This window comes from Ornithodoros turicata, chromosome 2 (assembly GCF_037126465.1).
Source record: "Ornithodoros turicata isolate Travis chromosome 2, ASM3712646v1, whole genome shotgun sequence".
Lineage (NCBI taxonomy): Eukaryota > Metazoa > Arthropoda > Arachnida > Ixodida > Argasidae > Ornithodoros > Ornithodoros turicata.
Genome location: NC_088202.1, coordinates 50916204 through 51030240, shown reverse-complemented (window position 1 = coordinate 51030240; position 114037 = coordinate 50916204). Strand labels below are relative to the sequence as shown.

The following is a 114037-nucleotide window of genomic DNA, read 5'->3' as shown; positions in this document are numbered from 1 at the left end:
TATTTAATTTGAATATACTACTTCTCTGTGAGTGGCACGGAGATCAAGCGAGCGATTCTCTTTGTGCTGCACGTATGCTTCAGAGTCTGAGATATTCGGGACATCCACGGTCCCTCTTGGGAAGGGGTAGCGTGCACCGTGCAGCGTCCACCCGCGACACCAGACACTCGCAAAACAGAGCTTCACCGCATAGCACGTTCTGCGCCAACCACTGCGCCGACTGATTACAGTTATCGCTTGTGATTGTGGAGAGAGCAAGGCGTACGCCTTTTTGTGGCAATTCAAATTGCTGCAGCATAAAGGCGTAGGCTGTTTTTTTTCCTGTTCATAAATCGCGGCCGTTGGGACTCGCATAACAGCTCATTTCCAATGCCCATCGCCGTTCCTACATGTGGCGTGTTCCGCTGCTGAAAAGCTTCTCTCTGTTGAATTATTTTCGAACTTTAACACATGACTAAAAGTTTCCCCACTACACACACAAATCCCCAGACTAATGCGGCGAGGAACAGCAACAATCCAATTTGTTTTTGTTTTTTTTGTTTGTTTGTTTTTTTAAGACTCGCGAGGAATGACAGACATCGCAACTTTACACGAGTACGACCAAAGGTCCGAGAAGACGCATTAAAGAGAGCATGAAGAGAGCTGAAAAAGCCTGAATTCTCGGCGGAAAAAATGGCTCTCAAGGAGACCCTCAAGGAGGACTTTTGTCTGAAATGCTTATATCTCTCTTGTATTCAACGCGGGCGCTGTTCACGCGAAAAAAAGAAAAAAGAAAGGACATCAAATAAAACTTCTAGCGGTCGCCCGACGCACCCCTTGCGGACGTCACTTGCATCATTTCCTCACTCCAAGGTTGCACCAAGCCAGTCTTCAAGCGGGAAAGGCACGTGGGGGAAGGTAACCTGCTCCTGAGTCCTGACATCACATCACATCTAGCCTTTCTCCGTCGCGCCGGCAGCCGATCGTGTCACAGCAGTCGCCTTGTTTTGCCGTAGTTTTAGTTAATATGCTCTAACCAATGTAGTGTTGTACGTAGCGCAGTTACTAGTAGCGGCGCTACCGTATCCGTTACTTTTTTCGGTAGCGGAGTAGAGATCGCGCTACTTTTTTAAATGGGCAGCGTAAGAAGTATTTCCGTTACAAATTTGAGATAGCGCAATGTTTGAGCGCTACCGCTACCGCTACTTCCCGATCGCAGGTTCGTGACAACTCGACTTCGATCTATCATGAAGCCTCCACTCTGCCTGCCTTCGAACAAGCTGCCCAATATCACGGCCCATTCTGCGAAGACCGAGCACATAGCCCGAAAGGAGGGCACAGAGGTCGCTATTTTACAAAGAGGCTATGCCCTCCACGTGTTCCCTATTTGGGATTAACCTTCTTGGTGATTCGGTGTCGTGTATAGTTGGAGTTGTCCGCAAACTGAGGTCACTCCTACTGCATCGTTGAGTCGTCCCCGCTAGCTATAAGTAATAGAGCTTCTACTTTTAATACAGGATTGTGTCCACATGCACCACATACGCTTAGGTGCTTGAGTGTTGCCATTTCCTGTCCGCTGCAATGGAAGGACCATGCCCTGCTACAGCAAGCATCTTTGAGTATATGGAGTAGAAAGAAAACGGTAGCGTGGTGTTTAGATGTCTTTTATGCGCTTTGGTGGGAAAGCTTATCTGTGAGTCAAGGAAGTCGAATTCCTATTTGAAAAAGCACACCAATGTATGTTTACTAACTTCTCGTTACGGGCAAGCTCAGTTCTTTTTGTAACAACGCTGTAGAGCTTCTTAGCGGTAGGCTTGTTTTGTGCTTTATTCGCTTAAGGGGAACAGAAAAAGATATGCGGGATATCTGCTGAAGGGGCTTCAGTAAATCTGTAAGAATGGTCTTGCAAATTATAGCCTTCAGGCGACCTACGTGATTTATTACTTTGATATATGATTTTATTATTTAATTGTCTTATTTATTATTTTGAGACATTATTTTATTTTATTACTTTGAGACGTTTGAAGTACGTCATCAACGATGCTGTTCGTTTCTCTCCTAAAAAGTAGCGCATAAAGTATCGCGTTACTTTTTACGAGTAACGGTAGCGGTATTCCGCTACTTTTAGGAACGTGTAACGATATCGGGATTTCGAACTTTTTGCTCAGGCAGCGCGTATCGGTATTGCGCTACTTTTTTCGGGTAGCGGGTACAACACTGAACCAATGCTTGGTTCATACTCCGCATGGTGAATATATTAGCGTCCAAGAATGCATTAGATATGCTTACGGATGTTTCGAGGATCTTTTCATGGTCCCTTTAAGCTTCTGTATCAAGGTGGCGTTGATGCGGTTCGTCGAAGGGGCAGCAATAAGTTTGAGTTGGCTTGACGTGCGGCTCTGAGCTTCGAATGCTGAGCACACGGCAGGTTTTCCAGACTGCTTTTAAAGGGTGAACGGCGCTGTGGTAAATGCGCAGATCTGCAAAAATATTCAGCATTCGCACTCCGGAGAGGCTGCTTGATGAGTCACGATGGACCTTCAGATACTCTAAATAACGTTTACCATTTCCTTTAGTTAACTAAAATGTATACTTATAGTCTGCTCACATCTCGTAAATCGCAATCTTGTAACATTCCGCGTTCCGCTCTTATAGTGCAGCTTTGCATATTCATACACGCACAGTGACCCATATGTCTTCAAGAGTGTTTCATCCTCTCTTAACCTTTATGTGTTGCTCATCGCTGTGCCATGCAACGGTGCACCGTCTAGAGACAGCCTACGTGAATGTTAGATTTAGTATTTGAAACGCCGTCAGCCTTGCCACTTCAAGAAAATCTTCAGTTTATATGTGCCCTTGCAGTGCCCTTGCATGATGACACCGTTCCGCTGGTCCTTCCCACGTCCCACTTGAAAATATGATGAGAAGACATACTTCGATACTTTGGTGACGTTAAGCTCGTTTGACTGCTCCCAGAAAATTGTTCAATTATCATTCAAAGAACGTGGCTCACAATATCAAAATATGTAATTCTTTTATTTCTAGCCGGCGTATATACGACGGAGCATAAATCGCGGGTCTCACTTTCCTTTTTCTCGGAAGAAAATGTAGGTACTCGGGTCAGAGTCACAGGAAGTCATGGAGGAAGGAAACACAAGGAGCGGCTCGTCGCTCCAGATTAGCGTAGCCACCCTCTAGCGGTCGCGCGAGTCAAAATTGCCATTGCTTCCTGTCCATCACGTGATCCCCTCTAAAGTTTCGGTTTTGCAAGGCTGGGGGGGGGGGGGGGTTTCTCGCGTTGCTCTCCGTGTGATTTTGCTTTTTGAAAGTAATTTATTGTGAAGATGTGAGCACCATCGTAGAAACGCCGTATGGTAATTTGTTCCTGTCCCGGCTGCGGCTCTCGTTGAAGTGAAAGCAGCTCTGTCGCGGGAACACGCTTTGTTCGTAAGTACATGATCAGATGTTTTAGTCGCCTGTGTGTATTCGAGTCATCTTGAACTGTTCGTTTGGGACCTGACACTGTGCCGCAGATTAATTTCATATCCTCTGTTGTTGTACAAATCTTATTAATAGTGTTCTAAGTAAGGCATTCTTCACCTCTTAATCAACAAACGTGCATACGTTGGAAGTCACTGTTGCCCACTCCAGTCCCGCGTACTCCTTTTGCGTTCTGCACACTGTGACTGGTCTTCTAGAGTAAACATTCGAACATGCAGAAATAAACTGCAAGCACGCGTTCAACGTAACACTGCCATCTGAACTGCTACACAACTACAGCTCGCGTCGTCTGCTCCGGTGGCGCCCGGCTGTCTGGAGGGTCACGTGAGCAGTCACGTGGTAGACAGGAGTATCCCAGAATGCAATGCGAAGCAGGCTACGCTCGTCCCGATGGAAAACTGTCGGAAGGGCCGCTCCTCGTATTTCCTTCCTCCATGCAGGAAGTCAAGTCAAAGTACCTGGTCAACTTAAAGGTACAACACTGATGCATTCTAATGCGTGGTCGTCATACAAGGGACCTGGCAATAATTCACTTGTATCCAGACGAAGCGTGGAGCACCACGCGAAAGCTCGTATTAAAATTTAAAAATCTTCGCTTCTTGGATCTTCTTGGAGTCTTCTTCTTGGATATAAGCAAAACCACGATGTAAGACGTGTAGCAATGGATTACATCCACGGGAGATCGGGGACATTTCGGACTATTAGCCAGTGGCGGGCACCGCTGCGTAAGCTGCGGCGCGCGGGGAGTGCCGGTTGTGGACAGAGTACAGCATTAAGAACAGTCTTGCGTTAGTAATTTCTGTAAAACGTTCGCCGTCGGCAACGAAACACACGGCATAAAAAAAAAAAACATGCCGGGCTTAGTCCTCTCTGAGCTGTAGTGGTTTACATGAAAACGTCATGATTTCCGAATTCTGTCTCTGACACACTGCACGTGTGGCCAAACTCGTCCGCCTCGAACGGCACGGCGATGGCAGCGAGCGCCGCATCCCATCGCCGTCGCGGCTGGCGGTTCTTTGGTGAGTTCTTGCTCCTCCACGGTGCTGAGCCACCCTTTTGGATGTACTACGTCGTATGAACTTTGTAGGTCACTTTCAAACTTGTACAAGTCGAAGTTGCCCCGCTGGTAGAAGGTAAGGGCTCGCTGTCGCTGTCGAATTTGCCTACGCCCCTAGTCTTCTTCGGCGCTCCCGTAGCTCTCTCAGTCGCTCGGTGCTCGACTTTGGGCGCTTTTTGGGCTCCTCTCGAGCTGCCCTTTCTTCTGATTGCCGTGTCCTTTGATTCTGATCATACTTTAGTTTCAGATGTGGAGAGATAGTTACATGTGGAGATATAGTTTCATATATGGAGACATTCTAGCAAAATTTTGATATTTGAACTTTGCAAGTAAAATTTTGGTCATTATGAAGCCGATATCACTTACGATCGAGGTAGAACCTCCAAAGCGCTTTCCAACGACACATCGAACGGCGTCCTAGTTTCACGCGTTCGCGAGATAGACTGCCCGCAAGGTACGCGTACCCCTATACTTCCGTCTCTCTGGCACGCGCCAGCCACCCCCAGAGATCGCGTCAGCCACCGCAATGACCTTGTCAGCTAGAACTTACACTCTTTTAATCTGGTTGCTTCTAGGGCCACGTTGAAAATGCTGTAACATCTAATTTAAACGTTACACTACTTCCTGACAACGTTACACACCTTCTATATGTCACAGTAGAAGGTGCTCGCCGGTAATATAAGTGATTGGCCGAGTGCCTGATGGTGTAACTTGTAAATATTTGTGTTCCCTATCCATAGAAGTAACGGCGATGTTACCCTCACCCTCACTTGAGCGTCCTTGGCCGCGCGCTGTGCACGTGGTTTTCGTCCTCTCGTTCTTCATCATTCGCCCCTTGACATGCAACTGCCTGCAGACCTTGGACGCCATTTTTTGACACTGAAAAGTTACCAGTTTTGACATCGTATGAGCTTCTTCATATCGGAGGTTTTCGGCTGTCACCAGCTGTGCATGTCACTAAACGCGGAAACTGATTTTTCAGGCATCATGCTGTTGTCAGGTACGGACATTCGCGGTGTTCGCCATGGAAGGTGCACAGGAGATGAATGCGACTGCCCAGAATACATATCTGAAACAGACGAAACTGGAAATAATAAACGCATATTGTGCTGTTACTGTGCTGTTACTGCTGTTACCGGAAGCTACTTGGCACTTTCTGAAATCGGTAGGAATGTCGATTTAGTTGAGGTAGTACCTTTGCTCAATAGAAGGAGAGGAAGATGTAATTTTTATGAGAACAATTTCATTGACACAGAACAGACACAATAGCAGCGCGCACGTGTGCGCAGCGAACATGTCCGCCTAACGAACATGTTCTCTCATGCCGTGCCGTCGCCAGTTCTTTCGTCAGTCGCTGAAGGAAGAACAGACATTGAGATGCTCGTTAAAAAGAAAAAGAGAAAGAAAAACAGTAAATAAAATAACGTTCAGAAGACAGCGAAAGGAAATAGCAAGAGACCAAACGACAACTCAAAAAGAAAAAAAGGAAAAACTAGGTTTTAATATCGTACCATGGAAATATATAATTGGATATAATGTAGAAGCCTGAAAATTGCTTCAGGTGAGTTTCAGTGAAATTCATTGTCCTTCTAGAAATTCTAGAACATTCTCTTTTTTTTTTTTTTTTTTTTTTTTTGCAGCGTAACGATTTTGCCGTCCCTTGACTAGATCGCAAAACGTGACGAACTTCCCGATTATATAAGCGACCTAGGGCATCTTCCCTCACGCCATGAATGTTTCTGTCTGTTGATTTTATTGATTGAATTAATGCGTTAAAAGTGAATTTACCGACAAGCTGAATTGAAAACACGGGCACCAAAGTGTAGCTACATTCGCAAGTAAGTTCATTCTGGTGCAGCTTTAAGCGAAAAGTTCACGATGCGGTGGTCTATAGCGAAAGCGAGATTCATTGCATGTGATAGAATGCCGAATTACGAATTTTTCTTTCAATTTTAGTTAGGGAAGTAAAACAACCTTGACAGTTGAGCATCGCTTTAAAATTTATTTCGTTCCGAGGACGCGTTCAAATTTATTCCGATGATTGCTATATTCTGTCACTTGAGCAACTTGAGTGCCACTTGAGCCTTCTGTGTGTGGCAGAGCCGTTCCAAACACTGTTTTCGGATTTTGTACCGAAGAATGGTTGTAAATATATGTAAGGAAAAAAACTACTGCCTGTCATTCCTTGTGGTCTGTGTACAGCTGACATCAACGTCATCACCACGTTACACAGGTCGCTATTGAAAGCTGGTCACAAACGCTGCCGTCTGAGATGGACCTGACTGGCTCCTATAGTTAGTCCTTTTGTGAGTATAACTAAAGATCTTAATCGCATCAGTCTCACAGATCAGTCTTTGTGACTGGCGCATTTAACAGCGACCTGGTCCCAGAAGTTGAGGTACGGTGCCCGACAAAGGGTTACGGGACACGAGGTCGGCGTAAATTTTCTTCAGCGTGATACTGTGGCCGCCGACACAACAGGAGAAGTGGAAAACAGACGAACAATCTGTTACTGCTTCTGCTTTCCACTTCTCCTCACGTGTCGGCCGCGGCACTGTCACGCTGAAGAAAAAGTACGCCGACCTCGCGTCCCGTAAACTTTTGTCAGGCACTGTATCCTTAACATAAAGGTAACGGGGATATACTTCCTTAAGGCTACGATAGAGCCTCCAAGCAGAGGGTACATAATTCAAGGCAACAATAACTTTACCAGAAAGGTAACGGTGATAATTCCATAAGGCTACACACAAGCCTCTACATAAGAGTCACACTTGTAAAAGGGACCGTGCTCTAAACATTAAGGTAACCGTTATATTTTAGGAGGTACACCGTAGCTTTTATTCAAAAGAAACGAAAGGGAACACTGAACACTTCTAAATAGAGATAATTTCTTGGCCAATTTTTTGCCTTTACTATAAGGGTACGAATCTAAGAGTGAGAGTCGATTCACACGATGCAACCTTAGTTGCGCCCCACCATGTTACCCGTGTGAACGTCGAAGCTCTGGGAGTTGCACAGCCGATCGCTCCAGGAGCGATTTCTCCTGCAACTCTAGGTGCAACCTGTCAATCACACGGCTCCTCCTTGCAAGCGCGTCCAATGAGGACGTCTTCCATGTGTTAGATATTGCAGAGGCAGTACGCCGGACAATGAAATTATCACTGACCAGTGAAGGTTATGGCAGTTGCAGCGGATTGAAGTCGCAGTACGATTGGACGAAAATGATGACAACGAAGTTTTTTCGCGCCATCTAGCGTGCTCGGGAGACCACTACGACATTCCGACGTTTTTACGTAAACAGAAATACAGAAGTGTTACGATTGCGCAACGCGAATTTCAGCGGTAGCTGTTGTGTGTGGATGTTGACACTTTTATTGCTGATATACGCACAACTACTACCTTAGAGTGACGAGTACTGCCTTGTGATCTGTTAAGTGAGTGGCGACGTGTAGAGCTGGGGTTAGCGGGACAAAAATATTACTAAAATCGGGACAAAAGCGAGACACGAAACGCTGAAAAATCCTGACACTTTCCGGGACAACATACGCATCTCTGAGTGTCAAATCAGCAGCTTTAGATTACTTGAACTTGTTTTTGCATCACCATACAGAAGATCCGCTGCAGCTATGAAAAGGGGGGGGGGCGTTCACATTGTGTGCTTGTTTGGTCCGAGTGTGTGACCTTCACACAGCGAACTGAAGATAGACCTGCTGCGGTGCTAATCGCTTTACGAGCTTTTGTGGACTAGCAAATCACGTCTGTCACAATCAACGGCTGTAGTTTAGTCATGGAGGAAGGAAACACAGGAGTGGCCCTTCGAACTTTTTGCCATTGGGACGGGCGTGCCAGCTTCGCACTGCATTCTGGGATGCTCCTGTCTACCATGTGACCGCTCACGTGACCCCAAGAGCATGCGCAGGCCAGCTCCCAAAGCAGACGACAGGAGTCGTGATTGCCTTGCAGTTCAGATATCTGCATTGTATGAACGCCGCGCGTCCAGCTTTATTTGTGTGTGTTCGGAGGTTTACTCTTGGTTTACCCTTCTACTACAAGACCGGTCAGGGTCTGCAGGACAATCACGCAGGACTAGAAACATCATTCGCGGCAGCGATGTTTGTGTGACGACGTGGCCGCGTTTTGTGTGTTTGTTGCTGAAGTGGTAAAGCATGCCAGTAATCCAATTTGTACAACGATGGAGGAAATCAGTTGAATCTGCAGCTGTAGCACAGCGCCAGCTTGGAAAGGAACGATTCAGGATGACTCTCTCACAGACAGGGGTACGAAACAACCGGTCAAGTACGTGCTTACGAAGGAAACGTCATTCCCGTGTCAGAGCTGCTTTCTGTTGAACGACAGCCGCAACCGCGGTAAGAACACGTTAACAAAACGTTGTTTGCGCAGTGGTGCTCACATGTTAAGAGTAAGTGACTTTGGAAAAGCATAAAAGCACGAAAAGCAGCGCTAGCAACAAAGCGCTGCCAAACCGAAACTTTAGAGAGGATCACGTGGTGGACAGGAAGTAATGGCGGTTTCGACAGGAGCGACCGCCAGAGGGGTCCCACGGAAATCTGCTCGAAACGGCCGCTCCTGTGTTTCTTTCCTCCATGAGTTTAGTAACGCTCCCACAGCGCACGGATAGGCGTAGATTTAGCAGGAGTACGGTAAGGTCATTGTTGCCAGACGACACTTGTGAATACGGACGTCCAGTACATGTTACCAAATAATATCGTCTTTATGTCATTGTTGCCAGACGACACACGTGAATACGGACCATACGGACATTAAAAGCAGGCTACGAAATTAATATCTGCTTTTGAAAGGCAGAACAGGGTTATTAGAAGAGTTAAAGCTCCTAGGGCCAACGGTGATGTAAAAAAGAAAACTGCTTGCCAAGCAAGAACTTTACTATGAGACATAGGCGTATTTTGAGCGTAGATTTCTGGAATACAGCATTTAATATTGAAATGTGCACAAAAATACTGGAAATCGTTAGCAGAGGCACAAATGAATAAGAGGAAAAGTGATGTTTTACATGGGGAGTCTTAATGACAAAGGTCACATTCTGTACGTTATTCTACGTTGAATGTTCATGCATCACAAATGTCACGTCAAATTACACATACATATATATGTATATATATATGAAATACGTTGGGACTACAATATCCGTTGTGACTAGGTCAGCTGAATACGTAGTCCATGTGCGGAGAGAGCCCATATATATACTTAGCATCCGTCATGACTGAGGTTAGGTTAGGTCTGGCGAATACGTATTCTATGTGTCGAGAGGGCCCATATATACTGTGCATCCGTCGTAACTGAGGTTAGGTTAGGTCTGGCGAATACGTATTCCATGTGTCGAGAGGGCCCATGTATACTGTGCATCCGTTGTGACTGAGGTTAGGTTAGGTCTGGCGAATACGTATTCCATGTGTCGAGAGGGCCCATGTATACTGTGCATCCGTTGTGACTGAGGTTAGGTTAGGTCTGGTGAATACGTATTCCATGTGTCGAGAGGGCCCATATATACTGTGCATCCGTCGTGACTGAGGTTAGGTTAGGTCTGGCGAATACGTATTCCATGTGTCGAGAGGGCCCATATATACTGTGCATCCGTCGTGACTGAGGTTAGGTTAGGTCTGGCGAATACGTATTCCATGTGTCGAGAGGGCCCATATATAATGTGCATCCGTCGTGACTGAGGTTAGGTTAGGTCTGGCGAATAAGTATTCCATGTGTCGAGAGGGCCCATATATACTGTGCATCCGTCGTGACTGAGGTTAGGTTAGGTCTGGCGAATACGTATTCCATGTGTCGAGAGGGCCCATGTAGACTGTGCCTCCGTCGTGACTGAGGTTAGGTTAGGTCTGGCGAATACGTATTCCATGTGTCGAGAGGGCCCATATATACTGTGCATCCGTCGTGACTGAGGTTAGGTTAGGTCTGGCGAATACGTATTCCATGTGTCGAGAGGGCCCATATATACTGTTCATCCGTCGTGACTGAGGTTAGGTTAGGTCTGGCGAATACGTATTCCATGTGTCGAGAGGGCCCATCTATACTGTGCATCCGTCGTGACTGAGGTTAGGTTAGGTCTTGCGAATACGTATTCCATGTGTCGAGAGGGCTCATATATACTGTGCATCTGTCGTGACTGAGGTTAGGTTAGGTCTGGCGAATACGTATTCTATGTGCCGAGAGGGCCCATATATACCGTGCATCCGTCGTGACTGAGGTTAGGTTAGGTCTGGCGAATACGTATTCCATGTGTCGAGAGGGCCCATATATACCGTGCGTCCGTTGTGACTGAGGTTAGGTTAGGTCTGGCGAATACGTATTCCATGTGTCGAGAGGGACCATGTAGATTGTGCTTCCGTCGTGACTGGGGTTAGGTTACGTCTGACAGACACGTATTCCATGTGTCGAGAGGGTCCATGTAGACTGTGCTTCCTTCGTGACTGAGGTTAGGTTAGGACTTGCGAATACGTATTCCGTGTGTCGAGAGGGCCCATATATACTGTGCATCCGTCGTGACTGAGGTTAGGTTAGGTCTGGAGGACACGTATTCCATGTGTCGGGAGGGCCCATGTAGACTGCGCGTCCGTCGTGACTGAGGTTAGGTTAGATTAGATCAGCTGAATACATATTCCATGTGTCGAGACGGCCCATGTAGACTGTGCATCCGTCGTGACTGAGGTTAGGTTACATCAGGGGAATATGTATCTCATGTATCGAGAGGGCTCTATGTCATGATTCGGCACCAAACACTGCGAGTGTATCCAGTCGTTTGTGTGTCCTTCAGGATGTGGCCCAACTTGAACAAGTTCGTGTTTGTGGTTTTGGAATCACGCACTTGCGAAGTGTCGTGCTTGCGGTGTTCGGCGACATCGCGAGATTGGTGTTTCATCATGGTTTCTGCCTAATGTTATGCGTTATTTGTAATAAATTTACGTTTTAGTTACATGAAAAAGGTTGAAAAGTCAAAGAATTGAGTTTTATACTTTTGTGTTTCTGTCATATTTTGGTTCCATTGGGATGGTGGCGCTGAAGTAGTGGGATGGGGGTTGGAGATAGATCGCGGTAATTATCCGTTGTCGAAAGAGGTAATTTCGTATCAAAATGCACAAATTTTGCAAATCGGTAACAATTTTTGGCCTGTAAAATAGTAAAATTGCATGTAGAGACCGGACGCATATCGGTTTTCCGTGTTTTTCATGGTTTTTGTCTTCGTAGAAGCCGCGGTATCGTTACTAAACTATATCCCAATCAACGACAGTGCTCATGATAGATTTCTTCTAAATTATTATTCCCCGTAGTTGATATGACGATGGTTTGTAACAATGCATCACGTGCGCGCTCGCGAATCAGGGCCACATTGGCGAAACCACAGAGTCTTCCGTGATGCGTACCTGAGCTTATCAAGCCCAGGCACTGTCATGCTGTCGGTGTTGTCCGGATTGCATACCCATGATGCTGGTTTAGCGATGACTGCTTCGTTGTAGAGGGGTCTGCGGCGGTCTAGCAGGTACGTGACGCCCTTTTCGTCTGATTTCCGTCTCAAAGGGCTAGTGCTCGTGGCCTTAGGACAAGCTTCCCGTCGGACATTTAGCATTTAGCGTGTTCGTGCCTAACTAGTTCATATAAAACATAGGAAGCGGGTAAGGCGCAATAGTTCACTGCGAGAACTGTTTCTTAATTATTTATTGTTCTTAAAGTGAAAGGACCATAGTGGCCATTTATTTTATTTATTTATTTTGGTACCCTCAGGGCGTAAGCTTTACAGAGGGGAGTGGGACAAGAAACTAAAGAAGAAACGACAGGCGCATACAAGGCAATTTCAATCATAACATAACATAAAAATGCAAAAAAAAAAAAAGAAAAGAAAAAGAAAACACGCAGACAAGGTGGCCTAGCAAAACTAATCACTGGCAGAGTAATGAATTGCTACTGATTTCTTGAAGAGTGTAATGTGAGTTATTGATGTTAATGATGATGGCAGTTGGTTCCACTGAAGCGATGTTCTAGGTATGAAGGACTCAGAAAACGTTGTGGTTGCACAGCGATGAATACCCACTTTCTGGCTATTATCGACGCGACGCGAGATGTAATGAGGTGGGAGAAAGCGATTCCTTCAACGAAGGGTTGTGGTGATAGATTTTATGAAAGAGGTTCAGCCGACTCAATTTACGGCGCACAGACAGAGGTGGGATATGAAGGCTACTTTTCATTGATGATACACTAGCGGTGCGATTGTAATTGCCGAGAATGAAACGTGCTGATCGATTCTGAACAGCTTCAATGGCGTGAACGAGCGATTCTTGATAAGGGTCCCAGATAGCTGCCCCATATTCGAGTTTTGGTCTAATGAGTGTTTTGTACAGTGTTAACTCTAGATGAAGAGGTCCTAGATAAAAATTACGTTTGATGTAACCCAGAGTGCGATTGGCACTACTGATAATGTGTTCAATATGCGTGCGCCAAGATAAGTCCGATGTGATATGAACGCCTAGATATTTATATGATGAAACGTGTTCAAGTATGGTGTTGTTGATGCTGTACTCTGAACAGTTTGAGGTTTTGCGGCAAACTCTAAGGTGTTTGCATTTATTAATATTGAGCTCCATACGCCATGTGTTACACCAATCAAGGACGTGGTCTAAATCAGATTGGAGAATGCTGGCGTCGTCACTCTTCGTAATTTCACGATATAGCACGCAGTCATCAGCGAACAGTTTTAAGTTTGAACGAAGGCTGTTGGGTAAATCGTTAATGTATATGAGAAAAAGAAGTGGGCCCAACACCGAACCCTGGGGAACACCGGAACGGACTGGGATTAGATTGGAATCGTAATTGTTAGCCGTTACATATTGGAACCGACCGCTCAAGAAAGACCGAATCCACTCCAGAACCTGGGGATTAATATTGAGGGAGTTGAGCTTATGAAGCAGTAACTGGTGCGAAACCTTGTCGAAGGCGCGTTTAAAATCAAGGAAAATACGATCTATAACTGAGGACCGATCTAACGCTATGTGGAGATCGTGAGTAAAACAAGCAAGTTGCGTCTCACAGGAAAATGATTTGTGAAACCCGTGCTGGGAATCGCTGAAAAAAGCATTCTCTTCTAGGTGACGCACTAAATGAGAGTAGATGATATGCTCAAGTACTTCACACGGCACGGATGTAATGAAATAGGTCTGTAATTATTGGGGGATTGTTTATCGCCTGATTTGTGTATTGGGATGATCTTACCCAACTTACAGTCAATGGGAACTTGTCCTTCAAACAATGATTGTTGAAATATTTTAGAGAGAAAAATTGATGAGTAGACAATAGTGCTTTTCAGAAGTTTTGGAGTAATCAAATCACTGCCCGCACTGGATGACAATGGTAATGAATCGATGATCTTGCCAATTCCCACGCCATCGACAATGATGGGGTCCATGGGCGGTATGTTTCGCATACTGAGTGGAGGGCATTGTATACGTTACAAACGGAGCTGAAGGAGTTAGAAAAAGCCATGTTCAAAATGCCTGCGCACCTCTGGTCAGAGTGTAGGTTGCCAGCTGAATCAAGCAAGGAAAGCTGCAACTTATTCTTAGGGTTTACCGTGTTCCAAAACTTCCTGGGAGATTCGGCTAGCATGGAGGGTAACTGATTTGAAAAAAAAATTGGACATGGCATTTTTAAGAGCAGCATTATAAGCGTTCAGAGAAGCGGTATATTGTTCCCACTTCTGGGGAGATGACGTTCTTCTGGCTTGACGATAAAGCCGCTTCTTCTTGTTTTTTAGTCGTTTTAAAGTGCGGTTGTACCATGGTGATTCATTTCGTATGCGGATCACGCTTACAGGAATGTGCTTATCCATAAGTTGCGTTAATTTCGTCTTGAACATCAACCAGTTCGACTCAACCGAGCGATCATCAAAGCCATCTATGAAGCAATCAAGGAAGTTACACAGTTCATCATTGATAGCTGCGAGATTGGCTTTCTTATAGTTGCGAATGAGTTTCGTGCGTGTACTATGGGTAGGTACGGGGTCATTACATCCAACGAGCTGTTACATCCATCGTGTCGTTACATCCATCGATGGACGTAAGATTCCGTGCCGCTACATCCAACGTGCCATTACATCCAACGCGCCGGTACATCCAAAAACGAGCCGTTACGTCCAACATGCTGTTACATCCATTGTGTCGTTACATCTGACGAGACGTTACATCCATTTTTGGCCACTACATCCACGGGTCATTACATCCAACGAGCCAGTACATCCAACGAGTCATCACATCCATCGGGCCAGTACGTCCAACGAGCCATTACATCCACGGACACAGAATACTCGGTCAATGTTTTCGTCGCTGTTCTGTGCTTGTTACGCAGCGCCTTCCATCGACCATCTCAAACGCGGTTCATTCCAACATCGCTGTTCTGTACTTTTTTGTCGCACCTACGTCAGTGGCCAGGAAGTCTTGAGGTCGTTAATTCCTTAGTTGTTTTTGAAACTTAGGAAACTTAGTTGCTTTGAAACTGAGTGGTCCCCGTGCGAATGTCGCGGTTCTGCGCTTTATTGCCAATGATCTCCCTCACCTATGAGATAGCGTCCTGGGTGTGAATCACGTGGTGTGAATACCAGATAGGGTTGGGAAGGTGCACACACCTGGTCACCTGAATCCGGGAAAAACCACGGGTTGACCCAGAAACGGGTTATTGTTGCTGCGTGGACGATTCCACGGAGAAGAATTCCTCTGACACAGAGACTTCACACCGGACAGCGAAATGATCGTCTTGTGCGGAGATAGCCACTTGGAAGCGCTTTTGTCGGTGGAGTAAGTGTTTTGGGACGGAAACCTTAAGCATAACTCACCAGAATTCATGAATCCCGTTGTACTTGTACACCCTTCATGTCTCGATACGAGGAGAGTGTCACACTGTGGTGTTTGCTCTCACCAGGCGACGTGACACAGCCGCCCATGAATAAACCCATGGTGTAATTCGTCACACACTCCTACACCGTTTCAACCACTTGGGAACACTGCAAAGCTCAGGTTACTGGATGTTTCACTTCGAAGTTGCAGCTATGAATGCAGCAGTGACAGTGTTCAGCGCTGTACGTGTGAATCAGCCGATAAAAATAAGTGCCTGCGCCTTTCATTATGCGACGGCGATAAATGAAAAGCGGGACTAGCTTTGTTTGAGAACCGTCTGCAGGACAATGAAGAAGTACGAGAGTGGTTCAGGACGGTAAGGCACCTGCCCTTCCTCCCCGAACATTTCCGTCCCCCGTTCAGCGAGGATTTTATTTCCAATCCACCTCAGCAAGTATCACCTCTTCTGAGCGCTCTGCTGCGGCTCTTCAGATCCTACTTCCACAATTTTGGCTGACATACGTTCCCGTCCGTGACGTACAGGACCACTTTGGCAAATCCGGAGCACGCACCGCGAATGTGGTTGAGGGTTGGCACAATGGACTCCATGACCAACACCCGAACCAGCACCCAAGTCTCGCGGAACTTCTTGTATTTTTCCAGAAGGTGCAGCACGCCGCAAAGTACCAGCTGTGGCTTCTGCTGTGCGACCCTGCAGCGCTGCCCAAGCCACAAACGTCACGAATCCGGGAGAGGAACGCCCAGCATGCCGAAGAGATGGAACTATCTTTTGTGTGCCCCCGTTCAATATAAAGACGTCGCAACGTATCTGAAACGCGTGATAGATGTTGGGGTTTTGCCATGTACATAATGTTACAGTCCGTGAATGAAGCGCTGTTTGTAACTGATGTACCTACTAAAATATAGTATGCACTTTGCTATTATCAATTATGGCCGCGCTGCTCAAGAAACTGTGATCTTTTGCTGTTAAGTCACTGCTATACCTTTGGAAATGCGCAACTATATAGCGAGAGCAGCACACAGATAAGATCATTAAAGACACATTCATGCTTAATTCATTTTATGTATTTTATTTTCAATGTCTGCCACACGTTGTGGACGTGAGGCTGGCAGGTCAAGTTAGCGTTTGAGCAGCTTCCCGTTGTGAAGGGCCATCTTATGCTTGTAAAAGCTTTATTGTGTGTGCGTGTTAGTTGTGCGGTTAGTTTGTACTGGTTCACGTTTCAAGTTCGTCCGGGAAAGAATGAGGTGAAAATGAAAGCCACAATTTGATAAAGTTTTCGCATCGAATTTGGATGCAGACGTCCGCGCGTCCCATGCGAGCGTATGTTTATTGAAAAAAAAAGCGGGAAAAGGTTAGTCATGCATAGGCCGACTTGCTATTCCTTCCATAAAAAGAAAACGAAAAAAAAAAGAAAGAAAGGAAACACACACACAGCAACCGCCTGCGGGTTGTAGTCGTCTTGAACACAGGCAGGTTACTTGTTCACTCCTGTCATTCCTAATCCGGGCTTCTCCTCCCGTCGATCTTCTTACCTCCCATCGCCCCCATGGCGACCCAGATTTTTGGCCGTTACGTCCATCGTGTCATTACATCCATCATGCTGTTACGTCCAACGCGTCGTTACATCCATACCGTGCTATTACATCCAACGAGCTGTTACATCCATCGTGTCGTACATGGGTATGCATGGGTATACATGGGTATGTAAGTGAGTTTGTACAAAGAAATGCAGTAATGTGTGATCACTTAAACCATCGGAATGTACTGCAGGTGATGCGAGGTCAGGCGTTGTGGTAAGGACTAAATCAAGAATGTTTGAAGTGGTAGCAGTAACGCGAGTCGGGTTCAGAACAATTTGGTTAAAATGGAAATCATCACACAGGCGAACAAAAGCGCAAGCATCACTGGATGATGGGACGCCAGGTGGCTCAACATTCCATAAGATACCTGGATAATTGAAGTCACCAAGAAGAAACACTGGTACAGACGGAAATCGCGTCGTGACAATATTTAGTGCGTCATGTAGATTGTCAACAAAGTTATTATCAGACGATGGTGGACGATAACACACGCCGACAATGATTTTGTTATGATATGAACCAACTGAGACCCAAAGCATCTCCAGCGTGGTAGGGACATTAACAACAGCAGATGATAAAGACTCTGATACAGCGGTCAGTACTCCGCCACCAACCCTTAATCCTCTGTCGGCTCTATACACCGCAAACACTTTCTCACAATTAAACAGCTCACAATTTGATATTTTGGTTGAGAGCCATGTTTCAGTAAGGACAACTACGTCGCCCTCAGTGGTGTCGATGAATGAGCTGAGTTCATCACGTTTGTTTATTAAGCTTCTAGTGTTTGTATATACAATAGATAGGCGCGTGCCGTGACACCTTTCAGTGCCCCTGGGGATTTCCTATCGACTCGATCGAAGCTGACGTGAACTGGAGGTAGAAGGCTCTGTTGCCTGGGTTGAAGCATGGCATTCTGTACTTCGCGCAGTTGAGATATTGGACCTCTCAAGCACACTTGAACCATTCTGAATGTACGTATGAATTTCAGAAATGGTGTCACTAACGGGGTCATAACAAAAACATTTCATATTGATATACAACTTATTGTATTTCAGCTTAAAAGGGGCATTGCACGATTTGCCATATTCGATAAACTTCTTCCTAGCAAGTCTGGTATCGGTACTAAAGTCTTCGGACACAGCAATCTTTAAATCCCTCAAATTATGCCTAGCTTGATAAATAGTGTCACGCGTTTTGAACGACGCCAACTTCGCAACAATTGGCCTTGGCCTACAATCAGTGTACGTCCCGATTCTATGACAGCGCTCGACTGAATCACTAGAGACATGGATTCCCAAGTTATCATTTATGAGAGACAGTAGCTTTGTCTCGGATTGGGTCCATGTTTCAGATTTGTCGTCGGGTATGCCGTAAAATACAAGATTATTGCGTCTGGAACGATCCTCGAAATCAGAAAGACGTGCCCTACGCGACTGATTATCTGACTTAAGCTTAGCGATATCGTGTTTCGCCTGTTCCAAAGAAGAAACATTGGCTTCAACTGCCGCTAAACGTCCACAGATATCAGTAATTTTACAGAACATTTCACTCTGAGACCTTTGCACTTCAGCTACGGCGTTCATAAGCTCAGCCTGGCCTTTTTCAATTGCAGAGGATCGATTAGTTAAGTCCTGTAGCATCTGCAACACGGTCTCTAGCTGCTTAGTTTGAATAGGACCTGGGTTTGTTTCGACGTCACCACACTGGAGCAGTAGTTGCAAAATTACATGAGCACATTCAGCAAGCAATTTCACGACGACATGTGGGCACGGCAGCTCTACAAAGAACAAGTCGCTGGTTTTCTTACGAAATAGGGAAGCGTCATTTCTTACCTGCATAAAAAGCAGAAACGGATTAGCTATGTGCCACATTGCAGAGCTGCGGTGCCCGCTGCCACGGTGATGGAAACCGTCGCTTTTATAATCACAGAGCACTGAAGACGCAGATAATGATCTTGTGTGAGCTGGGGCGACTGTCGTAGATTTCGTCTTCAGGAACGCGTTGCCGTCTGTACCGAAAACCGGATCACAATCAAAAGGTAGACGCGAAAGGTCGATGATTGACGGCTGTACGGTGTAATTTCTATTGAAGTTTTATCAAAGGCATGCGGATGCTCGCCTGCCTTTGATAAAACTTCAATAGAAATTAATCTCCGATCACAGCAGGATCGAGAGATATACGAAGCATTCTTGATTGAGGAAAAAGGAGAAAAATGTGTCAGCGCTCCCTCTATCGCCCTCATACAGGAGGAATTTTGTTATCTAAAAAAATAGGTCAGATACATAGGGGAACAGGTGCCTGCTCTGGTATTTAAGAGTGTGTGTGTGTTCAACAGTAAAGTAGTCGTGAGTTGCAGTTCGTCCTGTTTTGTGTGTGCCTTTTGTCTGTGTTTCTGGCCGCGGCGGTGTGAACTTGATGGTTATACGAAACGCTCAAGAACGACGTACGATAATAAATCCATAATGACATCATCAATCCAGAGTTGTAAAAGCAATCATGTTTGTTTTAGAAATCAAAAGTCTGATTTACTTGGTCTATTTATTTAACCTAAATCAGCCTTTCTTTTACCGCGCTTTATGCAACGTTGCAGCTTGCAACGTAAACGATATGACAAGATAGACGGAACAGACGCCGCTGATGTAGCTGACATAGAACTGAAGAGAGGTGTAAGAGACACTGTTAGGGTGCCAAAGCGATTACCAATTAATCCTCTCAACCACAAAGGATGAGCTGCAGCATAACACTATGAACATAGAAGGTTTGTTTTGACAAAATGTCAAAGCTACAGACAGTGCATCGGAGGCACGGCAACGCACTTGAAGGGCCACATTTCCATTATCATGCAATGCAGGCAAAAATGCATTGCAGAAGAAGATTGTGCAATGTTTTCGACACATCATTCTGCTCATGTGGTGTTGTCAATGGTTGTACATCTTAAAGAAACAGACAGGGCCGGCGCCTACGGGGCACAGGGCACCGGCCCTCCTTGAGCCTGCCTAAAGGGGCACAATGCAAAAAGACAGAGTCCAGGCAGCAAGAATGCGGGGGAGGGCGCAAATTTCACCCTTGTGCCCCTGAAGGCACACGTCACGATTTCCGAATTCTGTCTCTGACACACTGCACGCGTGGCCGAACTCGTCCGCCTCGGACGACACGGCGAAAGCGGCGAGCGCCGCATCCCATCGCCGTCGCGGCTGGCGGTTCTTTGGTGAGCTCTTGCTCCTCCACGGCGCTGAGCCCCCATTCTGGATGTACTACGTCGTATGAACTTTGTAGGTCGCTTTCACACTCGTACAAGTCGAAGTTGCCCCGCTGGTAGAGGGTAAGGGCTCGCTGTCGCGTCAGCTGTCGAATTTGCCTACGCGCTAGTCTTCTTCGGCGTTCCCGTAGCTCTCTCAATCGCTCGGTGCTGGACTTTGGGGGCTTTTTGGGTTCCTCTCGAGCCGCCCCTTATTCTGATTGCCGGCGTAGACGGCGTAGATGCTGGAAGTAGACGGCGGCCCTAGTCGCTAGAATCGTCCGAGCCGTTAGTACTGCTGGATTCCAGTCAGGCAGTTTACGTGTCACAATAGACCCTTTTCAAAAGGCAGTTTGGCAACCTAGCAGACGACAGTCGGCCATATCTTTGGGTGCGTTGAGTGGCGGCGCCAGAGTTAAGAGAATCATAGCTCTCTCCACTACACGGCCACGCGCACTTCCGGTGCTCGTAACTCCAGTCAAAATTTCTGGCACCTTCTCAAAACCGGAGCCACGGTGCCAAAGAGACGAGGACGGAAGCGAAGTGACGTAGTTCCGCCAGCTAGCAGACGTGTTTTGGTACATGGATGCCTCGTTTGACCTGCACGAATTTGCAACGACGAACGATGCTCAAAAGAATCGATCAAGAATCAATTGATCTATCGGTTGATCGATCCACTAACGGATAAAGGCGGGATAGTTGGTAAATACCCATTAAGGTTGTTCATTTGGGAATATGCAGTTGGCATGTATTGTTGTCTTCGTGCTTCTCTTTTGGGCTGCGCTACAAGTACGAGTGATCGATCCACGTCGGGAAACTAACCATCGCTGATCACCTGCGCTAGCGGTGGTGTAACAATGCAACGACTCAGCCTTTCGCAAAGTTAATTCAGTGCTACACTTTTAAAAATCACGTGCCTGCAATGTCTGTCAAAACTCTGAAGCGGAAATAGGTGAGAGCGGAAGCGCGGATCCTCGCCAAACAGCCGAGGATTTGGGCTCCTTGTGGGGTTAGACAGAGTCACCCCCTTTGGAGCTCAAGAGTCGCGACTCAACGCACCCTTTGGCACGTCCTACATGTGGTTCTGTGTATGGTAAGCGAGCGCGGAATGGCAAAAGAGAGGTCGAGATTCATTGGTCGAGAGACTTGACGAACATACCAGATGGGTTTTCCCAAAGACGTGTGGACGCCTTTTGTGAACATATGAGTGCATCTGGCACGACTGGCCGCGCTAGCGAGAACAGTTATTATGCGTGTCATATACGGATTCAACTTCCATCCGCGTCGCCTTGTCTACTTGCAGGTACGGTACATCATATTTTTGCATGTGTTATTGTGTTTCTTATGTACATTTCCAGACCAGTCGTGTATTTTGAACGTGGGATCCTACTGTGTTGCATGCTTTCGCGGATGTTTTCTAATATCATACTATGTTCTATGCTTTCGCCTGCGAGGTATTTATAGTTCGTCCATTGAGGATGGCAACTTGAACGCTTCTGACGATAGTTATTTGGAAAACCATGTACCATGAGAACTTTTGCTGCCAAATAGTTTGTACACACGCCTTGTTTCCTTCCGCGTCTCTCACGCCACGCGGGCTGCAGAAGGGCACGCAACAACAGAATGACATTACAAATACAGATGGATGATCCACTCATGAAAAGAGCAATGCTTCGGACGATAAAAGATCACTCGAGACGCGCGGTTCAAACAGAGCCGTGCTGTCCGCGCGCGGGCAACGCTTCCCACTTGCAGCTTAATAATTACGGTCCGGACACATTACTTATTGAGAAACATCGTCTATGCGGCGTCCCGAGCCAGGAATACGTGAATCGTCCTACACAAGAAAAGTGCCACCAGCCATTACTCAGCCATCAATATTAAGAAATCGTGTTGCGTGCTACGGCCGACCTTTTATGAGACCTTTACAATGATTGTTTTGCATTGTGCAGGAGCGGGATGCTGCGTCAGAGACTGTATCTTGTTTTTGTGCTTTGGAGTCTTCTGCACGCAAGCGCCTCCTTATCTGCTCACGAGAGGGACAGAATTGTGGACCTGCACAATGGTTACAGAAGCATGGTGGCTGCGGGAAGAAAGAAGCCTTGGCCTCCCGCTGCTGATATGATGGAAATGGTAGGTAAATAGAACAGTCTTCGCCGATCAACCTCACTTATGAATACAGTGCCCGGAAAGTACCTCCAGCGCGGAATGGTTGTCGGTCGATCACAGTGAACTCTTCGTCGTCGCTGCAAGGACGTGGTCTTTAAATCCGTCGAAGGTCTTCAGCACTGTGGGTGGACACTCGTGTCACGAATCACTGTTGGGGACCACCCATGGGATACAACTGGATGATGTGGAACATAACAACTGAACGCTAGCAAATTGGTGTAGGTTAGTCGCTGGTAACATGACCCTGGGTCTGGGGAAATGTGCACGGGTACCCACGCTGGAGTAGCCACGAACAGACTCAAACCAGCAATCAGCTTTAGTACAATGAGGCACAATGACGATATTTAGGGAAAGAAGAGCGCACTCTTGCCGTTACAGTATGGCTGAATACGATGCCGATATCAGATACACACCAAAGAAAAAGCGGAACAGCAACACCTCCACGTTCACACCCCAACGGTTCCGCTCTTTGTCTTTTGATTTTACTTAGCGTTTAGGTATCTGACGTCGGTATCAACGGCAAGGGAGAAGGGTACATATATAAATCTTTTGCATATAATTTTGTTTTCGTTGTGTTACAGTCTGTAGACGGGGGGGGGGGGGAGTACCCGAAATCCACCATTAATAATCCACCGCTTACCGCTTAAGAATAAACCCTTAAACAATAATCCGCTTAAAAAATACACCGTTAACAATAAATCCCCAAAAGTACACTGCTTAAATCTCCGCTTAAAGATCACCTGTTCATAATCCACCATTAAAAATAAAATTTTTCAAAATCCCCCCGTCATCTAGCACGGAGGCGGATTGATTGGGTTCTGCATTGGGTAAGATCAGGTTATGTTAGGTTAGGTTAGTTTAGACTACTTTGGCCTTGTGAGGTTGTCACTTGCTTGCAGTTCACCTTGCTTTGGGCGGTACGGACATAAGGCTGAGAGCTGGTTTCACCTCACTTCTTAAAGATATTGTTAAGTAGCAGAGAAGCGGGTCACTCAGGTGAACGATCAGGCGAGGAACATGTTTATTCGGACATGGGTATCACGCCCGTGCCTTCGTCGTCGTTACAATATATTTTTAACCGCAGGTTTTGACAATTTATTATTAACAGTGAATAGTTAAGCAGTTCATTCTTATCGTTGATTTATTTAAGCGTATGTCCTGACGTTTTATTTTTAACTATATGGATACTTATGCGTTTATTCTTGAGCGTTCATTTTGAACGGTTTGAAATAGGCTACACCCTTAGACAGTGCTTATTCAGGGGTGCTTCACGGTCATCCTCCCCAGGCGGAGGTTGGCTTCGGGACGGCTCTTACTTGACGTACTCTCCGGCCGACCACAGGGTTATCGTTGTATTTATCTATGCAACTCTTGTTTTACTTTTCCTTTGAGGGGCATGGCATTCGGGGGGGACGGGGGACTTCTAGGCGTCTCGCCAGCACTGCACGTCACACGCCTGTCATAACATTCTACACCATCTTCCCCCGTTATATATGTATATAAGCCACAAAAGGGGCCTGTTGGTACATGACTATGACAACCGTTCCGACGAGAAACAGAGGCAGTCCTTCATCTGGCAGTTGCAATAAACCTTGGTTGAATGTTCGACGTTCACCGTGTTTAGCCCGTCAGTGTATCTGTTTCCCTTCGCTACGTTTGTAATATTTCCCCGTTATATTGAGATGCTTCCTTATCAGTTACTACATTCGAAACCATCCTCTCCCGGGCTCCCGTGGCATAGTGGTAGGGTTATCACTTTCCACGGCAAGACTCGAAGGTGACGCGGGTTCGAATCCTGTCACCGGCTGTGCTGTCTGAGGTTTTCCTTGGGTTTTCCGAAGTCTTTCCAGACGAATGTCGGCACAGTTCCCCTGAAGTCGGCCCAGGACGCGTACTAAGCCCCCTGTCTCCGACTCCTTCATGTTGTCCTCTCTCCATCTGTCCACGTCTGTACGGTACTCATAACCACAATTGCTTCCCGGCGCAAACACAGCGCGCACACACACACACACACAAAGAAAGGAAACTATCGTCTGCCACCTGTACCACACATAACATTCCCACTAAATCAGTGAGCGACTCCTAGATAAGCTTGCCACACTGTCAATTTTCACTGGTGAAATAAACCAGTGCTCTGAACTTATTTTAATGCGTTAGCATTATGAGTGTCAAAATGGAAAAAGCTGTATGTATATATATATGTGTGTCTACAATGTGTGTGTCCGTGTGTGAGATGGTGAAGCTTCACCGAGGCAGTGGTATAAGTGGACATGTATAGGGTAAATGTAAATGGAGTTAAATGATTTGAAATTGAAGTAGCGGAAGGTAATTAACAGCAAGAGGTAAGCGTAATTGAAAGTAATTAGATATAATTAAAGACAATTAAAGCAAGAAAGTTGAGTTTAAAGGTAATTAATGTAACATATATGTAGTTAAGAGGAATATTAAATGAAATTAAAGATTAAAGGTAATCGCAGGTTACCAGTGGAAATTAAATGTGATTAAAGATAATTATAGTCAATTAAAGGGGAATCGAGAGTAATTAAAGCAAGTAAACATAATTAAAAGGAATTCAAGATTACCTCAGGTATCCTGTGGGTACCTTCTGTAATTAAAGGGTAATTATAGGGTAACAAAGTCATTGAGGCTAATTAAAGGTTAATTAAATGGACTTACATAGAGTAATCGAAAGTGTCGAACCGAAAGTCAAGTATAGACCAGAGGTGGACAACCGAAAGTCGAGTATAGACGGGAAGTGGACAGCTGGAAGCTGGATTGACACCGGAAGTGGACACCCAAAAGTCAAGTATTGACTGGAAAAGGCGCTTAATGCTAACGTATTTTTCTCGCCTTTACTTTTAAATCGCCACTGATTTTTTTTGTTTCCTTGCGTTTTACCATAACCTCAGCGTACAATAAGTGTCTCGCGTCAGCAGCAAAACCTTATCTTCTACAAGAAGTCCTGAAAGGGAATATGGATGTATTTTCAGAGCTATAACATCACCCTGGAAGAGCTCGCAGACATCCACATTCGCAACTGCATATTTCAGCCCGGCTGTACAGGATGCCACATAGGCAAGTTTCGTTGACGCCACAGTGTTGTTCTCTTGCCACGCTTAGTGTCCACGAGACAGGGCAGAGGTCATGTGTCATATTGACTGTTTCGTGTTAAAGCTTGCAGGGTACATTCACGCCATTTGATCTGAAGGCGTTGTTCTGTACTTTTGTATTGCGGCTCTCAGATCTTAAGCTGTTCCCTAAGTAAAAAAAGATGAGAAAGCAATTTCTTGGGATGTTTCGAAGCAGTTTTCTTGTGTTTCAAATGTTGAGAGGCATACATTCTTAGAGTACCGTAACTGGTCTACTTTGGGGTTTGGAAAGACTTTTACTGTCCAAAAGTATTACACACAGGATGGAATGACTGAAAAATAGTCATAATTTAAATAATTGATTTAACTGCGTCGTCTTTTAGAATGATTTACATGAGCACAATCTCTCTACAATACGGAATGAAGCTGAGGCACAGGCTAAGATATAATTTACCATTAAACATCACTTTGTAACGCTAAAACTAATACTCTATGACATCCTGTCTCTGCACGTGAGAGGAGATAAACAGGAGAAAGGTCAGGTGACCAGCCAAGAAAGGAGGCATGGCTGGCGGGCGTGGCTAAGTGTATATGGCTTCGTTGGCCTAATCTGTTTTTGTCTCCTGTGCTGAGACCACGCCGGAAATAGTTTTTTTCCTCATTTAAAGACCAACCAATGAGCGCACGACCTGAACAAACTCGGGACTGTGTGCTAGGCTGTTGATGAACGATTGTTGCGTTGGATGTTCGGGTCACGAATATGAAGAAATCGGGCAACGGCCTTCATGTTGAACGGCCAAGCGTAGAACAGTTTACCGTGTATTCACACGAGCGTGTTTTCTGACGGCGCAGCGACTGAAGGAGCGAGAGGGGTAAATGATAAGGCGCTGAGGCTACGCCCTTTTGAAATGCCTACACAGATAGTGTTCCAATGTGCTGTCAGCGCAGATGTTAGGGAAGCCGGGGATAACGTTCGCGCTGCGGCTGAACGTTGCAGCATTAATTTTATGTGCACGGCGCTTGGTACAGAATGGACGAAAGAAAGCGAAAATTGGTGGCTCTTGCTTTTCTCGTTGACGATAGTGAACGCTGACACGAAAATAAGCGGTTAAAGAAGCTATGGACGAATGAATGGGTGCTGAGGAAAGAGGTACGGTCTGCAAAATAGCCTTCTACGGGAGCTACGACACGAGGACCCATTTGTCTACCGCAAGGTTTTCAGGATCGATGCGGCCACTTTTAAATACATTCTGCTCCGCATAGCAAAGCGCAGAAGGAGAGTATAGAGGCGCTTAAACATGCCTCTAAATGCATAAAACGTTCGTAAATAAGAGTGAGCGGGAAAGAGTGTAGGAGAGAGTACTGCGAAAGCTGTGCGTCGTCGTTTTTTACCGTGACTCCGCAGCAGTCTGACGGTGTTGAGTGTGGTGTAAAGCAGAGACGGCAATGGCGTAAAGGTCGCACCTTTCCAACACAGTAGAAACAGCTTCACCGCATAGCAGGTTCTGCGCCAATCATTGCCGTGAATGATAGAGCTCTCACTTCTGATTGAAGGACAGAGTGGGGCTACACCTTTTTGTGTCAGTTGTGTGTGTGTGGTGGTTCTTCTGCCGCACGTTCCGCTAAAGCAAGAAACCTTGTCCTCTTTCTGTAGAAGGGAGGTCTTGCTCAACGGCCCATCTAATACTTTGCTCTCCCCGACGAACTCATGCACCTCAACGCATCTCCACCCTTCATCCTCTATCCTCCATCCGTCTTGCTTTTTTTTTTCGGCTAGCTTGGCTAGCTTTGGTAGCTTCCAATTCCTGCGTTTGATTGGCCCCATTGTCTTAGACGTTGGACAGGCCATGTTTTTCTGTCTACTACTCATTCCCAGCAAAACCTTCATCGCGTATACTGGTGGCATAGCGAGGCAGAGTTCACACACACTCAAACAACCCTTATGATCTTTCCTGTTTCTTTTTTGTTGTTGTTGTTGTTGTTGGTGGTGGTGGTGGGGTACGTTACCGTCCCATACATACATATAAAATTATGGAACAAAACGAAATTCACGAATTGGCACTTTTTGCATATCGCGTTATATAGGAAGCTCCCCTAGTGAATAATTATGAAATATGTCATGACAAAGCGAGACGCTATCACGTAAGTGTTCAATTTTTAGCACTATAGCTTTATCCAGGGGAAAGGACGTTACTCTAAAGCGCTGTGGCAGTTCTCAAACTGTGTGGCGGCGATGAATGGGAAACACGTAAGAATAGTGAAACCGCGGAAAACTGGCTCCCTTTATTACAACTGATCGTTCTCGTTGATGCTTGTCAGAACACAATGTATGCACACAGTGGCCCCCGCGAATGCACTGCATGACGTGATGATGACCCCGGGGTAGCTACCATGTAGGGTTGTGTAATGACAGCCCTAAAATATTATACCATTACATGATTAATTTATGATGCCAGACAACTATGAATATGCGTGACCCCAGAGTGTCCGGCTTGGGGAATAAATTTTGCCCCCCTTTGTCTTACCCGGCGTGCGGCATACTGCCGACACATTTCTCGTTTTTAAACGAAACTGCTAGTGTCCTGATCCGATACCTTTTGGTTTGGAACGCGAACCCTGCCAACTCGTTATTATTAATTAGCAGCAACTGATACAACGACTGCGCCGTGAATATGCGGACCCAAGAAGTGTTTTGATGTACACATCTACCGTTCCTTCGACATCCGGGTGTCTCTTTTCCATTTCAAGAGCGATATTTTCCCACATGGCATGTTTCCTCGGTACATTTCGGTTTTGCTCATCGGCAAGCTTCCACAAGATCGGGTTTGCTCTACCTGGTGTAGTAGATAAAAAATAATAGAGCTTGTAACATTGGCAACAGAGGGTGGCTTTTCTTTTTCGCTCCGTCTTCCTTCTGCGCGTCAGTCGTCAGATTCTGTGCCGCGCGAACAAACTATCCGTGTGGTTCTTTCTGACGGACGGAGCTGCTGAGCGCAGTGATGTTGCACAAGGCTCTTTGATATCTCGCCAAAAATACAATAAAAACGTGCGCGCTTCATAGATTCTGCTGCGCGATAAGCTCCGCCCGCGACCGAATGGTTGGATGATTGCGTGAGTATGTTGATACCTCCTCCTCCTCCTTCAGTCACTGCGCAGTCAGAAAAGGCGCTTGTGTGAATACACGGTATTGAAGGGCGCCGGTGCCGATCACGGCTCGGAACGCGACAACATAAACATTGTGCTGCGTTCGCCACTCGGAAAAAAGAGGAAGCGAGAAGGATGCTCCGTCCCTTGACGTCCTTTCATAGCGCATACAAATGAATGTTGCGAGAATCAAGTGTACGTACATTCTATTATAGTGGGTACAATGTCAACTACACATAAAGCGCACTCGCTTTCAAGCATTTCAATAGACCGCGTTGTGTTTATGGCCTCTGTTCCATCTAGTCATGGTTTACATGGCAAATTTACACAAGCGGGTTGCTGTTGCTTGTTGTTAAAATTTTTCATACATTATTTTTTTTCGACCCTGTTACCCCTACCCAAATTGGGGTTACCGTTACACGCTACGGCAGTTTGTCTTTACGTAGGAGTGAGGGTAAAGATTGGAGAAACCACGTGACCAAGTGTCTATATCCACTCACAAGGCAGCAATAAGAGGGTATTCGTAGTCCGGCATGGGTCCACAAAACAAACCACGTGTGTTTCACGTTGAAATCTTATCGCCTTAATTGGGATAGGGACCAATGAGCTCGGCGGCTCCACTGATAATAGGAGAGAGAGGGATACTGGTGAACTGCGCAGAGAGCTGACCAACTTGCATAGCGTACTCTATATTATGCTACTGTTGTTGACATTTGCTTCAGCGAGAGTTTCCTCTACTGCAGAGTATAGTAGCTCTTGCAACAGTCGCTATATGAAACCAGTTTTGTAAATTACACTGGGATCCATTAAAACCATAGGCCCTGCTGCACCTTTGGCCATGTTATCCCAATGTCCTTCCAACATATTCACTCATGTTGCGATTGTGAATATCTATGTCACAATATAACTAATTTCCCCGCATATGCATTACCAAGGCACGCAGTACAGTCGAGCTGTTAATTTCGTGGCCTTAAAGGGACGGTCTCGTACAGCCGGGCGATTCCGAAACACAGCCAAAACTATCTTTACGAGTACTGTACACGTGCAACTGTCAAAGTTTCCTTCAGAATAACGAAGCCGTTTTCGAGGAATTTGTCGAAACGTGCCGCAGTAGCAGACTACGAAACCTGCGTTCGCTCTCACGCAACGTCGACCTGCGGGTACGTCGCCGTTGTCATAGCAATTTCAACCTGCAGAATGACCTTGGGTTCAGTTATCCCCTTTGCCCTCGAAATGGGGACACTCAGACATATATCTCCGCGAGCGGAAAATGTAGCCCGTGCATTGACTGTGAGGAGGAGGAGGAGGAGGAGTGTCGTTGGGAGGAACCCGAGAGGTCTGCCTGCCTGATTAGGCGGCATGTTTCTCGGGAAGGGAAAGATGGTGGAGAGGAGGAAAGGGTGAAGTGGAAGACCGAGCGGAATCCGCTCGGGGGGAGGATAGCTGCGTCCATGGGCCGACTTCAGGGGAACTGTGCCGGCATACGCCTATTACACATCTGAGGGAAACCCAGGAAAAACCCCAGACGGCACAGCCGGCCCGCGGATTCGAACCGCGGACCTCCCAGTCTCCAAGCGCACGCGTTACCGCTGCGCCACCGGAGCTGGTATTGACTGTGGGTCTCCGATAATGTGGCGCATAATCGGATACTTGGAAGCGAAGTCACTAAGTCTTTCCGCGAGTATTTCAAGTGTTTTTTTAAATAATCACGCACTCCTTCTCCATGACGTCGTCAGCGACACTTCATTTCGAAACATGGTCAGTCTCATTTCGAAAAACGGGGAGTGTAATGGAAGCGCACGTAATATATTTTTGGTAGGAGCTGTAATGCGACCGCGTGCGCCGATGACCGGCGACTTCAGTTTTGTGATTTTGGGTGGGGTTGTTCTGCGACATTTAACTTGTCTCTGAGGATTAAGATAGTTGTTCTAAACAACCATGTGGGCCACTTAGAATGTGCGTTTTTCGCCTGAGAACTGAAAGAAAATGTACGAGAGTTGCCGCGGTCCCCAGTCACTTCTGAATGTTCTGAAGCAGACGATTTCTGTATCCTATCACGGACTTTCCCGCAGGGCGACGTAGCCGTTCTTATTGTTGCCAACACAGGTCGCGGCATGCTCTGCAATCTTTATCAATTTGATTCGGTTATTTAACAACCGTGACGTGCTTTGTCGGGTAAATTTGCAGTATTCCATTTTCAACAAAGGACAGTAGAATGGTACACTTTATCAGAGGAGCAGGGGGTACGAGACCGTCCCTTTAAAGGAACTGTAAAATGAAATATTACCACAATATTTCCAGGTACCATCATGTAGATTGTAGAACATAGCTGTGTGATCGCACATAAAAGTCACCTCTCAGTTCTTCATACTTTTCGCACTAATTAATGTTGAACACTTTTGGAAACTGAGAGGCGGCGACCCTCACCGTCCGCAAAGAACAAAGTCGGAGTCGACCCCAGATTGGAGGACAGACATCACGTGTTATTGAAGTACAACGTATCGTATTTGAGACAGGGGCTAATTACAATTAGACTCTTTTTTTTTAAAGAACAACAGCAATTCTGAGAATTCGCTCTAAACTCTTAATGGTTGTAAGCACAGGGGTGGCATCCAATGTATTGCTCCGCAGACGAAAGCGTGCTGGGTGAACGCAATGCATCCTGGACAGGTCCTGGTCGCACATCACAGCAAACGTCAAGGCACACGTGACCTTAAAGGGGCACAAAACAGGTCGACGAACATTCTCCATTTATTATGCCCAATGAAAGAATGTAGCTCATGATATCCAAATATGAAATTCTTTTGCTTCCACCGAGCGTCTTTAACACGAAACAATGCCATTCAAAGAGCATAATCCGCGCGAGCCTCTCCTTATCCTTGGAACCGAGTCACGTCACTATATTCCAGCGTATAGCACCGCCGAATTCTATGCACTGGAGGTGGGGGAGATTTCGTTCTCGTAGCCAATGACGGACCCCACAGAGACAAGCTGCAACTCGCGAGGGAACCGGTTACGGGAACATCCCGGTGACCTCGCGGAGCAATACAGCACAGAAAACATAGTGCGCACGTGAAATAGAATATTGAGGGTTTTTGGTACAGTTTGAACTGGCTACCTTAGATTGGACAAGCGGAAATACATTTAGAGTTGACCTCACTTCTCGATATTACAACAAAATTAATGTATAAGCGTCCCGCATTCTAAATGGTTGAAGATGCGCGACGTCAAAATGACGTGCCGCTATTGTCGCCAGGACATCGCAGGGCGGGGCATGATAGCGAAAGAGTGCAGTGAATATTCAGTCGGTTTGGAGCCATTATTTACTTTTTTGCGACAACATTTGTTTGAAAACGTTCACCGTCGGCAAAGTATCACAATGTATTTTAAAAAAGTGCGCCTCGTATACCTGTTTATTGCCCCTTTAAAGATGGCGGCGCACGCGATCGGCGGCCAAACCGTTTGTAAACAATGCGGTTGTTGTTTCTGGACGACGTTTTGGATGTTTTTCGATCACGGTAATTATTTTTATCCGATAATCTCGCAATAAACGCGCAGTTTTACACACATAGCCTCGTATTGTTGACAACTTCCAAAGATGTGATGACGACCGCGCGTTAAGACTTACCGAGCCGATGTGATGTACTTAAACTAAGGTGAAATGGGCTACCATGTTGCAGAAGAAGCACCACATAGTTTACGCTGGCAAAATACGGTCATCTCTCGGTGTTATGACGGCGAAAATATGTCGGTAAGCGGCAAAACGACATCTAAACAAAGTCACATGACCTCAAAATGACGTTCTCTATGACGTGCGACCAGGACAAGATGGCAGTTTTGCCAAAAGCACCCGCTTGAGGGTAGTTACAACAATGGCGGGTTTGTGTCACCCCTGTGGTTGTAACGTCCGAGTTCCGTGCCTGCGAGATGGTCCGCGTCATCTGTTGGCCTTCTTCTCTCTCCGCGTCTTTTTGACGTCTGCTCCCTGTATCGCTGCTGTTTGCAAAACCTGGCACCCAGGTGATTTAAACGAATGTATGGTTTGCGTTCTTGTGTTCCGGAATGCACAAACCGCACACCTTCGCAATGAAATGACTGCGCCCGCGAGAAACGCACTATCTCGTTCTGATGTACCGTCTAGTTGCTTGCGTTCTCAATAGATGGCGCGCGAGTCGCCTCAGGGTTGGGGCGCTTCTATAGTCTGATAGCTTGTTTTGCGCAGCAATCTTTGAAATTCGGTTGCTGAAAAAATGATCAATATACAGCAGAACGATTACGTATGTGAAGCGTCCATATTACATCTTTCAGAAAACCAGAGAGTTTCTACAGGTTTGCCAATCACTTTACAGTTCCTTTAATATTTCTCGAGTTTGGACTTGGCAGGATAAGGGCAGTCGTCGGTGCCTTTGCTACACCCCGTTAGAGCCAAGCCCTTCCTCGATGAACTTGGCATCGATGTTCCAAGTTTGTAGTCAAGAGTTCGTAAACGCATGTGAACGAAGGATTGGTGTTGGGATGCAATCGATGTGCAGTGATTGAAAGGCTTGCCAATGTATGCTGAATGTGTGCAAAACTAGATAGGGGATACAATATGTGTGCTAATCGAACTACTTCTACTTCGCGAAGCTGCTTCGCAGCAATTTCTAATGCCGTAATTTTCTGTTACACTTAAACAATCACTGCAGAACATGTGCCTTAGCCCGAACGTAGCTGTTACCGTTACGTGTCCAATATCGAGCTCGTCATTTGTATCACCTGGTGCCACTATGACCCAACATACGTAATTTGAATGAACTGCTACAGCAGCGGTCAGATCATCAACAAATTTGTCAATGAATCTCCTCAGGGGGCTCGCGTTCGTTATTCGCTCGTGTCTCATGCCATGAAATCGAAATTCACTATGGAGCATGAGACAATTGCTGTTCTGGGGCTGGAACACATCATCACTATGAAGGTGTACCCGTCACGGACTATGACGTCACGCCAACCCTTTACTAGTATCTCAGACTTCCCTGAGACACACAATACGAGTATTTTCTAGAAGTATGGAACTGACACGAAGCACAGCATGGCATGACTGCTTTTGATGCAAGGGAGAGCTAATAATTATTTTCGATTCGACGCTAGCAGCCTCAGTGCTGGCAACCGACAAGAATAAGACTAGTTCAAATGACGTTCAATACACGAATGAGTCATTGAACACACTGTGTTCAAACTGGACTGATTTGTTGCGTTTATTGTGGAAAGCAGCACTCGAGAATCGTCCAGGCCAGAACCTGTATGCTCAAACTGGAGAAGCCGATTGGGTGAATGCTATAGGATCGTGGTACCACACAGAGCCAGGTCTGACATCCAAAGGACGCATCAACGGCAGTTTGGAACTGGAACCTAACACACTAGTGCAGGTACGTTGGTCACATGATAACGAGTTTTAGTGGATCAGAATGTACTCTCGACGATAGTTCAGAAAACTATGACAAATCGCCTTATTTATTTGAAGTGCATCACTCAGATCACGTTGGCGATCTCTAATGTGATGGCTTTCCTTATATTGTGGTTTTTGGTAGTGCGCTTCCGGTCCAGAGCTGCGTTTACATGAATGCGACAAAAGCGTATGGTATTGAGTTATCGCAACAAATCCTCTCCACGTCAGCAAATCCACCTGTCGGGATAGGAGCGAGGAGGTGTGATAACACGATTGGATGCGTTTCTGTGGCATTCATGTAACCGGGGCTAAGGACTTTGTCAAAGAGATGCCCTGTGCACGACATTTGAACTGCCCTCAAGCAGTCGCTGTGGCAAAATCACCATTATTGTTGTCACACGTATATTGGCCGACTGTGGCTTTAGTTGATCGAAACGTGGAACAGCGATAACCAGGAGCACCAGATAACACCAGAACAGCCCTGGGTGGTTTTTTTTTTATAAATAGGATTTCGAAAACGTGATAAGCCAATCGCCTCATTCCTTTAAAATGGTGACATCACGTTCCTGATCTTTGATTCGGCAACTTCCTTTATTCAATCATTTTTGTAGAGGGCTTCCAGTCCACTAAACCTGGTCAGTTTTTATCGGAAAACATTGCGACATGTATTGTATGTGAAACAGACAGTTGTGGCGTATCACATGCAAGATCAGTCTGGCCACTGAGACACTCCGATGTGAGAAACAACAATGTTTCACGCGCAGATGGTTTGGAGCCAGACGTATTCACTGGGATGCTCCTGGCAAAATTGCGCGAAGACACTTGGCACGAACATATACCTATGCAACTACTACCCATAGTAAGTTTGCCATTCTTCCTCATTCATTCTGTATACGCTGCGACCGTTTGTCTCTGAGCAAGGGAGAGGGAGAAACCACGTGTCGAGTTGTTTGTCCACTCACACGACAGCAATAAAAGGGTATTCGTAGACAAGCTTGGGTTCACGAAGAAACCCCGTGAGCCTTAACTTTAAGATGTTACCCTCTTATTTGTGAGAGGGATCGACCAATGAGGTCGATCCACTATATGCAGTATAGTGGACAGGCAATATGGGAGAGAGGAAAACTGGGGAACTACACAGACCTACGCTTTGATAGCGTATACATAAGTTGTTTATAGTCGCGTTCCTGACCCTCTCACGCAAAATAACTACATCACTAGGACATCAGTGCCGTGTATGCCAAAGGGAGTCCGGCCTTTAATGGGACCTGCCTATACCTGAGGCTCCACCCACTTTTTGAGGTATCTAGCCAATCACAGGTCGAAATACAGTTGTATATTGTTACATCCATCCAGTACTTATATCTCACCTTTATTTGCTGGATGACACCATTTTGGAGGAACTCGATGGATTTGGATTGAAACGGATATCACTGATGACAGACCAAGACGACGGATGTTGCGCCTACTTTTATCAACGATATCTGCACGGGGAGAGCCATGTTGGGAAGACTCTGAATTGCAGAAATGGTTGCTGGCAGAAGTGATTGGCCAGGAGAGCGGTACAACCGATTCTCCGTAGCAGACGACTGCCGGCATGAACTTTTAAATCACGTCACGTAAGTAGATTGAATGAAACAACAACAACAACTTTATTTTGAGATTGAATTTTTATTTGAGATTGAATTGATTTGATTGAATCAAAAATGCGCAAAGATGTATGTATAAATCAAATTCAACGATATGATGCAAAGTCTTACGTATCAGGGGCGTCTTTCTCGCTATTATCTCGGGATCACGGTCTTAACTAGGCCTAACGCTAGCGAAGAAACATGTGATTTTTGCGTAAATAATGATGGTGGAGCGAAAGTTGAAGCTGATTTTGCAGATGCGTACATGAGGATATATACTCACAGTATGGAATTAAAGTAGTCTGTCAAAATTTTTTGTCACGAAATCTCTGCTTCGGGGTTCCAAGCACCATCCTCCATCTTGGAGAAAATTTGGTGTCATGGCAGCTCCCATGGAAAACGGTAACCAATGGAATGCGTCTAAGTTTGATTGACAGGTCGAGCCTCTTTTTTAGGCTCCTCCTAATGGGCAGACTCCCTTTGGCATACACGGCACTGTAGGACATCAGAGCCATTTATAGGGAGAGTTTGGCCATTCTGTGATCTTTTGCCGCCTCGTGGGTGGAGCCTATTTTGACGTCAGAGTCGTCGTTGCGCCGCCCAAAAAAGCCTGAATCCAAGCAGAATCCGCTTATCAGTCATCTGGTGCGCGCCATATTGATGCTGTCCGTCAGCTTTGTTGTCGCAATGAATGCAATCTACAGGAATAGCAGGCTTATGACCCACAGCCGCCTGTGATAAGGGGGGCTTTGTTGCCAAACTGAAAGAGTTCAAGGACGAAAGGCTTTCGAAGGACAATGTACGCATGTGTCTTCCCGCCTTGCATCGCAAACAACGATCAGCATCAATATGGCGTCGGCGACCGGCTGACAACGGGACAACAATAGAGCACGGCGAGGGAGGTGGCTTAGCCGTGACGTCGCATGACGCGCTTCAAGTTAGGCTCCTCCTAATGGCCAAACTCTCCCTATAAACGGCTCCGTAGGACATGGATACAGAGCGACACCTGGAGGCCTTAGGCGCCTTCAACGGAACACGCGATAAGGAAGGCACGTGGAGAGAAAACGGAAGGATTAGCTTTTGTAGACTCCTTAAGAGGCCATACTAGTCGGGGAGCAACTCCGATTCACGATTTTTCCGATTCTAGATGACGCCACGCTTGCCGACCTTATCACGCCGTTCGCCTCCGAAATGATCCCCATTGTGCATGGTTGACGTCGCGAGTTTAAGGCGGCACGCACCCTCTGCGTTGTTTGTCGAGAGGTAAAGTGTCGGACTTTGACACGAAAGGTCCGCAGTTCGATTCGAGACATTCACGTCTTTTTGCTTGTCTCGTATTGCTATATGAGTACTTTGTTATTTTTATTTTGTTGTTATATATTTATGCTACAATTATTGTTTTCACAAGTCACTGGCGTCTGTACTGACTGAATATGGAATTTTTAGTTGCTCTTCATATTGTTTTACTAGTGCATACTTACTGTATGCCGACGTACAAGTGTGATCGGATAGTACGGATGGCAATATGGGCAGTAGACACACAGATGGTATTATAAACGAATGTTGTCAGCAGTGAGTCTGAGCACAAGACGATTGCCAATTAAGAAATCAGGAAATGGCCAAGGAAAGGTAACTTCATATGCTATCAAAGCTCGCCCGAGATGTCGGTATCTCGGAGGCTCACAACTGGATGTACCAGCGGCTGTAAATTAGGCTATAAACATTGCCTGCACACAGCGCTTACAATGCCAGTCTGGAAAATCTAGTGCTCGAAACAGTATTCCCCCCCTTTTTTTTTGCACTTGCTTACATGCAATTTACCTTGATGATAACTCTATCATTCATGCAAAAATGACATTTTGGTATTTATATTTCTGGTAAGTAAGCATTATCAAATATCTGAATTCATTTACAATGCGTTGGTGCGGAATACTTTTCAAAATTTCCGTCGTAGAACAGACTTATTATTACCCGGAAACTTCAGTAGCATATTTGAAAGACTTCTTTCTCCCCATGTTCTCCCTTCTTATTCTTTCACATTACACCAGCTCAGAAAAATGATGTCAGTCGACAACCCCCAGCGACAGGGGACTCCCTTTCTTTTCGGATTGGTGTGCCAGTTTGCAAAACCGTACAAAGGAGGTGAAGGGCGATAAAGGCTTCGGGTCGACACACAGGAAACCAACCAAGGAAGATATGGAAAGGTCGGGCGGCAAGCCTCGCAGCGGGAGTCGCGATATTCCCAACACAGGCTTTTTTTCCTGGACGCCGAGAGGAACAATTCGACAAAAAATAAAAGGGCACAGAGTAGAAAAATAATAACAATGGTCACCTGACAACATAACAGGTTCTTGTTTGAGTGTTGCAAAAAAGTGCAGTTCGGCCTCCTTATCATGTGGGTCAGGAGAATATATGCCTTCTTTTCTTTTTTTTAGAAGAACTTCTGAAGCGTAAATTTGTACTCCAGATTTCGTTGTGTTGGTTGCTGAGGTCTATGTTAATTCAATCCCAACTTGAAAACGTGGAATTCGGTCGTGGAAAAGCTAAAGATTTGGACACCATGTCAGCCAAATTTATGCGTATTTTAGGAAAATCGCTATTCTTGTAGGGCAACACAGATGCAATTACAAAATTGGGGTTTCCAGGGATGAATATGAGCGCTAGTTGCCAAATGAAGGAATGATCACGGAGAAGTCGTTTCACATAATCAAAGCTCGCTCGAGATGCCGGATTTTCCTCCCCGGAAAAAATGTCGCTAGGAAGAACCGTCCCCAGGAAAAAATGTCCCCCGGAGAAATCGTCTCCACAAGAACGAAAGCCGTTTGATCGAACGCGACACACACGAAACCAGCCAAGGTCGAACGGCGGGATCCAGGACAATGGACCATTTCCGACAACGCGTATGCGCATGCCCAGCCCTTGGGTCCGCCTTCTTTGAGTGGAAAACATCGCTATGGACCCACCTGCGGAGAACTGTCATGTTCATTGTGGGGAGATAATCGGTTTCAAGGTTACGCGGACGTTTGAGGTCTGGTAACGAGTACAATGCGCTTTCACTCTTTCCGCATTCTTCTTCCAGTCTTCTCTTGCTACTTTCCCACGCAACGTACCAGTCCGAAAAGCGCGTCACCATTATTGGGGGGAAAGACAGGACGTTCGACATTCCATCGCCAGGGGCGACGCGAATATGGAAATGGTCCATTGCTCACCGGACAATTACTCACTGGACAATTGCTCACCACAGAACCGCTGAAGCCGGACAATTGCTCACCGCCTCTTTCACCGCACTTATATGTAACTTTATTTTGCAGTTTTATGTGATGTGATTTTATTTATCGTTTATGGTGCTCATAGAGTTGACTTTTTATTTGTTAGCTGAACTTGGGTGTACCTCGAAATAAAGTGATCGAAATCCCCATTTCAAAACAAACTACTGTAAATAAATGTTATCTGGCTATACAATGCAGAGTTGCGCGCGGGAAACTGCCAACAGCGAACTTAGACTAACCTGGACATAGCGGTGCAAACACTGAACTTGGACAAAATAATAAACCACCGTAATAACCACCGTACTGTTCTGTCGTCTCCGCCCTACTAAGCCTAACGGGCGCTAAAATGTGTCTTTCGTTCGCTAAGCCGACTCGGACAGATATAGAAGATTCGTTAATTTTAGTGGTTAAATAATGATGTGATTTTAAATCTTCCCCGTCTCGTGGCTTGGAAGATCCTGGTGACGCAGGCATGAGCGTACCGAGAGGGGGACAAGGTCACTTTGTAAAATTGCGCACTCTTTATTAATAAGTCATGATTATTTTCTCAGAGTCATCATAATATGAACCTGTGAACACGCGCACAGTCCGCAGCGTCCGTCTCCAGGGAAGGAGGTGACGTGGTTGCAGGCTTTGCCCTCCAGGAAGCACCTTGCTGCCCCCCCCCTTGGGAAATAATCATCTAGGAACGCCCCATGGACGCAGATCCTGACAAAGATGCTTCAGGTGTGCCTTCAAGTGGACAACCTCTCGCCTCACCCTCTTCACTGGTGGATTCCTAGATCTATTTGAAGCGACTTACACAGCTAAAAAAGAAGTTCAGCTAACGTAAAAAAGTCAAGCGCCAGAAACACAAAATAAAATCACAATATAAGTTAGGTCAAAGAGGCGGTGAGCAATTGTCCGCCCTCAGCAGTTTTTGGTGAGCAATTGTCCGGTGAGCAGTTGTCCGGTGAGCAACTGTCCGGTGAGCAACTGTCCGGTGAGCAATTGTCCGCGCCCCCGAACGGCGGGGCCTCGCAGCGGGAGTCGCGATATTTCCAACAGAGGCTGTTCCTTTTTTCCCCTGGACATCAAGAGGAACGATGCGACAAATAATAAAAGGACATAGATTTTAAAAAAAAGTTAGAACGGTCTATTGACAACATAACATGTTGTGCCAGTGTAGGAAACAATGTAGTTCGACCTCCTTATATTTCACGTGAAAAAATGAATTTGTGCTTTTTTCTTTTTTTTTTTGAGAACTCTGAAGCGTAAATTAAATTATACATTGTTAAAATTTGTCCACGTTCGACGCGAATAAATCATTCAAAAATATCATTTATGTTGTCAAAAATGTTGATTATTTGACATCAATTATTATTTGGTAAAGTGTTGAGGGACTCGGGGTGAAAGGCATGTATGCCATGTTTAGTCTTTTTTTTAAATTCCGTGTTAGCATCGCGAAGCAACTGTGGCTATGAGCGGCGTACAGACGTGGACAGATGGAGAGAGGACAGCAGGAAGGAGTGGGGGACAGTGGGGTTAGCATGCGTCCTGGACCGACTTTAGGGGGAACTGTGCCCACATTCGTCTCAAAAGTCTTTGGAAACCCCAGGGAAAACTTCAGACAGCACAGCCGGTGAGAAGATTCGAACCCGTGTCGCCTCCCAGTCTCGGCGTGGGAAGCGATCATCCTAACCACTATGCCACGAGAGCTGGTCCGTGTTTAGTCACTATCTGTTAGGGAGGAAAAACCTATCAAGTTGTCGGATCGCCTTCTGGATGCGAAAAAGTGGATTAGGATGAGGAATGTGTTTATGGGCAAGCGGATTACACAGAGCGAAATATTCCTTAAGATAACGGCATTTAGAACCGAAGCTTTCTTTTGTTGTTTTATTCTTTTTTGTACACTCCAAGCGAACCAATAAAAAAATCGATCAGACGACCGCTGCCGTTTCGATCAAACGGTGTTCGTGCAAATGGCCTTCGACCAAATGGCCCGCGTACGATCAAACGGCTTTCGACCAAACGACATTCGATCAAATGTCCCGGAAAAAAAAAAAAAAAAAAGGAGAAGAAGGAAGTTCCTAAAACTCCTTGAACTCCGCCTTTATGTGAACAAGATAAAATGAAAGGAACTTGACGCGAAGGTCTCGGAGCACAAATTCCGCCTCATAACGCGCTGATTCTTGCCCGGAAACTTCAGTACTATATTTTCAGACACTCCCTGGTTTTCACAAGGTACTTCACATTACACCGAACCTTTCGTTCAGTGTTGTGTCATTAGTTCAGCGGATAATCCTCAGTGACCCTGAGATTTTCCTTATCTTCGTCAGTAGGCCTCCCTTTGTCCGCGGTGCAAAGACAGACGGGTAAAGGTTTTGGATCCAGGACAATTGCTCACCGGACAATTGCTCACCGGACAGTTGCTCACCGGACAATTGCTCACCGGACAATTGCTCACCGCACTTTTCTTATTTCGCGTTCTTATGTGATGTCATTTTATTTCTCGTTTATGGCGCTCATATACTTGACTTTTTTTATGTTCACTGAACTTTGGTGTACCTCCGACCTAAATCCCCGTTGCAAAATAAACTACTGTAAATAAATGTTATCTGACTATAAAATACACAGTCTCGCGCGGGAAACTGCCAACAGCGAACTTAGACTAACCTAATAATAAACTAACCAACATGCTGTTCAGTCGTGTCCGCCTTGCTAAGCCTAACGGCGCTAAAATTTGGCGTTCGCTAAACCGACTTGGACAGACAGAAAATTCGTGAATTTTAGCGCTTAAATAGTGATGTGTTTTTAAATCTCCCGCGGCTTGTGTCTTGGTGACGCAGGCATGGGTGTACCGAGAGAGGGACACGGTCACTTGTGAAAACTGTGCACTGTTTCTTTTTTTCTCACATGTCATAATAATGTGAACCTGTAAACACCCGCACAGTCCGCAGCGTCCGTCCCCAAGGAAGGAGGTGAGGTCGTTGCACGCTTTGCCCCACTGGAAGCACTTTGCTGTCCCCCCTTGGAAAAAAATCCTATATGAGCGCCCCATGCACGCAGGTTCTGACAAACACGCTTCATGCGTGCCTGCAAGTGGACGACCTCTCGCCTCACCCTCTTCACTGGTGGATTTCCTAAATCTATTTGAAGCAACTTAGACAACTAAAAAAGAAGTTCAGCTATAGCATAAAAAAATCAAGCGTTATAAACGCGAAATAAGATCTCAATATAAGTGTGGTGAAAGAGGCGGTGAGTAATATTGTCCGGCCTCAACGGTTCTGTGGTGAGCAATTGTCCGGCCTCAGCAGTTTTTTGGTGAGCAATTGTCCGGTGAGCAACTGTCCGGTGTGCAACTGTCCGGTGAGCAATTGTCCAGTGAGCAATTGTCCGCGCCCCAAAGGTTTTGGATCATCCCACGCGCAAGCAGCGTCGAAAGTTGGAAAATCCAGGGAACCGGTATAGAAAATTTGGGTGTACCTCCAAATAAAGTTATCGAAATCCCCGTTGAAAAATAAACTATTGTAAATAAGTGTTATCCGGCTATTAAATGCACAGTTGTGCGCGGGAAACTGCCAAAGCGCACTTAGACTAACCTGAACATGAAAATGCAAACACCGAACTTGTACTAACCTAGTAATAAACTAACCGACGTGCTGTTCCGTCGTGTCCGCCCTGCTAAGCATAAGTCGCTAAAATATGGCTTTCGTTCGCTAACTTGGACAGACACCGAAATTGCGTGAATTTGTGTGGTAAATAGTGGTGTCGGATTTTTAAACACGGCATATCATCGATCAACGAGCAATCTAGCATTGTCGTTGATTTTCCTTGTTTCGAGAACGTGAATTTGGGTTCCGGAAAAGATGGTTCCTCATTGCGTGGGCGGAAATAATCGTGCAGCGGTCGCTTGATCGTTTTTTCTTATTGGTTCATCTGTTAGTTCACAAAAAAAAATCAAAGTAAAAATAAATAAATGAATGAAAGAAAGAGAAGAACAAAGAAAGCTGCAGTTGTAAATGCCGTTATCCTAAGTTCCCCAACCCCTTTTTCAAGTAATAATTGATGTGAAATAATAAACATTTTAAAAAAATAAATCAGTCAAATAAATAATTGACATCTTTGGATGATACTCACTGGGTGGTGCTCCTATATCACATATCGTATTTTCTGCTATTGTAGGTCAGGCACATACTTTGCAGTTGTTCTCTCATACTTTGGATGTGGATGAGCAGTATCTTCAGCAGAAGCGGAGCTGTACGGGCCATAAGGCAATGAATAAATGGGTGTATAGCTTTCATTGTACATAAACATCGACACAGAAAAGATGCAGGGGACAACTGTAAAACCCATGTCTGGCCAACTGTAGAAAAATACTAGCATCCAGAGGACGATATCACTAGCGAACTAGTGCAGCAAATTATATCGATTTTGTGTTGCCCATTGAATGGGATTTCAAATCAGGAGAGCGAATGGTAACACTTGGTCGGCTGTGATGTGCTCCATCCGCTAGCTGTAACTACGCCCTGTATTTTTGGCAGCGCAGGTGCTTGCGGGACCATTTTTTCCGTCCACACAACCCGGGACCTTTTTTTTTTCTTATACCCCGCGAATTTCGAGATCGTGGATTTCGCAACCGGGAATATCGAGGTCCTCCCGAAAACTTCAGAAGTTTGGAACTGACTGAGGCGTGCACTCTTAGCGAAAAGAAAAGGAAACGGCGAAGTATTATTATGAGAGGCGACGGTAGAATTTCTAACATTTTTTCAGCATTACGAACATTACAACACAGTCCTGTTGAACGCTACTGTAACGAATGACTGTAAATCCCGGCTTGCACTAACCGGAAATACGAGATATTCTCGTTAGCCTTATGAGACAGTTTAAACAGTTGACTGAGTCCGCACAAACTCCAACCGGCAAAATGGGCAAATTGACGTGAAGCTAATAAACTCGTCTCGCTCTTCTATACGGGCACCGTGCGCAGAGAGAGAGAGAAAAGGAGAGGGTTGTCGGTCTCGGTGTCCTTTCTGTTTATATTACACAAGCACGACTATGCATAATGTAAAAAACCGAGACTAGGAAGCACGAAAAGACAGACACAACACGAAGTCTCAAACACAGCTGAAAATTTTACTTCACATACAAGAAATATATACAAACAGAGGGAAGGGAAGAACCAGTTGAGGACAAAATAGGAGGTTAGTTCGGGAGAACAAGAAGAGCCTTTCGTGTTCCCTAGTCTCGGGGTTTTACATTATGCATCATCATCACCAGCTCGCTTGCTTCCTAGCCATTTTTCATTGTCACGATTATGCAAACTTCGGGGATAATCCCTTTACGAGCAGCTAAGCAACCTTTTGTACTGGTCTCCAAGGCCATGCTCAAAGTCAGTGGGCCATGAAAGTAACGAGAAGAGTGAAAGAGGATGCAGGACCCAGCATGCCATCCACACCCCATACGAGCTAGAACTGTGATGCGCGTGCACACTGCTTGGTCGGCGGATGGATACGGTCAGCGCGGTTTCTTCTTTGCGTCACCAGATGGCGCCACAGAGTGACATGCTTTCCGTCGGTCGTATGAGTACTCACATTTCATGCTTTTTTTTTATAAAAACGAAATGCGGTAGACATATAAATTTGATGTTTATCGATTCCTGAAATATTTCGAGAGAATGTAAATGCAAAGTTTTTTTTTTCGAAATAGCTATAGAAGTTTAATAAAAACCTGTTCAAAGAGGGAGGAGAAAAATTGTGTATTTTTTTCACATTCGTGACGTCGCCGTAAAATACATACGACATGTATCAGAAATGTAGTAACGTTATATGATTCATCTGGTCTTCCTCTTTATAGTGAAACCACCCGCATTAAGATCTGCGTGGTGGTTACCGAGAAAAAGCATGAAATATATTCCATAGGAAATACATTGGGACGGAGAGCTGGTATGCCCTCTTAAAGGGAGACTTCGCAAGGATTCGAAAAAAGAAATAGCTGAGCATCATACCGAACACGAACCACCCCCTCAATACCGCGAATACAACATTTGCATTCATTTTGTGCGTGTAAATCGTAAATGATGACAATAGCAAACCGAAACCGAAATGCGAAGAGCAGACAACAGAGCTCCGTACTACGGCTGTTCGTCCGGAGGAGGATTCTCTGACGTCACCCAGCATTGTCGTCTGCTACCAAGCCTGCATTCTTTCTCCCTTGCCGGATGCAGGATGATAGTAGCTGTGTGTTGCAATACACTGCTATCATCATTTCAACGCGCTCTCTTCGCAATAATTCGTTTGAGTAATATCTGCGGAGTTTTCGACCGAGATATTTTGTACGCATGTTCCTGACATCCCAAAGATTACAGGTATACTACTACCTTTGTGGTTATTATGTAGCGGAGTCCCACTTTAAAGGAGCATGGAAAGCACTTGGAACGTATCTTTTTACTGCGTCATATGAGCATACCACCTTCAGGAACCGTCACGCAAAATATTTGATTTGGGAAGTGCGTGAATTTACTGAGAAAATCGCTTTTGCAAGAGCGCGCGCAACGGCGACGACCTCTACCAGCAGCTCCTCGCGTCTCGTGACGTCAGGTTGGCAGAGGACTCTTCATTGTCCATGGAGAATAATCTGCTAGCGAGATCGACCGATCGAGATGCGGGAAGGGCGTCGTTCTGCAAAAAAAAAAAAAAAAAAAAGGAACGAAAAAAGGCGCGCTGACTCAGTATTGGGAAGGCACATGACGTTGCAGACTGGCAGCTGTGGGGAGGAGGTTTTCTGACCCGTGAGATCGAAAGCTCTCGTGTGCTCCAGGATTAACCGTTACACTCGCAGTTTTTGTGCGAATGTGGTTCCAGGGCTCGTAATCATAATTTCTAGTTCTCCCGACGTATTTGTTCTCGAGTCTTTCCATGCTCTTTTAAGTCTGCAAGCCTTGCAATACGTCTGTCTCTTATGTCTCACTTTATTACTGGTTGGCGAAGCATGAACGTGAGCATGAACGTGAGCATGACCGTGAGCATGAACGTGAGCGTGAACGTGAGCGTGAACGTGCCAGCTGTCAAGTGGGATAATATTTGTTCTATTTAGGTTCTTTTATTTGTGCACGGGATACGTGACGCAAATATGTATTCGTCTGCGAGCAGATCCTTGCCTGACATTCGATCTCGAGTTGTGAGTAAGTGATGCCACACGCGCACATGCCTATAAAGAATCGGTTTCAATAGACGCCTGAACAACATTATACTATGGTGTTCAGGCCCCGGCATTTGGGCCAGAGTGCTCAGCATGCAACTTCCGTGTTTCGTTCTTGTTCCGATTTTAGCGCTTTTAGTTGCGAATTTATCGTGCAATGCATATATTGATATCACGCGTTCTCCTCGTGACGTCTGTATGAATAGAGTTACGCTATCCAATAGACCTCTCCCTGTTTACAAACAAATGACGTCAGATGGTACAACAGCGCCGACAACTTGGTGGACGAACTACCACAGCAAAAAATCGATAAGTCACAAGAAATAATACTAATAATTGGGAGTTTACGTCGCCAGACAACTGAGATCATGAGCGATGCCACAGCGGTTGGCCTGTGGTTTGCCCACCTGTGGGTTCTTTAGCGTGCGATGAAAGCTCACCACACGGCACCCCGTATTTAACATCCCTTGCGGAAGACGGCGTGTCTATGCATCTTGTACCCTGCCACCAAGTTGCTGGTGTCCTCGGCCGGGGTCGAGCCCGCAATCCCGGGATCAGAAGGCGAACACGCTACCGATTGAGCCACCGAGGCCGGTGTCACACGAAAGCCACGTTTAAATGTGACTTCTCATACTGTAAGATTTTAATGTAGATAATTCCTTACATATTATTAGTTGTATAGCTTTGTTCTGCTCCATTCTACCGGTTGCCCTATGTTTTGGGGAGCCTTTCTAAATATGGCTACCAGTCTCTTCCATCTTCGGGAGCCTGAGGGCAGGAGTTTCTCTAGGAGTGCACGTGGTGTCTCTATACAAAGCAAGCGCGAACTAAGTGGTAATAACAAACCCCATTCCGCACAAGATTACGACATTGACTTTCGCAACGCTTGGGATGAAGCCTTCTTTTATTTCCCCGGTGTGCTGGGAACGCGAATCAAGGCACGAAAGTGACTAAAAACGTGACTGTACCACTAATACAGAGAAGCCACCCGCGACCTTCGTCAATGAATACGGCTTTGTGAAACCACGGTGTTCTCCTTCCGCGCTGTTTCGGTTTCGCTATGTCTACCAACGTCATCATTACGTCACGGTGACGTTTCTTCGGTAGAGGTCTATTGCAAGCACAACGCCGTCAATCTTTCTCTGCTGCCGAAAGCTACAGTTCGCTCGATATCGCTTTTAACAGCTAAAGCTGGTCTGCTGTTTCACCGTTGATGATCGTTTTCATTATCGTATTTTACCGACCGCATACATACAGGGTGTTTGCTCTAACGTGTCCAGAAATTATATTTAAAGCGAGCGATAAAAGAAAAGCAAGTGGTACTTTTCTGCTACTTGAGTAAGAAACAGGTACTGCTTCATTAGTAGCACCCGTTTCCTAGTCAAGTAGCTGAAAAGTAGCGCAAGTTTCTCTTTTATCGCTCGCTTTAAATAAAATTTCTGAACACGTTAGAGCAAACAACCTGCAGACAGCTGGCATGGCGAGCAAAAAGGAACAGGCGAATAGTGACTCTCGGCCTACGGATCCCAAGGATACGGGATTGAACACTGCCTAGGATGCCAGCATCTTATCGGTGGGGGTCATGGTGTCGGACCGAAAAAATCATGTGTCCGGTTTCGGTTCAGTTCCGGAGCGCAGAAATGACGGTCCGAACTGGTTCCGAACAGTTTATTCGGATTCATAACGGTTCAATGCATTGCAGAAAATAATTTGTTCCAACATTCTGGATACAAGCTTTCTACGAACACATTAAGTCAACATCCTTTGACATCAAGCGATTTATTTGAGTTATGCATGATGAGTTTATGACAACGCAAGCGCGTACGCGCGTTGTTGAACGCAAGCAGAAATAAGAAAATGTTAGTAAAATAATGAGTACATCTTTCATTAGTACAGTATCTACTTTTCATGGTGCCCAGATCGCCATTGGCTCACAGTAGACGAATCAGGGTAAAAAAAAAAATGAGAAAGAGAGAAACAGAGAAACTAAGTTTTCTATAGGGAGCTTTCACGTGCGTCACGCGCGCGGAGACTCCTGGGAAGGTTGGAGCCGGTGCGCCATATTGTTGTACTGCCTCCGTTGTGTGGGTGCGGTGGAATTGCGTGGTCGGGAATAGCTATGGTGTTCTGTGCAATATTTGGGTGTTCCACCCGGTCCCACACAAAACAGCAGAAACTTGAGCGAAACGTGAAGGACCTACGGTTTTTCAAAATACCGACAGTAAGGCATAGGGAGTGTGAGAAGACGCGGGAGCTTTCAACTAAGCGAAGAGCGTTGTGGGTCTCCAGGATGCGGAGAAAAGACCTGGATAGTGAAAATCTCGACAAATACAAAGTGTGTTCTCGACATTTTATCAGGTGAGCGAATATTCTTTTGTGGGATGTAATAGAACATAACGCAGCACTACGTAACGCGTGTTTCTTTTTTGTGCAGTGGCTCTCCTGCACAATTGTTTGATGACTGCAATCCCGATTGGGCTCCAAGTCTGCACCTCGGATACGGCTCGTCGACATCTGAAAAACATGGAGCGCGTTATAGTCGTCTATGCACCCGAAAGAAGGCTAGTCAGAGTATGTTCATGCTTGTCCCAGGCGAACGCCGTCTGTTAGAAGATCGCATTCCATGCCAAACTGGGCCCGGTAGAAACCGCTTCAAGGTTGCAGGTGTGTTTATTATTCCAATGCTTCTTTTAAGGTGCCAGCGTATGTGACGTACTGCTACATCCATCTGAGCAGCTGTCACAGGAACAACCAGGTACTTCAAATTGATCTGTTGGGATTGGAGTTCCACAGTGGTGTGATATGTCAGATTGTTCCATGGAGAAACTTTGCTTCTCCAAGTTTTTTAACATTAGCTGCTTGCCATTCAGGGGGCCAGGAAACAATTCAACATGCTGATAATGCTGAATCACTAGGTAAGATACTTTTTACAATATCAAAATTTGCAAGTAATTCATGCTGTCGGCATCACGTAACCAACTTTCTCTGCTGAAGAAGGCAGCAGTGACGCACAGATGGGACGTGACATGCAAATGGAACCAAGGACACCAACGTCTGATTCACTCGATGTACCTGCAGTTGTTGAAGTTCCCGCAGGTATGGGTGAGGTCATAAGGCCCGGTTTCACCAACGCTGGTGAACGATGGACCGAGATCAAGCGTTGCTAAAACTTGAAGTTAACGCTCAATTCTTTTTTACAAACGTTAGTTGGTGACGCGATGAATGTTTCAGTAACAATAACTCTCTGTACAGAAGCAGAGCTAAGCATTAAATTCAAGTTAAGGAACCGTTGATCTCGGTTCAAGTGTTAATCGGCATTGGTGAAACCGGGCCAAGGTAAGGGATGGACGAGCCCTGGTCGTCATGTCAGAAGTGTGGAACGAAACCCGGATGACAGAACACTTGTGCTGTGTGTCCATCGTCCAACTGTCTTTCCTGCCTTCGCTAACACCTGAACATAGGCGTTAGAGAAGCGACTGGATAACACTTGATGAAAAATTAACTTCACTATGTTTTAGTTATGCATCACAGGAATATATTTTGATTCACATATGCCATGTTTTGCAGGATATGGAATTTGCACATAAACCTGCTCCTTTTTTCTTTTTCTTTCTTAGGCACTGTTACCCATGATGACCTGCAGGCTGAGATCCGCAGGTTGAATGCAGAATTGTACAAGTGCAGGAGCGCCCTTTCAAAACACAAATTTTCGTTCACCAGTCTGGAAGGGGATGATGCGAGAGTTCTCTTCTACACCGGGCTGCCTAGTTTTAAAACTTTGGCAGCTGTCTTTCAGATTGTCGAGGCACATGTGCCACACAAAGAACTAAATGTGCTGTCAAAATTTGAGGAGTTGGTGATGTGCCTCATGCGGTTGAGGCTTAACCTTCCTCTCCAGGACCTTGGATATCGGTTTGGAGTATCCCTGTCTACTGCGTCACGAATTGTGGAAAAATGGTTAAACGTCCTGTGTGACAGGCTAAGCCCTCTAATCAGGTGGCCAAGCAAGGAACAGAACATGAAAACCATGCCAATGGCGTTCAGAGAGAACTTCGGATGTGAGGTCCGAGCCATTCTTGACTGTTTTGAAGTCTTCCCGGACCGACCGAGTTCCTTAGATGTAAGGGCTGGGACCTGGTCCCAGTACAAGAATCACAATACTGCAAAATTTCTCATTGCTATTTGTCCACTAGGTAGTGTCATCTTCCTATCACAGTCCTATGGTGGTCGTACCAGCGACAAGACCATAACAGAGCACAGTGGACTATTGTCGAAGCTTGAGAAGGATGACGTTGTCCTGGCCGACAGAGGCTTCCTGATTGCCGAAAGTGTCGGCATGTGCTGTGCAAAGCTGAACGTTCCAGCTTTCACCAGGGGCAAACAGCAGCTCAGCTGCGCTGAAGTAGAAGCGACCCGCCAGTTGGCAAATGTGAGAATTCATGTTGAAAGAGTAATTGGAATGGTTCGTAATAAGTTTACAATATTGAGGGGCCCTGTCTCAGTGGAAGCACTGTCTACAAACAATGGCAGGGCAACTCCACAAATAGATAAAATCGCAACAGTATGTTGTGCCCTCGTAAACCTGTGCAACTCAGTTGTCCCTAGCGAGTGAGCACGGTTCGTATTGCAGCCCTCAGATAGAGCTTATTAGTGTTATACTTTTGTATGGTGAATTAACATTAATACATTAATATTTTGTGAGCATGCATTCTCATATCATTGTGTGTAACATTCTCATATCATATGGTATGTCGTACCAATAAACAGTATAGTGCCTTTTATTGCAAACATTGAACATTCTATACTTCTACCATCAACAGAACAGCCACATTTTCACGTCATATGTGGGTGTGAGACACTTGAAATGACACTGTCGCTTGAAGGCGGTGGCAAGTTTTCATTTTCACGAGTGAACCATTTTGCTACTAGCTCTGGCAGCAGTGCATGATGAAAGAACGTTTTAGCTTCCTCCAATGCCTGGGAGATGAATGTAGCAGAAGGCAGTATCCGCTGAATACTGATCTCCCTAGCATTCCAAAGGACAAAGTCCCCATATTTAGCTCCATGCACAAAGATCTGACCCTGGACCTGAAAGTAATACGCATGGTCGGGCACAAGTAGCAGTTCACCCTCATGTTCATACACACTTGGCGGTGTCCTGGTAAGCAAGTCACGTAAGGTAGAATCTCTCACGGTGTAGGGGCACTTGACCTCAACTGTGCCAAGCCCACAGCAGTCACATTCGACAACCAAATCGGCTGTTGCTCCAAAAAATGGGTGGGACTTCGAAAGTAAGAGCCCTGTCTCCTTAAATCTCACATTGATATGTACCTCAGATGCAACTGCTTTGTATCTAGTCAGTGCATTTGCCTCGTTCTTTCTGCCATACCGGACTTCTTTACTTGAGAACTGTGAGTCCTTGGGGTAGCATATTTTTCGAATAAGGCTACGAGATGGATTTGTGATACTTGTGCGGCAAACGGATTTCAAGTTTGAAGCGGTTACTCTCCCTGTGCGGTACATGTACCACTGTGGTGCTTGAGCTTGCTTTCTCGTGGCCTTTTCAACAGCTGCCACTGCTGCATCGTCAATGTGTAGCCTATCTGCCAAGTCACTGCAATTTTTTAACAGGGTGTCCCAATCAATGTTCATGGCTTGAGGGTCATGTAATTCAGTCAACACTGCAGCATTACTTCTGACTACTGACGGCACATAAAGGTCACTGTAGCGGGGAAGTGTACCGGCACACACAGGTCGTAGTCCTGCACTAATTAGTTTGTCGAAGAGCATATTCCATTCCTCTTCCGTTGGCTTGGGAACTTGCCCTCCTTGTCGGAACTTGTCCGGATCTGGCAACGACCCATCCAGCTTGCGTTTTCGGCTCTGCGGAGAGGAGAAATCCATCTCCGCAATGGGTGCTGGCACAATCTTCCGTGTATGTGCAGGCAACCAAGAGTTGCTCCCATCCGTGCATGATGTGTTCTTTAGCATGTTTATCCCAATTTCAATGTAAAACAGGATGGCTGCAGTATGGGAACACACTTCTCCCCTTCCTGCCATGCAGGTACAATGGCCAAAGACGATTTCGCCATCTTTCCTTGAATACACCCACGCCGTCAAAGGTGGTGATGAGAGTGTTTGTGAGTGGTTCACCTGAAACATGAAAATTGCGAGGTTACACTTCACATGACGTTTACTTACTCCGGTCGAATTAATGGACAGGAAATCATAAGTAAATATGCACAGTGAACGTAAATTAGCCAGTGAAACAATAAACCGTTGGGCAGGACTCACCTTCGCCATGATCACAACGCCGTTCTGCACATGCTTCACCAGCGGTTCTTTTACCCATCCACTCGTTACGTAATTATAAGCATCGAGGGATTTGTGTGCCTTCAGTTGCTTCCGAGTAAGGTAGCTAGTCTTGCTCACCAAATAATCATGAATATCCATGATAGTAATATCAGGCCAGACGTCGGAGCCCTTTTGACACTCTCCTTCTTCAAGCATGAAGGGATCGACTCCACAAACGTTCACTTTATACTGGTACCGCCACAAATCATCTCCCGTGAGTGTCGAAGAATATGCACGAGGCTGAATAACCTTCGGGGGCGCCATACAGTATACCTGTGTAAACACAGGCCGCGTTCACAGAGACACGATGTACGTAGAGTCCGGCAGCGCACGTAACACAAGGCACACGTGGAACAACAATATGGCGCCGGGTGCTCTGTCGTCTGCTAGTGACGTCACGTGCAAGCCTCCTATAGTCAGTGACAACATAACTCGACTATCCTTGACTCTGCTGACCAAAAGCGAGGGAGGCTCTGCCCCCAAATGGCGCGCCAATAGGAGGACTCGGGAGGCGGAGCGCTGCGGCCTCTGCTCTTGCCTAATAGATGGCGCATCGGTAGCGCTCGGCTCGGGATATGTGAGCAGGTGGGTCAAAGTCGCCATCTTGCCATGTATTTCGGCCTATTCCCCGCGTAAAACAACGGGGATCGCCATCTTGTGGGACGGTTGTTGCCAACATCGCAAAATCTGCCACCTAGATTTGTACCGAAGTAGAAATTATCTGCAAACAATGTGCACCGAGCATGCTATTTCTCAAAATAGCCACTTCAATCCGTATCCAATCCAGCGTGAGTTATGGCTGCCGTCGCTCCTCAATGGATGTGTGGATGTGTTCACGGTATTTCCAATCACTGCTGACGTACGATCCTGTGCGTTCTGTGCAGTTGTGTCTGCGGACTGTGATGTTCGTTAAATATTGTGATGCTCGCCAGCCAGCTGAGGCTGCTTTGGATGATGTAGATGAAGAAGGTGCCCAGCGTAACTCTACGACGCATCTCTCTACGACGACATTGTGCGAAGAAGTGACTACATTTGTACATTCATGCCCGTCGTCCTGCGTATGTTGGCAAAACACTTCTTCGTTAGTGCGCAGATTATGTTTTGTGATTGCCAATGAACGGCAGTACTTGAAGTAGGCGGCTTCGTTTTCGCTTTCGCAAGTGAAGAATGTTTTCTGTCACAAGTGCTTTGTGAAACAATTTTCTTCTGCAACGACCCTGAAAGCTATGTTGCGAAGATTTGCCAATGAAAATTGTTTCAAACGCTATTCGTAACTACAAATATTTTTGCGACTGAGTTGTGGAATAATAACACACAGTCTTTGATAATGATAGACTGGATTTATTCGCAAATATATATTAGGTAATCGGTTGTATTTGATAAAGCAAGTTGCATAACCACTTCGTATTCCTCGCAAGTACTCCATGAAGCAATTTTAACCACCATGTAACTTTTCTCTTAAAAGTCTGGTTTGGAAGTGGAACCGCTTTCATGCACCTCTTTTTGCAACCGTATCGTTCACGTCATCCCCTTCCACACTCAAAGAAAGGGTGTGTGTGACGGTGTGTGTTTAGCTGTATCGTAAAAGACCTTTCCCACCATCCAGTCTGATGACATTCCTATTCACACGTAGCATATACCTTTCAGTTCTCCACATATGCAAGCATATTGGCGTAACATGAAAAGAGATTGATTGGTGATTCACATGAATTAACAGAAAGCCTGATTGACTAGATATAACATGAAAAACGGTTAAAACTTGGCCTGGTTGGTGATCACGGGAAGAAAGTTGCAGAATGCCATATTCATATAGTTTACTCTATACCACGAAAGTGTGATAAGGTATATATCGGGGGAATCATCAAGGTGCATAAACAGAGCGAGTGTTTTGGCTGGTTGATAAAGCACTGGGTTTTTTTCAGTTCTTTTTAATTGAAAGGTGCATGAACACTCGTTTAAAAGAACATTCAACTAATACCTCTAATAGATACGGTGCATTGGGGGACCACTTATTGACATGTGGATGTGACAATGAAAAAATGGCTAGGAAGCAAGCGAGCTGGTGAAGGTGATGCATAATGTAAAAACCCCGAGACTAGAGAACACGAAGGGACAGATACAAACGTGACTTCGTGTTTGACTTGTGTTCGTTTGACTTGACTTCATGTTTGACGTGTGTGACTTGTGTGAAAAGACATCGTGTTTGTGTCTGTCCGTTCGTGTTCCCTAGTCTCTGGGTTTTTACATTATGTGTGGGATGTCAAGCAGAATTCCAAAAAACAAAAATTTGTTCAGGTTTAAAAAACAAAGTAGCCTTCTCTTTTGAGAGGTGCATGAGATAAAAAAAAGCAGGTAGTAACTGCGTCAGTAACCCCTGTATTTATCTTTGTGGTGTAAACAGGAAGTCCAACATGAGGGGGAGAGGTGGTCTCATGTATTTAAGGCTTCGTTTCACAAAATAAAAATTCTTTGGTTGGCAGTTCAGTGCGGTGTCCTCATCGTTTTTGTGTTCCGTTCTCGTCTTTTCCTGCGCAGGGGGTTTTATCGTTTTTAACTATATTAGACGTAAGATGTGAAACAGTGATTACGTTCACAAATCATATGCACAAATGAAGTTTACTTTGTTGTAGATCACTGATTATAGATTTCTTAACAAAATTTGTTTGCTTCGCTTTCACATGAGTTGAGGCATTCATACAATTAAGAAATCTGTGCAGCTGTAAAAGATAAGTAAATGGTTCGTATCACACGTTACTAATATCTGCAAAATTCATATTCACCCACCCATATGCGTGTTGCTTTTTCCACACAAACTCTTCCTACTTGATAGAAGTGAAATGTGGAACACCGTCATTGCGTACACAAAATGTGTGCACACATAGTGGCATTACTGTGCTGGACGTAACTACTTATTGCCTTGAAGTAAAATTTGTTTATGTATGGACATGTACAACATATCTGGCATGAGCTCTGTCATGTACCATGCTCGTTACCTGTGCCTGACTGGCACGTCGTTCCGAGGAACTTTGAAATCACGCGCACTGTGCCTTCAGTAAAATATCTCACTTGTGCACTTCCAAAGCGTTGTCTCTATACGAAAATCTAAAATGCACAGATGACAAGTGGTTGCAAAGCAACATATGCGCTTTGCCTGTATGTATGCTCATCACAGTGAAGAAGATTTTCTCCAATAAGGAGGGATAAGCTATATTGAGACTGCTTTCCATAATCAGAAGTATGCTGTTCCCACTGTGATCAACCATCATACCAATATACGCTTACTGTAGACTACTCGTTTTGGTGCAGGAAGAGGGTGAGAGTTCGTCACTGCTGTACCTTAGAACTGAGCCGCTTGAGTAATCACGATTGAGGAAAAGAGGAAGCATCATGTCAATGATATGTAACGTTTTGGTAGATGTCTTGTTTTTCTTTTTTTGCTATGCCTTCTCTCTGGTCCATGGAGGCTTCACATCAGGATTATGCCATCGAAGTGTGGTCACATTTCGTGGTCTTTGGACGTCTGCATTTATCAATTAGGTTTTAATCTTAGCAGTATTGTAATGCGGAGTGTTGAACGTTCCATCCTCCCCCTCCTTTGCAAGTGTATCAAAAAAATTTCAGACAGACTTTGGCTCAACATGTAGTTCCAGATGTGCCTGCATATGATAGATATGTAGCACGCCAAAACCCGCAACCACGAAACCGAAACTATCATTCTAGCTTGTGCATGCGTTACAATGCGAGCGTTACAACAATCGCTAAGAATGTCCAAGGCAACATGGGTTAGTTATTACTAACTTTTACCTGTTTACTGCATCATTTTTCAAGAAATTCGTTTGTTTAAGCAAATATGACAAAGAGACAACAGCGGCGTTTTTTGCCGCCGTAACTGGCGAACTTCGGGTTTCCGGGTCTGGCAACTGCGTTCCACAAGATGGCAGCCTCCGCTGTTTGACGCTGATTTTACGGCAGCTTGACCCACCTGTATGTGAGCCGCTGTCGTCTCCTTCTTCCGGTACAGCTACGACCTTGAAGCCTCTGCTCTCGCGTAAGAGATGGCGCAACATTGGCGCTCTGTAAGGGCACGTGTGGTCACCATAACTTTGAGCCTCGACCTTGAGACTGGCCGGTAACCTAAATTCCGATGACGCTTCGATAGCAAACCATAGTGCGTAGTTTTGACGATTATGCTTTATGGGTATGTCATTACATTACCAAATTTGTGGCCAGTTCGACGCTTCGCTCCGCTCTTTTGCGTAAACATTGTCTCAGCTCATGAAAAATGAAAGATATATTTGTTCTACTCCTCGCACTGGAAATAAAGCATTTAAAATAAGTGTACTGTGTGTTTCTTTTTTCTTTTTGTAAGTAGTTACGTAAGTATGTAAAAAGGACAGAAATGTTGCTGCTTGTTCTACTCCTCGCACTGAAATAAATAATTTAAAATAATTGAACCTCTGTACGCAATAAGGGGATAAGTCGAAAAATCCCAAAATGAGAAAAGGGGCCTGATATGATTGTCCGTCCCATTGACACACATGCATTTCCCGTTTTTTTACCATGCTGTAGTGGGCCAACAAATCGCAATAAGGTCCTAAGTTTTCATTGGCAGGTGTATACTGGTATGTAGATGTCATTGCAACAAAAATAGTAAAAAGAGGATAAGGCGACTTATCCCCTTACTGCATACAGAGGTTAAATTGTACTGTGTGTTTCTTTTCACGTTTTTTTTTTCTTTTTGTAAGTAGTTATGCAAGTGTACTGCGTAGTTTTGACGATTATGCTTCATGAATGTGTCATTATTACATTACTAAATTTTTTGGCCTGTTCGACGTCTGGCTCCGCTCTTATGCGTGAACATTGCCTCAGCTCATGGAAAAGGAAAGAAATGTTGCTGCTTTTGTTCTACTCCTCGCACTGAAATAAATCATTTAAAATAATTGTACTGTGTGTCTCTTTTTTTTTGTAAGTAGTTACGCAAGTATGTAAAAGGGAAAAAAATGGTGCTGCTTGTTCTACTCCTCACACTGAACTAAATCCTTTGAAATAATTATGCGCTGTTTCTTTTTTCCTTTTTTGTAAGTAGTTACCGAAGAAAATAATTGTACTGTGTGTGTGTGTATTTCGTTTTTGTAAGTAGAGAAGTACGTAAAAAGGAAACAAATATTGCTGATTGCTCTACTTTTTGCACTGAAATAAATCATTTGAAATAATTGTACTGTGTGTCTTTTTCGTTTTGTAAGTAGTTACGGAAGAAACTGTTTCGTTTTTGTAAGGGATTCCGGGATCGAACGTCGTTTGGTCGAAAGCTGTCGCGGAACATTTGGACGAAAGCCATTTAATCGAACTCCGGTTGACCGAAACGGCAGCGGTCATGAAACAGAACACACAGACAACGTGACCAGATTAAGAAGCAATTCCCCGAGGCCCTGATACCTTCTGCATATTTCCTGCAGATATGTTGGAAAAACGCAGCGAACCACATGTCTCACGTTAGCGCGGGCGTAGGAAAAAATTGTCCCAGCTTGCGGAGCATTTTACCAAATGAAATGCTTGGGCGTACTTTTAACAATACGCTGAGACAGTATCAGCCACGAGGACATGAGAGTGGAGCTAAGCGTCTAATTTTACTTTCAAAGCTCCTGCAAACGCAGTTTCAGCAAATGCAAATAAATAGCGAAAAAAAAAAAAAAAGGCTCATCATCGGATCGCCTTCTGGATGCGAAAAAGTGGATTGGGATGAGGAATGTGTTTATGGGCGAGCGGATGACACAGAGTGAAATATTCCATGGGATAACAGCATTTGGAACTGAAGATTTCTTTTGTTGTTTTCTTCTTTTTTGTTCCATCAACGCTCCAAGCGAACGAATAAAAGAATCGACCGAACGACTGCTGCCGTCTCGATCAAACGGTGTTTGATCAAATGCCTTCGACCAAATGTCCCGCGTTCGATCAAACAGCTTTCGACCAAACGACGTTCGATCAAATGTCCCGGTACCCTTACGAAAAGGAAACACACACACACACACACACAGTACAATTATTTTCTTCCGTAACTACTTAGAAGAAGGGGAAAAAAGAAACAGGGTATAATTATTTCGAAGGATTTAGTTCAGTGTGAGGAGTAGAACAAGCAGCAACATTTCTTGCCTTTTTACATAGTTCCGTAACTACTTACAAAAAGAAAGAAAAAGACACACAAACAGTACAATTGTAAATGATTCATTTCAGTGCGAGGAGTAGAACAAGCAGCGACATTTCTTTCCTTTTTACATACTTGCGTAACTACTTACAAAAAGAAAAAAAAAAGAAACACACAGTACAATTATTTTAAATGATTTATTTCAATGCGAGGAGTAGAACAAAAGCAGCAACATTTCTTTCCTTTTTCATGAGCTGAGGCAATGTTCACGCATAAGAGCGGAGCGAAACGTCCAACTGGCCAAAAAAATTTGGTAATGTAATGACATATCCATGAAGCATAATCGTCAAAACTACGCAGTATACTTGCGTAACTACTTACAAAAAAAAAAGAAAGACACACAAACAGTACAATTGTAAATTATTTATTTCAGTGCGAGGAGTAGAACAAGCAGCAACATTTCTTTCCCTTTTACATATACTTGCGTAACTACTTACAAAAAAAAAAGAGACACACAGTACAATTATTTTAAATGATTTATTTCAGTGCGAGGAGTAGAACAAAACCAGCAACATTTCTTTTCTTTTCCATGAGCTGAGGCAATGTTCACGCATAAGAGCGGAGCGAAACGTCGAACTGGCCAAAAAAATTAGTAATGTAATAATGACACATTCATGAAGCATAATCGTCAAAACTACGCAGTATACTTGCGTAACTACTTACAAAAAGAAAAAAAAAACGTGAAAAGCAACACACAGTACAATTGAACCTCTGTATGCAATAAGGGGATAAGTCGCCTTATCCTCTTTTTACTATTTTTGTTGCAATGACATCTACATACCAGTATGCACCTGCCAATGAAAACTTAGGACCTTATTGCGATTTGTTGGCCCGCTACAGCATGGTAAAAAAACGGGAAATGCATGTGTGTCAATGGGACGGACAATCATATCAGGCCCCTTTTCTCATTTTGGGATTTTTCGACTTACCCCCTTATTGCGTACAGAGGTTCAATTATTTTAAATTATTTATTTCAGTGCGAGGAGTAGAACAAGCAGCAATATTTCTGTCCTTTTTGCATACTTGCGTAACTACTTACAAAAAGAAAAAAAGAAACACACAGTACAATTATTTTAATGATTTATTTCAGTGCGAGGAGTAGAACAAATATTTCTTTCATTTTTCATGAGCTGAGACAATGTTTACGCAAAAGAGCGGAGCGAAGCGTCGAACTGGCCACAAATTTGGTAATGTAATGACATATCCATGAAGCATAATCGTCAAAACTACGCACTATGGTTTGCTATCGCCGCGTCATCGGAATTTAGGTTACCGGCCAGTCTCAAGATCGAGGTTCAAAGTTATGGTGACCACACGTGCCCTTACCGAGCGCCAATGTTGCGCCATCTCTTAAGCCCGAATCCCATAACAAGCGACACGCGGCAGATACACGCGATAAGCGACAAAATCGACGTCACTGCCGCCACACGAGCGTCAAAAAAGCTTTGTCGCGGCTCAATATTTCTGCATCTACTCCCAGTAGATATTTGTAGCATGTCGCTGAGTTCGTTGCCTGTTGTTTGACAAAACCAGCTAGATTTGGCGGCGTGAAACAAGAACTGAACGCGTGGGCAAGGGAGAGGGTGGAGAGGGCAACCAACAAAACTAGCAGACGAAGAAGTGGGCGGGGCGTTGGGTACTTCAACCGCAGCGCCACTGCGTTACGGCGAATATTACATAGCAACTTCATTACAATTTCTCCTCGTTTTGACGAATGAAATACTATTTTTGGTATATTTATGGCAATTTACAACTTAGCTCGAATAAAATAAGCATTGCTTCTCCAAAAACATCATTTGTCGGTGACGAAATGTCGCTGCTCAAATGGACCAGGAAGGAGCGCCATGACCAGACGCGACAGCGACAAATTCTGCAGCGCGTCGCGTGTCGCTTGTTATGGGGTCCGCGCTTTACGCGAGAGCAGAGGCTTCGAGGTCGTAGCTGTACCGGAAGAAGCAGACGACAGCGGCTCACATATCCCGAGCCGAGCGCTACCGATGCGCCATCTATTAGGCAAGAGCAGAGGCCGCAGCGCTCCGCCTCCCGAGTCCTCCTATTGGCGCGCCATTTGGGGGTGGAGCCTCCCTCGCTGGTAGCCAATCGTAGGAGCATTCCATGGATGAGTGGGCGGTCCCAATTGTAGGAGTTAAGTTGTCACTCACTATAGTACAAAGTTAGGAACACGACTCACAGCTGTGGCCTGACCCATACACAAGGACACAACGCGCATGACCAAAAGGATTACGAGCATTGCGTACCAAATTCGCGTTTAGATGGAATTTTGAATAACATTTGCAGCATGGCAGTTTTATCCCTCAACTCCTTCACGCCTTTCATATCATCCTTGTCCGAGACTCTCACGAAAAAAACAAAAAAAGAAGTCTCTAGACCGTTTTCCGAACCGGTTCTGAACAGTACTTTTCATTAGTTCCGGTTCCCGTTCACCACCAAGATGGTAAAAAAAATGCGTTTCGGGCTGGTTACCGTTGACAAAAAAAAAAAAAAAAAAAAAAGAAAACGAGAAAAAAGGAAGAAGAGGAAGAAAAAGCGGCGACGACGTTGTAATGAAACTTGTGTCTCGCAAGCACGTGTATGGTGTGTTCGTGGCTTATAGGGGGTGAAATATGCACCACACAGAAGGTATGTGTGGTGCTCGCGCGGCGGTGTTGCTGCAACATGCCAGTTGTGAGTATATGCGATGTGATTCTGTAAGTTGTGGCACCATTTGTTTCCACAGGGGACTTGTGTGTTGAGGAAATGCGCTATTTCTTTTCTTTATGGGCTATGTACGCCCCAAGGGCTGTTGCGGAGGGCCTATTTCTTCTTGCATGATAACCGTGGGGGCACAGAGTGCGTGTATGAATCGAACCCACATAACACGTCACACAGCTGGCATATTAGTGATGTAACCGTACAGTAAGCAATCACCACTATATTCAATGGTGCTATAAACATTGCACGTGCACAGAGTTGTTGTTGTTTTGGAAGATCATACGCTCTGGAGTTGACAGAACCCCACGCGAAAATCGCACACTGCGTTAATCTAAATCAGGAATAAGAGCATGGGGTAAGGAGTAATGTGACGGGTTACGGCTTTCGGAGGCTGACCAATGTTTTTGAAGGAAACTGTGTGTTGGAATCGGTGGAACCCTGCGCATATGTGATTAGCTGACTTAGCATAGGATGATTAATTTGTTGCGTTGCAATTTGTGTTAGACACGCTATTCGCGTACTTCGTAGTGGAAGATCGCTGTTCTATATAACGAACGAAATATTAGAGAAAACCGGTCTGATCCCGGTAGTTTTAGGGGAGGTGGGGCAAGACGAGATTGAAATTTGCAATTGAATATGGAATTTTTATTTTTAGAGTTTCTCAACAACAACAACAAAAAAAAAAGTAAAGGAAACGAGCCATAGGCACATTCTCAGAGGCTTAGTGCTTCTGATCTCTAAAATCAGAACGGACGTAGCCGGCTGTACAATAAACACACAACGAGAAATTCAAAAATGCAGATTATCTGCCCCAACCCTCGGGGCAAGACGAGACGTCGCGCGAGGCAAGACGAGACACGCCGTGGTAATGAACCATAGAAATTAGTTTTTGCAATCCAAGCACCTACACAGCCCCCTTGAGCCCACCGCCCACATATGATGTGCGATAAAATCACACAGAACCCAGCGCTATATTTTCGTTCACCGTCCTTTGCAAACAAGGCACCGCCAGTCTGGTGTGTCGCTGGTCGTTCGCTTTTGAGTGCGCTTCTGCTTTGCTGGAAACATCCTAAGGAAAGAGGAAAATTTGCTGGAGAATCCTATACAGTAAGCAAAAAAGGGAATCTCTGAGGAACAAGCATAAAGCCAACTGATAGTTGAGTTATCAGTTTCTAAATTACATCAAATTTAAATTGCATTAGATTTAAACTACATTAAGTTGTCGCGTCTTGCCCCGTGCATACCGTCCGATGCATAAATATTTTTAGTTAAACACCGGATAACCAAGAGTGCCCATATTTTGCATATATCTACATGAATGAATAAAGAAATAGGATGTATACTTACATTGACAGAATAAGCCTGCAACACGCTGCTGCACAGCTGACCAGAAAAGGACTACAGAAAATCGCTCCTTTTTTGCTGGTGTTTACATTCCAGGCAGGGGTAACGGAATTTTTTTTTTCTCTTCAACGCAAACACCAATCCGGATAATTCTCATTTGCAATAAAGCGGATATGCAGAGCCACCCATGAGTAACGTTCCAAGCGCATGGAGCAACGCGTCTCTGAGACAGGTGGCGCCAAGCAAAAAATGTCGCATCTTGCCCCACCTTACCATATCAATGTTACTAAAAAACAACTTTTCGGTACTGGGTAACAAAAGCACACGCTCATTTCTAAGTATGTTCATTTGCCGTTCGGGTAAAAGGCACATCGGCCTAACTCTGTAATGAGTGAGGAACATTTTCGTAATTTATGACGAAGTTCAGTACACCCCCAAAGTACGCCTATATGATGATATTTTGGCAGCGGTAACGTGTTGGGTCAGAAGGTCTTCATACCTGGAGAGCCTTGCAGTGCATGCCCGAAGAATACCTGTTGTTCCACACTGTGTGCTGGAACACTCCACAAGCATGGAAGCCCTGGTCTTTGCAGTAAGTGATTTAAATGCATTCACAGCTTGCGCATACAATCATGTTTCCTTGAGATTTGACAAACCTACGCAGCGATTGATGACGCCGCTTGCCTCGCCATTGTAGTAAATTTGACAGGACGAGAAGTCGTGTGAATTAGTGGATACTGAGGAGGCAAAACTGCGCTCAGTGCATTCAGCGGTTGGAGCTGAGTGCGCGTGTTCTCGTGATGCATTTGTAAGGTATAAATCGCTAGCAGTCTACGTGAACCACGGTTCAGAGCGTCCCTTTAAAGAACTCATCAATGCGTTTCAAATTTAGATAGTATAGCTGGACGTTTCAAAACCTGGTAGTGGTAAAACATGAGGCAATTATGTTTGGACTGTTATCTTTAGAAAGCTTTTAGCAAGCATTTTTGCCAAGTTGCCAAGTGCTACAAGGATAGTTTTCAGCTGACTCATTAATATGAGCAGAAAGAAATGATTTTGCGACTAAATTTTCTATTAATATTGTCAACTGCGTGCATAAGTACTTGGAAGGAAAGTACCGAAAAAAAAAAGTACCTAAAGTACAGTACAGAGCACACAAGTTCGAATGTATTGCAAGTAAAGCACGAGTATGATAAATATAATTAAAGTAGCACTTGAGTACTTGATACTGCCAAGTGGTGATGGTGACGAGACTGGCTTGCCGTTGTTTGCCTAACTTGTGTGGATAGCGTCACGACTGTATCCAGGACGAGCTGAGGTGGTATGATATGTAACGTAGTCAAAGTTACCAGTAGTTTATTGGTACCACTTAAACCGTTCAGTGCGGGCTCCAGACTGTGTTATCTCCATTTTTCTTTCTTCCCCCTCACCTCGGTGTACTCCTTTCTCTTTCGCCCCCCTGGCGAGTACGCGGCAACACACTCCCGCTACGATGCCGGCGCCAAGGAAGACAACGTCTCGGTGTATATATGTACCATCTGTGAAAACAGATGACTGCTTTATATACAATACAATGACTATTTACATGTGGTGAAAGAAGCGAGCACTGTAGGTTTGGACGAAGTCCGCAATAAGTCCTAGATTCATTTTAAGTTTCTCAACGTGAACGAAATCTGTTCCTCTGCGATCACCGTATTCCATCTCGTACAAAACCGGAGACACTTTTGACAGAATGCAATGTGGCCCATCATAGAGAGTAGTCTTCTTGATTCCCGTTGGTGGAGTCCACGGACTGAAACCGAAACGAATGTCGGTTCGCTTACGATTCAGTGTCAGAACTCCGAAAGCGGTTTCGGTTACGAGCTTCGCTTTAATATTTGCGGTTACCGGTAACCAAACAGTTGAACTTGTATGTTTTCGGGTTTCCCTAGGATGTACCTGAAGGCTGCGTGGATGTCGCAAAATGAGCTACAATGTGCAAACGGGTAAAAATGAACATATTTATCTGTTGCGCTCGTAAACGGTGGTGCAGTGCCATCAGCCAGGTCGAAGAAAGAGTGAACATTTTCTTTTGCACTTTTGCCGTTCGCGACATTCGCCCTAACATAATTTGTTGCAGTCTCTACTATCTCGTGCACATTCAGTCAAGCTTCTTTCTGAAGCTTTTTGCTGGCTCCGTTTTACTTTGTGAATAACCAGACATTCATTACGCTCGTGCTGTAACAGGCTAAAAGGCAAGAAAAACTGCATGCGTTGGGCAAACGCATGTGGAACGCTTCGTACCTTAAATGATCACACAATAATACAGTTCATAACTCATCAGGGATGTACGCGGAATGCATGCCATACGATGCGTGTGCCGATTATGGATCCAAGCGCATAAGATGGTGTGTTGTCTACATAACTTCCAAATGAAAAACAGATGACGAAGAGATCTACTTTAGGAGAAGCACGTGGCTACACCACTAATCAGAGTTGTAAAGCCATACAAATATCCCATCCAGAGTTGTTCGTGTTCAGGCTTGAACCGATTCCTATGAACCGGTAACCGAGATAAAAAATGTTGGGTTCAGGTTACGGTTTCGGTTAATTGCCGATGGTGAATTGCGGTTACGTTCCCGTTACGGTTCTCGAAAACATTTGAGTTCCAAGCGGTTTTCGGTTCGGTTCCGGTTTCAATCTCTGTCCTCAACAGCAGAAGTTGGTACAGCTTGGGACAAAAGTTTACGGAACACCGTGGTGTCGCATTCCTCCAATGGAGCGACAACCTAGCAGCAAAAAGGAGTGGGCATACATACTGAGAGATGGATAGAATTGCCCGCCACCCGTTTCCTATTCGATCGCCTCGTGATAGCTAGCAGGGAAGCGCTCCGATGAAGAAATACGCAAGTGGCGTGTTCCATGAACTTGTGTCCCAAGCTGTACTTAGCGAATAGCACGTCGTGTCGGCGCCTGTCGAATAGGGCTTCTGTTTCTCCCGAGCCAGCTTAATGTGCTTTGAGACCAGCTTCCGTGCCTCTCCCAGAATGGTCGGACTGCGACCGCGTAGTCTGATACTTGCTCCAAATCAACCAACTGCTTCAGCGTGTGGACGACATGCCCGCGTGATGACGATCGAAAGTTAATATGTAGGCTGGTCACTGCTAGGATTGCTAAGAAGTCCGAAAAATAAGCTTTGTACTTGGGAAACTTTTTACTTTCCGTGAAAGTGCCTCTGGGATGTAGGACATCATCCAGCGTACAATTCTTACAGTGTACAAGGTATTTTTCCCGCACCGAAGCATATGCACTACAATGAAGCAGGATGTGTTCGATGTCTGCCGTTTGCTGACAGTGTCTGCAATTTGTGTTGTCCAGGGGGCCAATCTTGTATAATTGTGACTTTGTGATTTCCTGTTCGCAACCTGAAAAGTAGGTTTCGCGTATTGCGGGAAAGTCTTTTCAACGGAGATCTTGTCGAAATTTTGCAGGATGTCCTGTATCCCAGGGTGCTGCGTATTTTCTGTCGCTATCTCCCGGGTTGGCAAACTGGGGATACTTTTGTGTTGCGCAGCAGATGTTAGTTGGTCCGCCCTTTCGATGCCACTGATGCTGTAGTACGTGTAAAGGCATTAATTGCGGGGGTTATCTCTATCGACTGACTTATGATGGCCACGTGATGTTCTGATACAGTGTGCTAGAATACTATTGAACGTGGGATTCATCACCATTTGGAGAGCGCTACGCGAGTTCGTGAGCATGACAGCCTTGGTGATTCTCTTGACATGCACCGCAGCTCCTGCATGAAACATTGGCAGAAGAGCTTCAAGTACTTTCCATGACTGCATGCTCGATCGCCACCAGTCCGGTCTCTCCGCTCTTTCAACCTATGTTATAGCACATGTGATGGATGAACGTACTCTTTTATCAAATGTTTTACATTGCGAGTATGAGTTAAACCGCTTTGTACTGCTGGTTGGATTACATATCGCGGCGGTCACGTGACGCGCGTTTTCAGCAGACGCTGTAAAATGTCACACGCGTCCAGATTTCGAACGACAGTTCCCTCGCATATTAAGATACGCGCGTGAAATTTCAGTACGTGATAGAGGAATAACTTTTCTATCGTCTGACGTCAAGACCGCGTTTGTGGACCACTTGACAGGCAAGATTGTGTGGATGTTACATGAAACTGCGCGCCGTTCACAATAAGCGTAGCACGTCAATTGCGGTCGATGAGGCCAGAGCCAGGGGCATTTCCATTCTGCGTACCAAATTTCACATGCGTACAGCAAGAAGTGAGCGAGAAATGGCATTTCAAAATATTGGGTAATTCTGTGATACGGTGCGTCTCGAACGTTTGGATTACGCTCTAGGGGGTCACGTACGTGACGCGCAATTTCTGACCACGCGATTGCGCGTGAGTCTGCCCTTAGGCCGCGTACCCACTGGCGGTAGAGATGTTCGCAACCGCCTGCCGCTTGCCGCGCGTTTGCATGCCGCCCCAACACAGGGGTGGCATCCAATGCATTGCTCCGTAGACGAAAGCGTGCTGGGCGAACGAAATGCATCCTGGACAGGTCCTGGTCGCACGTCACAGCAAACGTCAAGGCACACGTGACCTTAAAGATGGCGGCGCCCGCGAACGGCGGCCAAACCGTTTGTAAACAATGCGGTTGTTGTTTCTGGACGACGTTTTGGATGTTTTTCGATCACGGTAATTAGTTTTATCCGATAATCTCGCAATAAAACGCGCAGTTTTACACATAAAGCCTCGTATTGTTGACAACTTCCAAAGATGTGATGACGACCGCGCGTTAAGACTTACCGAGCCGATGCGATGTACTTAAACTAAGGTGAAATGGGCTACCATGTTGCGGAAGAAGCACCACATAGTTTACGCTGGCAAAATACGGTCATCTGTTGGTGTTATGACGGCGAAAATATGTCGGTAAGCGGCAAAACGACATGTAAACAAAGTCACATGACCTCAAAATGACGTTTTCTATGACGTGCGACCAGGACAAGGTGGCAGTTTTGCCAAAAGCACCCGCTTGAAGGTAGTTACAACAATGGCGGGTTTGTGTCACCCCTGTGCGCCCCAGCGATACTGCCTCCGCCCGCGTGGCTCTCCACAGCGAGAGCTTCTGAGACCGTGTTTGACAAGATGGCGAACGACAGCGAAGTCGAGCTATAGGCCAGTTGCAAAATGTGGTCGGCAACACTGTGGGGGCCTCGGGAATTCGAGCAACACTGTGCAGATGCCGCCATTGTGGATGAGTGGTGTACTCGAGCCGCTTCACTCACAACCCAACGCAGTGGTGCGAGCAGTTTTGGTGTCGCGATGGTGTGTCCACTACCTTTGCGACCTTTGCAGAATGCTGTTTTCCCAATAACGGGATGGAGCAGGGACCTTTCCGTCATACCGACGTTGTCCCACAAAAGCATCCGAGACTTCTATGTCCGCAGATCGGGCACCGAGAGGAGTTTTGACCGTGGATACAACTTTCACGTGGAATCGTACGTCGACCTCAGTTCACTGAAGATGAAGGCACCTCCATTCAATCCGTCGATTGGAGGAAGGTGAAAGAGGGTGGTGCAGTGGTTCCAAAAGTTGCGAGACCTAGGGAGCGGCTTGTGCACCCTAAAGACGAGCACGAACAAGAAAATACAAAGCAAATGCTTGCAACTCACTAGCTCTCGATTGACCCTGAAAATCAGTTTGCAAAGGCCCTTCTAATGACACCTGCACATGAGCACACAAAAACGAGATTTGGCTCGGCATCAGTCCTATCACCCCTGAGCTACCAGCAGTCAATTTTACCACAAAATTTTGATGCACTAGTGTCTGGTGTCTTTCCTGCTTGCCAAACCACAACGGCCATCCCACCCATTAAATTTTTTGAAACTGCCACAGCTTGGGACCCTCCACTTTGCCTCAGGGAAAGCCTTGTTGTGCAGGTAACTTTAATATTTCATAGCTTCAAGCAAATTGGCACATGAAGCATTAATTTCTCCAGAATACTTGCATGTTTCACAATTATTTATTACAAACATTGCATGGTGTCTGTGTTACAGAAGCTACTGAAAACACGTGAAGCAGCAGGGGCTCTTGAAAAAGGCACCCGGCAACAGTCTAAAAGCTCGATGTGGCACCACGAGAGGATGCACCGTGTGACATCTTCGCAGTTTGGTGTTGTCTTGAAGCGCAGAGAGTGGACCCTGAAAGGGCTCCAAAACTTCACAAGTCAGAAGGACCTCTCCAGAGTACCTGCAATCAATTAATGATTCATTTGTTTATAATTTGGCTTTTTATTTTTGCTTACTTAGAAATAATGTACATAACCTCAAAATACTCTCATAATTTGCTCACTGCGCTGATAAAATGACAACCTGCAACTGACACCCATCTGAATTTGTACATGTTTTGCAGGTATGGAATCTCTAACGAACCGCTAGCCGCACAACGGTATGGAGAAGTGCTACACAAGATGGGCCACAATGCTGTGGTCAGTGGTTGTGGACTCCTCGTTAACCCCCGCTTTCCATGGCTTGGGGCATCACCAGACCGTGTCATATACGATCCAGTTGAGGGCTCCTATGGTGTGGTTGGGATTAAGTGTCCATATTCGCTACGTGAGCACCAGGGTTGTGACCTCGCAGAGCTAGACTTTTGCTGCCGTGTGAATGACAGTGTGCCAGAACTGAAGCGAGACCACCAATACTACTTTCAGTTGGCTGGACAGATGGGTGTCTCAGGCATGAGTTGGGGTGACTTTGTTGTTTATGGAATAGACTTTATTCTTATAGAAAGGGTGAGGTTTAATCCCAGCGAGTGGGAAGGCATACGAGAAGTGCTCGACAATTTTTATTTCAAAACTTTGCTGCCATACTTGGAAGGCACTACACGGGCCTCTTCTACGTCATAACTGCAATGGATGAGGGGTACTACCGCTTAAAGGTCAGCTACGCCGATTTCCCGATGTGTTGAAACGGTTGTGATATTCAGAACGAGCACATCCAACTGCCCCCGAAACGCACCTTCGTTTCTCAATTTTGTCTTCCTATTACGAAAATTAATTCATCAAAGAAACCAAAACAAGCCATGGGCGCAGCCATTTTTGTGACGTAGATGGGATAAACCTGCTCCATCTACGTAGATAGATAATCGTGCGTCTGATTGGATGAAAGCTGAGGCTTTCTTTGACTTCCCTGGTGTCTTCTCCCGTTTGCGAGGAAATCCAGTTATGGCCACCGGCTACGATGAGCGTTTCGTCCGAGGTAATCCCGAGAACTATTGAATGACGGAAACAACAACCGCGAACTCACCTCAACATCATTTTCGGCGTGAAATTGTGATTCTGTGCTCGAGAACTTCGCAGTTCAACCGTTCAGCTGCCATTCCCGTCAACCCGTTTGCTGCTTTTACTACAAGTGCAGGAATGGGAGCGATTGAGCAACAACGTGAGACTTGGTGATCGTTTGAGCATATACCTGCAGAGGACTGGTCTTCAAAGAAAGACGGCAGCATTTCCGCCCATGCACATCGTAGCGATTTCCAGGCTTGTTACACGAGATACATATATTGTGCAGCATCATAGCGCGACTGCAATGAACGACGTAGGAATGTATCGTGACCACTCGAACTGCATTCGTTGAACCATTCGTCGGTTATATGAAAGTGCTCATTAGAGTTGCCCCGCACAAAAAGTGTTGGATGTAGCTTTGTAGTGTGTTGGCCGAGAGCCCTTATACGTATTTTTTGCATGTTTACTTGAGTGTGCGCATTGTTCTATACCACATTATAGAACCATATATATACCATATTTCATTCATAATAGTTTCGCAAATAAACACGTACGGGTCGATCTCATATTGCTTTTGAGTTAGGCATAGTGTCTTCAGATCAGGGTATGTGTATCCTGTTTGCTGGGCCGAACAGGTGTTATTAAGGGTAGTGCAACATTTCCCACTTCTTGAACCATGCTAACATTGCCAGAATAAGGAACATTACACTGTGCTGTGTATTCCACACTCAGTTGTCTCGCGACGTAAACCCCCAATTATTATATTGGGTGCTCCACATGTTCAACCAGTCAGCACTTCCCATATCCTATTTTTTTAAAACATGTGCTTAAAATTGCACAACTGCCACTCAAGTAACTTTGCCACCAAATTAGTCAGTTTCAAAAGGTATATCACAAATTTAATAACCTTGGTGGAAATGGTTGATGGTGTCCTCTGCCTTGTACGGTGCACTTCATAGCAAAATACACAATAGTCCAAATGTTTTCCTTGTCCACAAATGCCCTGTCAAAGCTGAAAGACTCTTATCAAAATGGGGAAGCGGGCTTGCTTGTCCAGAGAAACAAATATGAAACTGCAGTGCTCAACGTAAATAACTGCATGCTCAGCAAATAAGGCTGGTGATGCCGAAGACCTAATATTTCTAGGTTAAAAGGAACAAAGGAGAAAAAACCACTGCAGCGTATTAATGTTGTTTCAAAAGTATAACACCACAAAATTTGTGAGAGTCAGTTGGTGTATTTAGTTATGTTGGTCACCTCCTGCACCAATTTTTAATAAGATTCAAATGCGTTGCTACCAACCAGGATCTAAGCCTGACCTATGATCTAATAATAATAATATCTACCTATGACCTATATGGACCTTCACCGCTAGTTTGGTCTAGGTTTCACACGTGGCTTCTAGTGAAATTCGAAGCTGCTCTGTAGAGCTGACAGGAGACTTGCAGAGTAGAGAATTTATTTATATTTTCCAAAGAACATGTAAAAAACAATGTGCTGTATCAACTGCATTCAAAGAAATACAAATATACTTTGTTTTAGCTATGTGCATATTAGCAGATTACAGGTGACCGATGACACAAAATGGGCGTCAAGGGTGAGGACACAAGAATACTACCACTGCAGGCACTGTCCTGAAATTCTAAGTTACCATTTGTCAGAAAGCAATGACCACGCACAGCCTAAGGATCATATTGAGCTCCTTCCATTATTCTTTTTATTGACAGCATGTTGGCTGCCATCCAGTCCATGAAAGTGACCCTTATCGTTGAAAGAACGGTTCAACAGCAAGCGAGCTGGTGATAGTGTCCATGATGGCGAGACCTGAAGAGGAGATACAAGAAGGGACATAAACACGCTATGTTGAGACATTGTATATGTCCCTTCCTATCCCTCGTCTCAGGGGCTTTCGCTATGGACCTTCATGATGTTTCCTTCGGCAAACTTTACGTATTTTTATGTAGAATTCTGAAGGTACAGCCAGGCGCTGTTAGCAAATCACACAGTACTTTTCTTGAATCAAGAATCCATAGAAGGTATACAGTCATCTTCAGCATTGCACACATCTATGGGACATGTTAATCACTTTGGAATGTCACAGACATGTCATGGAGGCCGGCACATGATTAGTGGTGTTGAACCGAACTATTTGTCATAGTTTAGGCATAAAAAGCAGTTTTGTCACCTGCATGTTGAGACAGATGCATCTCTACATACTTTGCCATGACACAAATATATGAAGCAACAAATGTACCCTCTACTTTATTATGGTTATTAGTCAACACTGCCAAGAATGTGGGAACACAGTCTTGTACCACCTACACTCTTCAAAATGACCTTCACACACGACACACTGTAGGTCAACGAGACTCCAGAATGATGTCATCACCCTCCCCATTAGCTGAAAACATTTTTCTACAACCTTGCATAAGGGGAAGTTAGTACAAGAAACGCACATATTCCTTTTTTGAGCAAATCAGTATTCAGAGCGTTACCATACTGTGGTAGGCCTGCAGTGCATTACGTGGTACAGCACACACTGTAAAAAATTTCACCGTAGAACATGTCCTCCATTCTAATGACAGTCTTCTCCAGTTTTTCAAACTGCCATTTCCCATAGTGCTTTATGGTATGACACAGTATTTCTAAATCTTTACTGTAGTTTACTGGTTGTAGCAGAAAAAAGACACCACTGTTTCCGATCACAGGACGCAAGCCATAAGTGCTATACGGAAACAGTACATGCTGCTCTCTAGCAGTTGTTCGTGTTTGGACATGGTATGGTGCATGCAGGCTAAATTCCATGGTTAAAATATCTAAACGTGAGCAACTGTTAGATTACATGATGTAGAATGCTCTATAGTACAGTTAAACCTCCAAAGTCGGACACCTCCCTACCTCGGACTACTCCCCATGATTTCATTGCACGGGCAGGCTCCCATTGAAACTACATGGGGACGAAATTCCCTATGTCGGACACCTCCCTATCTTGGAAGTAAGATAGGGTTTTCCCTGCAAAGTCGGACAAAACCCTGGCCAAATTACCTCAATAACGGCCCATCTTTGCACTAAAAAGACCCAAAATGAGCCAGTGGCCTTGACTTTTTCCCCCTTTTTTTCCCCTATACTGGTCTCAGCATTTTGTTGCTTTAGTTTTTAGAGTCCAAAAACAAGTGCTGTCAGTCACCATTGTAATTCTTTATGTGAACACTTGTCTTCAGTTTGTCTAGAGCCTTTGAACGAGCACTGTACCAAAGCTATGAGAAGTGGGCTGACGCTTCAGAGACAAGTCCTTGCTGCTCGAAAAGCTCCAGAGGTAACGCCATTGAGTAGAATCTGAACGGAATTGAATATACTAAAATCAGTAATAATTATCAGTGAAGAGTGGGTAGAGGTACCACTAAGGACCTTAAATTGAAGAAGGGGGACATTTCTCACAGCTCTGATCTCTTCCATTTTTTGTTGCCGTCATATTCTGTAACTCGGACACCTCTATAAGTAGGAGACGCTTCGGCTGCACCGCGGGTGTCCAACATAGGAAGGTTTCACTGTATTTATGTTCCGTGTCATGTGACCACAAACAATATATGCTTTTGCTCATGCTGCACAGCACGGGCGAATTGAGCTGCATGTGAGGATAATAACATGAAACCCGAGACGCGGAGGAAAAGGCATGACTTTACGGTCTCTGTGTCAGTTGTTTCATGTTGTAATTGCGTACCAGCTGGCCTGTACCTGAGAATAGGTTTGATGCATTGTACACGCACCATAGACATGCAGTATGTGGTGTGTTGTGATAGTAATGCCACTGCCAATTGAAGAATAATGCTCCAGGTGGATTGTTTCGGTACAATCTTGAACAATGCATACCAAGGGGGTAGGGCAAGGGGTAGGGCATCTGCGTGACAGGTTTACCTGGAAGTAAGAATGTAAATGTTAGCTGAAGTCATTGAATAATTAACATTATCAATATACTGCTGCAGATGATACAAACAATAGCACACAAGATGCTCCGATATGTTCTGCAGGAATGTCTCTGTACTCACAATATTAGTACAGCAGCTACAGAAAGGCATAAAACAAGTTTTTGTATACATGATACCACTTGAATGCAACACAAGCTTCTGCTGCACTGCCAGAACACCACGGCGGACAGATTTACCTTACTTCACTTGAGAAAAAGTATGTACTGTTGCACACATGATGCTGTTTGAATGTCTCGAAAAGCAATTTATGACCGAAGGACATCAACTGGAGGATTTCGATTTATCTTAGTCGAAACTGAGAAAAAGTATGTACTGTTGCACACATGAAACTGCTTGAACTGCCCTTGAGCGCTCTGGAAGAACACCTTATTTGTGACCAAAATACAGCAGCTGACCCAACATTGAATTTATACCTTACTCAAAATACACAAGATGTGCTGCCGTGCATATGATCCGATGATACTGCTTAAATGTACTCTGAAAGCGCTGGCACCTCAGGTATGGTTGCTCTAAGCTAGCGAGCAACAGCAAGTGTGTACGAACACAAGAAGTCGAGCAGAAGTGATGGAATGCACTCGATTAATCAGAAAATGAAATATCTCAGTACCAGGTGTCACTGTTCCGTCAACAAAAACAGATGAACTTTCAAGGGGCGTCTGGTTTGCACTGGTGACAGCCTTAAGTCAGCTTGAAACCCAGACGGTGATAGTTGAGACGTGGAGTGCAAGCTTTTCGGTAGTGCCAGAATGCCTGCGAAACCATTTAACAAATAAGGCGATTCCAAATCTGTACTGAGAATACACCCGCTGGGGCGTAATCTCTAAAGGATGAAGCAGTAACTGACAGATAGCGTATTTTTCTCTTCTACGTGATGCAATTTGCACCGCATGACTGACTTGTCTAACATTACGCGTCTTACCTTTATCTGCTGCCTAGTCCTGCCCCTGCAATCTCCTGCTGCAGATAAGGTTGGCACAGCATCTCGGACGAGACATCTTCGGCTTCTTGTGAAACAAGTTGCGCATTGCTTCCGTTACATTCGTATGAGCCAGATGAACAGATCAAACCGCTGCTTTCGAAGGTGGCACCCAGTCGGAGTTGTAACCGATTGTTGCAGTCAATAGATTTCTCTTTCGCCTTTCGGAAAATTGTGGTTTGAAACATTGGAACTGCATGCTGAAGTGTTCTTGCAGACGGGAGCAAAACGCTCACGCATTCTCCGCACGCGGCACAGAACACGAATCACACCAGGAAGTCTGTACGGGCCTAGCAAATGCTTTGCAGTCGAAGGAAGCAAAACTCACGTTCCTCGTGGGTTCAGTGAAGTCCAGAAATATACTGGCTCCCTAATAGCGAACTGTTTATCACTTCCCAAATGTGAATATGCGCAGCAGACGGCTCGGCAGAAGAAACTGGCCGGCTTGGCGGAAGAAACTAAGCCAAAAGTCATGCCAAGCCGGAGCGCGGGCAGACCACGAATGTGTCGTCGACACAGGGTTTGCGGGCCACAAGACGGGATGTCAGTGAAACTAAAAATTCACTTTTTCGGAAAACCGCGAGGAGTTTGGAATAACTATTTTGCATACATAATCAGTGTTCCCTTATGAACACATCGTGTGAGTACCATTCCATTCTGTAACACTCGAAAATCGGCGTAGCTGAGCTTTAAGACTCTTGATGAGTAGAAATGTCAATAAATGTTTTTGCTGCTGTTTAGCTGTTCACACGTTTCCTTCATCAGTTAACTGATCACGTTTGTTCCGCACACTTCACTTCTGGTCAATTCTAACATAGTGCTATGCCCACTTACAAAAGAAGTACTTACCAACACAGCCGTTTAGTCTCCACAACACACATCCTCTAGAAGAGGTGCCTGAAAATTGGTAAGGATGGTACATATCGTTCACATCTGATTTGCCAGTGGCACCAGGGAAATTCGAATTGGGCGGTCAAATACATGGTATCCCTTGATTCGTTGAATTCTTGTCTCCACATGTATTCGCAGTGCAGCAATGTTTTGTGTTTCCTGCACCTCTTCTTGGGTGAACTGGTCACGCACAAGGAAAGGTGGAATGTTCAGTGCCACGCCTTTGCTGTGTAGCACGTCAGCTATCCTAAAGCCTTTGTCTGCCATTATAGAATCACCCACATCGAACGGCAGCCTCAAAAAGCCACTTTTCAGCACACACTCCCTGTCTGACGTACTTCCTGTGAGCAGTTCAGAAACAAAAGTGACCGTTCCATTTGGAGAAATGCCAACAAGCCCCTTGAATGTGTGTGCAGATTTGTAGTGAGAGTAGAGTCCTGACTGCGTGACAAATGATGTGGGTACGTCACATTTAATTTCTGTGGCGTCCAAAATGACACGTGTTGATGGGTACATGTCCTGAAAGGCAAGTGGCATGCTCTCGTCCACTGCCTGTCGTGAGAGCCAAAGTGGCAACTGCCCCAGTTGCAAGTAGATAAAATCAACCCATGTCGAAAACATTCTTGAAACAGTGCTGACAGACACACCAAATAGGCGCCCAAGGTGCCGGTGAAACACACCAAGCCTAAGCTTCACGAGCACAAGAAACAGTCTGTTCTCCACGCTGACCTTTTGAGGTCTGCCAGCCTGTTCACTGTTTAGAAGGCTGCTTGCACCTTCATTTCTCCTTACATTCTTCCCATTTTCCCCTGGGTCAAGAAACTCCAGTAGAGACAGAAAGTGGTTATAACTTGGAAGGCCTGTGTAAAACTGAATGTCTTCATCATTTTCTTTGAACTGTTCAATCCCAAAAGGACTCACTTCTTCACGCTGTAGCAGGCGAGCTGACAACGAAGCACATTAATTTCACTTGTCTGATTCTTCAATTTGAGTTCAAGGTGGTCGAGCTCCACTTTCCTTGCCATCTCCGATGCCTTAGCCGCTGCAAGCTCTTGCTCTAGCTGGGCTATTTTTTCCGTGCATGCACATTCTTTGACTGACTCTGTCACAGCAACAGTTGGCAGTTCTTCCAACGTGCCTGGGAATGACCCAATAGGTTCATCCTCTTTGTTGCTTTCCGTTGCCCCATGCTCCTCGCTTGGCTCCTGAGTCTCTGCAGTGCATTGCCTCTCAACTCCTTCAACAACCTCCTGCGTACTGGCCATGTCGCGCAATCTCCTTTTTGATGCTGCATGGGTGGCGATGTCCTTTGGCGAGGTGGCTTTCTTGCGGGCTTGGTTTCACCAAACGAAAACACAGACGGCACAGCAAACTGCTGTAGATGCCGGTGACCATTTGCCACATTTGCTAGGAAATCTGTTTCCAGGAAGTGGTGGGAGCAGACCTTAGTTGCATCTGAGACAGCAAAAAATGGCCCTTCATCACGCTTGATCGCAACAATCCACTTCTTGCGCAGGTCTGCGTCCTTGGGGAAACAGTGGTAGGATACCTGCATGTAAGAGAACTTAATCGTAGGTTTACATTTATTGATAGTTATGTCAATTAGGTAAATAAAGCAACCGTTCGTAATCATAAGTTAACTAGTAACCTAGACCACTACCATGCACATCCCTGCACTAACGCCGGCACACAGCAGCGCATCATACACATTACGATGGTTCAAGTTCATCATATACAGTCATTGCCATGCATACATCTCGTCTACTATGCCTGTAACTCGTGTAGGAGGTAACACGTACTACTTCGAGGCTGCAAGACATCTACTGCGAATGCTTTAGGCTGCACGAAAGCAAGAATGCATTTCTTACCTTGCATCCGGCTTTGTCGACGCGGCCGTGCTGTGTGCACAGCGACACACAGCAGTTCACGGGCATCGTGACAGACTTATAAAAGCCACATGTAGTAGAAGCAAGTCGAAGGTTTTAACATCGATAAGCGCGGGACGAGTCCACGAAGCAACTATAGCGTCTCTCAAACGTTACCGCGCTATAAGACTCATCAACAATGGCAGCTCTGAGAAGCTTCAGTTGGACTCCTCCAGATGGCGCTGCTCGGAAGGCAAATTTGCAAAGCGCCTATTGTTTGTAGTGAACGTTTCTGTTCTTACAACATCGCAGACGCAAGAAACCCAGGCTTTGGGTTCACTCGCTGTGGCGATAGCGCATTCTTTCCTTGTTAATAATGTTTAGCTTTCAACTTCCTGACACTAGTCAATACACTACACTTTACTTACCTGTACTCCCAAATTTTACTTCAGTGTAGGCCCAAAAAGTCATTTTAATGCGACGCTTTATAATGATATTTTATTTCCTTCATAAAAATTCGCCGGTTGAAAAACGTGAGCATCACTGCGACATTCCAGTCAACGACGCCGTCAATGCTCTCCGTGCGGGTGTCCGGAGAAAAACAAGAACGCACGCAACTTACGTTTACTTCCTGATTGGCCGAGCATGTGCGGATGCCACTAAAAATCGTTCACTGCGCGATCTCCAAAAAGCGGTAAGCGGAGATGGCTTTTCCCGCCCAGCGGCAAGAGTTTACCGCGCCGCGTTCGCATTTCCGCGCAGATTCTCCGCATGTGGGTACGCGGTCTTACATGGAGACTGCGGAAGGAAAATCGGTTGCAGGCTTCTGGGGGGGGGGGGGGGGGTCATTTTTGCGAGAACTGACGTGTTTCGAACGCAGCTACGGAATATCTCGACTGAAAATGGCGCAGACGTCACAAAACCGATTTTTGAATCGTGAGGAGCGGCGGCTCTGAGCCGCCGCTGGAAGAACGTGTTGCAAGTAACACTGGGCGGCCGTCCTGCATCACTGGGTATGCATCAGCTTGATTTGTGCTTGTCTGCATTCAACGCCTTGTAGTTTTCCCGTTATTTTCTCTCTTTTTTTTGTGCCATAATGAGAGATAAGGGAGGATGTGCGAGGAGTTTCATCAAAACTTGCGGCAACAAGTCGGTTTCTACTGTGTTGCTTATTTACACTCCCGAGAGATAAAAAGCGCGTCACCGTGTGTGGAAGGCAGCGCTCCGGAAGATTTGAGTCAGTGGAATAACTCGGCACAGAGCAAAATATGTTCACACCATTTCGAATCTGAAATGTTCAACATCAGAGCACGTCTGATGCACCAGCTATTTGTCTTCCAAAGAAAAGTGTTGCAGAGCCATGCTCTTCCAACGCTCTTCCCGTGTGCTCCTATGCTAACTCAATGGGGCGCGTGCGCAAAAAGAAGACTCAAAGAGGTATGAATATACAACGTGGTGTAGGTACTACCGCCTTTGAGAATCGATACAAGTTTAATAGAACCAAAAAGACATAGATTGTAGATGAGGCTCTGAAGATGGACTCGTTGTCAGACGCGGCGAACGCTCGTGCAACACTGATGTTGATGCCCACGTCCAACGGTGGCTCCGAAGAAGCTTCGTGGCACTCGTCCGAGTCAAACGAAATGGATACATGTTCGTAACAGCCTGAACACATGACGGAACACTGCTCCTACACCCCCATGACCAGCCGCGAGCACGCGTACTTCTGCTGCTTCTATTGCATCTACATACCCTGTGACGTCATGCGTGGTCTTCGCGCGGGCGCTCTGGAAAGGAAAGTTCTGACCACCTCCTGCTCCGACTGTGGTTCCGGTTTAGATTAGCTGATATTTCTGCATGATACTACGCGGAAGAGGGAAACCATTCCCATATCCGTTATTTGAGCGCCCAATATGTACCAAAAGCCTCTTTTATTATTTTCTTAAAGAACGTTCCGAAGTCTCCCTTGAACAGCCGATGCTGTAAAGGTTGCACTGGCTGGAGCGTGCATGTTGCACGGCCGCTCAAATCCAACGTGCGTCGCGGTTCATCGGTCTTTCTGTTCGCTCTTCGTTCGCTTCTAGGCTGAACCCACACTGGTATACTGCACTGCGCTGCACGAAAACGACCACCTGAATTCGGTGTTAGTTCAGTACATCGGAAGAACTCTACGAAAGCGATACGATAAAGGAAGCTGAGCAATGTGACGTCCTCCTCTTTACAAGAAGAAACAGGGCGATTGGCTTATCAAGTTTTCGGAAGCGTTATCGTAAACTCCTTCCGCCCTACTAAAACTCGCTATTACAGTGCGCCCCAAACGTATTGCAATGGGTTTCTTAACGATTGTGTACTACTCGAATTGCTAAAAGCTGTTCGACGTTACTGCGTTGACGGTACACCGTCTAATACCCATGTCACACGGGCAGCGCTATCAGCGGTTAAGGCTACCGCGGTTACACGTGACCGCCGTTCGCCGCAGTCACACGGCCGACCGCACGGAGGTTACGCCGCTAACCGCCGTTATTGGAAACTTGAGCTAGGCAACTTCGGTTTCGGGAGGCAACATGGAGGAAATAAACTAAGGAGAGGGCTAGCACAGAGCAGAGCCGTATATTAAAAGGGAGTCTGGCCATTGGGAGGAGTCACAAAAAGAGGCTCGACTTGTCAATCACAGTTTCGCTCCACTGATTGGTTTGCTCTTTATCAAGGGGGTCGCCATGACACCTCACTGCCACCCAAAATGGCGACGAAAACAAACACAGTGAAGCGGGGATTTCGTGACAAAAAATTTTCACATACTAACCTGATTTTACGCTGCAAATGTGCATCCTAATATAAATTTCCCGGAAATCAGTTTCAACTTATGCTCATCCATCGATATCTAACTGAAAATAATACGTTTTTTCGCCGGTGTTAGGCCTAGTGAACACGGCGATCACAACGAAATCATAACAAAAACGGCGCTGTGCTGTACAATCTTATATTTAACAGCTGGATTTCATGGATCTAAACATTATTGCCTCTTATATTCCAACTATTCATGTAGATTTGTTTAAAAATCATACCGACAACAGAACGTGTCCCAGCAGGTGGTTCTACCGGTAGCGGTACAACGACGGAAGCAGACGACAATTCCCGACGTGCCTTACGCTCCCTAGGTGGAGCTTATCAAATTTGCACCAACAATTCAGTACTTTTGCAGATTGCGAGTGGTATCCATTTCAATCCCATCCAATCCACTTGCCACCCAAAATGGCGCTGCCCATGTTGGATAGGGGGGAAAATAGTGAGGATAGGCTGATTGATAGCGCCCCATATTTCAAGACTTCATTGGTCGGAAAGCTGAAAAAGTGGGTGGAGCTTCAGGTATAGGCATGACCCATTAATGGCCAGACTCCCTTTTAATATACGGCTCTGGCACAGAGGGCCATGGGACTCCTCTAGCGGTTGCTCCTGGTAATACCACGCATATCTAGACACGGGGGTCGCATCCAATGTATTGCTCCGTAGACGAAAGCGTGCTGGGCGAACGCAACGCATCCTGACAAGGTCCCGGTCGCATGTCACAGCAAACGTCAAGGCACACGTGACCTTAAAGATGGCGGCGCCCGTGATCAGCGGTTGTTGTTTCCGCGTGACGTTTTGGATGTCTTTCGATCACGGCAGTTTTTATCCGATAATCTCGCAGTAAAACGCGTAGTTTTACACAGAAGGCCTCGTACTGTTGACGACTTCGAAATATGTAATGATGACCGTGCGTTAAGACTCGGCCGATGCGATGTACTGAACTATGGAGAAATGGGCTACCATGTTGCGGGAGAAGCACCGCTAGTTTACGCTGGCAAAATACGTTCATCTCCTGGCGCTACGACGACGAAAATATGTCTGTAAGCGGTAAAAATACATGACCTGAAAATGACGTTTTCTATGACGTGTGACCAGGACAAGATGGCAGTTTTGCCAAAAGCACCCGCTTGAGGGTAGTTACAACAATGGCGGGTTTGTGTCACCCCTGTGCAACTATATATAGATGCCCAGTGACGTGATCCCCACATGTTTCGGTGTTATGGCGGTCTGCGCGGAGGCTTGGTAGCAAACCTCATCTTCAGCAAAGCTCCTACCTTCAAGGAGTCCATTTGCACAATAATTTGAAGGTTATGAGGTGTTTCAACATTTGCCGCCTGATAAATCACAGAAAAAGGTCAGCAAAACAGAAAAAAAAAAAAAAAAAAAAAACGGTAGTGTCACGATGATGTACGTACGTCTTCTAGCTATTTAGTGATTCATTGCTTCCACACAGAGCTTATCTGTTTTGTGTTTCAAGGGGTATGATAACTTCTAACTCCAAAGATATGTTATGAAAGCGGAAGCAAGTTATTTGGCCGCAAGTTATTCGGCTCGTTTCTGTATGCAGGTGAGATACGCCGCGGCCATGGAGGACGCCGTGTTTTATGACGTATTGCGGTGACGCTTATGAGTCATGTACGTGTGTGGGCAACTAACCAAAATGCCATGCGCGGGCAGAGGACGTCCGCTTGCATTGGGAGAAGCGCTTAGGGCATCTCCTTAGTTTCTTTCCTCCATGGGAGGTAACCACGGTTTCGCGATTCCGATTTCCCGACGTCAACACGCGTGTAATGACATTTCCCGCAAATAATCACGTGCGTACCGTGAATTTAATGATTGTTCAGTCTTTTAATTACCGCTATATCCCTATCTTTTCATGATATACAGAGTAATCAAAATATACCTGGCGCTTGTGTCACAATCACGTGGTCATTGCTAACATGTCACAAACTGCCGTGTGACAACGACAAACTGTGGTTCACGATAACCGCGGTTTGGTTGGGTAGCGACGGTTAAGCGTAACCGCGACAAGGGTCACAAGGGTATTGCAATGATTCGCTGTGAGCGGACGTAACACACAAGCGCAACAGTAAACAGAGAGTCTGAACCAACCTTACGGCAAACCCGGAAGCTTGCATGGCTCAACTTTGCATATTGTGCATAGGCTCTACGTGTATACGAGGTTCATACAACACAACCTAATCAGGCTACTTTTTGTTTCAGGAATGTTATAGAATTTTGCTCAGTGGCGGCATGTGTGGCAGCAGGAGAAGCACACCGACGATTGATATTCTGACAGCAGAAGTCTGGGACATCGAAGGGAAAATTCGCTGCTGATACAGACCCCTTACCGCGTTCTAAGTATCAAGAGTTGACAGTCAAGTTGACAAAATAAGCTCACAAACTCTCTAACAAACTCTCACAAAGGATAACTTGTGCAGCGGTTTCCTTCCGACCAACAATGTGGAAAGCATGTTAGAGGCTATGCCTTTCTCATCGCGCACTGGTGAAAGCTACGACAAATAGGTGTCGTGCCTATATTGACATTAAATATCAAAGAAGAGTGTGTAATAAAAATATTGTTCCTGTCAGTCTAGGACGACCAATGCATACGCTCTTTGTAACTCAAACGTTGCCTTGCAGAACGCATTGCTTCCAGACTAGCACAACGTAGAGGGGAGGTATGGTGGGATTAGAGCACGTTTCTGTAAGTCTGCATGTGTCTGGTCGTAGTCCCATAAGCCCACCCGACAGGAGTCCATAAGCTACGAGTAGGCAGCTTTTGAATGACTTCATCGTCCAACCGTACTAGTACAGATAGGTACAGATACAACAAGAAGTCATAAGAATCTTGTATTGATCATATTATATGGGCATCGCAGTCTCCAACGCATGCAACCAAAAAACAGGAAAATACCATCAGGACGGCCAGGCATAATCATGCGAACTCGTGTTCCACTTTATGCTGTACCACCTACCAGTATCAATTCGACGTATTACTTTGTAGATGTGGGTTAAAAAATAAACATTTGTGCTCCGGGCTCATGGGGCTTCCTGCTGAACAGCTAAAAGCTGCAGTGAAGAGCTCCAAGTTCTGCATTGGTACGTTGCAGCTGTCTTCATGCATACTGCTTGACCCGCTACACCGGAGATAGCAGGTGACGATAAGCATTAGCTGTATCTCATTGTACTTGGGCACGCCTGTTAGTCTTCCATCTCGTTCCTGTTTTTTACTAGAATCGTAAGCCTCCTTTACGAGCTGGACAGAAATAGCATCATATACCGTCGTGTCATTGGGAGAGCCTTCGCTGATGGCGTTTCGCAGACATGCTGTGACACTTGTGAGGTTCTTCTGATTTTCGGTCGTCATTTGTAAGACTACATTCGTGAATATGTCAGTAACGAGCGCAGTTAGTAGAAAAGATCCGATTGCACCAAAGCGTATTGCCTTGGAAAGCGTTGTACCATAGAAAGGGATCTCCATAGCAAAAGGAGAAACGTGTATAACTGCTTCTTTAGGTTCATACAGGCCGTAGTCCTTCGAGCGAAGCAGGTAGAGAGGTTCAGCGGCGGGGTGCTGTCTCTTTGCGGCGACAGCTTTGAGAAGGTTCTTGGTGAAGAGGTTCTCCATGTCCGGAAACGTTGCATAGCGTTCGTTCAGAGCTGAATTTGATATTGCGCGGTTAAACCCGCCAAATATTCCGCCAGCTCTTTTGCTCTCTAGGTACGTTTGATAGTTGAATTCTAATTTCCCGATTCTTTTCTCAATAACGGTGGAGACGGTTTTATACATTCTATTGATACGCTGCTGGGTGTCCACAGGAATGGCTTCTGTGAAATATGGCATTGTGAGAGCGTATCCCATGTACTTTTCAACGTGAACTAGACAACAGTACATGGCTGCATCCGAGTTCTGCGCCTTTGACTTGTATGTCAAGACGGCCATTTCTGGGAGAAACAATGGACCGAGTTCGAAGATCACGCCCCACGAGAGGAACTCAATCATCGTGTCTTCTGTTAGTTTTCTTGTTTCTTCATTGTATGCAACAAAATATCCCAATGATGCCAATGAGATTGCGATATCCTTATCTTTTGGAATACCTACAACTTCTTCAAAGAGCATCCGCCATCGGTTCTGCTTAAATGCACTGCTCACACCTTGGAAGTCATGTTCGCTGAATACTTTGCTTGTGCTATCATTCAAACCTGTTGAAAGTATTTCCAGTAGTATATCTTCGGTCGCTTTAAACTTGTTGTAGACTTCTACAGTTGGCTTCGGCATTCCCATCAGCTGGTAAGACATTCTAAAGTATTCATAATAGCGATTCATGCGGACGAGATCTTGCCGTATACCCTCCCAAACTGGAACGAATGATCCTGGAATGATGTTCACAACTGTTGTTCCATTTGGCATGCTACCTATTTCAAACTGTAATAACGGACTAGCATTCCAGTGGACGCAAGCATAAGACATTACTCGAAGTAAATCACCCCCTCTTGGTCTGCTGGGCCACGTGATATTCCCGTTCCGAAGCATCTCCATGAACTCTAGCAATTCAGACCGGTTTTTTTGCGCAAGCTCGATGCAACTTTGATAAAACTTGGCTGCCTTCTGAACAGCAGATTGTCCGGTCTGAGGCACTCTCCTGTATTGTGCTTTCGTAGCAATCGCTGACATGTGGTCTAGGTGGTGTTGATGGGACACAGACTTCTCGTGCGTCCGGTCCCAGCCGTTGCAGACGAATCGATAGAAATTATTGCAGGGGTCTTGCGTGACATCCAGAGAAGCATTCAACAGTCTTCCGTACTCCACGCATTCAAAGCTACTGCAGTACTTGTAAACCACTGCTCCACTGCTTCTGGGCGATGCTTTCTTGGATACGATAAAGATAATTATGACAATCGCCGTCATCACTGTAACGATTGTTCCCGCAGTCATGAGTCGTTTCTTCCCTTCCTCGGGATCCCCAGTGACCGCCGGCGAACCCTGTGGACAAAAATATCGTGTCATTGTGTAGGTTGAACGAGAGGATCCCCTGTTCGCTTTTAAAGGCAATGGACCTTTTTCACAATGGCCTATGCGCATGCGTATGACATTGAGGCGCCGGAGAGGATTATCTCCGTCTTCACTAGATGGCGCACTATAGGGACAGAAGTGGCGACCAGTGGGGAGACCACACGAATGGCGCGACCTTGTCGGTACCGGTATTGGTCCTTTGTGCTATCTACATGGATTTGTTCTGACGCGCACCGAGCATGATTAGTTGGAGAGCCACTAGGATACGACGCATATGTGAAAAAGGTCCTTTGCTCAGTGAATAGCTCGTAGCACCTATTATTTAAAGGAGCAATGATGTGACATGTAACATAGCTCGAAATCTTGCCTCGTCTATCAAGCTGTCCACCAGGAGTCACTACGCAAAATATTTTCGCTCGGCGGTAAGTTAAGGGCTGTTTACACTCCAACTGCAAACAGTGTAGCTCGTGGAGTGTCGCTCGGCGCAATCTGGCGCTTACGGCATGCTACAATGGTTGATCGTCGATGCCGGACTATAAACAGCCCTTTATAGCTGTGCAATCGAATTTACAAAAAAAAAAAGGTCGGAAAAAGAAGCCGCTGACGGCCGGCATGATCCTCGCGTAACGGGGAGGCGTAGCCTTTTATCCTTCATTTTTTCTTATCAGCTCACGCGCCGCTGATACATGAGCTTGACCTTTGTAGCGTACGTCACCGGTGACGAGAGTGGAGTAGCGTCACGGCGCCCTCTCGGTTTTGCGATGCGCTCTTTTCACGAGGAGGATTTTTTAAAGGTGTGCAGAACAGAGCCCTCGCGCTCGCTTTGTAGGTCACCTGCGCTCATCGTTTCTTCTCAGGATCTTATTTAATTCGTTGGAGAACACTCTCACTAAAAAGAAAAAAAGAAGAAGACAAAAACAATTTTTGGGTCACCTCAGTGCTCTTGCGGTCGCACTTCTTCCCTGGAATCGGACAACTTGCGTGTCTCTTCGCGCGTGTCTCTTGCTGATGGCAATGACACCTTTGGAAAGCTGGTTTCTTTGGCTAGGGCGCTGTTGCCTCCGTTTTTAGATGGATGTCTCGGCAAAGGTACAACAGAGACTTTATTACCGAGACTAGGGTAATGTTCACGATAACTGCTGTTGTTCGTGAAGAGATTTCGTGAGAGAGTTCGTGAAGAAGTCAGCACTGTCTAGTTTTGTGCGCCGTGTCGTTTTATGATTTGCCGAGGTCGGCACAACGCGATATTTTTTATATATGACATAGATAATTTACAATGGCTTATTTCAGACCAGCGAATACAGTAAATGAATGTGGTGGTCCCTTATGAAACTGGGGCGGATGAGGGAATGTTTAATACCTATAGGAGCGCGCGCGCATCCCTTGCATATAGAGAGAACAGGGTAGAATCCTCGCGTGGGCGATAGTTTACAAAAAAGGTCTATCTGCTGCAGATATAATTTCCGTGGGACTTGAAGTGAAACGCGGTAGCAATGACCAAACTGTAAGTGGAAAGGCGAACCTACCCAGGTGAAAATCTGAACTGGAATCTGAAGTGGTTTAAAGTGGAACAAACTGCTTCCGGTTTAGAGTGAAGTGGTTCCACTTGATTGTCAGGTGGTTTCCAACTGGCTTTACCCAGTCTCCAGTTGAACTGGATCTGCCTGCCATCTGGTTCCACTTGACTGCCAAATGGTTTCCAACTGGTATCATTCAGGTTCCAGTTGAACTGAATGTGCTTCCATCTGGTTCCACTTGACCGCCAAGTGGTTTCCAACTGGTTTAACCCATGCTCCAGTTTAACTGGGTGTGCCTACCATCTAGTTCTAGAGTGCGAAGTGGATGTTGTATTCCACTTTGCTGGCAAGTGAACTTATCCCTGCTGGTCCACTGTAATTTTGACACCTGCCCTAGAAATATTTGCAAACCTTTATCGGGGTGAATTGAAAACGCTCTGCATTCCTTTCAGGTGCATACAGTAGATACGTGCACCGGGTCCACCGGGCGTTTTTGCAAGATAAATGATAATCTCCATTTACATTCCATAATATATCAATTGTTTATGGCCCTACCGCAATTCGACCGAGTTACCTTTTGTCGATAAATATACCAGAAACATTCTCGCAGAGTACCAAAATCGAACTTTTGCATAATTTTCACTTTAGTTTGAAACCGAAACTTCAACGGCCTCGTTGTCGACAAGTGGAGCCATAGCCTCCTATATTTGGTGGAGCAGACTGAGCGCCATCTGCATCAGTATGTCGCGAGCGGTAGGCGGGTGGTAGCAGTTCCCGTCCTTCAACTCTTCAAGACGGGCAAAAAACGTGAATGTTTTTGAATCTCTATAGTCAAGTGCTGGATTTTGCATAGTTTCTTTGTCTCTACAAATTCTGCACCAGCTAAATCACGAAACATTATGAGCGACGCATGTGACTGCAATTACGATGGCGAGTAGTTTATGATTTGATATTTATGCACGTTTATCTGAATGTGTAGATCTACTCCCTGTTATATATATACTGTTATTTAAAATAGCGTAAGTGCACGCTAGCTAGTGGGGGAAGAGCCCCTGCGCATGCTTGTAACTGACTTTGTTATGTGTCTTGTATTTTAGCTGACTGTTCGTCATAAAAATGGAGGACGCTTGCGAGATACTATGAATCGTGGGGAATAAGGGCCAGCGCGACTGAAGTGAGAAACGCTGCGTGAGTGTTGCAGCAAAACATTTACAATTTTATGCATGGCATTACCTGTACGTTTGCAACATGTTTTTCTACAGGTTTTTTCAATGAAACTAAAGTGTTATTATTGTTGTTGTTGTTATCTTTATTTACTCATGCTAAAATACGTGAATAGTGGGGGCCTGGCAAAAATCAGCAAAGCTGCTACACAGTTCACACAGAATTCCCAGTTCACTCACAATCGGGTATGGACAGCAGCACTTTTTACTGGCTATCAGGCGGGTATAATGTCCTGAAGTGCACAAAATAGGATTGTAGATACTAAAGTAGGAATGTGGGGAACTTGGAGTTGACTATTCATCTCGAAGCAGTAACAGAGGACACGGACGACAAGTGAAAAAGCAGCAGTCCTATTCACTCATCAATTATGTCTTGTGTTGCAGCTTTGGGATGGACAGGATTGCTGACAGTTGGTGAGTCTAAGTCATCTTCAGGTAAAGTAGTATTGATGTCTATTAGTACCAATTCGTGACATGTATTTTTTTGAGATGCCAAACAATCTGTTCAGTGCAATCTACAGAATGCAAAAAAGAACGCCGCCGAAGCCCATGGGGCACCCAGAACTGATGTAAATTCGTCCATATTTTATGTGCTCACGGTATATTTACGTTTGTTCATTTTGCATCTAGGTGGGAAGAAAAAGACACTGCGACAGCGAAGACTTCTCCGAGTCAGACGTTTCGGACTCTGAATGTATTGTGTCAGCTGCTCAAGTAAAGAAGGTTAATGAACAGGCCACATACTGGCAGCAGCTTTGTGAAAAGAAAGAGGAGGAAATATCACATCTTCCTTCCTGGCTTCTGTACATATTCCAGGCTAGCAGCTAAGGCTGGCTCTCCTGCAGAGCCGCAACAGCAGTTCAGAATAGAAACTGATGCTGAAACCTGGCTCGGCTTCTATAAACTACTTGCAGGTGGGTTCCGAAGGAACCTCGGAATCGATTTCTAGCTCGGAATCGATTCCTGGTTCCATAACCGCCTTGCAAGTGGATCCGTTTGAAAACGGAAATGGTGTTTCCAGCTGGAAAGCAATTCCTAGCTGGAAATGCATTCCAAGCTCGCAATCAATTCCTGGTTCCATAACCGACTTGCAAGCGGATCCACTTAGGGAATTTTTTCACCCCGGTATATAGGGATAGCCTGTGAACGGGAGAAGGAGGCCTACAAGTTTTGAAACGGATTATACATTGTTTTAGCTGAAACTAGCCCAGATGAACACATTTCTACTTCGGCTATACATCGTGGGAAGGGGATAACAGGGACTGCTCAGCCTCAGTGGGTAATGGTTACTACTCGCGTCATTAGGGTGACTGTGCTGGCCTTTGTACGGTCGCCTAGATTCAGCTCAACAGGCATATGCATAGGTCCGTAACCTGAAGGTACGACGCCAAATGTAAGTGTGACACCCAGGAAGGCAACCTAATCTGTTTACCCACTACTTTTTATGTGTTACTCATCCAATGCATCGCCCCTAACTTAGCCTGAGCGTCCTTGAGCATACGACTGTTTTACTTAGCTTTAGGTTTGTTAATGCACGCAAACAAAGCAAACAAACAAAGTATCTCGCACTGTGCCAGACAGGAGCGAGCGACTTATCTTGCAAATCAGATTAATTCTATATTCTTATCTTGCGTGAATCTTCAAATAGGGGAGGCGCAGAACACTTCACACGACTGGGACTGGGAGTGGCATATTTGTGGAGCTTCTCATATTATGCCTAGTTTTCCATACCATGTGGGCACCTGCAGCCGGAACCTGGTGCGACCCTGTGCTCGTGAGGTTGTCACTGGATAGCATTGTGACCTCCCGCAAATGCAACCCCTCCGTCTGGAACCGGCCCCGCACCTGCACTTGTGAATAACCACAAGATAAACGCCTTGGATAGTGTACTTACTCCGACAACACTGAAGGCAGTATAAGGGTAACGTTCTTGACAGCCGTCTGATACCGTGTATTATTTTTCGAGTAATACACAGAAGGATAGCATACATAAGCATGATCAATCAAGCTGTGCTGGGTGGTTAGGTGGTGGTTATGTAGCACAATATTTTAAATAGAATGTTCATTTTAATTACAGTCGGACGTCGTTTTATGAACCCTCGATATACGAATTCCCTCAACTTACGAACGGCTCCACAGGGAACCAAACTTTTTCCGTGTATTTTGACCTCGTTTTACGAACCCTCGATATCCGAACTATGAACGGATTATTAGGGAACGGACCCAAAGTTGCCAAGCCATTCTGACCTCGATATACGAACGCGCGTTATGAACGTACAGAGGACAGTCCAATGGACCGGAGGATAATGAAAGTTCCTCAGTACATGCTGCCAAAGTCAAACATACAATGTCCCAACGCCACCACGTTCCACAAACATGATTCACCATTTCCTGTAAGAATAATTCGGGCGGTTACAGCCGAACGGTTGTCAGTTTGGACCAGGTCTCCGAGATGGAAACATCTTGCCGTTCCAAGTGAAGGCGTTCAGTCCTGACAGCCGGTGACAAGCGTGATATTTGCCGTTGGAAACAGTCTCATCCGCGCGCGATACCGTACTCTGAGGACCGGGTGGATGAGTCAAGTGTCAGACTTCTGTCATCTCTTCTAAACAGGATGGACCCTGCAGAAACTATGGTGCAATTACGCAGTATTTTCAAAAATAAAACTTACTCAAATCAATTTCCCGTGGTTTTGTGAGGTATTTGTGCACTGCACACCTCAGACCTCGATTTACGAATACCTCGATTTACGAACGATTTTCTGAGAAACGAAGGGTGTTCGTAAAGCGAGGTTTGACTGTACTACCAACAAAATGTGAAAAGAGCTACTGATTATGGTGCCCCGTAACGACAGCGGGTTGAATATTTGGTTTTGGGCTACGAGTTTAAAGCTTTAATGCGTCAGCATTAGGGTCCTGGCTAAGTCCTCGCTAGGGTCCTCGCGCAGTATACTGTGTGTATACTGCATACATGCTATTTACAAGGCAAAAATATCTGAGCAGTGCTGTGTAGTCTTTTTATCCAAAGTGCATAACCTTACTGCAAAATCATAGTACGTAGAAGAGCAATGTGGAACTATGTTCATTTTAGTAGCCAGAGCAGCTGTTACACAGTGAGAACATAGCTCGTGTGTGTTTGTCTTTTCCAGCGTGCCTCTTGGTTTTCATCCCTGATGCTACACATGTCAGGGATAGGTTTTAGAACCGGTAGTTCCTGCCGAGTGAGAATTGCTTTTCAGGGGACTATCATGCTGGCAGATGAAACATATTGTTTAAATTATTTAGTGGCAAGCATTGCATAGCTTCACACAAAAATTACTACTACTAGTAAGGGTGGTTTCAAATCTAGCTTTCTTGTGTTACTGACATTCTCACATAAGCTGTAGTATCCACTATGGGGGTATCCACTATGGGGGTATCCACTATGGGGGCATCCACTATCCCTTATATGCGGGGTACGTACAGTGCAATCAACAGATGCTATTTACAAATCTGTTTCCTACTGTGTTGAAACGGGGTAGTTTGTATCTGAGAGCCATAGTGAAACACAGGCAGCCAAGGACAGACTTTTGATGCCCTCGAGAAATCTGCCAATACATTGTAGGGGACTCTGGATGCTCCGTAAATTTCCAGAACACAGAGATCAAGGCTGCGTTTAAACAACAAGGGGTTAGAGAAATCCAAGACAGATGTATGTGTAAGCAGTTCGCGGTTGGATTTGCTTCTGTCCGGGATACGTTATCTCAAAGGGGACGCACAGGCACACTCAGGGCGATACTGCTTCTGCCTGCGAAATAGAATGAGGAGAGGGGGAACATATATAACCCTTTTTTTTTCATGTCTGTGATTCAGTTGGTTAAATTGTCATTTGTTTAGCAGCATGTATGTGTATATTCCAGAGTCTGCTAATAAATATATCAGTTGAGAGCTAGAAGTTGTGTTGTATAGCTCTCTCATCCTGTCCTTGGCTGCTTGTGTTTCACTATGGCCATGTTTGCTATTGCAAAAAGAAAAAAAGAGAAGACCCACAGAAAAACACGAAGAGAGCGACCTGGAAAGTAGCCTGTTCTAATGCTCACATGGAGGCAATGCAATGATCTAACATGTTCTATTCATGAACTGTACATAATACTCGTACACATCCCAACGGCAACCAATGAATCAGATTTTTCTGGAAATATTTTGTCTTTTGGAGCTTTGATTGTCCAACCTATTATTGGAGCTTTATGCGATTCCCCTCTTGAGATATTTTAAGATTGTTGATCCTGTACTGTTCGTTACTTTTGAAGTTGTACTATGCTGAGGTAAAAAAAGAGAACTGTCATATCTGCATTTGAATATATACTCTCCCTGCGCTAACCAGAGGGCGCGGCGAAAATTTGACACGCGCGCCAAATGTGCAGAAAATCGGTATGACTGAACTGAGCGCTGGCTGCTGTCGTGTGTTGCGTTGTGGCGAACGCAGCAGCTAGCATCAAACTCAGATGCGACTTGCGACCTCCTAAAGAAACAAGGTTTTTCTTTTCTTGATGTACAACGGTACAACTGTAGAGCAAGGAAGGCTTTATGACTCCGCACACGTTTCTGAAGTGGGAGATGTCTTCGAACACCTGGTAGGGGAGAGTGCGGTAATAGCAACATGCCTTTTCTCAACTAGTCTTCCCGTTTCAGCTTCATGCATATCTCAGACGTAGGTTTTCTGGTTTTCGACCTGTCCGTCCCACGGAACATAGCTGCAGAAAGAATCTGGTTTTTAATAAACCATATAAATGTCGATAAACACACCCTGAATTGGTTTGAAAGTACGTACCGAAAACCACAACCCCATGAAGGGACACCGCTAGTGTAAAGCGGGAACGGTGCTGCACTGGCGATATTCCTCAATTTGCACGAATTTGCGTATGTCGCCTATTTGTCACAGTGGCGGGTATCAATCCCAATCTCGAAAGGAACTAACAGAAGCCTTATGGTTTTCGGCACGAGTTATTTTCTGCTATGATGGAAGTGTTGTGCAAGTTTTACCTCGATGCTTTTGATACAGCGTAGTAAAATAAATGATATGCGGACAGCAGAAATGAAGACGTTCACATTTACTGTAGAACAGAACGCATGTATCACATGAGTAGAATTTGCAGGATAGATCATACTTCGTTGTCGCGCGAAATGGCGTGTATCCAGCGTTGGCTGAGGCAGCGCTTGTACAGCCGGGCAGACAAACGACAAAACCGGATACTTCCCTTGGTTCTCGGAGCTGCAAAGACACAGCAATACGATTATACGAGCCGTGCGGATTATGGGTACCCGAAATGTACTGGTCATTGCAAAAGTAGAAAAAAATCAACAGCAGCTGCACACGGCAGGAAGGAGAGAGCGGAATCGCCTTCAGTGCCGTTTCGCACCTCCTCGCCACTTGGGTGGCTTGGGGCGCTGTCTTCGCCTCCTCGAAACACTAGCGCACGGAGCCTATAGGAATAGCCTTTCCTTACCAAGTACTTTCCTTGTCGACATTTATATTTGCACCAGGTCCCAACATTGCTGATTGATGGAAAATGTAAATAAAGATATTTATTTGCTCGGCAAAAATACACAAGTGTCGTCTATTCGAGTGTGATATTCCCTGTTCACAAGACATACGTTGCAAGGCAAGGGGTTGTAGAGGAACAAGCAGCCTTTGCCACTTCACACATATACACTGTTATTCGTGTGCACATGTATGACTAGGGCATAAAATGTACACCATGTACACCATGGGCATAAAAATGTCGTATGCAGCCACACATTATGTTTCAGGAGATTAGATGATGCAGTACATAACAGATGTCCAAGCACATATAATTGTACTTCATGTGCGATGGTTATGCTAAAGCATAACTTCCATGAAGACAGTAGTTACATGGGCTCTGCAAGACTGGCCTTTGCGAATCGTTTGGTAGCGTGTTTCTAACTTTAAAGGTAAGAGGCAGTCGAGAATGCTGCAGACATGGCTGCATCTTACAAATTGCTTATCATGTCCTACATGATAAATATTAAACACGAAGTGATTTGTGCAATATATCCCAAGTACGGAATTAATTCAGAGGCTGTCCAGTGATGTCACCCATGACGACAGTCACATAAATTGCCTCTAACACTTTCACACCCTATGGGCTGAGTTATGGGTTGAAATAGCACTCTACAGAGGGATAATGTACACCCACTGATTTGATTTCTAGGACCTATGATATGCCTTACCTCTTCAGATCCCCGAAACAACATTTCTAAGTGGAATATGTGCTCTGGTATTTCTTTTGCGTCAGCATGGTGTGCAACCACATGACTTATTCTCGAGCTTTCGTGCGCATGTGTCTGTGCTCCGGTGCTCATTAAAAACAAAATCCAGATGTTAGACATAAACGCAGTGGTTTGTAGGGTGCTGTTTGTACGATGCAGCATGACATGGGAGTGTGTGATTCAAAGAAAGCTTCTGGAAAATGCACAGAATCGCACGAAAAGTTTAAAATGTGATTTGTATTTTGTTTTACGTCGGTCGTCGTTCCAAAACATCATCGGTTACACATTCGTACGTAAAACTTGTCACATAGCTTTATACGGTTTCCCAAATACATAGCACGCTTTTTTTCCTGGAAAAATAAAACGTATACATTTTCTTGCTAAAATGGCTGTCGAAACGTAAGTCAATTTCCTAAGATAACTGACCCTACACTGGGCAAGTGCTTTAAAGGGGCTAACGCAGACTCGACTTGATACAAATTGTTCGAGCTCACAAAACACAAATGACGAATTCCAGTAACAACATCACACAGAGCTTGGTTCACGAATAACTTCGCAGCTGCTGCACTGTTTACTCATCGCGGCTGTCCGCCATCTTCAAGCACAGATGCGGGAAACCACTTAAAAGCCGTAGCTGGAATCCACTGACAAGTACGAAGGCGCGTACACGTCACAGTGCCCGTTCGGGTGCATCTACGTCATAAACATGGCTGCGCCCGTGTGTGTTTCGGAATGAATTATCTGTTTTTTTTACATGGTACTGTACGAAACTTGGAGAATGAAGGTACATTTTTTTGATAGTTGAATGTGGGCTTTCAGAACCGTTTCGACTATAAAGGATATCTGCATAGGTGACCTTTAATAAGTGTTAATATTAGTGGTTAAGTTAATATAAAATATGGATAACAAGTGGCTAATAACATTAGCAGTGGGAGTGTCTTCGGGCCTTGCCGATAGTGCCAGCACTGATGAAATTTGGAAACGGGCTTGCAGAGATGGCAAGTCTTCGGGTGCCAAATAATTGTGGAATAGTTGAAGAAACTTTAAATTATGATTGAGACAGCATGTTCTGGTCATAGACTTTCTGATTTACTATCGGTATGGCCGAGTGGGTTAAGGCGTCCCGCTCGTTGGTGGTATCCAAGGTCGTGCTGGAGACTGGGAGGTGGTGGGTTCGAATCCTACCACCGGCCTGAGATTTTCTCTGGGTTTTCCGAAGACTTTTAGACGAATGTCGGCACAGTACCCCCTGAAGTCGGTCTAGGACGCATACTAACCCCCTGTCCCCCAGTCAGAGCCGCCGGGAGGCGAGTCTGCACCCGGGGCAAGGCAAATCTGAAGCGCCCCCCCTCTCCCCGACTGCCGTCAGAAACCATGTAAACAAACAAGAGAAAACGCATATTTACACTGCCGATACCGTAAATTCAAATTATCTTCATTCCTACTTTATACTGTCCAACCAACCTGCCAGGACTTGCCGTTCGGCGCCCTCTGGCAAGGGCGCCAGGGGCGGCTGCCCCTCTCGCACCCCCGTCGCTACGGCTCTGTCCCCACTCCTTCCTGCTGTCCTCTCCCCCTCTGTCCACATGTGTACACCGCTCATAGCCCCAGTTGCTTCTCGGGGTAACACGGAATAAAAAAAAAAGACTCTCTAATTAACGCAAAAAACTTCTTTCCTTGGCAAAATTTTGAGTCCAATTAACATAACTAGCCTAATTAATAAGGTACACTCATGGAAACCGCTTGTTTGGGTGGCAAAAACCTTCAGGAGTGTCATACTACAAGTCTCAAAATTTTTACCACGCGTAGATTTTTAAAGAAATTTAATGACACTTTCTCACCGTGCACCCTATGATATGCTTCCACTGGTCCAGGAGAAAGAGATGTGAAAATACAGCACAGAACTTTTTTCGTTTCGGATCTGTTCACTCGTGACATTATCAGTAACGAGAGGCAATTTCTTTGTTGCAGTAAATACTGGTCAGTCAAGGCGTACTCAAGAATGTTAGTTCGTTAGTGTTTGTTACTGTCTGCATTTCTTTTGAAGCATTTCTGTTGGTTATCGTGGAACTTTCGGACGCCTTGCCAAATTGTCGCTTCTCAGAATTCATGCGTCAAGTATTGGGTCACTGGAAAATACAGCTACAGTTAGCAAGCTAGATAGCTATATCAATAGTTGGAGCTGTGCTGAAGTGCGGTTATACCGCAGACTCGAGCGGCTATCCTCGGCGTCCTGGCTTGCAGATAGAAATATAACGTGTTGAGATATACGCGTATAAAATGCGAATAAAAGCGGGTAAGTCTGCGGTGAGCCCGGATATCCGCGTTTCATCCTATAGCGGCAAGGAGCGTGGTCAATGGTCAACTGCCCTTGATATGAGACAAGCGTGTCATTCAGGGGTACACACATTTGCAAGGGGGCGCTGAAAGTGTTTGGACTGGATGTAAGCGGCAGTGATCGAGAGTTATGGACTTCTGTTTTGCTGTGGGATTGTCGGCTGTTGCTGGCTGCGCTCAGTTTCGTCGAACGGTATGGAATAAGCTTTGTTGTTTGTTGTTTGCGTTTTCGCTTGCTGTGTCTTCATTGGCGACGGAACGGACGGGCTGACGCCCGGGGGTTATAGGAACACAGGTGTTCACAATCCTAAATGATTATTAGTGTCTGCCGAGGTACCTTAAAGGTTGAACCATAATTAAAGGGACCATGAAATCGTTTTCGCGAATTCCGATCATACTGCCGGAAACGGTTCTCATGGTCCCTCGCTGCCTTACACGCACCGACTGTTGACTGTATTCAGTGCACCGGGGGCGCAGTTACCACGCAAAAATAGCGGGGCGTGACTGCAGGATACGTCCCTTCGAAGTGGGATTCAGACAACAATGTCCAGTCCTCTAAGCCAATTGTAGACGAGCGGGAGCACACACCCTGCGCGACCACGTTTGTGTATGGTTTCGGTTTGGACAACAACGACGTCGTGCATCTGCCGTAGAAATCAGTAGGAATATGATGCAACGCAAATTGTCAGTGATGGAGGAAGAGATGATACGACGCTAACAGCATGTAGGAATCGTTCCGTATACAGCAGCTTTCACAAGGCCACCGACAGAGACGTTTTCTCACGAAAAAGCAGCTCAGAGAGGAGAACGTGCTCCGGTAACCATGCTGACAACCAACGACTACAATAACAGTTCTAGTAGGACTCTGTGTCAACGATCAGGTACGATCTTAGCCCCAGGTCAAATTAAAACATATTTCATAGCGAAGTTTGCAAGCTTGCTTGCAAATGTTGCAGTTTGCTAGCTAAAGGTCGTCCGCGAATCGGCAGCATCCTCTGTGTATAATGTCACGGCCAGTTCGCCTCGCAGGCGGGTTGTAACAGTCGCCGTTCACGGCAGTGGATAATATGGAATATTTTGCTATTTGAACGATTTTCAATTTCATGTTTCACAGGACGAATGCTTTAGAACAGAGAAACAAATTGAAAATGATCGTAGGCTCGTCAAATATCCTTTCATGGTCCCAATAAGAGAGTGCAGTGAATCTACAGGGTGTCCCAGAAAACGTGTCATTGAATTCTAATTAAAAAACTACGCCACCTAGAATCATGAGGTCAACGGCATTTGTTCTTACTAGGGTTTTGCCACCCCCTGATGTGCATGTCATGTAACCTAAGTTTAATTATGTAAATTTTTGCGAAGTGAACTCAGAAATTTGCCAAGTAAAGGTAACTTTTTTACCCCACCAACATGAAGAGCGTACCTAATTTACTCAAATTTATGATAATTGACAGTGATGTTCAGCATCTATTCTATCGGGCACTTGAAGATAACACGCGAGGAATTTTGAGCGCAATCGCTGTCAGTGCGATGAAAGGAGGCTTGAAACCCAGCCCACAGAGTGATAGTAGAAAAAGTGACAGTTCTTGAAATTGGGAGAGGGAAGGTATGGTCCCAGCCGAAGCCGGACGCGATAAACTATGTCTCTACCACCACCTCTTTCTACCATGCCGGTGTGGGCTGGGCTTCCAACCTCCTTACGTCGCACTGACAATTATTTCGCTGAAAAGTTCGTTGCGCGCTATCCTCTGCGAGTCCTGTAGAGCATGATTTTCGGCTATTTTTTCCGATACCATGGCTCTTCAATATGCCTGTCAATTATCATTCATTTGAGTAAATTTGTCACGCTGTTCACATTGGTGGGATAAAAAAGTGACCTTTACTTGGCAAATTTCCGAGTTCAGTTCGCAAAAATTTACATAATTAAACTTAGGTTACATGACATGCACATGAGGTGGTGGCAAAAATCCAGTAAGAACAAATGCCGTTGACCGCATGATTCTACGTGGATTAGTTTTTTAATTAAAATTAATTAAATTAATTAATTAATTAATTTAATTTAAAATCTTAGTCCTACCGTGATACAACTGTCACCTTGTAGCCAGGCTTTGGATGCTAGCATCTGCATATATCTATCACGCTGATGCGCGTGTGTACGATCTTCGAAGAATACTGTTGGCGTACACGGCAGATGTCGTGTACGCCGCTCTCGTTGTAAGTTCGTCCCCTTAGAATCCCAACGTTGTTGTCTCATCGTGACGTCTATCCCCGTCAAGTATATGTCAAAATAGAACGATTCGTGTGAGCGCTGCAAGCCCACATGGTGTGTAAACTCGCTGTCGCCCACTGTCATACATGAAGATGACGGATGAATTACATACCGTTATAGCAGTGAAAATAGATTGGTTCGAGGAGTATGTCAACGTCAGTTACATCTTCTTGTTCTTCCACTACTAGGCACAGTGAGTTACATTCCCAGAGGATTAAGAGGAAGAGCACGCACTTCGTCGTCCTTGTATCCGGGGTTGCATCAGCGCATGAGTGGCATGAGTACGTGGGAACCGCGCCAAAAGGCTGTTTCTAGAATTATTGGTAATTAGCTATAGGGGAAAGCTTTCCCCGTCTGTTTTCTTTGCTTTGTTTTCTTTCCTCCTGCTTTAACAGAGAAATCCTTGCTGTGTTCGAGAATCTGTTGTGTCGTCCCCGTGTGTTGTGCTGTCTCCGTGTTTCTCCGTGTGTCATGGTTCACCAGCTAGCCCACATACTACAGGTTTTCCCGTCCATTTTAGTCCAAGTGCCATCTGAATTAGTCCAGGTGCCACCTGAAATAATCCGAGCGCCATTCAATTTAATCCGGGCGCCATCTGAAAAAATCCAGATGCTATTTAATTTAACCCCTGCGCCATCTGAATTAATCCATGGTGTTTTTAAGCACTATAACCGTGTACTCACACGAGGGACATCCCCGCAGAATATTCTACAGACATGTAGCGGAAGGAAAAGTAAAAAGCTACTGATGGGACTTAAATTCTGCTGCGTCTTATCTTGAGTATTCGCACGGCGCCGAGATATCGAGAGTTAAAGGGAAGCATAGCAGACTACACCATTGCCCATGTCGTCTGCTACAGAACATCTTCTGACTGAGCTGCAGGATATTCCACACGGTTAGAAGAGCACGAAAAGGCATGACTCCCAGAGCAGACGACACCGCTGATGCTGTCATCTGCTACAGACGGTCTTCCCACTGAGCTGCAGTACATTCCACGTGGTTAGAAGAGCACGAAATGCATGACCCACACGCAAACGACACCCTTGGTCCTGTCGTCTGCTACGGAACATCTTGTGACTAAGCTGCGGGATGTCTTTCTGTGCTCTTCAAACCGCAGAGAATATCGTGAGGCAGAGTCACAAGATATTCCTTCGCAGACGACAGGAACACTGGTGTCGTCTGCTATGAGCATCATACCTTTTCGCGTTCTGCCAACCGCGTGGAATATCCTGCAGACCAGTCAGAAGACATTCTGTAGGAGGCGACAGCACCAATGGTGTCGTCTGCTATGTGAGTGGTGGCTTCTCGTGTTGTTCTAACCACGTGGAATATCCTACAGTCCAGTCAGAAGATATTCTGTAGCAGACGACAGCACCAGTGGTGTCGTCTGTTATGTGAGTGGTGGTTTTCGTGTTCTTCTAATCGTGTGGAATATCATGCAGTTCAGAAAGAAGATATTCTGTAGCAGACGACAGGACCACTTCTCTCGTCTGCTATTTTTTAATCATGCCTGTTCGCGCTCTTCTAACTGCGCGGAATATCCTACAGTTCAGTCAGAAGATATTCTGTAGCAGATGACAGCACCAGTACCATCGTTTGCTATACTTCCGCTCCAACTCCCAATATCTTAGCGTCATGACAATGTTTCATACAGTAGTAAGTACTGACCACGTTTATCCGGAAACGCACATCTTCGTCTGGACGCCATTAATTAGCAATGAGAGCTAATCGGGACCCCCCACATTAATCAGCACCCTCCAGGGACTCACCACACTAATTGGGGAACGTCTATCTCGTGTCCAGACCAGTTGTGCGTTTCCGGATAATCGTGGTCATAAAAAAGAAAAAAAAAATAGATAGAGATAGAGTGGAGAGAAGGAGTTTAGTTGAAGATCAACGATCACATCTTGAAGAAAGCGGTCCGGAACGGCCGCTGACCGTCGCTGGGCGACGGAGCACAGAGGCAGGTTGCAAAGCATCGCAGCTATGACCACCAGTTCCGGACATCCTGTGACGTCAGCTGTGACGTCATCATGGCATGTCTGGGCAAGTTAGGACAGCTCTGGACATGCAAGGAGCAAAACACTCGTAATACAGAGGCTGGGAAAGCAAGGGTATGCAAACCATCAATAGCTAACAAGCAAGTAGAATTAGTTACACAACAAATGATCCCACCACAACAGGAGCGCAGAACGATGCGACTGCTCTATCCGACAGCCAGGGAGAGAACTGAATTGTAATGGTTTTTTTCTCCTGTATAAAGCCCCACAGCTGCACCCCCTAGCGGTTACTTTCTCAACTAATCTCATAACAAAATTATTAAGAATCACGCCAGCGCTACTGCTGTTCCCAAGGCAGAAGAAGATAGAAAATGGCGGGGATGCCCGGACAACAGCAACCAGTACGCGACGTGCACTGGCACGAAAATCGCAAACAAAGCGGGAACAAAGTTGGCGAAAGCACTAGTTACACAACAAATCACCTCACCATAGCAGGAGCGCAGACCGATGCGACTGCTCTCTGTGACAGCCAGCCAGAAACTGAGCGAGCGCGGGGAGCGCACGTCTGCTTTCCGCGACAGCCGGAGAGAAACTAACTGGGGCGCCGCTCCGCGGCCGCTACGCATACGCGCTCCTAGCGCCCTCTGGGGCGACCACCTCCGAGAGGCTGAGAGTGAAGAGCCTTCCTGCGCCCCCTGCTGGCCGTTCTCATTGGTCGTGAGGCTAAGAGAGAAGAGCATTCCTGCGCCCCCTGCTGGCCGTTCTGATTGGTCGTGACATCATCCTATTGTCTCAGGGCTACCCTCTTTTTTTCCACTAATGCTCCTTTGGTCAATCTACAATGAAGCTACAGTATGACGTCATCATGCACCTGTGTGGCTCAAGGACGCGTACGCTCTAGACAGGGGACCTGTTATTTATTGAATCACTATCCCATGATTATTTCCTTTATTCTTCTATAACGATTGAATAGGAAACTATTGCAGAAGAGCACCATGCATGAAAGCTGATCGTAGGAATTCCAAAGTCTTACTAAATGAGACTTGCAAAAGAACAAAATATCCTAACACATAACTCAATCAACGGCAAATAAGAGGACTAGGCACTCAACAAATCAACACAGAGTACGGGTAAACAGGAGCGCAGAACTCAGGGCAGCACTATCGTCAAGACAACAATGTTCCTTGTCAAAAAAGAAAAAAAATACAAAACGTCAACAAAGGAAAGCATGCATATCGGGGCCTGTCAGAACACGTCAGGACAAATTGTACGACTGCTGGGCAACAGAGGAAAACAAACAAACACTTGAACAGAGTGAAAAGACACTCACCATCATCGGACACGTACACTACATTCCCTCATTGTAAATCCGCTCGTCACAAAATCCACCTGCATCGTCGAACACCATTCACCAGTGACGAACCACACATCCGCACCCCATCAGAGGCAGACAGAACCCCACTGACGGCCAACGCAATTACCAGGAGTAGAATTTGTGTGTCCAGACCCGTCAGTGTCCAAGAGAGAAGTGAATCCTTGCGCCCCCTGCAGGCCGTTGTCATTGGTCGTGACGTCATCCTATTGTTTCAGGGCTACACTGTTTTTTTTCACTAATGCTCCTCTAGACAAGGTCAACCTGAAACAATGGTCTCGCGGTATGATGTCATCATGCAGGTGCGTGGCTCAAGGACGCGTACGCTCTAGACATGGGACCTGTTATTCATTGAATCACTACCCCAAGATTATTTCCTTTATTCTACTATAATGATTGCATAGGGAACTATTACAGAAGAGCACCATAGACAAGAGGAGGTTGTAGCATTTATCGTATGCATGTAGCATTATTGTAGCATATAGCATTGTATCGTAGCATTATGTAGCCTATCGTCAAGAATATTTCTTGTACAAAAAGAAAAAAGCTACATGTGGAAGGAAAGCATGTCAGAACAAGCCCAGGCATGTCAGTGCATGTTTGTCAGACAACAAGGGGGAAAAAGCGAAAAGAAACAAAGAAGGAAACCAGCATCAAACTATTCCTAAGCACACGCACTCCTCTTATTCAAAAACAGTGCTCATCATAAATCCGTCCAGGGCAATACACACCATCTTTCTATTGCTACACTTTTTTTCCAGTGACAGTCAATGCATTGCTACAGACTGTGTGATGTCATCACATCCTGTCTGAAGAAGAAGACAGCGGCAAAGACTCCTATCACTCATTGAATCGCAAGATTATTTCCTTTGTCCTACTCTTAATGACATTGATTCTCTCATTAAAATTCAACAAAAAAGCACCCCGCATATTAACGATTTTCACCCCAAAGGCTCATCATGGTCATTAGAATTACAGTAAACTACCACTGCTCTTTTAAAATAATAAGTGAGACCACTCAACATCACCTCCAGGCTTATGTAATACATGACCCTTTCTATGCTCATACATTCGTTGTCTGAGGCTACACCTGCGAGCAAAAAGGCGCGAAAGCCGGGAGCAAAGTTCCATTCGCGCACGCCAAAGCACAAGACAGAACGCCTTTACGGGAACACGATGGCATTCGTATACTATATTAATGATTATTGCATTGCAGTTTAGAAAAACTACTACAAAACTATAATTTTAGGAGCCCATTAAAATTCTACTTTCTATGGAAACTATAATTGCCCTATTACTTGGATCGCTATTAATGAAGCGCTCCAATTTTTTCTCTCTTCCCATTTCAGCCTTGTCATGCAGGGAAGCAGACTCACATCCAAAATAATTAATTTACAGTGAGAGTGCCGTGCTTCAGGAATTCCTATCCTGCGCTCAGATGCAAGCATTTCTTCATGGATACCTTTAACAGCTGACTTCCTCAACATACCGAGCTCCTAACAACATCTAACAAACAATCAGGGAAACCCTCTTCTCAGCTGTACCATGCGACTGTCTTCTTCGTAAAATCGGTGATCTGAGGAAGAAAGCAGCGAAAAATTGCGCGCACTTGTGCTTGCCTTAAAAAAACTGAAGCATATGCCAATAAACCAAGAAAAAGACACTCATGTCTGGTATCTGATAGTGCCACATACACAGACGCATTGCCCTTGCGTAAAGAAACCACAGGACAGGGATACACAAATTTCCTTAGGTGAGCAGGGAAAAGCTTAAGACCTCAGGTCACCTCACATCGCCACGCGGCTAGCACAACATGACACCAACAACATACTAGCAGCGGGTAAAATTGCAACACTGCTAAACAAGTCCAGACATGCCACGATGACGTCACAAATCAGGAAAAAGCACACGCACGCACGCACAAAGGACAACACATTAAACACACGGAGCGCTCAGGAATAATCGTAGCGTTACCGCAAGTCGCTACGAAGCTCAACGTCTAACGCAAGACGACAGCAACAAGATATTAGTGAAGGGTAAACATTGCAACACTACTGAGCAAGTCTAGACATGCGACATCGAATGCGAAAACACTGGTGATCGGGGAAAAGGGCTAAGCCTGCGGCGGATCATCATAGAGCATACACAACTTCATTTTTCTATTTCGCGTCAACTAAACGCGGTCTGCTTGGAAAACGACGTACAAAGTTTCTTAGGGAGCAGAGAAATATAGCAATTTCTACTCCGTGCTCAGATACCAGCATTTCTGCTCAAAAACCTGCAATATTAAGCACTGCTTACTTCGTCAAGATATCGAACACCCAACAAAATCAAACAAACAACCCCACTTCCACTGGTAGAACACTATTTAGCTTTTACGCAGGAGGCTTTCTTCTACATAAAAAGTAGAGAAAATAAGAAAAGAGCCACAAAAAATTACACACACTTTTGCTTGACTTAAAAAACCTGAAGCATATGCCAATAAACCAAGAAAAAGACACTCATGTCTGGTATCTGATAGTGCCACATACACAGACGCATTACCCTTGCGTAAAGAAAGCACAGGACAGGGATACACAAATTTCCTTAGGTGAGCAGGGAAAAGGCTTAAGACCTCAGGTCACCTCACATCGCCACGCGGCTAGCACAACATGACACCAACAACATACTAGCAGCGGGAAGAATTGCAACACTGCTAATCAAGTCCAGACATGCCACGATGACGTCACAAATCAGGAAAAAAGCACACGCACGCACGCACAGAGGAGAACGCCTTAAACACACAGAGCGCTCAGGAATAATCGTAGCGTTACCGCACGTCGCTACGAAGCTCAACGTCTAACACAAGACGACAGCAACAAGATATTAGCGAAGAGTAAAAATTGCAGCACTACTGAACAAGTCCAGACATGCGACATCGCATACAAAACACTGCTCATCTGGGAAAAGGCCTAAGCCTGCGGCGGATCATCATAGAGCATACACAACTTCATTTTTCTATTTTGCGTAAACTAAACGCGGTCAGCTTGGAAAACGACGTACAAAGTTTCTTAGGGAGCAGAGAAATATAGGAATTTCTACTTCGTGCTCAGATACCAGCTTTTCTGCTCAAAAGCACCAGCTGCTACCCTTATTTTATAAACCACTATTCCACGCAATAGTACATAAATGTATCACTCGTGTCACATGAAAAGGCACACACAAAGAACTTACTTGTCAAGTGGGATCCCTGGTTCAGAAAAGCGTCCGCGCGCACACACACAGACGCACACTCACATTTTCACACTCACAAACACAAAGTCTATTCTCACAACCACATAAATCCACATTATTCCTCAGGTCAATAATTATCCTACCATCGTCAAAAGATGGCTCACTCTTGTATACGATCGCAAAGCAATAGGTCCTCGTTCCGGATGTAATAGGATATCGCCACTCGACCGACGCGAACCAAAAAAGAAAGAAAGAAAGGAATGCACGTTCGCTATACCTCCACGAAGAAAACGCTACCGTGCTTCTACGCAGCGATCATCATACAGGAGTGAATTGTCTTCTTCGTTTTCCTTTTAATTTCTTGCACCCATATATTTTGCAAGAATACTATAGAGACCCAACAGAGCAGTGCGCGCTCCCATCAACACACTTTGGGCTGACCTTACACACCCGAAGCCTTTTCTGAATACATTCTGCTGGCGCTGGAATAAAAAGATTTATCGCCAGGGTACAACAATGTCAGCTCTGCTTCCGTTTAAGTGATACAACAGTGCGCCCGTACCGCGCCCCACGCGAGCCGCAGGCGGGCCCGTTCTCGCGACGCGACGCGCGCGATTCCCCGTGCGAGCGCAACGCGGGCCTCGCGGTTTGGACGCGCGCGATCCGTTTCTCCGAGGTGGCGCACTGTTTTATCACTTAAACGGAAGCAGAGCTGACATTGTTGTGCCCTGGCGATAAATCTTTTTATTCCAGCGCCAGCAGAATGTATTTAGAAAAGGCTTCGGGTGTGTAAGGTCAGCCCAAGGTGTGTTGATGGGAGCGCGCACTGCTCTGTTGGGTCTCTATAGTATTCTTGCAAAATATATGGGTGCAAGAAAATAAAAGGAAAAGGAAGAAGACAATTCACTCCTGTATGATGATCGCTGAGTAGAAGCACGGTAGCGTTTTCTTCGTGGAGGTATAGCGAACGTGCATTCCCTTCTTTCTTTCTTTTTTGGTTCGCGTCGGTCGAGTGGCGATATCCTATTACATCCGGAACGAGGACCTATCGCTTTGCGATCGCATACAAGTGTGAGCCATCTTTTGCCAGCAGGCGCACTGTGTTATCACTTAAACGGAAGCAGAGCTGACATTGTTGTACCCTGGCGATAAATCTTTTTATTCCAGCGCCAGCAGAATGTATTCAGAAAAGGCTTCGGGTGTGACGATGGTAGGATAATTATTGACCTGAGGAATAATGTGGATTTATGTGGTTGTGAGAATAGACTTTGTGTTTGTGAGTGTGAAAATGTGAGTGTGCTTCTGTGTGTGTGCGCGCGGACGCTTTTCTGAACCAGGGATCCCACTTGACAAGTAAGTTCTTTGTGTGTGCCTTTTCATGTGACACGAGTGATACATTTATGCGCATACATTATGCGCATGATTGCATTTGATGCGCTCTCCTGAAGCAGTGTGCTTTGTCCTTGTAGTGTGGTTTGCGCCTTTATCAATAGAAATGAATAGAAGTGTTTGTTTGTTTGTTAGTATGTGTCTGTCACGATTTGCTCTGTTCCCAGTGCGACATAGACGAAATTGCCAAAAACGGGCACACCTGCCCTTTAAAGCACACCCTGCCGGTAGTTGGGTCGCTGGAACCATATCACGAAGTAACCAGTCAGCTCAGGAGGCTTTGCTGTGTTCCCAGCGAGACGCATATGGTATTAAGCTGTTCGAGTAGAAGTGACTTTCCCTGCTCGCTTAAGATAAATTGTGTATCCCTGTCCTGTGCTTTCTTCACGCAGGGCCAATGCAAATGAGTATTTAGCATTATGCAATAATTATCTGATAGCAGAAATGGGTGTCTTTGTCACAGTTTATTAGCGTGTGCGTCGTTATTTTATTTATTTTTTTCTCTTATAGCTATGCGAGCAAAAGTGCGTGTAATATTTCGCTGCTCTTTTCTTATTTTCTCTACTTTTTATGTAGAAGAAAGCCTCCTGCGTAAAAGCTAAATAGTGTTCTACAAGTGGAAGTGGGGCTGTTTGTTTGACTTTGTTGGGTGTTCGATATCTTGACGAAGTAAGCAGTGCTTAATTTGGAAGGTTTTTGAGCAGAAATGCTGGTATCTGAGCACGGAGTAGAAATTCCTATATTTCTCTGCTCCCTAAGAAACTTTGTACGTCGTTTTCCAAGCAGACCGCGTTTAGTGTACGCAAAATAGAAAAATGAAGTTGTGTATGCTCTATGATGATCCGCCGCAGGCTTAGGCCTTTTCCCCGATGAGCAGTGTTTTGTATGCGATGTCGCATGTCTGGACTTGTTCAGTAGTGTTGCAATTTTTACTCTTCGCTAATATCTTGTTGCAGGCGTCTTGTGTTAGACGTTGAGCTTTGTAGCGACGTGCCGTAACGCTACGATTATTCCTGAGCGCTCCGTGTGTTTAATGTGTTGTCCTCTGTGCGTGCGTGCGTGCGTGTGCTTTTTCCTGATTTGTGACGTCATCGTGGCACGTCTGGACTTGTTTAGCAGTGTTGCAATTTTACCCACTGCTAGTATGTTGTTGGTGTCATGTTGTGCTAGCCGCGTGGCGATGTGAGGTGACCTGAGGTCTTAAGCCTTTTCCCTGCTCACCTAAGGAAATTTGTGTATCCCTGTCCTGTGCTTTCTTTACGCAAGGGCAATGCGTCTGTGTATGTGGCACTATCAGATACCAGACATGAGTGTCTTTTTCTTGGTTTATTGGCATATGCTTCAGTTTTTTGAAGGCAAGCACAAGTGCGCGCAATTTTTCGCTGCTCTCTTCCTCAGATGACCGATTTTACGAAGAAGACAGTCGCATGGTACAGCTGAGAAGAGGGTTTCTCTGATTGTTTGTTAGATGTTGATAGGAGCTCGGTATGTTGAGGAAGTCAGCTGTTAAAGGTATCAGTGAAGAAATGCTTGCATCTGAGCGCAGGATAGGAATTCCTGAAGCACGGCACCCTCAGTGTAAATTAATTATTTTGGATGTGAGTCTGCTTCCCTGCATGGCAAGGCTGAAATGGTAAGAGAGAAAAAATTCTAGCGCTTCATTAATAGCGATCCAAGTAATAGGGCAATTATAGTTTACATAGAAAGTAGAATTTTAATGGGCTCCTAAAATTATAGTTTTGTAGTAGTTTTTCTAAACTGCAATGCAATAATCATTAATATAGTATACGAATGCCAACGTGTTCCCGTAAAGGCGTTCTGTCTTGTGCTTTGGCGTGCGCGAATGGAACTTTGCTCCCGGCTTTCGCGCCTTTTTGCTCGCAATGCGCGAATGGAACTTTGCCCCCGGCTTCCGCGCCTTTTTGCTCGCAGGTGTAGCCTCAGACAACGAATGTGTGAGCAGAGAAAGGGTCATGTATTACATAAGCCTGGAGGTGATGTTGAGTGGTCTCACTTATTATTTTAAAAGAGCAGTGGTAGTTTACTGTAATTCTAATGACCATGATGAGCCTTTGGGGTGAAAATCGTTAATATGCGGGGTGCTTTTTTGTTGAATTTTAATGAGAGAATCAATGTCATTAAGAGTAGGACAAAGGAAATAATCTTGCGATTCAATGAGTGATAGGAGTCTTTGCCGCTGTCTTCTTCTTCAGACAGGATGTGATGACGTCACGCAGTCTGTAGCAATGCATTGACCGTCACTGGAAAAAAAGTGTAGCAATAGAAAGATGGTGTGTATTGCCCTGGACGGATTTATGATGAGCACTGTTTTTGAATAAAAGGAGTGCGTGTGCTTAGAAATAGTTTGATGCTGGTTTCCTTCTTTGTTTCTTTTCGCTTTTCCTCTCTTGTTGTCTGACAAACATGCCTGGGCTTGTTCTGACATGCTTTCCTTCTACATGTAGCTTTTTTCTTTTTGTACAAGAAATATTCTTGACGATAGTGCTACCTTGAATGGGAGTAGAGCTATTCTTAATAATTTTGCGATTCATTTAGTTCAGAGAGTAACCGCGAGGGGGACAGGTGTGTGACATTATTCAGGAGGAACAAAGCGTCATTATTCACTTAGCTGCATGGCTCTCGGCTGGGATGGACATGTCTTGCTGAACCATTATTTTTTCCCTGTACAGTAAGACTTTGGGAATGAAATGCTACAACCTCCTCTTGTCTATGGTGCTCTTCTGCAATAGTTCCCTATGCAATCATTATAGTAGAATAAAGGAAATAATCTTGGGACAGTGATTCAATGAATAACAGGTCCCATGTCTAGAGCGTACGCGTCCTTGAGCCACGCACCTGCATGATGACGTCATACCGCGAGACCATTGTTTCAGGTTGACCTTGTCTAGAGGAGCATTAGTGGAAAAAAACAGTGTAGCCCTGAAACAATAGGATGACGTCACGACCAATGACAACGGCCTGCAGGGGGCGCAAGGATTCACTTCTCTCTTGGACACTGACGGGTCTGGACACGCAAATTCTACTCCTGGTAATTGCGTTGGCCGTCAGTGGAAGAGCGTAGTTTCGCTGGGGTTCTGTCTGCCTCTGATGGGGTGCGGATGTGTGGTTCGTCACTGGTGAATGGTGTTCGACGATGCAGGTGGATTTTGTGACGAGCGGATTTACAATGAGGGAATGTAGTGTACGTGTCCGATGATGGTGAGTGTCTTTTCACTCTGTTCAAGTGTTTGTTTGTTTTCCTCTGTTGCCCAGCAGTCGTACAATTTGTCCTGACATGTTCTGACATGCCCCGATATGCATGCTTTCCTTTGTTGACGTTTTGTATTTTTTTTCTTTTTTGACAAGGAACATTGTTGTCTTGAGGATGGTGCTGCCCTGAGTTCTGCGCTCCTGTTTACCCGTACTCTGTGTTGATTTGTTGAGTGCCTAGACCTCTTATTTGCCGTTGATGGAGTTACGTGTTAGGATATTTTGTTCTTTTGCAAGTCTCATTTAGTAAGACTTTGGAATTCCTACGATCAGCTTTCATGCATGGTGCTCTTCTGCAATAGTTTCCTATTCAATCGTTATAGAAGAATAAAGGAAATAATCATGGGATAGTGATTCAATAAATAATAGGTCCCCTGTCTAGAGCGTACGCGTCCTTGAGCCACGCTGGTGCATGATGACGTCATACTGTGGCTTCATTGTAGATTGACTAAAGGAGCATTAGTGGGAAAAAACAGGGTAGCCCTGAGACAATAGGATGATGTCACGACCAATGAGAACGGCCAGAAGGGGGCGCAGGAATGCTCTTCACTCTTAGCCTCTCGGAGGTGGTCGCCCCAGAGGGCGCTAGGAGCGCGTATGCGTAGCGGCCGCGGAGCGGCGCCCCAGTCAGTTTCTCTCCGGCTGTTGCGGAAAGCAGATGTGCGCTCCCCGCGCTCGCTCAGTTTCTGGCTGGCTGTCACGGAGAGCAGTCGCATCGGTCTGCGCTCCTGCTATGGTGAGGTGATTTGTTGTGTAACTAATGCTTTCGCCAACTTTGTTCCCGCTTTGTTTGCGATTTTCGTGCCAGTGCACGTCGGGTGCTGGTTGCTGTTGTCCGGGCATCCCCGCCATTTTCTATCTTCTTCTGCCTTGGGAACAGCAGTAGCGCTGGCGTGATTCTTAATAATTTTGTTGTGAGATTAGTTGAGAAAGTAACCGCTAGGGGGTGTAGCTGTGGGGCTTTATACAGGAGAAAAAAACCATTACGAGTCAGTTCTCTCCCTGGCTGTCGGATAGAGCAGTCGCATCGTTCTGCGCTCCTGTTGTGGTGGGATCATTTGTTGTGTAACTAATTCTATTTGCTTGTTAGCTATTGATGGTTTGCATACCCTTGTTTTCCCAGCCTCTGTATTACGAGTGTTTTTCTCCTTGCATGTCCAGAGCTGTCCTAACTTGCCCAGACATGCCATGATGACGTCACAGCTGACGTCACAGGATGTCCGGAACTGGTGGTCATAGCTGCGATGCTTTGCAACCTGCCTCTGTGCTCCGTCGCCCAGCGACGGTCAGCGGCCGTTCCGGACCGCTTTCTTCAAGATGTGATCGTTGATCTTCAACTAAACTCCTTCTCTCCACTCTATCTCTATCTATTTTTTTTCTTTTTTATGACCACGATTATCCGGAAACGCACAACTGGTCTGGACACGAGATAGACGTTCCCCAATTAGTGTGGTGACTCCCTGGAGGGTGCTGATTAATGTGGGGGGTCCCAATTAGCTCTCATTGCTAATTAATGGCGTCCAGACGAAGATGTGCGTTTCCGGATAAACGTGGTCAGTACTTACTACTCCATACAAGACACGGCACAACATCAGTTCCATCAGCAGTTCTTTTTATACTTTTTCTTCCACTAAAATATTCCATAAAGCTGTCCCTCGTGTAAACACGCGGTAATTGAATAGCATCTGGATTAATTCAGATGACACCCGGATTAAGTTGAATGGCGCTTGGGTTATTTCAGATGACACCTGGACTAATTCAGATGGCACTTGGACTAAAATGGACGGGAAAACCTGTAGCTTTCTCCATTACGTAAGGTGGTAGGGAAAAGAAGAATAAACGAAAGGGGGAGAGTGAAGCGCACAAGCATGGGAAGTACAACATAAAGAAGATGACCATACAGGCGGAAATAATGTCATATACTTGTGAATGTGGTGATCACAATTATTTTTCATTGATCAGGAAGAAATTGCCGTACGGACATGGAGGTGACCGGGTTACAATTCTGCCGCCGGATCTGTTTCTGCTTGTTTTCTCTGGGTTTGCGTCACAAGCTGCAAGACTAATGGCACATCTTGCTCGGTAATAAAAAGTTACTGTAAAGTGAATTTCAACCCAGGGTAACCTTATGATTTTATGAAAGCCTAGGAAGAGTACATCTCAGTTACGAAATATTTCTTTTGGGATCCCTTTTTTCTTTGTGTAATAGAATTTGAAAGATTGCATTCGAGCGCAAGGCTGAGTACACCCCGGCTGAGTTGGCTCGTGTCGGCCATGGGTAATGCGTCCCGGTCTGCGGCGAAGCCGTAATGGCCGAAATGTTTTGGGGTACACGCTGTGTGATGTCGAATTTACCAAACCTCAATGCCCTCGAACTTCGGAAAGTCTAGCAGTCACGCCGCCAACACTTTTGTTCTTACGAGGGCACGCCGGAGACACAGCATGACACGATGCCATCCGCAGAATCGTCGACGGAGGATGAATTGCCATCGTCGCCGTCACCAGACCGTGTGAGAACAGTGTCTATGTGTAATGAAAATGTTGAGAGACTCAGAGCGGAAATGTGGTATTGCTCCTTCAGTTCAGATGTCCTTGCGGCAAATGCGTGCCGATGCCGAGGTCAGAGGAATGCCTTTGTTGCAGCGAAATGAGACGTTACTGAAGCAGCGCAGCGGTTGCATTTCAAGAAATCAGTGCTTTGAAATACTGTGGCTGGACCCTGAGGTGCTCCAGGTGTCCTACTGCTACTACGCCCCAGGGGTGGGCACTAATACTATTTTTTCGTAGCATAATACTAATACGTAATACTCCACAAAACCGCGTATTATAATACTAATACAAATACGTTTTGAAAATCTGTATTACAATACATTATAGTATGAAAGGAATACATAACTTTTTGAAAGGCCCAAGGCGTACACAACATGGTTTGTTTAATATCTGTGCTGTCTCGACATATGATTATTACAAATGCAATGTATTTTTCTTTAGTTTTTCCACTCCTGCTTGGGCCAGGAGCCTGCAGTATTCATAAGTAAAATAAATAAATAAATAAACATTCATTTCATAATTTCCAGTGCCTGTTGTATGAAACAATAGATGTATTACTAATTATTCGGCCTTAATAACATTTTCTCAAAAATTCAATGTCTGAGTCAGTCGTGGGTCCAGGGGGGGGGCGGTTGGGTGATCGCCGCCCCCAAAAAAGTCAATTTACACAGTGGATTTCCCTCTCTCTAGTGGATTTCCCCCTACCCTGTGAGAGCCAATCTGTTCAATTCGGCCTCACCGTTATTGTCATGAGCCAGCAATGGCGTCGCTACATGTTTATAAGCGCGCGCCACGTGCTGTTGTGGGTTCCTTCATCGTACGACGTTCATCATCATACGTCTCTAGTCTGTTGGATCCTTACTTTAGATCATTCGGCCCTTGATCACCCAAATTGCTAGGTGTATCTTTCCAGTCATTTATTCATTGTATGTATCATACCAGAGTGCTAGTAAGCTGTCTGTGTGTTATCCAAATGCCGTATTCCTGAATCTTCTTT

General features: G+C 45.4%; 2 protein-coding genes across 2 annotated transcripts; one reads left to right on the top strand and one right to left on the bottom strand.

The window, feature by feature from the left end:
- Nucleotides 1–11890: 11890 nt before the first annotated feature.
- LOC135383462 (CRISP/Allergen/PR-1-like) lies at nucleotides 11891–83224 on the top strand. The gene is made up of 7 exons (XM_064612901.1): nucleotides 11891–12062; nucleotides 22198–22378; nucleotides 25405–25489; nucleotides 33898–34052; nucleotides 34837–34931; nucleotides 63231–63355; nucleotides 82838–83224. Exons 2-7 carry the CDS (start codon nucleotides 22205–22207, stop codon nucleotides 82846–82848), a joined length of 645 nt encoding a protein of 214 aa, XP_064468971.1. The 5' UTR covers nucleotides 11891–12062; nucleotides 22198–22204; the 3' UTR covers nucleotides 82849–83224.
- A 230-nt stretch (nucleotides 83225–83454) lies between these two features.
- On the bottom strand, nucleotides 83455–99481 carry LOC135383461 (neprilysin-1-like). Its single transcript, XM_064612900.1, has 4 exons — nucleotides 99359–99481; nucleotides 93518–93621; nucleotides 90103–90216; nucleotides 83455–85601 (listed from the first exon to the last, which is right to left on the bottom strand). The coding sequence occupies exons 3-4, from the start codon at nucleotides 90166–90168 to the stop codon at nucleotides 83598–83600; spliced, it is 2070 nt and encodes a 689-aa protein (XP_064468970.1). The 5' UTR covers nucleotides 90169–90216; nucleotides 93518–93621; nucleotides 99359–99481; the 3' UTR covers nucleotides 83455–83597.
- Nucleotides 99482–114037: the final 14556 nt, after the last annotated feature.

Excerpts from the sequence above, each read along its gene's own strand:
- LOC135383462 (XM_064612901.1), top strand. The coding sequence starts at position 22,205 with ATGCTGCGTCAGAGACTGTATCTTGTTTTTGTGCTTTGGAGTCTTCTG. Across the intron at positions 22,379-25,404 it reads CTGCTGATATGATGGAAATG|AGCTATAACATCACCCTGGA; the intron begins GTAGGTAAATAG and ends ATGTATTTTCAG. Across the intron at positions 34,932-63,230 it reads CTATGCAACTACTACCCATA|CGGTAACGTGTTGGGTCAGA; the intron begins GTAAGTTTGCCA and ends ATATTTTGGCAG.
- LOC135383461 (XM_064612900.1), bottom strand. The coding sequence starts at position 90,168 with ATGCTATCCAGTGACAACCTCACGAGCACAGGGTCGCACCAGGTTCCG. Across the intron at positions 85,602-90,102 it reads CGGCTGCAGGTGCCCACATG|GGTTCGCCGGCGGTCACTGG; the intron begins GTATGGAAAACT and ends TTTTGTCCACAG.